The sequence below is a fragment of the Mustela nivalis genome (assembly GCF_964662115.1).
Source record: "Mustela nivalis genome assembly, chromosome: 13".
In the NCBI taxonomy this organism is placed as follows: Eukaryota; Metazoa; Chordata; class Mammalia; order Carnivora; family Mustelidae; genus Mustela; species Mustela nivalis.
The window spans coordinates 74,909,216-75,053,394 of record NC_139032.1 but is presented as its reverse complement, the minus strand read 5'-3'; the positions used below and the strand labels follow the sequence as shown (position 1 = coordinate 75,053,394).

At 45.6% G+C, this 144,179-nt stretch overlaps 1 protein-coding gene across 10 annotated transcripts; it reads left to right on the top strand.

Moving 5' to 3' along the window:
• Positions 1-45,516: 45,516 nt before the first annotated feature.
• TNC (tenascin C) lies at positions 45,517-138,456 on the top strand. Of its 10 annotated transcripts, XM_082697037.1 has the most exons (29): positions 45,517-46,172; positions 73,893-74,466; positions 77,194-78,603; positions 79,888-80,151; positions 81,164-81,279; positions 81,967-82,123; positions 85,981-86,250; positions 87,467-87,652; positions 87,917-88,006; positions 89,638-89,901; positions 97,649-97,921; positions 98,490-98,762; positions 102,134-102,406; positions 104,739-105,008; positions 106,144-106,416; positions 108,917-109,192; positions 112,461-112,733; positions 114,317-114,589; positions 120,163-120,285; positions 121,397-121,540; positions 123,601-123,720; positions 125,462-125,605; positions 126,369-126,499; positions 129,937-130,069; positions 131,546-131,697; positions 132,609-132,705; positions 133,613-133,774; positions 135,668-135,831; positions 137,708-138,456. In XM_082697037.1, exons 2-29 carry the CDS (start codon positions 74,010-74,012, stop codon positions 137,816-137,818), a joined length of 6,879 nt encoding a protein of 2,292 aa, XP_082553163.1. In that variant the 5' UTR covers positions 45,517-46,172; positions 73,893-74,009; the 3' UTR covers positions 137,819-138,456. The 10 variants fall into 10 exon arrangements, with proteins under 10 accessions (XP_082553163.1, XP_082553166.1, XP_082553165.1 ...); XM_082697040.1 differs by lacking the exon at positions 102,134-102,406; XM_082697039.1 differs by lacking the exon at positions 106,144-106,416.
• The last annotated feature ends 5,723 nt before the right edge of the window (positions 138,457-144,179 follow it).

The window sequence follows — 144,179 nt, the reverse complement described above, 5'->3', positions numbered from 1 at the left end:
TGTCCATGATAGTAAATCATCTTGTCATTTTAAGTGGCCAATTACTTATTGCTGTGGCTTATTACTGAAGCAAAATGTGGCCCACACTGACTGATAGACCAAGGCTCAGAAAACCCTCATAGCACTTATGTGGGGAGCTAAGTATAGAACCTAGACCTCCAATACCGCATTATGGGGGTCTTTTCGTCTACATGTCTATTTTCCAACTGCAAGTAACAACCTGAATAGGGTACCATGAAACCAGCATATTGGGCCACAAGCAGATTTTTATAAATAAAGTGATTTAACAACTGAATTATAATAGAAACTGTCCTTGTGTGTTACATACACATTGTAGTGGTATTTCTCATGAAACTTGTTTCTAGGATACCTGTATGTTCAGAGTGACAAAATAAAATTGGCTTCTTGCTATAGATCACTGTCAAAAAATGTTAAAAGCCACAGTTCTACATCATGCTTTCAGCACAGGAAAGAATAAGTCGACCCACGTCACCTCAATGACTTGGAGACTCATAATTTCTTAGACAATTAGCTAAATGGGCAGAAATTTGGGTCCTTATTGCCAACACAGTTAATGCTTTGGGCTTTACAGTTTTGCAGATAGGAAGCTTTCCAGATTCTATGCAAGACAAAACTAAAACTTTGTAATGTGCTCCCCTTTAATTCCATTAATCCCCCACCTCCTCCATTCTGAGTTATTCCGCCTTAAAAGAACCATGAAGTCATCGTTTCCGATACGGGCAACAAAACTTCATTGTCTTTTGACACAAGCCAACAAATCCGGGCACAGATGTGCCCACTGGGGCAACTACTAAAAGGCAAGGCAAGAAGCCATGATGTCACCAGCTTCGGGCCTGGCGCCAGACTTCTTCTTTTCTTCAAACCCACGATGGGACCGAGTCCCTCAGAAGTGAGTCACAGAGGAGTGCCAGCATCTATCCTTGGAGGGAGACACATTTACTCAGGGAAAACTCGGTGGACAGTGTCTGTGCTTCGCTGTGCCAGGAGCTGTCAAACCTGCTTCTCACCACAGCAACTGTGGGACCGAACTCCCACTTAGGACAAAAAGAGCTATGAAAGAACTGAAAATAGCTGGTTTTCAGTTACTTGCTGGAAACTTCCAGATGTGAGCAGCAATGGCTGTGTGCAAAGGCACGTTTGAGTTTAGAGTGTGAATATTCTCTCTAAATGTCTCCCTGTGGCCAGCAAGTTGAGGCAGGAAGGACATTATTAATCATTTAAATGAAAGTTGGATTTCTGCCCCAACCTTCTTTCATAGATCCTGACTTCTGGGAATGAGGGGTTGAGGGACATTGTTCATGATTTCTCTCTGGGCAGCAGCAATCCCCTACCCCTCTTATAAGATGGCTGCATCCAGCTTGTCAAGTTCCTATCTTTAGAATGTGTCTGGAGTCTAGCCATTTTTCTCTGTATTTCCAGACCACCCTCACTTCTGACCAGGACGGCTCCATAATCTCCTAGTCTCCAGATTTCACTCCTGACCCACCTGCTTCTTTTTGCCACAGAGGGATTGTCTTAAATGTAAATCCAATCAGTCACTCAACTTTCTCCCTTAAAATCCTTTCTAGTTTCAGGGGCTCCCTCAGGATAAAGGCCAAGTCCTGCCAAGGTCAACAGGACTCTGGGGGTCTGGCCCCTTCTGCTCTCAGGGCTCATCTCAGGGTCTTCCCCCTTGTCCTCTGAGGCTTACAATGGCACACTGCCCTGCTGAAGCTTCTGGGATGCCTCCAGCTCTTCTCTGCCTCGGAACCTGCTGTTTCTGCTGAAGAGAATGAAGCCATTCTTCTACAAGCTCTCCATATTGGGAGAACCTAGTCACCCTTCCCTTCTTAGCTAAAACAACACTTAATTAAAAGACCCACCAGAACTCTTAAAATAAACCAAATGACCCCATACTGTCTCCCATCACCTTATCTTGTTTTGTTACTGCCCTTATCATGATCTATAAAGAATATGGTTTTGAGTATCTCTCCCCACTGGTCTCAGCTTCACAAGGACAAGGACAATTATTTGCCCCCTCACCCATATTTTAGCATGGTACAGGGTAACTGGTAACTATGTATTTGTCAAATAAATGCTAAAACGCCTTGAAAAGACCTCTCTGACATCTAAGTGCTTGCAAATGATTTCTTTGGCTCAGGAACTCTTATCTTCCTAAGAACAAAGAGCTAAACCTGTCTCTCTTTTTCCTTTGGATGCTGGCAAAGTCAGAGCCCCCAGTTTGGCTCAAATATACCCATTCTGTGGATACATGAGGTTTGCATATTTGTATTTTCTCTTCCCTTATTCTTTTAATTACACTTTCACAGGATGGGTTTTTGCCATCTTCTACCACAATGAAGAATACTATATTGTCCTCCTGTGGGATGCCATCACAAACCTTCATGGTACTATTTCAGATAGCAAGACACATTGAATTCTTTGAGGAAAGAAGTGAAGTCATGTATTTTTCCCCTTAGGATCTGAAGACCTTTCAGATTAGAGGCATGAAAAGGGACTAGAGCAGCTGCCATGGGAGTCAGAAGGCTCAGAGCACATGTTGGTGCTGTAGGACTCACCATTTATAAATGAGAGGAACTCTTGTGCTTAATACACAATGCTGTTGAAACACTATATGACAGCACTTTGTAGTCTGAAAAGCAAACACAGGCATGCACGCACACACAAGAATATATGGCTATGATCAAGGGGCAAAACGCTTTGATGAGATCACATTTGATTTCAGGACTGGCTCATGGACAAGTTTTTTAAGTGACTAAAGTTTTCCACTGTTGCATTCCTTCTCTCTAGGCCTCTCCTCCTGGGTCTTATTCATAAAGCTGTTCAGTGCTCTTCAGCACAGAGACCCCCCACTGGACACATTTTCCTTCTACTTCCTATTGTTCTCCATCAAGAACTGTCAGTCCTCTGAAAGGTTTCTCTCATGTCTCCGAAGTCCTCTAAGTGATAACCTCATCTGGTAAACTAATTAAAGCTAAAGGTGGCTGACAATGTAGGAAGAAAGATAATTGAACAATTAATCTGTAATATGAGTAGGGCTATCATGTGGGAGGCCCAATGAGGGGACATACAAGGGTACAAAGGCTTCCCAAAGGAAGATTTAATGCTGAGCTCAAAAGGGCAGTTGGAGTTAATCAAAGTGGAGGAGGAAAAGGAGAAAGAGTCTAGGAGCTAGAGCAAACGGCATGCTCTGAAAAATGAAGATGGGTGTTAACTTCAGCTTGTATTTCTACCTCCTAGTTCTGAACCACCAGTTCTGAACCACCAATATCTCTGGCGCTATCTCTGACAGCGCCAGAGATATTGCAGGATAACTCAAAGCAGGGACCTTCCTGAGGCCAGAAGCTATCTGGCTACCCAAGGAAACAACATCTAGGAAGAGTGACAAGGTGGGGGCAATGCTCCCAAGACCTGTGGCTGTGGGGTCACTATCCTCAGAGCTGTCGGGAGAGCTCAGGACTTGTCCCATGCCTCTTTCTTCTGAGATCCAGCCCTTGTCATCCCTCTGTCAGAAGGATGACTGGCAAACGTCTTCCTAAAAATCACCAGCCTGGATTCAGGGAATTCATTCAGCAAAGCAGATGTTCATTCCTCCCTGTAGTCTGTGGGAATAAGACTTTATTTAGCATTTGCTCTGTGCCAGGCAGTGTGCTATGGAGAGAATGTAGCAAAGAAGAAACTGCTTCTCCAGCAACTGTTCTCAAGGAGCCCACAGCCTGTGAAGCAACAGTTTAGTAAAGTGCCAGTGGTGAAGCAGTGTGTGTGCAAAAGAGGGAGGCAGGAAGCATGGGTCCAGGCATCAGGGAAGACCTTCTGGAGAAGGGGCACCTGAGCTGGTTCCTGGGTTGTTTTTTGTTTTTGTTTTTGTTTTTTAACAGTGGTTCCATATCACCAAGGACTGGGTGACTGGCCTTCCACATACAGCAGCATTCCTGACTCTCCTAGAATCTCCAACAAGCTCCTCAACCAGTCTTGGAAGATGTTTTGATCACATGATCAAGAAATCACAGTCTGTTGTGAACAGAATGTTTATGTCCACTTTTGAAGGATTCATAGGTTGAAATTCTAACCTTCAATGAGATGGTATCTGAAGATAGGGACTTTGAGGGTGATTAGGTCATGAGGGTGGCACTCCCATGAACAGGATTAGTGTCCTTATAAAAGAGACCCCAGAGGGATCTCCTGCCCCTTCTACCATGGGAGGACACAGAAAGAAGCCAGCCATCTGTGAACCAGGAAGTGGGCTCTCACCAGATACAGAATCTACTGGCTCTTCCTCATTGGACTTCCCACGCTCCAGAGCTGCGAGAAATAAAAGTTTACTGTTCAAGCCACCCAGTCTATGGCATTTTTGTCACAGCAGCCTGAGTTTACTAAGACACTATCTATGATCCCAGGAATACCTAGGTTCAGAGCCTTATGCAATACTTACCACTCCCATCAATCTTACTGTCTTATATCCTCAAATAAATAACAAACCATGGCCAAGGATCAAGCCATCACCTTTTCTTTCTGTAACAATATTGCCTGGAACTAGGTGCTCTCTAAATATTTGTGGATATTAAATTAATTCATTCCATTTAATTAATCATTGCCCTCAGTGTTTGTCAAGGAAAGTAAAGTGTCATCTGGCCAGTATCTTGTAGTAGGAAGACCATTGATAAACTTTGGCATTGAAGAGGCTTCAGTTTAAATTCTAGGTCTGCCACTTACCCCATGTGGCTTTTAATGAGTTATTTGACCTCTCTAAGTCTTATTTTTCTCATATTTGACATTGGGATAATATCCCTTTGCAGTGTTCTTATGAGGATTTGAGTGTGATAATGTACTCAGACAATACTGAGCCCAGTAGAATCTCTCTCTCTCTCTTTTTTTTTTTTAAGATTTTATTTATTTGACATAGAGAGACACAGCAAGAGAGGGAACATAAGCAGGGGAAGTGGAAGAAGGAGAAGAAGACTTCCTGCTGAGCAGGGAGCCCGATGTGGCCTCGATCCCAGGACCCTGGGTACATGACCTGAGCTGAAGGCAGACATTTAACAACTGAGCCACCCAGGCACCCCCAATAAGTATTCCTAATAGTAACTGTAGCAAAAGGGGGTTGATCATTTAGTACGTACCAAGTAGTTGGGCAAAACTTTGTACATACATGATCTCATTTAATTCTCTCATTGACTCTATATGGCTAGACCAATTCTCATGCCCATTTAATAGGAGGGAAAACCGAAACTCAAGTAGGTCAACTTGTGAGCCCAGTGTCACACACTGGTCTGTGTGGCACTGCACTCTAAGCCTGATTCTCTCCACGTCAGAGTCTGAGTGCTAATCATGACCTAGAGCTGCCTCACGTATGGTGTCCATCTCTCCCCTCTATGGGGAGCATCAAGATAACACCAAGTTATATGACTTACTCAAGGTTACACCAGGGATCACTGGCCACTGTACAATGTTGGGAAATGCATTCTGGTAAAAGGACCTTCTCACCATGGTTAAGCAACAGGTTCCAATACCTCCACTCATCTTTATAACCGGAAATGATGTGTAATTGGAATCCATGGAAAAACTCAACAATGCCCGGCACCACTATTTTTGTTGTCATTGTTGCCAGTGACTTAGTTTTTCCCTTAAGACCCATGAGAGAGGGAGAACAACAAAACCACAGCACCTAGCACAGAAAGCCCATCCCAGGAAAGTTCAGAAGTGACAGAAAACTCTTCTGGGCCCTGCAGTTGACTTGAGAATAAAATGATGTGTGGTCTGGTTCTTGTCTCACTACATTCTGTCCAAGTACCTAATTTACAGGTCATGTCTATAAGGGTGTCTGGACTCTGTCAATTTCCCTGAGGATCCATGCCAGTGTAGACCAGCTATCTGAGTTAAAGAATCTCAGAAAAAGTGCAGTTTGGCTGTCCACATTGATGGGATGAAGATGGATAATATAATATCATCATCACTAAAATTTGCTGAGGCTTCCATATGTGATAGTGCCTTGGTAAAGGGCTTGGCATTCATTCTTTCAGTTAGTGATGGCAACACTCTCACAGAAGATGAAATATATCAATTTTATATATGAAAAATAAGTCTTAGTAATTTGCCCAACAGCTCCAAGGGTAATATGAAACTTTTCTTTGTGCAGTGATTCCAACTCTCTACCTTCTCAGCAGGTAATATCCACTTACCGTGATTTACAGTCACCCTCCACGATCTTTATAGTTTTACACTGTCAGGGTAAATGCTGAGTGAAAGACACAGGCAGCCTCATGTTTAAAAAATCCATTCTTTACCATAGACTGTGTCACAGTACTTGCTACATATCTTCCAAATTATTCCTCACAAGACTACATGTTATCATTCTTTTATAGATAAGGACAGTGACACTCAATGAGAATAAATGATTTGCCCAAAGGACACATCTTTTAAATAGGAGCACGGTAGCCCCTCCAACTCTAGCTCGTGCTTTTTTCCACTACCCAGGAGAGCAAGCTAACAAGAAGCCAAAAAAAAAAAAAAAAAAAAAAAAAAAAAGCACCATTTAACAAGCTAGGTGAAGGGCCTGGGTGATTCACCAGTTAGATGATATATCTTAGAAAAATGTGGCAGTTTATTTCCACTAGTAAGTCTCTACATCAGAAGAAGAATAACTGTATGGCACAAAGCAAAGGTTAAAAAGGGTGTAGATATTCCTGATTCCATTCCAAATGATCTTCAATGGGAGGGAGGGCAGAGTCTGCTTGAAGTGAACCTTTGATTCATTGGTTGCTTGAGGCCATCATTCATATTTACTGCTTGCTTGCCTAAAGATGTGAAAATCTTTAGAATACCATCTGGCCCGAAGTAGGAAACCATGTACCACCTAAGGAAAGAAACGAGAGAGAGAAAAACTAAAAAAGTGTGACTCTGTCCTTGTCCTCAAAGTGTCCAAATTTTAGCATCAGTCTATAAAGGAAACAGACAATACATAATAGCAAACACAGTTACTAGAAGCCAGTTGTAATATGGGCTATGAAGGAAGAAGAAAAACACATATGTAACTCAAGGCTCCCCAGCGGTAGTGGTGTGACTTTCAAGCAGAAATCTAGAAGACACATTTGAGTCGAACCTAAGTCAGAAGTTACAGGAACAAAGAAGTTCTACACAGAAGTATGCCAAGTTTCAAGGTTCTGGGACCTCTTTAAGGGCTCGTGCATATCAGAGAGACTATAACAGAGACTGTGGGCTTATGTGTGGGAAGAGACAGCATTGCTGGGGCTGGGAAAGATGTATCAAGCGATGAGTTGGACAGACTGACAGAGGCCCGCCTTTAAAGACCATGGAAGGATGTGAAAATGGGGACTTCTTGGAAAAGCAGAAAGCTATGAAGATTTTCAGCAGAGGTGAAATGCCTTTACACTTGTCTGCTGCACATAGAACAGATTGGAACAGTTGAGACTGGGGTCAGAGACACAAGATAAAAAGCCCCTCCATAATCCAAGGGTTGGCAACCCAAGTTAGGGCAGTTTCAGTTTCAGAAGGTTCATGGTCCAAATTGGACAATTGGAGATGCTTCAGAATATTCTGAAACCCTAACCAGAAGCTCTAATGCCAGAGTTAATGGTGTATTTTCCATAGTCCTATACCTTTGTGGACCAAACTTTAATTTTCCCAAATATAATAACTAAAGCAGCAAAAATTCCCTACACTTGCTTAAATATTATAAATGACAATGTCTTCTCACTTAACTTACACTCAAATAAACCAGTTATTCAGTAGATATTCAATAAATAAAGCCTCTTATTAGATTCCCCAAATGGCTCTTTGAGGCAAGCAGGAGAGCTACGATGAGCATATCCATTTTACAAATGGGAAAACTGAGGCTCAGAGAAGTTAATGAATACCTGAAGGTTTAAGAAAATTCCAGATGCAGGAACAAAACTAAATTCCATATAGTCTGGCAAAGATCAGACCTACCTACTCCCATGCTAGAGTCCAAGGGCATAATTCTTGGGGCCTATAGACAGGAATCAGAGTTTGTGAGTATCCTAATGACAAGCCTAAAACTTATTTTTCAGATGCAGTTTTAGAGGAGGATATGAATGCAAGGTACATAAATATAGATGGGAGGCAGGACTGAAAAGCAAGAGAAACACCTAAGGAGGCAAAAAATCGAAGACAGTCTTTCCCCCAAATCTCCAAATACTCAGGTCAAAGTGAGTTTAAACCTGGCTTTTTGTGTGCTAAATCCATATTCCTGCATGTTTATTTCTACCGACATGTCAGGGTCTGGTCATTGTCACTGTCCTAGGACACTTTCCTTGGCTTCTGCAGACACCCATGGACATGTCACAAGAGTCCATCCTCACTACTGGCACCTGCTGACCTAGTACTGGCTGCCAACAATGATTTCTCAGGGGTCTGGGCTGTGAGCTTCAGTGTCCTGGGAGAGCTCCCATCCCAAGAGCATTAGAAAAGATACAGATGATAAAATTCACTTTTCTACATCCCCAAAGCTGCCTCCTGCCAGGATCTTCTGATTCTGGATATAGGCCTCTTCTCCCAGTCTCCCTTTCTGGACCAGGTGGAGATGAAGTCAGCCTCTTGGCTCCTTCAGCTCCTCTCTGGACACTCAGCTCAGACCACAGCTCTCCCACACAAAACGAGATCGATGACTAGCCACGAGGAAGAGAGGTTTGGGGAGGTAGACCCCGAAGGCACAGAGAGCACAGTGAGATACTGCCCCAGCCCCCTGTGGTCCACAGCAGCACTATTCACCACCCTGTGCCTCTTGCATGGAAGACTCTTCACGCTCACCCCGTAAATTTTGGCAGAACATGTGACTTGGTTTTGGCCAAGGAAGCATGAACGGAAGTGACATGTGTCACTTCTAGGAAGAAGCTTGTAAGAGCCCAAGTGTGGTGACTGTGTTCTCTGTTCTCTCTGTTACTGCTCCAGATAGAAACTGCTCACTCGGCTTGGGTCCCAGGCTGAGGCCAAAATAGAGCAGAGCTATAGCTCGGCCAAAGGCCACATGGCATGAGAGAGAAATGAGCTCTGGCTGCACAGTGAGACATAGGGGTCATTTGTTACCTGAGCGTAATCTGAACTACCCTGGCTTTCTCTGACGCTCTTTTTGCTCTCCTTCACCAGCCCACTCAAGTGGGCCATGAGCTTCCTGTTCAGGTTTCCTGAAATAATACCCACCCCCATATGTACTATACCCTAACATGTACCACAGCAAACTGGGATATTATATTTTGGGTACCTGTCCACCAGCCCCCAGGTTCTATGTTGCTTGATCTGTACCTACACAGTCCCTAGCATATGGGCCTCACTTACTAAATGCCTATTGAAATGAACAAAATGTATTTATTCCTGAAATTCCTATTTTATGTTATTCTTTCTTTGGGTCTAACAGTGTACTCTACACTGAACACACTGTGGAATGCCTAAGCTACCACACATTCCTGGTGGCATTCTCCCTCACTCATCTCCTCTATAGAAGCTGAAAAAGCAAATAACAGTGGTCATATAATTTGATTAGACAATAAAACATAGGTGGCAATGTGTTGGGTATTCTAGGAAACTCTTGCTTTTCTGATAAAAGGATTGAGTGTAGATAATGTCACCCATCTTCTTTCTTATTGACTGGAAGGTGGATGACATGGAACTATGGAAGGTGGTGACTTAGAACTATTACCACCAACCTGAGATTGTTACAATGGAAAATGTGCAGACCCCAGCTCCAGCTCTGACATCATTAGAGTAAGACATCTTGATGGGTAAAAAAAAAGTAAACGGAGCTGTTTTTCCCATTGTTAGGTTTTTTGTTTGGTTGTTTGATTGGTTGTTTGTTTTGTTTGATTGTTTGTTTGGGTTTTTTTTGTCACTGTCAACCTACTACATCCTAATTGGTAAAGGAAATAAGTTGTTTATTTTTGAAACATCAACCTTTGCCACTTGCCTTCCTTGTCTAACTCTTACTGACCCTTCAAGACTCAGCTCAGTCACTATGTATCCCTCCTGAAGTCATGTTTGCATATCAGAGCACAAACCCTACATTCATTCTGCCTGTATCTGTGAAACAAGCCCATTTCTAGGTCAATCCTTTTGTCACATGAATTTTCTGTGAAGAGTTATTTGTATTATGCCCACACTTCTTTTTACTGACACGTTCTACTCAGATCTTTGATGTCTGCTAGGTGTCCCCAACAAATCCATTCTCTCTGGATTGCACATTATAAGCTTTCCCCCAACAGAACTTGAGTATTTCTTCTATAAACTGCAAGAAGTTTGGCTAAAACCTGAGGCCAACCTGGGACACCAGGCCAGCAGCTAGATCTTCTGTGTCTATCACGCCCTCCAAGTTACTGGTTATATTCAGTCTCCAGAGATGTCTGTGAGGATGGGTCTTAGTTGTTGTACCCTACTGGCAAATTCCTGAATATTTCCCTAAGAACCATCTCTCTTCATTTCTTCCTCTAAGCATGGGCCTGGCACTAGATGTGCCTTCTTTGTGGCTTCTGCAAAAGCTCTAGATTACACTGCCCTCCACCTCAACAGATCCTCTCCCAGCTGAATCATCCCAGGAAACCAAGACACATCTCATTGTGTAAAATGGTCTTGGAGAAGACCTGGGCTCAAGCTCTACCACAGTAGATATAGAACAAAGAAAGGAGTGGCACATCAAGGAGGGGGTAGGAGTATAAAGACATCTTCCAGATCCTTGTGCACAGAGATGATGGTGTATAACCCAAGGCTAATAGGCAATCCATAGACTCAGATAACCAGGGCTTAAATGTTGACTCCACCATTTAATAGCTATGACCTCGGAGAATTTAACCTCACTTGGCCTCAGCTGCTTATCCAAAATGTGGGGATTATAACAGTATCTACCTCATAGGTTATAGTAAGAGGATCAGTTAAGCCAACACTTGCAAAATGTTTTGCACATTGTCTGGTGCATCGTAATTGCTCAGTAAATTCTAGCTGGCATTATTAAACTCTAAAGGTAGAGGTATATTGGTTGGTGTCTAGCATCAGAGCTGACAGTTGCTGTGGTCCTTTGGAACATGAAAAATGCATGCAAACAGACAACCAAGGAAAGCAATCAGGGAAGAGGGAAACATAATGTCAATAAAAATTAGATCAGTCAGAAGACAATCCTGAAGGCCAGATTGTTAACTCATAGGAAATGTCTCTGGCAGGGGACCAAGTAACCCAATTTGGAGAAATAATTAGACGGCAGACTGGAAACAAAAATGACTAAAAGGAAAAGGGGGTGAGCTCAGTGTCGTAGTTAAGAGCACTTCCTCATCACACAACGTGCTTTCCCTGGGATGAGCTCAGTTTGGGATTAAGAATTTGGTTCCATCCACAGAGATGCTGAACAGCTGCAATGCATTTTCAATTCCTGTCAAAGCAGTTGGACGCAGGAAACTGGGGCAGAAGTACAAGGATGTGACTCCGATAGAGGTTGTGTTCACCAGGGGGCCAAGAAAATGAGGTAGATACAGAGGCATCCATGTTTTCCAGACTGAAATGTAAATTAGGAAATCTTCAATGTGGTAAGATGAGTGGCTCCAAATACACATTTTCTCTGCTCCAACTTGGAAATGGGTAAGGTGCACCATGGTTGTGTTGGCTAGATTTGTGGGTCTGATCCCACAGCTGGGAGACTTCTACCCCCAGCTAACTTGCTAAGTGACCTTGAGTAAAAGCCTTCCCCTCTCTGGGCTTTCAGTTACCCAACTGTAAAGGGAGGGAGTTGGATCATTCCAAATCTTCTCCCAGCTTTATACGGACATGGTAAGTGACCATATAGAAACCAATAAATAAACCAATAAATAACTGACTCTTGTTGCAGTTTTAAGGAGCCCAATAAACAACACTCCATCCCTCTCTCCAACTCTTATTATAGTCTTTGGCTTAAAACCTAATTGGTCAGCACCCCCTGCATAATTGAAATTAGAGTTATATTTAAATAAGAGAATCCCAATGTCAGCTTTATTAGATAAACGTTTGGTTGGAGAACATGGTGTAGGTATGTGGCATTATTGGCTTCCTAACTCTGCACCTGAAATTAGCACATGGAATCCCTCAGTCATGGGCAACTCTGCTTAACTGCATGTCCTCCCCCAACCCCACTGACAGACTCGCTTTTTTAACCAACTAGTAGAAAGCAGACCAGAATATAGTTCCTCTGCAAGCAGGCAGAACCAAAGAGAGAAAGGAGAAATCAGCTAACCTGAGGTCCTCAAACTTGAGAGGGCATCACAGTCATTCCACGGGCAGGGAGCTGGTTAAATGACAGAGGGATGGGCCCCGCCAGCAGAGTTTCTGGTTCAAGAGTGGTTGTGGGGGTTGGAGCTGAGAATTTGTTTCTAGTATGTTTTCTAATGATATTGATGCCGCTGGTCCTGGGGCCATATTGGCCAACTCAAAGCTAAGTGTGATCAGCAGCCTCTTCCAAGATCATCAGTATGATCAGCTAGCTTCCCCACTGCACTGGGAGTCAGAGAGGAAGACAGTCCCTAGGAGCTCTAGTAGATATTTCCACATGCAGTGAGGGGCAAGTGCCCCCCAGTACTAACTCCTGAGTTTTTAATGAGAACTGTTCAAGTAGTACTTACTGATTTACTGACAAAAATAAAGAAAAAACAATGCTATTATAATTGTGCTTTATTATATTAACTATAGGAATTGACAATTCATTAGAAGACTGGTATACTTCCTAAGAATAATTATATTGCTCTTCCAATTAAAATTAAAGTTAAATAATTTTCAATGTGTTAGCCTACAATGGAACAGCATAATAAACAGACAGACCAGGAGGAAAATTCATATAATTCTTGTTTTTGAAATTACTGCAGTGTTGAATTAGATATTGCCCTAGACCTTACACTTGTGTTATTGATTCAAAAGATTGCAATCTTTGGGGCACCTGGGTGGCTCAGTCAGTTAAGTGTCTGCCTTTGGCTCAGGTCATGATCCCAGAGTCCTGAGATTGAGCCCCCCATCAGGTTTCCCCCTTGTCAGGGAGTCTGCTTCTTCCTATGCCCCTCCCCTTGCTTGTGCTCACTCTCTGTGTCTCTCTTTCAAGTAAATAAATAGTAAAAAAAAAAAAAAAAAAAAAATAGAAAAAACACAAAAGGCTGCAATCTTTATTAAAGAAACATTAAAGTCTTATTATAATCTGGTATGCTGTGTGAAGGCAAAAATCATTGTACCAAAATTTACAAGATCAGGATTTACAGTACCACTTTGGTTAACTTTCTTAGTTGGGTGACCTTGGGCGTGTCACGTCTGCCTTATGACTCTCTTCTTCATCTGTAAAAATCACAGATAATATCGGTAGACAACTGAAAGATATGCATACTGTTAACTTTGTTCAGCCTTGAGTGTTTTCTATTTTTGTATGACTTCAAATATGTAACTTCATTTGGTGATTGTTGATTGAGAGCCCTTAAAATCAAGCAACTCATCTCACTCAGTAAAGCAGGAAAAATTATAGCTGCTTAGAGAGTTAGCATGCTAGCAAAATGCAAGCTGTCAAGTTGGCCTTCTTTTCAGCCTAAATTGATTTGATTAAAGGAGAAGATAAGAGTTCTGTCACCCCCAGGTCTAGAGAAGAGCTCTTGATGCTGAAGAGGCAGCTGGAAGGAGTTTAAACATTCCCCCAGCTTTGGAATTTCTCTCAAGGTTGAAAATGTTAAATTAAATCAAAATGTGTCATCATCAAACATTCAAGAGGAATAATTTCCATCATGCAATTACTAGGAGAGCATGGTTTCTCTGCCTTCTTAAGGAAATAGCTACAGGAGGATTTGGAAACAGGTAAAGAAGAACCAGTAGATGAATATACTTACATCTAATGAGGCTGACATTGAGTTGACTCTAATTTCAATTATGCACTTGGTTCTGAATTTGGGGAGAGGGATAAGTTGTTGTTTATTGGGCCTTTTAAAACCACAATAGTCAGTTAGTTTTGTTTGTTTGTTTGTTTGTTTGTTTGTTTGTTTTTATGGCCATGTATCATCTCCATCTAAAGCTGGAAGGATATTTGGAGTGGTTTAATTCACTCACTCTACACTTGGGAGCTTCTGAAGCCCAGGGAGGGGAGGGCATTTACTCAAGGTCACTTACCAAGTTAGCTGGAGGGAGAAAGCTCCAGTCCTGGAATAAAAATAAAGAGGTACATCAGGGTCACTTTGAAATCTCTTAATCAGATGAGAGTGTGGTTTGGCTACAGCTTAGGATTCTAGGCCCACAGAGAGGAGCTGGCAATTAAGTCTGGGCAAAGCATAGAGGTGTGGAAATTTTTAGAACCAAAGCCCAGGCATGGATGACAAGCATGGTGGCAAACGAGGGTGGAGCTAGGGAGAGAAGAGTGCCAAAGACACACTCCATGGGAAACCAAAAATTTGAGAGAGAGAGAAGAAATGGTTAGCATTGTTTAAGCAGAAGAGCGGAGCAAGCTGATGCCAAAAGGAGATGTATGTTTCGGAAAGAACCAATTAGCATGATCCATTCAATGAAAAGTTCTAGTAAAATAAGAACCAGAAAGATGGACACTGGGCTTAGTAATACGAAGACTGGGTTGACCTCAGTGGGAGCTGACTCAGAGAAGGAGGGTGAGGGAGGTGGCTGATTAAAATGAATTAACAGGTGACTATGGGATGAGAAGCCCAAAGGAGATGTATGTTTCGGAAAGAACCAATTAGCATGGTCCATTCAATGAAAAGTTCTAGTAAAATAAGAACCAGAAAGATGGACACTGGGCTTAGTAATACGAAGACTTATCCACAGGGGTAAGTTTAACAGAGCCTGATGCACAGTATGTGATCAGAAACAGGAGAAGAGAGAAGAAAGAGAAGGATAAAAAAAAAAAGAAAGAAAGAAAGAAAGAAAGAAAGAAAGAAAGAAATAATGACTACCCCAGGATGAGAAGAAAAGGCCATGCCCAGCACAGCAGAGGGACAAAAAGGCTAAGGTTTCTATGTAACACTTTTAGGTTAATTGATAGTTATGTATTATTCAAAGACATGTATCCATGAGTTAAATTACAAGCCTGAAGAGAACAAAGAGAAGGTCTATTCTCCCTCTGGACAGATTCTTTGCATCTTTGGCACATTTTTTATTCAGTCTAAATATTTATGGACACAGTTTTAGTTGGAGTTGCACCATCTCCTTTAAGGGATGTTAGCAACACGACCAAGAACCATAGAGAGAGAGAGAGACGATCAACGTAGGATGCATGATGGGGGGCTTGGGGTTAGGAATACTGGGGCCAGGAATTGTGAGCTCTACATTTTCCAGAGAGATATTTTGATGGAATCTGACCTATGGTGGGAACATATGAGTCATAATCATAGGATGGGCATCGGAAGAACTCCTTTGCTATTAGCTTTACCTCTCTCTGTGTTAATGTCATGGCATTGTCAGTGATGCCTACCAAGAAGGAAAAGATTGGAAAGTCCTTTTCCATTTGACTGCCATCCATTTACCTATGACCTATATAGTCTCTGATCTGGTCCTTGCCTACATCTCTGTCCCCATCTCCTCGGACAGGAACTCTCATCAACTCCACTCTACCCATACTGGCTTTCCCTATTACTCAGATACAGCAAACTCCTCCTGACTCAAGACATCTGTCCTGTTTCTTCCCTCTGCTTGGGAAGCAGTTGTCAAAGGTAACTGAGGTTCTTCTCCATTAGTTCCCTGATCAAAAGACATCTCTTGAAGAGGCCTTCCCTGGCCACTTTTTTTTTTTTTAAGATTTTATTTATTTATTTGACAGACAGAAATCACAAGCAGGCAGAGAGGCAGATAGAGAGAGAGAGAGGGAAGCAGGCTCTCTACTGAGCAGAGGGCCCGATGCAGGCCTCGATCCCAAGACCCTGAGATCATGACCTGAGCCAAAGGCAGAGGCTTTAAACCACTGAGTCACCCAGGCGCCCCCTGGCCACTCTTTTAAAAAAGATATCCCCCAGCCCTGTATCATTCTCTAGACCTTTGCCTTGTTATATTTTCCTCATTACTGCTACTTTGAATATTTCATTTATTTGTATGTCTCATTTCTCCCAGTAGACAGAAAAATATTTTGACTTTCTTAGTGCTGTATCCCCTAATATCTGGATGAAGACCTGACACAGAAGAGGTACCAAAAAATATTTGGTGAATAGGTGAAATCATTAATCAGTTTAATTCATTAATCCTCCAAGAAACACCCCCCCCCCACCATTTCCCCTGAGGGAAAGGTGTCCCTCATCTCTGCTTCTATAACCCCAAGATGATGATATAATGTATTAAAATGAAATCTTCTCATGTCTGGCTCTCCCCCTCGTTAGTAAGTTCTTGAAGCTCACAGCTGATTTTTCTTTGCCTCTCGAGTGTATCCAACAGTGTTGCTGTCCACTGGACTAAAGAGGAAAGATTTTGTACGTTAAGTGCTGATAACCACCCAGAAAAAGAAACATGGGACAGAAGGTGGACTTTGGGGAGTTAGCAAGGACCTGCCTAGAAGGAGAGATTGTGCTGTCATGAATTACACCTTTTAAAAGCCATCCAGCAAAATATATTAAGTACCCATTCAGACTGATGTGCCTGATCAGGAGAGAGATTTTGAACTGAGTCAGCCAGCTTCTATTCTGGCCGTGACCTTTATGTGAGGATGAGTAGGGATGATACCCTTTCCCCTCTGCGCCCATTCCTGTCTCTACTGTGAGAAGATTAGACCTTGGGATGTCTAAAAGTGCTTCTCGTCTTGACGTTCCAGGAGTCTACATACCTAGGACAGCAAATATTGCAACCAAGTACGAAAATATGTAGAATGCATAACACTGCCCTCACGAAAGGTGGCCATACACCATTTGGAGTCAGATACACTTGAGTTTGAACTCTGACTCTCAAATTTACAAACTTGTTTAAATATGACTCTAATTTCAATTCAATGAATTTAGGAAATTTGAAAAATCAGTCTAAACCTCTATAAAATTGAAATAGTAATTCCCAATTTACAGTCAGTAGACTGTACCTTTCTTTGTATTTCTTCATAGATCCCATAACTAGTCTTTTAAGTGGAGCTGATTTAAGAGTCAGAAATTTTTTTAAATATAAATGCCATCCTGGCAGGTTGGGTATCTCCAACACTCCTACAGCTTCAGCTCACCCCAGTACTAGAGTAGACCTTCTTCACAAGGCCAAAGTCTTCAAGGTATCCTTTGGGGCCTCTGAGCAGACTCAGTCTGTATACCCAGAAAGTTCCTTAAGCCATTTCTTTTGCTAGAATTCCATGGTAAATGTTCTTACAGATGATTTACCATCTGTCACAACACTGCAGCTCCCTTTCCAGAAGGAATTCCTACAGAATGAGGTCAATCACTTACTAACCATGACTTCCATTTTTTTTTTTTTTTTTTTTTTGCTCCTTTTGGTCTTGCTGTTAAGATGCTGAGCAACTCCTCTGGCTACATCAGTGGGTCTCTTCCAACAGCTGTGGGAGCAAAATGTTCTAGCAGTGTAAGACAGAGTACAGAGAAACCAAAGAGACGAAGCACAGACTCTGGGGTCTGCTAGGGGAAATTCCAAGTTAGTAGATCCAATAACTGTGAAGTAGAGTTAATGAGAAGTTCTTAGATATGCTTCTAGATAATTTGGAAATGGGTAACATGTGAACGTATTTATCCTTCCGTAGGCATTCTTCATTCATCAGTGGCCCCATATTGCCAGGGATGATGTTTCTTCTTACTATGCTTCAAAAATGTTGGAGACTCTTTAAAGAATTGAGCTAGGCACACTGTGGAGTACTTCTTTCTTGGCAGATGTCAGCAACGCCCTCTCCCCCCCGGCATGTGGGAGCACAGGCCAGGGGCCTTCAGGTAAGCATCTCCCACTACTCTCTTTAAGAGGAGTGTGAATGACTCAGGGAACATCAGAATGTGTGCACAGGCATATGCTCACCTTCATGCACTCATATTGCTGGATTATGAATAAATTTAATAAAATACTTTATCTTTCATCTCACATAGTTAATGCTGATGCTGATGGGTGCAGAGGTAAAGGTTGAATGATTGAAATAAAGACTCTTGGCCAATCTAATTTAAGAAACTCCTATTTCTATCTCTAGTGGATAATTTCCCTATGACTTCTGATTAAAACAACATTTCAGAAGCAGCAAAAGAGGAACTCAATTTCATTCAGTCATTCAACAGACCTTTACAGAGCCCCTAGAAGAAACATAGGCTCTGAAGCTGTGTTAAGTTGCATTTCGGCCCCAGCCTCTTGAGCAAGTTACTTGATCTGTCTGAGCCTCAGTTTTCTACATCATAAAATGGAAATAACAACAGAACCTGTTTCCTCGTCCAAAAGAGTGAGTGAGTCAATCACATAAAGTGGTGCTTGACATTGACTAGGACCTCTGTTATAGTTTCTGGGAGTAGCAGTAGTAACATAGGAATAGTAGTTGCTAAGACACAAAGGCAGCAGAGAGCACTAGGTATTGAGGGCTTTAGCTTTCTCATATGGTTGGAGGAAAGTGGATCTGTGTGGGTTTGAGTGGGGAGATAGCAAGGGGAGATTCAGAGATGAATTTCAGATGTCCCTCTGCTCCACCACTGGAAAGAATCCTGGAGGGAGAGGAAGAGGACTGGCCATCAAGCCCAAACTCGGACAGTGACGCTTCTGGGAATCACAGGTAGGTTGCCTCATTTTCCTTGACCTTAGTTTTCTCACCTCTCTAATGTGGGCTGTGTGCTAGACGGGGAATGAGATGAGGAGAACAAGGGTTCCAGAAGGGAAGAGCTGTTGAAGAGGGACTCACAAGTTAGGGGTGCCCAGCAGGGAATGCTTTGCAGGCCACAATTCTCAGCCAGCCAGTAATCAAGAAACCATGAGCTCCCAAGAAAGAGGTTCTGTCTGATTTATACCATGTTTTTCATTCTCAGCACCATGTCTAACACGGAATAAATACTTAATAAGAATTTGTCAAATGGTTGCTTGAATGAACAAACAATGAATAAAGAACTCTTTGGGAGAAACTCCTACCTTTTTTAAGGGTTTCTATTATTTCAGATGACCATTTCATCTCCAAATACTGCAAGTACCTCATTGGGGCTGACTTTTTCCAAAACATAGTCTCTAACGCTTTTTTCTAAGAAGTTTTCTGAAGATTTTAAGTTTCGGGGAGCCAAACTGGGGACATGTGTTTAGCATTCTATAGATGGGAGGGGAGAAAGGCAAATTCTGAAGAAACATCAAGCTGAGCCCAAGTGATAAGAGAAATGGCTAGAAAAGGAACAACATTAGAAGAAACTTTTTGAAATTATAAGGACATAAATCATCCCATTGCCATGCTGTCCTGATTAGAAACCCAAAATAGAAAAAAAAAAATCATTTTCTTCTGTGCTAATATTTCATTATAACTGCCAGCTCAAAACCCCTGGGAGCCTGGAGTTTGTGGATCTTTGAGTCGGGAGCTGGAAGAACTGATCTCAGAACATTACCTTACAGCCAGCTCTCAGAAGAAACCACAGCACTGAGTGTGGGCTTCCGGAACACTTGTAGAGACCTCTCATTCCAGCACAGCGCTCCAGGGAGGAGACAGGGCTCCCTCAGGGGGGCTGGCCAACAAAAGAAACAGTTAAGGGATAAAGTCATACCAGGCATGATGCCAAACCCCAAGTAGCCCTGGGGGGTCACTGGCTGAAGACCAGGCTGTTGGGGGCCTGCCAACAGGTCATTTATGCAGCACCCTCTGTGCCTGCCACTGTACTTAGTCGACTGAGACCATAGTCTCTGCCCAACACTTAGGGGCATGGTGAGGAGAAAGAGAAGAGGCTCTGGAGATAGAAAGCTGTGCATTCAAATGTTGGTCCTACCATTAAGTATTACATACCCAACCTAAATATCCAAATGCTATCAATAGAGAGAAAGAAAGAGAGAGAGAGAGAAAGGCAAAGTGGAAGAAGGGAGGGAGGAAGAGAGACAGAGAGAGAGAAAGAAAGAAAAATGATGTTATAAGAGCTAAAGGGAATCACATATTTAGAGCATGATTCCTTGCACACATGACTTTTTAAAATATTAGTTCCCTTCCTCAAACTGACTCACTGTTAACATAAGGATCCCTTTGTTACTTAGCTCAGAGGTCCCAAATTTGTGTAAATTCACATAAATTAGCCCTACTATTGTCCCCAAATGAATATAGATCTCATAAACACTTAACTTGTTGGGAATTAGTCACTGTGGTGAGGGCAATGAGGAGTATCTTCTGCTGAACACATCATGTTCACCTGCAAATGTCTTCGATGATCATGTCCCCCATTGCTTGCAAAAGCCTTTTATATTTTTGACTTTAAACTCTCAAATATCAGAATCCTAGTGCCATTGAAGATAAGGCCATAGAAGTCAGGCCTAAATGAAAATCTCAGTTCTACTAATTACTAGTTGTGTGGTTCTAGAAGTGTTATTTCATCTCTGAGACCCAAAGTCCTTATTCCTAAATGAAAATATCGATACTGTATGAAGTTTAAATATTAAATGACATCACATATTTGACATTATCCAACACAGGATGTACTCATTAGCTTCATTCATTCATGAATGCATCATGAATGTATCAAGCACTTTGAATGGCCAAGAGGTACTCTGGGAACAGATGATACAGTCATGGACTGAACAATGGCTTGCCTTCTTGGAGCCTTCACTCTAGTAGGGGAGCAGGCAACAAAAAGATAAACAAATAGATTTCTCTCAGCTGGAGCAAGTACTATAGGAAAAAAAGCAGCAGAGTGATAGGATGAACAGTGATAAGACGGTGGTGCTCGAATAAACACTAGATTCTTTCCCCTTTTACTCACATGGTTCTCTTTGTGAACCCCAAATTCTCCCACCCACTGAGCACGGGCCTCCAGGAAGGAAAAACAAAGTTGTGGACACCAATAGAAGAGTCTGTGGTCAACAGGATGGACAGATTGGGGGTCGCTTTGGAGACCCTTGGAGACTCGTAGCTGTCCTGTCTCTGGGCTTGTCATGGTTGACACTACAGAGGCCATTCTTGGGGAATAACGCTTCCCCCCAAAGGAGGCAGTCCTCAATAATGCCATCTTTGTTTCAGCAGAACATCAGTGACCTTGTTCTGAGCTGGGTCCAAGCTGAAGGGAGAGAAGGGAACGGCCAGCTGTGAAAAGATCAATTTGTTTCCAATCCACTCTTTCTTACCGTCAGAGCGGCTGGCTCCCCACATTGGCTGGGTCTGTCAGGGACAGATGCCAAGTAGGGCACAGACTGAAGAAATACCCCCTGTTCCCACTGAAGCAGGAGCATTCAGCCTTCTGAGCAGAGTCTATGGCATCAGCCATCACCTGGCTGTCTTGCTTTGGGGAGACCCAGGCTGGAGAGAGTCTTCAAAACTTTAACTGTCCAATTCCTCTTGTTCACATTTGAAAATACCTAGGGTTGGCTGTTTGTAAGAGAGTCAGCCATCCCATATAGCATAGCTTGGAGTGTAAATAGGTGTAACCTTCTCCATGTGACAATATCGATGGGAACTAAAACGTTTGCTGCAACCAGTCCACTTCTAGGAATTTATCCTTCAAATAAATTCACAGAAGTGCACCAAGATGAAGTCACAGGTATATTTACCACTGTTTTGTTTGTACTAGCAAAAACCTGGAATCAACTGAATGTTACCATACAGCTTAAAAAAAAAAAATGAGGCACATGTAGATTTATGTAGAAAGGAGACCAAAAGAAAAAAGAGTAAGGCAATATGGATGGTAAAATCCATTTGTTATATATGAAGTTAATCCCTCCATCCGTGTGTATGTCTCGTTGTATCTCTGCTTAGACTTCTGTCTAATCCCACTCCAGTTTTAGTATCTGATAATACTCAGGTGGCAAAAGGACTCATGTAGGGCGCTATGAGTGTGCAGGATGTTAGGGATGAGTGGAAACCATCTGCAGATGTAACAGCATAGTAAGAGGCCTCGCAGGCCTCTGCTAACTCCACTCTGTGCATCTGTTTTCCTGGACCGGGATGATGTCAAATCCATAGCCAGGTGAGTGGAGAATTGCTTATATGGTTTTGGCTTTTCCTGAGCTCTTTCTGGATAAGTAACTAAGACCACCCAGTATTTTCAGCATCCTCATAATGGTTGACCCATTTCCTTCTCTCAGCAAAGAGCACAGAGAACAAATGTGAAGGAACCTAAAAGCTCTCCCTAAAAGAAAGAAAAATCCATATTTGCACCAAAAGACTTTTCTCCCTTATAGCTTTAAAATATCCAAACACTTGCCAGTTGCAAATAAGACCAAACTCAGAATGAGCACCAAATGTTGAAGAACAAATAATCCTTCCCACCCTGCCACAAATCAGCTATGGAATTTTGATGGAGTTTCCTGCTCTCACTGGGCTTCAGTTCTCCCTGTGGTCCCTATGATATGCCAGGCTTATACAGAGGACCCACGCCACTTCTAGCCCTGCTTCCAGGGCCAGAAGACAGACATGACTCATCAATCACAGCATTCTCTCCTTCAGATCCCAGAGGATTCCTCCCAATCCTTCCTGATATAGAACTCTAAATAGTCATAAACGATTAACCCAAGCCAATATTAAAGATAACGTTTCATTGCCTTCTCCAGACTAGATGATCTTTAAACTTTATTCCAGATTTAACATACTGTTTCCATAATTGAAGGATTCATAGGACTCCAAGCTTGCTCATGAGGTCAAGCTGCATTGCAGAGACACAAGTGAGTTTTTCCCTCTTCTGAGTTATAGAATCTGGTCCATGTAAGGTCAATATGAACTTGACTTCTAGCTGCTTTACACTGTTATCTCCTTGTTACTACCTGTACAGCCTTGCTGCCTGTCTGGGGATACTTAATTTCATTATTGAAAGGATACCTCATAATACAATTTTCAAACTCCAGTGCACTGTGCCCACAGAGGTACTCAAGGGTTTTCCAAGGTCCCCAGATGGCGGATAGTTTTAAGGGAATTTTTAGATTCTCAACTTTCATTTCCACTCTTTCTCAAGAATCTGAGGACAAGAATACTCTCCTTTTCATAAATTCCTTTCACCCACTTTAAAAAAGGAAGCCATACTTCTCACTCATCTTGACTTGCCTGGGGGTATAAATTTGTCTGAGAGACCAAACAAAGGTACTATTCAAAATTCTGTTGTAATTGTTGAGAAAATGAATGACTGATAATCTAGTAACAAATAATTTTGCAAGTCAGATGACTCCCAATGCTTTGGTTACAACAAAACTAAAGGGGAACTTAATTAAAATGTCAGTTAAAATCCATTAAAAAGGCTTTTTAATGGTTATTCCTATGTGATTTTTGGCATACAACCTGTTAAAAGATTATTAACACTGCTATAACAAAAGTCCTTCTTTTCTCATCTGTTTATTTCTGTGAATGGGTTTCTCAGGGCTTACAACCTAAAAATGAAAACTAGGAATAGAATTTATATAATACCATCTCATCCTAGCAATAATGTATATTCCTTAACAGACATATGATCTAAGCGAAGAAAACCCATCTCATTCAGAAAGCACTTCCAGGGGCACCTGGGTGGCTCAGTCAGTTAAGTGTCAGATTTCAGCTCTGGTCACGATCTCAGGGTCATGGGATCAAGTTTTGTTTGGGGCTTCACATCGGGTGTGCAGCCTGCTTGGGATTCTTTCTCTCTCTCCCTCCCACCCTCCCCTGCTCCCTAAAAATAAATAAATACATAAATAAATAAAAAGGAAAGGGGAGGGAAGGGGAGGAGAGGAAAGGAAGGAATTTCCCATAAAATCTTCTTCATGTCATAAATACTTATCAAAATTTTATTAAGTATATAGTGAATTTATCAATTGAATACTTTTTTTCAATGACTTTCAAATTTATTAGAGATCAAGTATGCATTTTATTATACTAAAAATATTTTTTTAATTTCTATATACATTTTATCTTTTTTTTTTTCTTTTTTCCTTTTGAGTATAGGATTTCCTTTAAATTAGATTTTCCAGCGGCTGGTCCAAAATGAAAAAAGATGGGATCGGGAGGGAGACAAACCATAAGTGACTCTTAATCTCACAATACAAACTGAAGGTTGATGGGGGGAGGGGGCTTGGGAGAAGGGGGGTGGGATTATGGACATTGGGGAGGGTATGTGCTTTGGTGAGTGATGTGAAGTGTGTAAACCTGGTGATTCACAGACCTGTACCCCTGGGGATAAAAATATATGTTTATAAAAAATTAAAAATTAAAAAAAAAGTGCAGCAATTGAATACTTCTAATAACTGTTACTATATTCAATCTAGAAGAAATTATCTTGTGCTGGAACCCTATACCTACAGAACATTAAAAAAATTAATATTAATTTATATACATCTTTTGTTTTAAAGGAGTAGGATAACAAAGAAAGACTTTCAAGTATAAAAATACCCTATATATGATAAACTCCTGTGGAGGAAATTGAACAGGAAAAGACATTTAAGGAGGAAAACAAACTATGTAAGTTTTCAACTGTTAAGAAAGATCTTATTCATGTATTTCTTAATGGATAAATAGTACCAAATCAGTATGGAATTTAGATTTTGTGAAATCTGTTTCAAAGAGTTTTATTCAAAAATGATATTATATTTTAATATACTTGAAGTTACAGCCTTTGCAACTACTTAAACATACAGTAATAGCATTTGTCAACTTTAAAGGTAAATGGTTTTCTGAGATTATTTTGGAGGTACAAAGCAAACTCTTAAAGATTACTATATTCACCACCTGAAGATTTACTGTATTTACCACTACTGTATTTTGCCATCTCTTTAATCATTTTAACAGGGTAGATCAATTGGTAGGTATTTAAAGGGACCCTATGTGTTGATAAACTAATCTGTGTAAAGGTGGGGAGGATGACACATTTTCTAAGTATAAATGTTGCTTGTCAAGTTGGGCTGAGATTGGACTAGATCTGGTTCTCTTTGTCAATCTTAGTCCAGTGTTCCTACACCTAAACCCATGCTACCCTTTGTAAATGGTCACCATAGATTACGTTAGGAAATGGAAAGATTTTCAGCTCTGGGCTTTGTTGAGAGATTAAAAAAAAAAAAAAAAAACTCTTCAATTACAAAATATAATGCTGGCACCTTGGAATCAATGCCTCATCTGGACAACACAAGCAAAGCGATAAATTTTTTTTTTTAAGATTTTATTTATTTATTTATTTATTTATTTATTTATTTATCAGCAAGAGAGAGCGAGAGTGAGCACAAGCAGGGGGAGTGACAGGCAAAGGGAGAAGCAAGCTCCACACTGAGCAAGGAGCCCAATGGTGGGCTCAATCCCAGGACCCTGGGATCATGACCTGAGCTGAAGGCAGACGTCTAACCAACTGAGCCACACAGGTGTTCCACAATAAATATTTTTTAATCACTTTTTGGGATACCCTTTCCTTCTTTGGTCAATTCCAGATGCTTTCACTTCTGGGAAGAATGCCAAACTGGGGTAAAGGCCAGTTAGGGGGGTAGTAGGAGGAAATGAAGCATATCATCTATCTACTGTTGCTTCAGTTTTAAGTGGGTTTATTCATCCATTGACTCACTCAGTAAGCCTTACCTAAACACCGGTCTGTGCCAACTGCTGGAACTTTCAAGTCCAAGAAGACACAGGTTCTGCCTTGAAGAGGTCACAGTTTACTAATAAGGGAATGATAAACTCATGGACAAAAAATTAAGATACTCTGTAGTAAGCATTTTATTAGAAGAACCATCAAGGTGCTATGAATCAGAGAAGGGTGGAGAGACCTATCCTGTAAGAGCTGGTGCTGTTTGGGCAGGTTTTAAATCAGCGAGAAGACAAAACAGTTCCAGCAGGAGGCCCAGCACATACTTTGACACGGCAGCAGATACCATCATCACATTTGAAGAATGGAAAAGAGACTGTGGTTAATGCAGTGGGTGGAATCAGCGGGTGGGAAGTGGGGACAGGAGATACGCTCAGGAAGGAAGTTGGGGATAGGTCACAAAGAGCCGGGAAAGCCTTACTGAAGCTTGATCCTTTGAGCAGTGGGAAGAAGCATGACTAGATCAGGATTCTAGGTTGATGATCCTGGATGCAAAGAGATTACTCTTAGCTGACCTCTCAACAATGTTTTCTCCCTCAAAAAAAGAAGGACTCTGAATCCATGGCCTTCAGTGTATCCAGTCTACATTTTATACTAAAAGGAGGAGGGAAGGAATCAAGAGGAAGATAGTGCCTCATTTGCTTTATCAGTATTTATCAGGTGCCTCCTCCCTTATATGTGCTTCTACACACTTTTTCCTCTCTACGATAAATTTATCAAGCAGGAACTATGATTCCCACCTTCCTAATGTCTACCTCGAGTTACAGATGGGCTGAGTAACTTGGCCAAGGTGACTCTGCTGTAAGAATTAAGACTATTTGCAAACCCCAGCAGCCTGGCTTACATGAACTATTTCACTGTTTAGGACCGTGACAATAAAAACACAGCAAACCAGTGAGGAGAGCCCTTCAAGGGATGAATTTGGTCTACCCTTGGCTCCATTGCAAGTGAGGGGTTCTACGTATATGAGCTCACAGGCCAAGTCTGGAGATGGATGGAACATGGACACTACATCTTTCTGAGGCCAGGGTCACAGAGGAGTCTTTTCACAGCTATGACTTCTGTTGCTGAGCTGGAACTGTCAGGTCCAAATGGTGGTCATCTCATTCTCCTAATCCCACTTTGGTAAATAACATCACTATCCTCTGGCCTTGCCTCCAGGATGCTGCTTCTTTCTATTTCATTCCCCACATCTGATCAATCACCAAACCCTAGCCAGCTTGTTCTTAAAATCGCTTAAACCATCCACTTCTTCCATTCCCACAGCTCCAGCCCTGGCCCAAACCACCATCTCCTGCTAAAATGACTCTGATGGCCTCTCAGTGGTCTCCCTGACTCTAGTTTGCCTTCTTCTGAACCCCACTTCATCCTGCAGTCAGAATGATATTTCCGTGGCTTGAATCTATCCTTGTCCCTGCCTTGTTGACATCCTGGAGTGGCCTCCCATCACCTAGCTGTAGGAGAGACTGAAATCCGTCACATGGCTTTCAAGGGCTGCAGGGGAACCTACCAACCTTGCCTTTCTCACCAGCCCAACTCCAGTGATCCCTCTGCCTCCCACCAGCCTTTCTAGAATGCAGGATGCTGTTTCCCATTTCCACATACAAAAAGGGCAAATCCCCCTGCCCCTTTCCAACTCCTTTCCTTCTTTCCTGTCCCCTTCTCTGTAACCCAAAATCATTTCCAAGACACTGCTCAGGTGTAACACTCTCCAGCAAGCTTCCCCCAAACTGACTCCCACCCACATAGATCATCTACCCACTCTACCATGGCACTCGTCACGTTGGATCACAACTGTGACTGTACTTGTCTGTCTCCTCCCTGGGCTATTAGTCTCGTTAGGGCAACCCCTGTGGTTCATCTAAATAATGCTAAACATAGAACTAGTGATCAGAATATATGTATGAAATAAATAAATATCTTCATTGTCATCTTCACCTCATAATGGACACTGTATGTTCTCATAGTAGATGCTGTATTTGCAAACAGAGTAATTGCAAAAGTTAAATGAGCTTGAACTTTGCCATTAACTCATTAGGGCCACCCCCAGCTTCCCTCTCCTGGGGATGGTAAAGATGCCTTTATCATCTCCATGAGACCATGTTCCCCTAGCAGGGGAACCAACTCATCCAGCTAATTGGAAACAGAGGCTAACAAATGCTTTCTCCACAGTTTTAAAAGTCTGAGCAGACCTTCTGACCATGGATGAGAACATAATAGCTTTTTCACACCTGCTTTTCCAAAAACAGAAAGGAATCCACTCCAAGCTCTGCAAAAGAAAGGCTCTTGTAACATTTCCTTTTTTGGGGAGATTTTCCAATACTGTGGGCCCCAGACTACTGAGTGGAAACTACTTCCTCACTTTTGCCTCCTTCCCAACACACACACACACACACACAGAGAGTGAAGCAGGTGTTTGAAGATTTCTCTTAACCGGGAATTGACCGTAGGAAGGGTTGTGTCCCATAAGCTCTTTCAAGGGAAAGGCACACTGGGCTTGCTAAAGGTCAAGAAAGAAGATGAAAAAGGGAAGGACACAGGGGTGGTCCAGATGCCTAAGCCCTTTCCACACTGTGACACACAGCTGTTTCAGCAAAGTTTTGCAAATCTGATCCTAAAATATATCGCAACGTCACTGAACGTTGTCTGTATCATGACGAAGCGCAGAATAGACGTCCTGTGGTGTAAATGCCTGTGGCAGAAGCCCAAGGTTTACTGCTCTGATTCCTTGGTTACGCCACTGTTGAGCTTTCCTAGTATTTGTTTTCTAATATAAAACAAGCCTTGAATGGATATTGTATTGCTTGGGGAGGGAAAAGAAAAATTCCAAAGATATTTGTTCCTATCATTAAAAAAAATTTTTTTAAGATTTTTATTTATTTACTTATTTGACAGAGAGATCACAAGTAGGCAGAGAGGCAGGCAGAGAGAGAGGGGAAGCAGGCTCCCCACTGAGCAGAGAGCCCGATGTGGGGCTCGATCCCAGGACCCTGAGATCATGACCTGAGCCGAAGGCAGAGGCTTAACCCACTGAGCCACCCAGGTGTCCCTGTTCCTATCATTTTTCAGAACTGTTGTTATGCCATACCGATGGACTGTGCAGAGCAAGATAAAGGTGTAGATTGTTAAACCCTCCAGGACTTAGCATCTAAGAACTTCTACCTACTCACTTTTAATATGGAACTAGTAACGTCTGCCCACACTCAATCTGAGAAGATTCCATGAAAAAAAAAAAAAGTGTCAAACAATTATCCCAGTGCATGGCACATGCAGGCACATAATAAATGTTACCTTATTTTATACTCTCATGAGAGAGGCACATATGGAAGGAATTATTTATGATCCTGGCAAAGAGAGTAATCAAGGAACAGAGACACAAGTAAAATATAGAGAGGCGTTTGGAGCGGCATATCGAGGAATGACTTACAGAGCAGGTGGCACTCGGGCTGAGTGTTGGGAGATGAAATGGCATTTTAGATAAGATGACAAGGCTGTCTTCCCAGAAGTCTGTGTAACTGAAACTCAGCACTTGAGTGAGGAAAGAAACATTTCCTGGCTCAGCTAGTGACTATTGTGTCATTTGTTAACATTATCAAATCTTTTCCATGTGTTTCTGCTTCCTATCCAAAAATAGATTACAAACGAGAGACTGAGATTCTAGTTCCCAGCGCATCCTCTAATTTGTCTCTTTCATGAATGCCAATGACTACGGGGTGTTAAGTTGCTGTAGAGTGATGATATGATGACTCGATCTTTTTCTCTGGAGACTGGAAACAACTATCAGTCCCCTGGGGCTGGAAAGAGGGAGGACATCATTTTATTGGAGAGTCCTTGGAAAAACCAAGAGTGGTACCCAAGTGGGTAGAGAATCAATGCTGTCTGTTGCACACATTATTGCTATAAGAGGCTAGAAGGTGTAGCAGAGATTGTGTGTGGACAACAGCTCCAAGGGCAAAGCAACTAGAGGAAGTCCCTGACCTAGTGAGCTACATGCACATGGTGAGCTGGCAGTGCCCAAGTCATTAGGGACAAGCAGCAAGTTCTCACCAGAGCCAGCCATGGGCAGTTCCCTTGTGTTTCATGAAACCCCCTATTTCACCTTGGACACTGTCCTTTCCAGAAGGTCAGAAAAGCTGAATAAATGCATCCTCTGCTGCCAGGCACACGGTAGTCATCATGATCTAGTCCAGCTGCATCTCTCCCTCATGGATCCTGTATCCATTCCTTCTGAATTATTCACTGCTCCAGAATGTTATTCTGTGACTCCTTGCCTTTGCACATGATGTGCCTTTTATCAGAACATCCTTTCCCAATTGCTTTGCTTTGAAGATGTTTTAAGACTCAGTTATTTTTCTTTCCAGCCTAGGTTAAATGATCCTCATTTAGTTTGTGCCTACATCTGCCACAAGGCTCATTCTACCCCATTCGTCATCTTTTCCACACTTGAATGGAAGCACCCCAAGGGCAGAGGCTGGATATTTAGGTCCCCACCACCTAGCATGCTCAAATGAATGTTTGTGGAATAAGTGAGCCAATGAATTGCTCACAATATGGCTACACTCACATGGAACAGGAAGATAAGAGGCCCCACTGATCCTTCTTCCCAAAGAGTTCTATTTTCATCCTATAAATTGCTCCACCCCCCCCCCCAGGGAGTGTTGCTCACCATCTTGTCCCTGTTTCCACCCAGGAGGGAGGTCTTTACATAGACAGAATTAGTTGTCAACTCAAAGGTGAGCTCTGAGGGATATGACCGGATCTCTTACCTACCAGAATTTCTTCCTGATCCCTGACCATCTCCTCCAAATTCAAGAACAAGTTCATTGATCCCCACTTTGGCAGGGATGGTCTATCTCTTCATCAAATTTGTTTCCTCACTTTCCTAAGTCTCCTAGATAAACTTGCAGTTGAGTGTGGTCCTGTGATTGGATTCTAGCCCATGGAATGTCGCTGCTGCCTCTGTTCCGTAATCCCACCCTTGCAGTCCTCCTTTTTCTTTCTACCGCTGGCTCACTGCAAGTAAGCATGATATCCAAGGAAGTCAAGGGTGTACAGCCATAGATGGAAGCATTCTGGTGTGACTGCTTGATGGAGAGTCAGCCCCCTCGTGGGGCTCTTCATGGACAAGATACAAATTTCCATTGTGTTAAGCCACAGAAATTGTGTAAGGATTTTTGTTTGTTTGTCTTTGTTTTTTCCTATTACAAATTTTTACTTCCACCTACAGATGTGTCACGATTGAGCCAATGATGCTATTCATCAGATAAACCCAAGAGCAAGGACTCTGGGAGGATGGGCTACGAAGAGAGCAGAAAACACCCTAAGCTTGAGACAGAAGGCAGCAGCGGCATGGCCAGGTGAGAAACGTGTGCCCAGGGGGAGACCGGAGCCTTACAGGCACCTGTTCTGCCTGTTTGCTAGAGGGCAATGCCAGGAGGAGTCCTAGATCCTTCCATCACTCCTCATGTAACTCCTCTTGGGTAAGCCATGCCTTTTGCACGAGTGAGAGGCATCTAGCTTGGTGAAGACCGAGGCCTTGAAGGAAGTGAGACCTAGGTTGAAATCCTGGCTTTGTCACTTAGTGGCTCTGTGCTCGTGGGTCAGCCAGCCTCACTTGTCCTGTATCCTGACAGCTCTCAAGGGGAGATACTAATCGACACATCACTGTTTCAGTTACATGAAATAATAGTTGTTAAGCACATAATAGAATCTGGAATATTATAACCAGTAAGAATTAGTACTCATTCTTACCCTTTCCTAAGAAATACAAGCTTCTACAAGATCTCTATCACTCGTGCGTTTTTCTTTCTTTTTTTTTTTTTTTTTTGAATTACAGACTTCTTGCCACTGGTGTGGTAAGCGCAAGAAATACACACAGAGAAACACCCAGTCCCTGCCCTCAAAAGAGGATACCAGCATCCTTCGGCTTATTTCTGTTTCCCTCCTTTCCTCTCCTTTGATAAAGCTGCAAACGAACACCTCTCCTTGCCTGTCTTGGGATCCGCTTGAGTTTGGAAGGTCATAGGCCAGCCCAGAGAGCACCAGGCCACTGTGGGTCTCTCAGAGCCAGAGCTGCTGTGGACGTAATCCGATCTGACCACAGAGACTGTGACTAAGCGAAAGCCCATCTGCTGCGGAGGCTTCCCATGTTCTCAGGAGGGACCAGAGCAGGATATGAGGCGGCGGCGGCGATCTCGAGGTGAGGGCTCTGTGCGGAAATGGTGAGATCCCCCACGTGTAATGTGTCTCACCGCAGGCCCGTGGGGGTCTCCCCAGCATGACCTCATCCCGGAGCTCAGCACGTCTTGGATCCACACACACTGTTCCCTCCATGTGCTCAGGGGACATGGGGGTGTGCATAAGTGTGAGCACGTCTGTGTGCAGTGCATGGTGTGCGTGTGTGCGTACACGTGTGTGAGGTGCTAGAGGGGATAAACCAGGGCTGCTCACTCTCAACACCATTGACGTATTCGTGCTATTTAAGCCTTTGGTTTGGGGGTCGGGCAGAGGCCCATGCATTACAAGGGGCTCCACAGCATCCCTGGTCTCTGTCTGCTAGTTGCCAGAAGCGTTCCCACCCAGGCTGTGACAGCCAAAATTATCTCCAGTCGTTTCCAAATGCCCCCTCGGGAGGAAAACCCCTTCTCTCCCAGGTCCGAACCATGGGCATAAACCATATATCAAAGCAGAGAAAAATTCAAGAGGAAAGTAAAATGCAGTAAGTCCCCAGCTCGTCTAGTTTTAGAGATGAAGTAAAAGCTGGTAAGGAAGTTATGTTCAAGTAAGGAAGTTTAGTTCAATAAAGAGAAAAATCTAGAAGCAATAATAATTACGGGTTGTTTAGCATTTCATGTGTCCTGAGTATGATAGTAAGTGCTTCATCTCACTGACTTAAGAACGTGAATGTAGTGGTTTTTACCTCCATTTCATGGATGAAAACACAGAGGCCCAGGGAGGTGACCAGTCTTGCCCAGGAGCATGCAGTCTTGAAAGTAAGAGAGCTAGGATCTGAACCCGGGTCCCTGTGACTTAAACCCCAAGCTCAGAACCACTGGGTTCTCTTAGTGCATTACTTTGGAGTGTGTATGCAACATCGCAAAAATGTCAAAGTCCGTGATTTAAACCAGTGAGTATTTAATGAGAACGTCTACATTCAGCCTCAGCCTAGACAGAGGTGGGTGGGTTTGAGTGGAGGAATCAGACTTCCTGTGCTCTTACGGAGACAAGACTAACCAACTCAAGTCTGTAAATCAACATGAGAGAGCGCGCATGTAATTAACCCCTAAGGGGGTGGTACATTTTAAAACATATAAAGTAAAGGGTAGTCTGAAGAGAAGGAGCATGTTTCAGGGACTGTGTTTCTAGTATTCTGCCCCAGAATGGGGAGGCCCCTATGCTGTAAGACTCCTAAGTGGTGATGTGGAGCTGAAGGTTTGTCCTTGGCGTTGGATGGTGCCAGGATCTAATTCCAGCTCTGACACTTACCAGCTGTGTGGCTCTGGGCAAAGCACTTCACAACAGGGAGCGTCGGCGAACTCTCCAGCAACAGAGAGATGGAAATGCTCAGTTCTCACGCCATTAGATGGGCACATGTCAGAGTTCATTTGCTTTGGGAACTCCTCAAGGCGCAGCAGTGTAGTGGTGATAAGCAGGGATTCTGGGAGTCAAAGAGGCAGGATTTGGTCCAGGCCCTGCCATTTACCAGTCGTACCGCCTGAGACATGTTATCTCACCTCTCTGAGTTCCTGAGCTATTTCATTAACTGTGAAATGGAAATAATAGTGATGAAAATAATATGTCTCCGCTAGGTTAGGAGGATTAAATGAGTTTGCCACCTGGGACGCACTTAAGTCCATAGCACAAAATAAATATTATATAAATATGTTTTAAATGAGTCAAGTAAAAATTCACATTCCCATTCTGCAAACTGCAAAGGAAACCAGTATCATTAATAAAGAAAAATAGCTTATGTTATTCTTTTTCAATCAATAGCAAGGTATTTTTAAATGGCTAAGTATTTTCTGCAGATATCAGTTTTGTCTACAAGGAGTGACCTAATTATTTTTTTAAAAATACAAACTTTAAAAAATTCTCACTCCTCAGGATTGAACTAAGTTTGTCCAGGAAATGGGAACCAATGTAGAGCCTCTCACAGTGACTTGGTTCTTGTTTTACCACACTCATCACTGTTTTGTTTATGAGTATACGCTTTTTGGTGTACTTATGTGTTTTGTGGTCACCTCACCATGAACCTGAAAGTTCAATGAGAGTGGGGACTATGCCTTTTACTGACTGCCTCTCCAGCACCTGACTTAGTACATGGCACATAATAGATACTCATTTTGTGAGATGCTGAGCGAATAGAAAAGGTCAATGCACTCTTTCTGCATTTTCTTGTTAAAATAGTGAATCTCCTAATACGGGAGGTGTTCGAGCAATGGGAAAAATTTGATTCTCTGTACTTCTGTGTCCCTATCATAGCCTCATACAGGGACTTTCACTACAACACATATCACGTTGTTCCGCAGTCACCCATTTCAGGATCTGTGTTCTCCCATGAGGACTGTGAGCACCTGCAGACCTGGATGGATCACCTTTTAATCCCTGTCACATGGTCCCATTACAGGTAGGTATCCAAGGTGGGATACACGTCTGAGACCAGTAGATAAAATCTGTAACATGAAAACATTGATGTCTTAGAGGGAAGGCACCGTCGACCAAACCGCAACTCAGACTAAATTACCAGTCTGATATCTTCCTCCTCAACTCATCAATTCTAGGCTTCAGCAGTTCTAACTGCTGCCAACTCTGTTCATGCAACATCCCACAATGAGGAACAAAAGATTGCAGTCATTGTTTTTATTGCTACAGGAAAAACATAGACAATCAACAATTCCGTACTAAATTAAATTGGCTGTTTTTATAAAGAAAAAGCATGAGCCAGATTTTCACATCCAAGCTTCTGTTTCAAAGATGATGAGATTCAACCATTCATAAAACAAATATCTACAGAGTGCTTGCTCTAGGCCAGTCACTGTTCAAGGTGCTGGTTAAATATTGTTGGATCACTCAAGACCTAGAGAATGATTTTGCCATTGGGCGTTCTTCCAAGGTACCTAAAGGAAACTAGGTGTTTGGGATAGAGAGAACAAAAGGACTCAGAAGTCTGAGAGACAAACTCTCCATCCTCTGACCTCAGCACCTTTGGAGAAGGAAACAACCAATAGTTATTAAGTTAACTAATAACTAATAGTTATTAAGCCACAGACAATTTCTAACCAGAGAGTAGCCTCCAAAGCAGATGTCTGGGCATTGAGAAGTCTGGCAGAATTCTAGGTCTCATCTCTCCAGCCATCATGTAACTAACTTCCCTTTAAAGCAACTTCTTTCATCACTTCATTTGTGATTGTTCTCCATGGGAAGAAAGAAGGATTTCTATGGCTGGCCATAAGCTGGTAGTTTTATGTCTATAGCCCTGGAGTAAATCTAATACTCTGCAACATTGGAGCATAAGAAGCATAGCATTCCTTTACTCCTATTTATTCTTTATTTCTTTATTGCTTTGCTCTTTATTTCTCTTAACCCCATCTTTCTGCTCTATGTGATCACTCAAGTAACTGGTAAAATGAAATAATAATAATAATAATAATAATCACCAACCATCCAGTAGAATTCAGTCTCAGCTCTGGTGGGGAGTTGTTCCTGGTTCATTCAGGCATTCAAGGATTTTACATGTCCTAGAATACCTGGGACCACTGCTCTCCGCCTTTGGCTCTGGCCATGGCAGATAGCCTCACTGGGCAAGCCTGCATCCCTAGCAGTGAGCAGCTGTGCTCTGTGCACATGCAGCTGTGGGGCTGGGATCTCAGCAAGGCCTGAGTTCACTAGTTGAACTAATATGTAAGTGCCAGCTTTGTAGGTCAAAGGTAGTCGAATACCAGCAGTTTCACATAAATCATCTGTGAGATTCACTGTGTGCAAACAAGACTGCAACTTGCTGAAGAACTAAAATACTTCCACTTCCTTTGAAAGCATGCATTCACTACTGAGTTCTGCTCATGAAGCCAGGCTCCCAGAAGATCTCTCATTGGCAACAGGATACTGACACAGAGGAGCTACTGGCAGAATGTGCTTCAAAGTGAGCCCCCTTCTGCTGGTCTACAATGCAGCTGTCGCACTGATTCATTCCGGCTCCACCCCCTCCTGTCCATGGGGATTAGCAAGGCTTCTCCGGAACTTCCTTATAAAGTGCTTACAGGGAGGAAGTCCCCTGTCATCTGCTTCAGACCGTGAATCACACATCTATACTTACGCTAGCGCACCGCCCTCGCCCGTGTACCATCCTTCTGCGAGTCGGGTCCATTCCCGGCTTAGGCAGGTGTTCTGAAGGATTTAGGAAGCCTTTGAACTTCCCCTACAGAGGTGGGTCTCTGAGACGGGGTCTGAGAGCCTGGCTTGGCATCTCACTATGAGGCTCCTTTGGTCCCCAGATACCACAGCTCCAAGTAATGCGGTCACTGGGTGAGCTGGAAATCTGAGGGAAGTCCACGAGAGAGGACTTGTGGATTGTGCACAGAAGCCGGGAGGCAGAGCCATGCCTGGCAAGTGACCCTCGCTCTTCTCAGCCACCCTCTTACCTCTTTTCTTTCTAAGTAGAAGAAGCTCTGTGTGAGCGCCTGGGTGGCTCAGTGGGTGAAGCTTCTACCTTCGCTCAGGTCATGATCCCAGGGTTCTGGGATGAGTCCCGCATTGGGTTCCCTGCTCTGCAGGGAGTCTGCATCTCCCTCTTGTGCTCTCACTGTCCCTCAAGGAAACAAATAAAATCTTAAAAAGAAGAAGAAACAGCTCTGTAAAGGATTTTTTTTTTCAGCTTTTATTTATTTATTTGACAGACAGAGATCACAGGTAGACAGAGAGGCAGGCAGAGAGAGAGGAGGAAGCAGGCTCCCTGCCAAGCAGAGAGCCCGATGCGGGGCTCGAAACCAGGACCCTGGGATCATGACCTGAGCCAAGGCAGAGGCTTTAACCCACTGAGCCACCCAGGCGCCCTGTGAAGGATTTTCTAAGAACTCAACTCCTCCGGCTTCTGCGAGTCTCACAGAAACTCGACAGGTCCCTTCCTCCCTATGATCCATTGCTTGAGAATCAGCAGCACTGGACTTTAGCCTCAGCTGACCACAATTCACAGTGTGTGGGCAGAGCAGGCCACGACTCCGAGCCTCCTTTTCTTATCTCTTCCTTGAGCACAGGGATCTCTTAGCTCTTTCAGCTTGACAAAGTGTGCGGCAGAGGGGTCTGAGCTCAGAGTTACAGATGAGCGGCTGCCTAGATAAGTCTGACACTTATGAGGGCCAGGCTGCCCCTGGAATGATAAGGACGTGATGGGTAAGTCCAGCTTTTCCCCTGTCTCTGGACTAAATCACTCAACACTGCAAAACTCCCCCATCCAGAGGCCACTTCAAAACTGTCAGGCTCATGGGGGAGGTGGAGCTCCCTCCAGCTTCCATGCCTTTCCCCATCTTCCAGATGGTACCTAAAAAGTCATATCCAAGGAGCTGCAATAAGAAGATATTTGAGAATCTACTGATGTGGAATGACCAGTTTTAAGGCCTTGCTCTGCACGATGCAGAGACATCATCTCATTGAGTCCTTGTCTTCGTTTCCTATGGCTACAGCTACTATAAGAATCTGCACCAATTCAGGGGCTTAAAAGAAAAAGAATTGGGGCACCTGGGTGGCTCAGTGGGTTAAAACCTCTGCCTTTGGCTCAGGTCATGATCCCTGGGTCCTGGGATCGAGCCCCGCATCGGGCTCTCTGCTCGGTGGGGAGCTTGCTTCCTCCTCTCTCTCTGCCTGCCTCTCTGCCTACTTGTGATCTCTGTCTGTCACATAAATAAATAAAATATTGAAAAAAAAAAAAAGAACAAGAATTTATTCCCTTGCTGTTTTGGAGGGCAGAGTCTTAAAATGAGTTTTATTGGGCTAAAATCAAGTAGTCCATGGGGCCAGTTCCTTCTGGAGGCTCCCAGGGAGAATTGTTCTTTGCTTCATTCAGCTTCTGGTAGGGGCCAGCAATCCTTGGCATGTGGCCACAACCCTTCAATCCCTGTTCCCCAGTCACTCTGCCGTCTCTCCTGCAGTCACATCTCCCTCTGCCTCCCTTTTGTAAGGTCACTTTGTGATTGCATCTACGATAATCTCCTTAAGACACCACCCTTAATTTAATCACATCTGCAAAGTCCCTTTTGCCATAAAAGGTAACATTTAGAAGTTCTGGGGAATTAGGTCGTGGCCATCTTCCAGAGGGTTGGGGGTTGCTTATCGGCCTACTGTAGTCCTCGTGTCCACTGAACAGAGTGAGTAGTCTCAACCCCCATTTTATAGGCAGCAACCCAGACGGAGCTCACAGCAGTGACGGCATTTGAAACATCACACACTATATAAATGACAGAACCCAGATGATACCCAAGTATGTCCAGTTTCAAGCAATGGGCTTCTTCTGTTATGTCACCGTACCTCATAAAACTGAGGAAATAATACCCATATAGCCAGCTTCCACAGTGCAAACCAAGGAGCCCAGTATTTTACGTGCGGAAAACCTCTGTCAACCTACACACTGGCTATGTGATTTTAAGTCCCTTGACCTCTCCTCACCTCAGTGTCCCCCCACCCCCTAAATGAAGGGGGAACGTAGGCATGAGAATAGAAGTAACATTAATGCTTTGTCATGTTATTAACAAATATAAGTGGTCTATTTGCTGCTACTCCTGCTGTTGGGAGACTGCGGCATAGGGAAAGATTAGAGGTGGGACCGCCCATCAGGACAAAGGCGAGCCCACGGTGCTCCCCTAGGAGGAGAGTGACCCCGTACCCCATACAGTCCATCCAAGGGAGCTTCCAGCTCTGAGGCAAGTGATACCTTCCAGCTGACTCCAAATAGGGGAGAATTTTCCAGCATCACTAAGGAAAGAGAATGCACAAAGGCTTGGAAAACTGTGGCAGGACAGAGACCTTAAAGCCCGCTACAGGAGGGATTGGAAAATGTATTCCACTACTCCAAGGAAGTTAATGCTACTTCTTCCAGATAAATCATCTCTCAAACCAACACTAAACATCCCTTTGGGAAAATACTCAGAGAGGTGCGTGAGTGTGCACACATATGTGCATGCATGCCTGTGTGTGTGTGTGTGTGTGTGTGTGTGTGTGTGTGTTTTGCACATGCTTAGCAGGATGGAAGGGAAATCTGTGTGGGCTATTTCAGTGAACTCAGTTTGGCCAACCTGGGAATTTCAAGGTATGTCTCAATGTCTATACATTCTTTTTGTGAACATTTTTATTTTAGAACATGGCTCTGAGATGATCTTTTCTGTCATTTAAGATGAGAAATTAGAGGCACCTGGGTGGCTCAGTGGGTTAAAGCCTCTGCCTTTGGCTCAGGCCATGATCCCAGGGTCCTGGAATTGAGCCCCGCATCAGGCTTTCTGCTCAGTGGGGAGACTGCTTCCCCCCCCCTCTCTCTGCCTGCCTCTCTGCCTACTTGTGATTTCTATCTGATAATTAATAAAATCTTTAAAAAAAAAAAAAAAGATGAGAAAGTAAAGGCCCAGAGTAGAATAAATGACTTGTCTGTAAGAGTCAATGACCACCATTTTGAGATTACTCAGAGTGTGGCAAGCATAAACATTTGACTGGGTATATTTCCTTTATTCCTGAGAGCAACTCTAGGATTTATCGGTTCATACTGGGCCCATTTTACAAGTGGGGGACCTATAACACACAAGTTAAGTAATATAGCCCAGGTCCTCCTTCTTCTCATAACTGGTTAATGGTTGAATTAGGATGGGAACAAATCCATACCAGATCCATTCACAACTCTAGTATTACCTTGGATGGATGGGGACTTGTCACTGAGCCCTGTAGTTAGAGCACCCAGAAACACCTAACCAAAGCCCTTCTTTTTTTTTAGATTTTATGTATTTATTTATTTGAGAGAGTGAGCACGAGTGGGGGTAGGGAGAGGGGCAGAGGGAGAGGGACAAATAGGCTCCACACTTAGTGTGGAGCATGACTTCGGGTTTGATGTCACGATCCTGAGATCATGACCTGAGCCCAAATCAAGAGTTGGGTGCAGGCACCCCCACCAAAGCCCTTCTTGCCTCATTAGATTTTTTTTTTTTAAGATTTTATTTATTTATTTGACACAGAGAGAGAGATCACAAGTAGGCAGAGAGACAGGCAGAGAGAGAGAGGAGGAAGCAGTCTCCCTGCTGAGCAGAGAGCCCGATGTGGGGCTCGATCCCAGGACCCTGGGATCATGACCTGAGCCGAAGGCAGAGGCTTTAACCCACTGAGCCACCCAGGCGCCTCTTGCCTCATTAGATTTTTATGCACAAACTCCAAAGTCTGTCCGGTTGGTCCATCTGGGTTCAAGCACGTCATCTTTGCCTCTGGGTAACTGTGAAATATGTAAGGAAGCATCCCCCAAAAACAAGAAGCCAAGATTGGAGTTTACAGACTGAGTCTGGATCTTCTTCTTGCTGCCATTTGTTGCTCATGGGTCTGGCATGATGTACCTACTAACATCTCTGTACCTCACACTCCCCATCTGAAAGAGGGCAATAATAAGAGTGTCTACCTAGGAGGCTCATGGTAAACATCACAGAACTGAACACAAGCCAACAACTTAAAAGATGCCCTACATGACAGGGACCACTCAATAAATGCGAGCTACTGTTATCTACCATTGTCCACAAACAAAAATCTAAAAAAAACCAAGGAGAAGGGACAAGTTAAACTTCCTCACGAGCATCTAACTCAGCTGCAACAAATCAGTCAAGATACCCAATCTGCATTAACTTCAAAGCTATGCATTCCCTCTGTGACCTGCATTAAGCCCCAAGATGGCTTGACTCACTCATATTTGTCATTGCAGCCTGGGCTCAGACCAGTAAACATGCCCCAGACCACTTCCCCAGCCATCTGGAGGGAATACACAACTTCAGACCTTCCAACTTCTCATGGGCCAGTGTTAATCTTTTGAATCCTCCCTCTTCCCCTTGGGCCTCCAGCTAAGAAGTCTTCTTTGGAAAGTGTTAGAAGACAAGACAGCACCGGGTGGCTTCAACTCCCTTTTCTCCCCTGTTAAACCTGCAGAAGTATTTTAGACAGAACCTGGGATTCATGCTTCTCTAAGTGCAATTCAGTAATGCAAAGTGTGAGCATTTGACTGGAATTTTAGGGGGAAAAATTATTTATTATCCCCCAAATCTGTATAAATCATCACAATTTCTCTTTTACTCTCTTCCTTCATCTTTAAACCAATGTTTAGAGGTACTAGGGTTAGGAATTTTTATCTGTCTCACTAATGGGGAATCTGAGTTTCAAAGAAGGGACATGATTTCCTCAAGGTAATTCATCTTGTAGATGGTCAAGCTGATGAAACCCCAAACTACCAGTCTTATGCCTTTTCCATCATCTAGATAATCAGTTAGTCAGTCATTTCATGGGAACATTAACTGACTTCTCAGTGCTTTGGGATGGGAAGCAGAGTTCTTGTCTTAAAGGAGCTCTCATAGTCTCAATGAGGAAATAGATGAGGAAATCAGTGATAACAATGAAGACTCCAATCATCTAATAAATCATTCCAAGAAAGGGTTTTTGTTGTTGTTGTTGTTTAGCTTCAGTATCTATTGTGGGTCTAAGCCATTCTAAGAACCATGATGTGTAGAAATGATATTCACAATAATTAGCAAGTGGCATAGCATAGGAACCAACCATGAACAGATCTGTTAATAATCCAAGGAAAGGTATGGTGCCTACCCTCATTGGTCTACTGAGGTAAAATATATAATGTGCTAAAAATGAAAAATGGAAATCTGGATGAGAATAGAAGAGGGGTCCTTCTCTCTTAGTGGAAGGCCATGGAAATGTTCTTGGAAGTATATAAAGTAAATCTTGAAAAATGACATAGGAACTTGCCATGCAGACAAAGAAGAAGGAAGGTTGTTCTAGGGACAGGTAATTGAATGTGCAAAGTCTCAGAACCCTCTAAATTATTTCTTTGATTATTTTACTTAAAATTTTTAAGTTGCTAAGATCCTTAGGGGTGACTTGTTTGGTAACCAGTACCCTGAAAACCAAGGCAAGGAAGGGATTTGCCCCCAAGTTACCCAGTAACTTGATGTGCATCAGGACTTGCCCCACTCTAAGCCAAAGCTCCATCCCTTCTGCGATGCTGACCAGTCTACCTATCGGTTGATTATGCAGCTGATTTGCCCTATTCCATCAAGAAGGAAAGCTGTCCTCTAGCTTGCAGTTCATTCAATGACGCCTTGAGCTTTCTTGTCCTTTATTGTCTCAGGAAAAATGAGAAGAGGTGGCAAAAAGCATGGAACAAAGACTTGTGGATGGCAAATTGGGGAACCTTGACTCCAAACAAATGCGTCTAATTGAATGACTAGCCCATTGTGTTGGGTCCGAGCTCCTTCGTTGCTCTGGGAGAGATTTCTGGTAATTATAGAGTCATGTGGGATTTCTGGAGTTAGCACATTTCGGGAGTTAGCGCACTAGATGAATCCCAAGAAGAGGAGGAGATTGGGAACAGTGAAGGAGTGGCTAAGCAGGTGGGAAGCAGGGGGTCCTGTGGGAAGGGGGTGCCAGACTTCTCAAGGAAATGAACGCCTGACTGCCTCAGATAGAGGTAGTCCTGACCGACATTCCACTCACTGGCTGATCCATCTGGAAAAACAAAAAGAGCATTGCATTTCACAGACCTTCAAGGAAATGAGAATGATCTCACCTGAGGCAAACCCTCATGCTCCCTCTGGCCTTCAAACCACAGCCTCCACCAGCAGCCAGTGAGGGAGGATTGCAAACAAGAAACAACAGGATCAGCCTTTGGCCCACTCTGTGCAGAGGTGTTTCCAAGCACTCACTCCATCCTCTCATGTGGAAGAAAGAGCTTATAGTACGAAGAAGGACAAGACCGTAAGAGATCGAATGCCAAGAGGTGTGGCCTCTGCCAAACAGGAGAGTGAGTGGTTATTAATTCTATAAGCATCCCCTGCTGTAATGTCTAGAGTGGAAAGCAGCCATGGTGGTTTTGAGCAAGTAATTTCTGTGAGTTCCCTTTCCTCATCTGTGCAATGCGTATGTTGGACACGATAATCTAGTTTCCCTCTCATACTCTATGAAAGAACAAGGACAGGGGCGCCTGGGTGGCTCAGTGGGTTAAGCCGCTGCCTTCGGCTCAGGTCATAATCTCAGGGTTCTGGGATCGAGACCCGCATCGGGCTCTCTGCTCAGCAGGGAGCCTGCTTCCCTCTCTCTCTCTCTGCCTGCCTCTCCGTCTACTTGTGATTTCTCTCTGTCAATTAAATAAATAAAATCTTAAAAAAAAAAAAAAGAACAAGGACAATGTTTAATGATACAGCACAGCATGTCAAACATTCACTTGTTCCTCCATTACTGTATTCATCCATTAAACTCTATTTCCTGAGTTTCTGCAATGCCCAAGGCTCTGTGCTCGACACAGAAAAAGCAGGCGTGATCCCTGTACTCTGGAAGCCTAGAGTGTAAGGGGAAAAAACTAGACATCCATCTACCATGTACAGATAACGAATGTCCTAACGGAATTCCCACATACTAGGGTGCTTGGAAACACTTTTTGTGGATGAAATCTAGGAAGCTCTGTGGGGAATTTGGATCAGAACTGGACGATAAGGTGATGTGTGGAGGTGGAGGTGAGAGTTCTGGGTAGAGTACAGCATTAGCCAGGGTTCAGTTGTTGGAAAGTGTAACCAGACTCTAAATTTGCCTGGAACAGAGGCAGCAAAAGGCGCACGGATTGATGGAAAGAGGACCACTCCTTAACACAGAAGCCAGGGTGTGGTCCTCAAGATGCCACATGGGTTTTAGAGAAACTTCCTAAAATGTCTGTCTCTTCTAAAGATACATAAATAAAGCTAGCCATCTCTTTCATATGTTGCCAGAATATACTTCCATGATAGTAACTGAATGCTTACTCAGAGTCTCCTGTGTTTGCTCCATTGACCTATTCCTGCCTTGAGGACCAGTCTAGTGATATCTGGCTTTGTTTTCCCTCTGATTGTCTAAGCCACCTGTATTTGACCCCTAATCTATCCTGTGGAAGACGGGGAGGACAGGAGCTGTCAGGTTTGGGATGTTCCCAGAAGTCATATTTATTACCCTGTTTTCTAGCATGCTTTTTTTTTTTTTAAGATTTTATTTATTTATTTGACAGACAGAGATCACAAGTAGGCAGAGAGAGGGGGAAAACAGGCTCCCTGCTGAGCAGAGAGCCCAATGTGGGGCTCGATCCCAGGACCCTGACATCATGACCTGAGCCAAAGGCAGAGGCTTAACCCACTGAGCCACCCAGGCGCCCTCTAGCATGCTTTCTTATTGCAGTTAAATACACACATAATCGCAAACGTATACTGATTACATGCTATATGTAAATGTAGCCTATACACCATGTGAAATGTAATACATACTGTTCTAATGTTTTACTCCCTAACCCTGAGAGATAAACTTGGTCAAATCTGGGAAACCAAGAGGCCAGGAAGCATTCACTGCAAGTTGAAAGACACAGTCTCGTGCTACTGCAACATACTTTGGCTGAAACACAGAATTAAAAACTTCCAAAACAACCAACATTTGAATCAGCCAGAATGTTCAAAAGTTCAAATGAGCTGTTTATGACATGACTATTTATGGGCTTTCTTGCTGTCTGGGAGGGTCACTTAAGCAGAAGATCCTAGAATACAGAGCCATAGCAACCATGGGGATGACCTAACCTTGTCCCACTTTTTCCAGACAGAGAAACTGAGGCCCACAGCAATAATAATAAGTATGGGAATTACATCATTCATTATTAAAAACATTCATTATTAGTAATGAATCAAAAAAACAAAAACAAAAACCAAGGATCTCCCCTTTAGCTCTTATGGAACAAAGAAATGTATTTTCTATATTTAAATAGAGCAGTGATTTTTGTACAAGCAGTATTATAATTCAATAGGGCATAAAACATTTAAATATCATCTGACAATGTTCCTGGACAGTGGCGCACATTGGAAAGAACTATGGAGTCCCGTGTTGTCATCTAAATGCTTCCCAGGTGTATTCCCTAAGTGGACTGAATTACTTCCCTAAACCTCCCTTTCTTCATGTGTCAAAAGGGGTCGACACCTGCTTGGCTTGAGCAAGCCTGTAATGAAATAATATCCATGAAGTGCCTCGCAGAGCACCTACTATAGACTTAATAAGGGTGGGTCCAACCATCGCCACAGGTTCCATGGGCCTCATTTCCCTCCACGATCACAAAACTGCTGTGTGTTGTGACAAGCTGAAATGTGGGTGCTGTGCCCTCGAGGCTTCCCGACTGCCTCGCATGCCTGTGTGTGCCCTGCGGATCCTCAGTGCATGCTAACCACCGAGTGAACGGATGACTCAGAGCTTGGAAAGAATCCACAGCACGCTGGAGAGCAAAGGCGCAGTTTATGTCTCAAAGATTAAGTTGTTAACTTTTTTTTTTCTTTGTGCTGGACACCTTTCCGCACTGAGAAGAAAACTTCAGAAAGGTTTTCCCCAGGAGGTGCTGCTTAGAAGACGGGCCCATTCACGGAACATGGGCATTGTCCACAAAGCTGCCCCTCATAGGGGGGGGGTTGGGGGGGGCTGCTGGGAGGGTGAAGCCTCTGGGCAGCTGGGCAGGCTCCCTCACCCAGAAGACCAGCCCGGCAGATCTGCTGTTCCCCGCACTGCCCTGCTGCTGACAGCTAATCCTGGGTTATCTCTCTGTTGGCCCAGAGAAACCCAACCGCCCCAGGCTTCTGCAGGGCTTTAGGTCCTCTTTCCAGGAACTGGGCTCAGCCCCTTTCCTTTTGGAGGTGCCATTGAGCAGCTGCGGAGCGGAGCCCCAGCGCGCCGCGAGCCCAGGGTAGAGGTGGCGCTTCCAGCCCGCCTGAGCAGCAGAGCCAGAGCTGCCGGTCCTGCGCCCTCTCATTCCCTGGGCTTCTGTCTCACAATGAGAAAATCCGTTTGGGGAGCCAAGCAAAAATCACACCTAGCTTATAGCTGCTCTGGGTCTGGGTTGGGGGTGGAGAAGGGGAGGAGGCAGAGGAGGGAAGCTGGAATTCCTACTTTTGCCATAAATTGTATGCAAATGGGTTCCTTTCCTGGCAGGGAGCAGGGAGTGAGTGCGTCTTTCATGAGCTAACCCTGTTCCGCTGGGAGGGCTGTTCCTTTAATTCACCAACTGAAAAAGTAGGAAAGGATGTCTGGAGGCGAGGCGTCCCATTACAGAGGCAGGAGCTGCTATATAAGCCAGCCAAAGCTGGCTGCGCTGGCCACAGCCTGCCTACTGTCACTGCTCTCCCGCGAGCGAGCGCAGACTCACGCCGGCCTCTCTTCGCACAAAGACTGTGTGGCTGCGGGTGACGCTGGGGGCAGCGCACGTGGGAGCCCCGTTGCTCACAGCCAGGCACTGACTCCATGGAGCTGGTTCATTCAAGGATCTAGGTCCTTCCCAACTCCGGAGAGGTAAGTGTGTTTAACCCGCATCACCAAAGATCGTTATGGCGCACTGTTTGCATTCTTGGTGTCAGAGGAGCAGTGGGCTCATCATTATAAAACTTCCTCCGTGTCTTCGCCGTTGGCAAAACGGTGTATTTGTTATGATCAGATGCACCTTGACTGTCTTCTGCTTACCCCTCCCAGACTTGGAGGTTTGGGGGGGGGGGTTGTTTGAGTTTTATGAGCAGTCGCACGTGGAGGGAACTTTCTGTAAAGTTTTTAGCTCTGCGTCCTCCAGAGGAAAAGTGGGAATCTTCTCTTAACTCCCTGCCTGGCTGATTCACCTGTGATTATTTTGGTCTGCGGGGGAGACTGGTAGAATTTGAAGGTGGAGATCGTTTGTGGTCTTGCTCTGGGATAGGTTAAGGGAAGGCTGATAGAGGATGACAGAACAATAAAATTGTATATCTAAACGGCGCTCACCTTGCAGTGTACAAAAGTTTTGTATCCATCCCTCATTCCACCACATCCTCCCTGTGTTTAGACAGAGAGAGGGAGGAGGGCTGAAGAACAGAAGGGAGGAGGCAAGTCCTAGGGCCAGATGAGCAGCTAGAATACTAGGTGGGAGGGGGGACCCCAACTTCCATGCATACCCACGGGCAGGGGGACTCCCCCTGGGTATTTCCTGATTCACTGATCCTTGGGCTGGGTACCTGTGCATGTCTTGGGGTGCTTAGAGCCAGTGGTACCCTGCATCTTTCTAGAATCACCTCCCCCTCCTCACCCCTCATCACAGAAAGCCCTGAGAAACCCCTTGCCCCCTGGCTGGGAAGATCTACCTGGCAGACTCTGAGAAGGGCACAGGGGCTCCTCCCTCTCTTCAGTGCTACAAGGGGATTAGGAGCTTGGGTTTCGAAGCCAGGCGTCAGTCATTTTGGTGTCCCCACCACCACTATCATAGATGTTACCATGATGAGAATCTGCAACCTCCGTGGGCCTCAGTGTCCACTTACCTAAAATGGGGACAATAACTTCTGTTGTCATTATGAGAAGGAAATGGAGCATAAAGCATTGGGAGAGTGAGTGCTCAGTAACCGGAAGTTTGGAAAAATCACTGTCATTTGTCAAACACTGCCATCACCTTGGAAGTTAAAAGAGGCATTTAGGCAATCTTGGACTGTTTCTCATGTGTTCCTCACCCCCTACCCCGAGCCCCCTTCTTTTCATCTCCCTATTCTGAGGGCGTCTCACTGGGCTGGGAGGTCGGAGACTTGGCTATATTTCACAAACAGGAGGTTGTTTTGGCACAGGTTAGGGGAAAGGGAACAGCCCAGGGCTGGATGTAAATGTCAGGTTCTGACTCCAGAATGCACAAGGTTTTGAGTTTGGGCGTTTGCAGATTCGAAAGCTGTCAGCTATAAAGTAGGATGCTGCGGGGGGGTCTCCTTGGAAATGCTCTCGGTCCAGAGTGAGAGCAGGACAGGGAGGCCCACTTGAAGAATGAATGCCTCTTTTTCATGTTTTGTGGACTACCCCCTCGCCACTTTTTATGAAGCTTTCCCATATGTTCTTTAGAAATAAAACCTGCTGCCCACCCCCGCCAGCTTTCTGCTTTGCCCTTTGGATATGGTCAGCCCAATGGAGGACTGGGGGAGGTTTGTTCAGCACTAAAGAAATCTGGGGGAAATTTGCTGGCATTGTGTGCATCGGAGCCTATTGCAATAGAGGTGATTGTGCTTTGACCATACGTGTTTCAGGTGGGTGACGGCGTTTAGGGGAAGAAATGCGTACACATTATGAATATTCTCTGGTTTGCTCAGAAAAGTGTGAATTGGATAAGGATTAAAAGGGGTATGACCAACTCTACAGTCTTTAAAGGTTTTTTTTTCTCTGTGCTTTGTTTGAAAAACCTAGCTTCCCTATCTCATCTTGTACTAACGGCTTGTCTCCTCCCCCCAAAGAAGTTACTGATCTTCCAACCCTCAGTTTTGTTGTCCATATAAAGAGGGTGACGATCTGTATCTCTCTGGCTTTTGTGACGTCCAAATGAGATAGTATATGGCAGATTCGGTGCTTGACACGTAGTAGGGGCTCAATAAATGGAGGTTTTTCTTAGTTTTCTTGCTTCTCAGTTTATAAGGACTTATCTGAAATCCATGTTCTCAGACAGTGGTTTTCGAACTTATATTTAGTTGTGGAAACATTCATTAAATGAAATTGATGGCAGAACTCCAGTACGGAGGTAAATGTGGGACTGCTTTGGCTGATGTGGGAGTGGAGGATCTGAAACTCACCCCATTGTTCTCAGCCCTTTGGGACATTTCCCCAGAACCTTAAGTGACACAAAATGCAGTTAAAAATCATGAAACAAGGCAGTGCACATTCAGGCTGCTGTTTTGCATTGCAGTTTGCCCCCTTCGGGTCCCCACCTGGAACAGGAATCCATACGATTCCCCGAGTAAGACAGTAGACAAGAATATGGGAAACATAAAAGGCTTAACACGGGATGCTGATTTTAATTTATTTTAATGATCATGGAGAGCCTAGTCTATTCTGTGCCTCTCTTGTGCACATCATCTCACGAAACATCCACACGACGTCTCTGAGAAATGGGCCATGCTTATTGGATAAAGACTAAGTTGAAGAGTAGAGAGGATGAATAATTTTTCCAGATCCTAGAATGCAGGGTGATGGAGCCACTTTTCAGACCCAGGTCCCGGTGACCCCCAAATCAGAAACACATTTCACCGTGTGCTTTCTGAATGCTGCTGCTTCTCGTGCTCGCTGTCTTTAGAAGGGAAAAAAACTTCCTTTCTGACTAAATCTACCCCTCCAGCCAGACTGTGGCCACCCATAAATACGCAGTAGCCTGATCATATAACCAGAATGGAATTTGGGAAGGGAATTCAAGCTGACAGATTGAAAAACATGTCCTCCTTAATTCTCCCCCTTCTGATGCTCACGATGAACTAAAAACACCTATTCTGCTCTTCCCCTGGGCTTCTGTAGACACACAGCCACGTTTTCTTACAAGGAAAGCAAAGCTATCTAACAGGTATAAAGCACAAGTCTCTCCACACTGAAGTCACTTTAGTTTGGAAAGTACCAGACATTCAGCTCACCCCAGATACACAGTTCCTTGTGGTGAAGATAAAACACATACACACAGTAATTAACATTGAGGCTAACTGTGTGCTAGAATTTGTCGTTCCTTATCTAATTCTCAGTGTAACACTGCAAGTTATAAATCACTCCCTTTATTTTATGGACAGAGAGTGAAAACCCCAAGAAGTTAAGTGGTTCACATGAGGGTTTTCCATAAGTCAGGAGCGGAGTTGGCTTTGAACCCACACGCTCTAAAACTCTACTCTTCTTTCCACGGTGCTTTATTGCTTCCTGACGTCAGGCAGGGCTGACCCCTTATGGAACCTTGAATGATCTCTTTCAGTCATTGGCCAGATGGTAGAGAAGCCCCGGCTGACATTGGTATCTATTGACTTTACAGAATAGCCCTGCATATATCATTTTTCATGGTGCCCAGAAAAGGTCAGCTTATAGTGGTGCAGTTCTCTGCCTAGAAACAGAAAAGTTCGAATTTCAGCCCCAAGAGAGAGAGAATGACACTAAAGGTAGCAGTCGGGTCATTACTGTTGGTTTTCTTCCCAGGAAAGGAGGCACATACTTTGCTGTGCTCTGCAAGCTGGAGCCCTGCTTGGAGAAGCAGGACCGCACCTGCCCCACACCCTCTCTGAGAGCCAGCTAAGCCGAGCATCTGGTGTAAAAGGGCTGATGTGGGGACAGAGTGAGATCAGTGTGCCCAGCCTTGGGGCAGTGAATCTGAAGACGATCGGGAAATAAAGGGTTGTAGGCTCCAAGCCACAAATTTCCCTGAAGTCCTAGAGATGAGGGTGATGTTCAGTTACTTCTCGACTTGAGAAGATCAGAGGGGATTCCCGTGAATCTAAACCCGGCCAATCTGAACATCTCCAACATGTGGGAAACATGAGACGAAGGCTCCCTTCCAACAGGGAAAACCCCATCAAACTCCTGCCATCTCCAGGCAATAACCCCATCCCGACAAAAGGCCTTACTTATCATAAAGGGCTGCGTGTACCACGTGACTTCTTGGTAGAGGGGAATAGTCTGTGTGCCTACCTGTTTCCAACCCTGGTAACCAGACTTTTCTTTCAGTAATGCCTCAAGCCTAGAATTGGTTTTCTGTTTCTTTCTGCCTTGTGTCATATCTCTGGCCTCTACTTAGTCATAACCTCACTGAGCTCTGTCAGTGTATCCTTTGACCCTCCGTGAAGGATTACGAGCAAAATGCCCACACTGAACGCAAACTGTGCAAGGAAATGTCCTTCCACGTGCATTTCTAGTCTCTTTGTGAATGGAAGTAGAAAAAAAAAATCATGCCAAGTTCTTTCAGATTTTTTGCAATTTCCTGAAATTCACAGGTTCTTAATTCTGTAGCCATGGTAACTTGAATAGGTTTGGCTGGTCCTTTGACACCCACTCCCATCCCCCAAACACCCTGTGTCAAGAGCAGGAGAGATTTTGTAAGCTCTGAAAGTTAACAGCTTTGCCTCAGAGCAAAGCAGTGGCTAGCTCTTGCCCTGGAGGAGGTGAGTTGGCTGCTATGAACTCCTGCGTGAACAGGTCCAGGAAGGGCTTCTAGCTGGGGTGTGGGGGTGATTGTAATAGCTAACATTTCCTAACAACTCTACAGGCATTTTGCCTTTGAGTCATCAACTATCCAGCCAGTGTAACCACCCCCTGTTCATCCTGAAGCTGAAAAAGTTTAAGTAGCTTCCACACAGATAGTAAATATCGGAGCCAGAACTCAAACCCAGCTCCAAGTCCTGAACACATACTTAAAACCATTAGGATAGGGGGGCGCCTGGGTGGCTCAGTGGGTTAAAGCCTCTGCCTTTGGCTCAGGTCATGATCCCAGGGTCCTGGGATGGAGCCCCACATCGGGCTCTCTGCTCAGCAGCGAGCCTGTTTCTCCCCTCTCACTCTGCCTGCCTCTCTGCCTACTTGTGATCTCTGTCTGTTAAATAAATTTAAAAAAATAAAATAAAACCATTAGGATATGTATGTCAAGCTTGACACCTTAATTCTTTTCATTTTCTGGTAACAGAGAGGGCTGGACACTCTCTCTAAGAGAGAATGAAAAGAGAATGAGAACCCCAGTGTTCTTCTCTTCAGCGGGGCAGCCACTGGCGGTATCTCTGACTTGCTCCTTCTGGTTTCACTTCCTGTGGAAACTGTAATGAAATAATTAGTGTATAATTCCTGATGCAATGTGTTTCTTCTACTGGACTCTAAGCAGCCCAGGGTGAAGATTGATCCACACCTGGGGCCCTTCACCAGCCCGAGACCTGAAGCAGGTGCACACACAGAAGCAAGTGCAGCTTCGTGAAGCCATGCCTAGCCTGGGCTGGCTCAGCTACCCCTCTCCGAGTTCCCTCAGAACTCTCTGCTTCCCCGACTGACCTCTGTGCATTGTAAATACTTTGATAATCCCCTCCCCTGCCCCACCTAACTGCACACCCCTGACATCAAGGTCATCAGAGAGGCAGCAACTGTGTCTTGCTCCTTTTCCCCAAAGCCTCGCCACCTGCTGACAGGTACCAGGACCCCAGTAAGTTATTGTTGAAGAAACTCTCTGCCGTCCCAAAGGAAATGGAACAATAGCACAGCATTGCCTTGCTTCTGAACTATGTTCCATGGCTTTTGAAGCATTTTTCTCTGTTGGGTCAGTTTTTGACCAAATAGGATGCACATAAATTTATAAACATATAAAATGACTTTCCCATGCCTCACTCTTAGATTGTCCCAGCAACCATAGATAACCTTACAGGTGGGTAAACTGAGGCTAGAAGGGTTGTCATTTGCACAAAGTGGAGAGCGGAAAGCTCCCACAACTATACCTTCACTGTGCCCCTCAGCCCTCGGGTTTTCTTCCCTTTTTCAGAAAAGAAGGAAGTTAAAGACAGCAGGTTACTCTCCAGGGGAATATTTACATTTTTAAAGGGCTGTTCTGTAGAGAGAGCAATGCTTAACTGATAAGAGAATTGCCAGTGTTGGACTTCAGGCCAGGGGATCCTTGGGAGGAGGAGGAGAACTCAAATTTATCATCCAGGGGTATGTTCAGGGGCAAAACCATACTTGGCAGAAAGAAAGATGGAGGGGACTGAATACTGAGCGCAAGTCAGTATGTTTCTGTTCAGAGCTCTAAGCCTACATGTGCAGCATAAGGAACTCCTGGCTCGTGGCAGTGCACTGGGAAACTTTCTAGGCATGTGGTCCAGCAGGAACACGTGGCCTCCCTGCAGAAGTGACACACTACAGCCAGAACAAGGGAGCCCGAAGCAGTCCTGGGCTCTCAGCCAGCCAGAGCCTCTCCCAAACACTGCATCCAGTCTAGGCACCAGGATACAAAATAACAGCAACAACAGCAATACCAAGAAAGCATGGGGATACATCCAGACAAGAAAGCCACAACTTTCTGGTTAGGGAAGAAACAGTCTGGGAGAAGCAAGTACGCAAGGAGCGGAAGAGAGAACCCACCTGCTAGGGAACTCAGGGAAGTAAAAATCATCTCATGCTGGGCACCGGCACCTTTGGTGCTGCCCCCAAGGGAAGCGAGCTGCTCTCTGGGAAACTCCAGCCCTGGGTCCTGGGATGGTCACACGGAGGTGGCTTGATGTAGATATGTCACAGTAGAGTGTTCTCACTTAGAGAGTGTTCTAAATCAGAGGTGGTTTGTTAAAAAATTTTTCCGGAGAACCTAAAGGATGTTGACATTAAAAGGGCTCATCGGCAGCCTCTAAGCCAGGGCTCCACCTCCAAGGTGATCTGGGGGCTGCCGTGGAGAGATGGAGAGGCCAAGCAGGGGCTCCATTCAATCTGACTTTAACTTAAGCCCTTCACTTTGATCTGTTTTGTACACGGAGCTTCCTCATGAAATGTAATTTGGTCAAAGAGTTCTGTGGCAAAATAATAATAATAATAATAATAATAATAATAAAGTTTCTGTAAATTGCTGGCCTGGTTTAACTCCGCTTATTTGGATGATAGTGAAACTGAGACTCAGAAGAGGGAAAAGTCTCTCTAAGATCTCACGCCAGCTGGCAACAGGGTCAGGTCTCAGTCTGAGGTCTTCTGACTCTTGCTTTTGGAAGCTAGGGACAATATAAAAAAAAAAAAATGTCAGATTTAATATATTATTTAAAAAGGGAAAATTATTGGATTCTTATTCTCTGAACAGCTTTAGCACATATGGGTTGAGGCAAGAGGCCACTAGATTTGTTATCTCTTGCTGCATAATAAATTGCCATGAAGCTTGGTGGTTTAAAGTAACATCCATTTGTTATCTTAAAATTTCTTTAGGTCAGGAGTCTGAGCATAGCTTACTTAGCTGGACATTTTACTTCATGGTCTCTCTTGAGGCTACATTCACAGTGTTGGCCAGAATTGGGGTCTCATCTGAAGGGTCAACTGGGGAATTAGTAGCTTCCAGGCTCACTTGCATGGTTGTTGGCTATAGTCAGTTTCTTGAGGTCTTTTGGCCCAAGGCCACCCTAAGTTCCTTGCCACATGGACTTCTCCAACATGGCCATTAGTTTCTTCAAAGCCAACGAGAAAGAGAGAGAGAGAGAGAGAGAGAGAAAGAAAGAAAGAAAAAGAGAGATGGGGAGAGACAGCCTGCAAACAAACAGACATCTTGTACAGCTTAACTGTGGAAGTGATACCCATCACCTTAGCCATATATTTTTTTGTAAGAAATAAGCCACCAGGCCATCCCACACTCAAGGGAAGAGAATTGCACAAAGATCTGAACAGGAGGAGCAGTATCACTGGGGCCCATCTCAGAGCTTCTCTGCCATTCCAGCACTCCAGTGTCACCTATTTCTGACAACTTCTTATTAATAACAAGTTCACCCAAGCCACCTGCACTTCTGATTGCCAGTCAACAATTATGACAGCCACTAGAGTGGACTGTGTCTTATTTATGCTTTCCCTCCATGTATAAGATGGAGCCAGGTGTTTTGCATTAGATGTCCTAGTTCACTGGGGAACCATCATTCCTCTTGATTATCTCAGGATAGGATCATCCAAGGCAGTGACTTCAAATATATTTCATTCGAAAGCAGGATATTTGAAGTGAGAAAATCTGAAACTCATCCAATTTCTCCCCTTCCCAACCTATTCCTCTCTCAGCAGATATAATGAAGGCTAAAATTTGGGATTAATTCTTTCTCCCTTTCCACTTTTTCTTTCCTACACCACCATATTCCAAATCTTGTGGATTCTATTGCCTTAATGAGTAAATCAGTTCACTGACTCCCCAACCCCTCCCTCATCATCCTAGTTCAGGTCATGCATCTCACAGGTGGACCATAGCAATAGTTTTCCCAGCGGCTACCATCCCACCAGCCTTTCCTTTCAATCTGTCCCTCAACCTGGGTTGTAGGTAAACCTTCCCAGTCTTAAAGACTCCCAAATGATTCTCTTCTGGCCACAGAAAAAAATTCAGATCTTCAACCTAGAATTCAATTTCTTTCATGGTCTGGCCTCCAACCTCCAAACACATCTTGTACTTCAGCTGTAATCCATGCTCTCAACACCAACTGTTTCATGATTTTTATGCCCTGGAAAATGCCACTCCCTCTTTCCTATAATATCCTTCCCTTGTTTTTTTTTTTTTTTTTTTTACCTATTCATAATCTCCTTTCAAAATTCAGTTCAAAAACCACCTCTCTCCTCTGGGTAGAGGAGATATCCTTTTATTGTCATCCTATTCGACCCTGTATCTTTTTCTGTCATCACCCTTATCATTCTGGAACTGGCTGTCTGCTCATAGATCAACTGCTCCTGCCAGTATAGTTCTTGAAAGGAGAATTTGTATCTGGTTCATCTGAAATTGAGCACAATTGGAATAAAATTAACCTTCAAACACAGACAGGAGTTCTTACTGTGTCCCAGATTTGGACTTCTCTTTCCTCACTAGAGTTTATTTAGAAAGCCCAAAACTTGAGGTTGTTTTCATGTCTTGCCCCCTGGGCTTCCAACTGTGTAGACTACTGTCTACTGTCTACTACTGTCTACTACTACTGTGTAGTCAACTGTCGTGACTTATGACAGAAGGAAGCCAGCCCTGTTCTAGGACAGGAAACTATCTCAGGGCACAGACTTCAAGGAATGCCCTTGCTTTCAGAGGAGGCTTCTGGATCAAAGCATGCCCTGCCTGGGGTTTGGAAAAACCAGTACCAAGGACAGAGGAGGCCTGTCTGGGGATTTGAGGCTGAGTCACAGGAGATCCTGTTATCTGGAGGTTATAACAAGGATCAGTCTACAGCCAGTGGGAGGAAGGGAAGGACTCAAGGGAGGGATGGAGACAAAGAGTTCTCTGTCTTAGGACATGGAGAAATTCACAGCAGAGGAGAGGATCAGCTAATTGTTCAGAGTATGGCTTTGGCATTAGTTCTGGGTTCAAGGGCTTGCTCTTTTCTTATCAACATGATCTTGGCCAAGTTACTTAACTTCTCTTACCCTCATCTTCATCCATAGTAAAGGCAAAATAGTAGCACCTACTCCAAAAGGTTATTGTGATGATTAAATGGTGTAAGGGTGAGTACATTGCTTAGTACAAAACTCAGTCGGGTATAAACATTTTATTGTCATATTTGCTACCTGTTGTTGAAATGGTCATGGGGAATAAAGCTCCATTAGACAAGCAGTTACCAAAACTGTGGCCCGTGGAGCAACATTCTCATGAGATGCAACTCTAAAAGTGTTTTGTGGACAAAGGGGTTTAGGAAATCCTTTCCATTGTGTCCTGTTCTTGGGAATTCTTTTCTTTTTTTTCTTTTTTAAGATTTTTTATTTATTTATTTGACAGAGAGAGAGATCACAAGTAGGCAGAGAGGCAGGCAGAGTGAGAGGGGAGAAGCAGGCTCACTGCTGAGCAGAGAGCCCGATGTGGGGCTCAATCCCAGGACCCCGGGATCATTATCTGAGCTGAAGGCAGAGGCTTTAACACACTGAGCCACCCAGGCACCCCAGGAATTCTTAGCTCACATTCTAGAGGTGGAGATAAAGTAGATAAGAGGATATGCAAGATTCTTTTAAGCTCCTTGTGGAGCTTACATTATGGAGGAAGAAGATAGATGATAATAAGGAATCAAATAAACGTTTGAGTACAATTTCAGGCAACTATTTGCTAAGAAGAAACAGAAAACATAGTAAGGGAACAGACAATGAGATGGTTTTGAGTGGGGTGTCCTTTTCAAAGGGTGAGACATGGAGATGACATTAGGCAGAGATCTGAATAAAACAGAGAAATGAGCTCTGTAGGTACTCTGCTGGCAGTTTAGATTTTATTCTAAGTGTGGTTAGAAGCCAGTGGGAGATTTGGGGGAGAAGAGTACATGATCTAAAAAAATCCTGTAGCAGGAACCTACTCAGCTTTGTTTAACCCATGTCCCCCAAGTTACTTGACCACAAATGCCATTTTCCACAGGACATGTACCTAAAAACATTCTGGAATGTATTCTGGTAAATTCTGCACTAGAGCACAAGGCTTCATAGATTTTTAAAAGGACTATAAATTTGCTCTCACTCATCTAGACCTATGGTAAAAGCCCAGCAAACCACTCGGGCTGAAACAGGAATGCCCAGAGCAAGAAAACCTAACTCTAGAGGTAAAGAGAATTGGGGTGTCACCCTAATTAGCAGCTCTTTTTGGCTGAGATGATCAATGAGCACAGCCAGGCTTCAGCAGACTCTGGAATCCCATCTCAGGCCAAAGGAAACTTGCCAACAACTGCCTAAAAACTAATAAGTGTTTGCAAACAGTACACCTTGGCTTAAGCATTCTCCAAAGGGGAAGTGTACAAAACTTGAGGTCCAGCCAGAGGCTCTGGGAGAAAGAGGTCAAATATTTCGGTGCTTACACACAGACAGCCACCAGATTGCTGCTAAAGATCTAGGAAATGGAAGGTGAGGTGTCTGCTTGGGCTCTGATCTCTCTCTTTACCAAGCAGCAGTGATTTAAATTTTCACCTTATAGCTCTCCCTATTTGTGATGTCTGTCAAATAAATAAATAAAACCTTTAAAAAATGTTTTTTTTTTCACCTTATATAAACAGGAAGTTGCTTGATGAATCAGCCTGGGTAGTAATTGAGAGCACGCATTTTAGAGTCATAAGGTAGGGTCCAAATGCCGGCTGTTCATTTTAACCAGTCACTGAATCTCCCTGAATCTCAATTTAACTTTCAGATGTGCATAATAATACCTGTCTCACCAGGTTGCCATGGCAAATGACAAGATAAATGATTGCATGTATAAAAAGCTTCTAGCATAAGGCATGGCACAAAACAGATATATAGAAGGCTCTCAACAAAAGGTTAGTTTCCTTCTTGTCCAGTTCACTCTGTATCTGGTTTTACAACTATAGTCCAGCAACCATCAGGAAGCCACCAGGTGGCAGCCTATTTTTATAAATAAAGTTTTATTGGAACACAGCCATGCTCATTCCTTTATGCCATGACCATGGCTACTTTTTCTGCAGTTGTAGACTTGAGTCTTTGTGACATAGATCATCTAGCTGCAAAACCTAAAATATTTACTGTCTGGTCACTTAGAAATGATATGGACTCCTGCCAGTGTGCTAACTTTAGATACCTAATTTCTAATCACCACAACCTAGCAAGGTGTATATTATTATATTTACACATATGAAACAATTGAAACAGAAATAAAGGCTCACCTAGTAAGTCCCCCTTCCAAAAACATAATACTGAAAGAAACTTCGAAGAATGACAGAAGAGTTACTCATTTTTATGATTCACCCTCCATTTCCCCTGGAACCTCCTCTGTCTTCTATCTCTCCCAGGCTAAATTTGTTGACTTGCCTGACATATGCTGAATTAAATGCTGTTGTCCAGAAAGGACTCCCCCATCTCTACAAATTTATTTATTTGTTTGTTTATAAAAGTCCATTCTTTTAAAAATGAAAGTTGTAATTTCTAGACCCTCTGCAAGACTCTCATGCCTTGACTGATTTCTTGGAAACAGTACTTTTTTTTTTTTTTTTTTTTTTTTTGGTCATACATAGCATGAGGGCCAGTTTTCCAGAAAGGAGAGATTTGTTAAGCTCCTCTGTCTGCTACTTCTCACTTTATCTTCCTCTCACTTACTCACTTTCTCTCCAGGCCAGACTCAAAGAGAGTAGGCTGTTTCCAGGGGCTTTAAAGATTTGCCTGAGACATAGATATTATAGCACATTTGGCTCTGTGCCTCCCCTCAAGTTCGAAACTGTACATAAAAAGGCCATATGCACTCCGGCTCCCCAGCCCCGCCCTCTTAAGGGGCCCCATTTTAGGGATCCAAAAATTCTACTTACTCATGTAAGTAGAATTGTGTATCCCTGTGATATTTCTTGCATAAATATTGTTTAAACCTAAGATAAAGTGAATCTTACTTAAAAAGATAATTTGGTGTAGCAGAAAGAGTATAGGGTTTGGAATTGTAAGACTGAGTTCTTAATTCTAAATAACATAATTACTGGCTGGGCAAGCTATTTCACCTTCTGACGCTTTCAGCTCTCATAACAATAAAAGATGAACAGCACTTCCTAACGGCTAAGGTTGCCATCACCATTAAAGGGCATCTGCTGGGACCCCTGAGTGGCGCAGTTGGTTAAGCATCTGACTCTTGGTTTTGGCTCAGGTTGTGATGTTAGGGTCATGAGGTTGAGGGCCACTCAGCACTGAGTCTGCTTGACATTCACTCTCCCTCTCCCTTTGCCTCTCCTGCTCATGGTCTCTTTCAAATAAATAAATAAATCTTAAAATAAAAAGGGCGTCTGTAAAGTTCCAGGCAGAGAATACGTGTGATACTGTCTGCCTTACTCACGGTTTACGTTGGTGGAAAGTTTCCATCCACAAGCCTTGCACTCAGAGACTGGCCATGATTGAATATCGTCATTACTCCCATCGAACGTGTAAGGAAATGGAAGGAGGAGGGTGTAGATTTGTTCCAAATCTGCACTTTCCCCATTGTGTGCCACCAAACCGAATCCCGTGACATACTTCAAACACAAAATAATCAACTGGGTTTGGAAAACACTATAAACTCTCCCCCTCTTGGAGATTTCCGATGAATACAAACCCATTAAAGACCCTGGAAAACCCTGAAGTAAACAAAGCTGTAAAATTTGTTTGGTTTAAAATAACATTTGGTTTAAAATAGCATTTTCGAAACATGTTTAACTAGGAAATCTTTTTTTCCCTTGCATTAATACCTGCCAACATGTTGTAGATTACATTTTACAAAATGCCACCTAAAGTTATACAGCTAATTAAACCCAAGTCAGGGGTTAAAAATATCTATTTTTCAGGCTCATGCGCAACTTCTCCAACTCTTTCTGGAAGTAAAGGTCTTTTATTGTCAGTAGTTACCCTGGACCCTGACCACTGGGTTGTTTTGAAGTTTGCCTTTTTGCTTTGCTGTGCAGACCACACTTTGACATCAGTCAAAGATGGCAGCAAAGTCGAGGGTTAGGAATGGGCTCTCTAACACATGAGTCTGTCCCTCTGAATTAAATCCCTGCTGCCCCTTTCTCGCACTGTGAGCTGGAGCAGTGTGAACCTCAGTTTCCTCATCCCTAAATGAAAAATAAATAAACAAACAAACAAACAAAGGCAACTACTTCATAGGCCTTGGAGAGGATTCAACAAAATAACCCAAGTTAGACAGGCAGCACGATTCCTGGCACAGGTGTGTTCAGTCGGTATTAGCTCCTGTTGAAGCATAGAAATGGCCCCATTTGAGAAAGAGAGAAGAGACAATGAACGTATGTTCCCTTGTGTATCACACAGATTAATTGCCAGAGCAGTGCTAGTTTTCCCTGAGAGTCCAGTGTCCTGCTTCCAATTTTGGAAGCATAGTTTCATTTCGGGAGTCAACTTCTATCAAAATGCATCAAGTTTTATTGCACTTGATTCATACCGGCCTTTATATCATCAGACACTCCATCTGGTTCCCTCTGTCTCAGGTCTCAATCGGCATTCCATTCATTCAAATATCAGCACATCGGCTCAGAAAAGATTGCCAAAGCCATATAGTCTTGCTATGCCAAATATTTGGCACACATATCAATGCTCTCTCACTTCACGACCCCTGGAGTTCATTATTAAGCCATTGCAGCACTTTTACCCACTGAGTCCAGACGAGGCCATGGCGCCAGGTGGCCATATCAGCTCACTGAGGTTGACAAGAAAGCTGAAACTCAGCTGCATCCCAAACCAGTTCAACCTCTCAGTCGATGTTTGAACCACCTCTATAATATTACTATTTTTTCTTATGTCTGATGCTGAGGAGCTCCCTAATAAGGGAAGCCACAGAGGAAGAGGAGAGAAAAGCAGAACAGATACTAACCCTTAGGTAGCATTCATAACTTTATTATTCTAGTCACTGTCTCCAACAGTCCTGGAAAGATCCTGATTTTATAGCTGAAGAAGCCACCATTCAGAAACGTTATAGGTTTTAGTCCAAGGCTCCCCAGCAGTTAAGCAGAGTTTGATCTCCAGCTTTTCTGCTCTAAAGGCTATATTCTTCCCTATCCCATCCCAGTGCCTCCTTAAGAATTTCCAAAGACTTACAAGGCTACATCCCTGGCATTGGGTGGCTAACAACAGTTTCACAGGGGTCACCATGTCCCAGAGCCCTTTTCAGAAGGTCTCTTATATAACGTTGAGGTATGAGTCAGTCTGTAACCCATCCCTTCTAGACAAAGCTCTAATCTCTTTGCTTTGGCTCAAGAGCTCAGGAACCTACTTCCAGTAGAGTCAACTAAATTTCCTGAAATTCTGGATAAAGGCCAGAGGAGGTCATTGTTCCATTAGGAAATGAACTGAAATTTACATTTGGAGCAATTTTCCAGAATTTTATAAGAACCTATATTGTTGCCACTTGGTCGGACCCACTTTTTATTTTCCTTTCTGTCTAGGCAAGAAAGAGGAGAGAGAAAGCAAGGGCTCTGCAAAATTTTTATTTCAGAAATTGAAACCAGACCACACCAGGGCAGTTTGTGGTCTGAATGTATCAATGGATCTAGTCATATTTCATCTGAGCTTTTCTTAGGTATACTAAACCACAAATATGAATCTCATTATTGTGTCTGGATGGAAATATTTTATGGATTAAGACTTGTGAGTTTAATTGGGTTGGTAAGGAAACTTCTGTTTGGGGGATGGGAAGAAGGAACCCACAAAGCACCACCAGTCCTTCAGCCAAACAACAAAAGAAAGAAACATTTTGTGGGGAGCAGAGGGCTGTACTTAATATTGGCTACTTGACATGGGTCTAAAATGAAGTCCGAATTTAAGTTCAGCAGAAATATTACCAAATTAGTAATGGATCACAGGTCCTTAGAACCAGAGTCAAGGACTGGGGATGCACACTCTTGCTTATTTGACAGGAGAGTGGATGGGACCTGCCCAAGGTCCCACAGTGAGTGGTTGGCAGGACTGTGCCTCAAAGCTCATTTTCTAGCCCTTTGATCTGCTGCACTCTCCACTATGTGGTCTTAGTAGAGCCTCAAATCTCTGGGAGCTGAAAAATAAGTAGTGAAAAGTCAAAATTCAAAAGAAGAAAGAGTGACCTAATCTAACCAACAACAAATACTGCCTTGAAATGGAAAGAATTGCTGACTAATAACGAAGGAGGCTTCATTCCCATTGAAACCAGAATTTTACACTGAGTACATCAGAGGCCTGGTTGAGTTTGTCTCCTGCTAAAGGTCTAGTTGAGTTTACTTTGTTCCTGTGGAAGGTCTGTCTCAACACAGACAGTACCAGGCTCTCAAGAACCCTTGAGGTGTTGCCTGGAATCTCATGGGAAGAAGCCCAATGTATCTTGGTCTCCCTGTGCTTAGTGTAGTGTCTGGCACATAGTAGGTACCCAGTGAACAGCTGAGTGAATTAAAATGAAGTAATTCCTGGAGTGCAGCTATAGTCAATTCCTTGATACATCTTGTCCTAGAAGAGATCATGGGAGAACTGATTCTCTGAGAGCTATCAGGAAAATAAGAGTATTTGTTCATTCAGTCGTTCCATGCATAGGTACCCCTGCTATGTGTAAGTTCAAAGCAAGAAATATATTCAGCTTTATTTCATGTAAATATAAACATATTGTGCCTTCACTATGTTGTAGACACTGAGCTTGGTGTTGGGTAGTAGGAGATGAATGACTCAGATATAGTTCATGCCTACATGGAGCTGACAGATTCCATTCAATCTAACTCCTTATAGTCCAACATAAATACAAGATAGAATTGGCTTGTGCTCTAAAAGAGGAAGATATACATATGTAATAAGTCATCCAAAATCAATTTTAGAATGACACATGATGGAAATAATATCAAGTCAAGAACTCAAGAGAATTCAGAGGGAAAAAATTACCCCCAAAATTCTAACAATAGATGACTTTTTTTAGCTCTATCTTGAAGGACAAATAGATTTGTCCACTCAGAGATGGCAAAGGGGCTCTTGAGCAGTCTTCAAGACATCTGGTACCCTCTCTCATTGATAACTGGGCTTTGACAGTATCTCCAGAGATTTTCCCAGTTGAGCCAGGTGTTTGAAAGTTATGGAGACAGAGCTTGGGACTGGTCTTGAACCACAACCTTTTCCCCAGCCTTCCAGAACTAAAGGCTGTGGAAGACCGTGGTTTAGGGCACATATTTGGATTCAGATGGACTTGTGTTCAAGTCTTGACTCCACTACTTAATGCGTGTCTGAACTTGCATAAGCCACATAAATATTCTCTGCCTCAGTTTCCTCATCTTCAAAATGAGAATAAAGATACTGCCTCATACCATTTTGTAAGAATTTAAAATTGGAAACTTAAGATACTTACTAGCAAAATAAGCACACACGGAATGGTCGTAGATGACCTTTTTATGGCTTTCATTAGCATTTTTATTATTTCATACTCTTACTTTCAAGGCCTTTTCAATCAACATTTGGTGGTTCTGAGCATTTCCTCCTCCAGGAAGCCCTCTGGGAGCTTACCTGCTCAGACTGATACTTTCTTCAATTCCTTCTTCAGGCCAGCACTGCTACTGAACCTTGTGTATGTTCTAGTTTCTGAGATTTCTGGAAACAGAATAAGTCCTTCTTCTGCAGAGTCTCCCTAGCACTTAGCACAGTGTGCAACCCATAGTAAGTAAATAGCAAGTGTCTCTTAAAAGAATCTTCTCACTTAGACTCTTGCTGTTAGCCTGAGAGTGTGCCATGTTCGCAAACTGCAATGACACTTAAGAATATCACAAATATTGGGGCGCCTGGGTGGCTTAGTGGGTTAAGCCGCTGCCTTCGGCTCAGGTCATGATCTCAGGGTCCTGGGATCGAGTCCCGCATCGGGCTCTATGCTCAGCAGGGAGCCTGCTTCCTCCTCTCTCTCTCTCTGCCTCTCTGCCTACTTGTGATCTCTCTCTGTCAAATAAATAAAATAAAATCTTTAAAAAAAAAGAATATCACAAATATTAAATCCGCAGTACATGGACTTAAAATCAAATAAATTTGTGGGCATCTGGATGGCTCAGACAGTAGAGCATCTGACTCTTGATATCTGCTCAGGTCATGATCTCAAAATTGTGAAATTGAGCCCCACGTCAGGTTCCCATTTGTCCATTGATGGGCATGGAGCCTGCTGGAGAGTCTCTCTCTCGCTCTGCCCCTCCCCAACCCCACACATGCATGCACGCTCTCTCTCCCTCCCTCTCTCTCTCTCTCTGAAAAGATAAAAAATAATAACTTTTAAAAAACACTGCATTTGTGAACTTTCAGGAGGAAATTATAAGCTTTATGATTAGAATATGCTAATCTTCCTCATTGTTGTATCCTTCATGGTTCACTCAAGGCCAGGCAGATGGTAGGTATTTAATAACTATGTACTGAAAAGATGGTTGGTTGGTTGGTTGGTTGGTTGGTTGGTTGGTTGGATGGATGATGGATGGATGGATGGGTGGATGGGATGGATGGATGGGTGGATGGATGGATGGAAAACTGAAGAAAACTTACAGGACCAATAAACCTGGAAATCTCATAACACAGAGTCTCTCCAAGACCCTATTGCTGATACTTCTTTCTGAAGTATCTTTACAAAGACCCCAGACTAAGAATTACTAGAAACCTCTCAGATGCTCTTATTTTTGAAGGGCTTTCCGTAGCTAGGGGGAAAAGATAAACCTCAATCAAATTCATTGACCAAGAGGGAGGATGTCTGAGTTTTAATATCAACTTTACCACTAATTAGCTACGGACCTTCTCTGAGGTTTCAGTTCAGTAATTCCCTTTCAAGGCCTGTACTACATCTCCTGATTCAGATGTATCTGCCTGGAGGGATGTATTCATACCAACTGGAAAACAGGGCTCTGCGGAAATGGATAGGTGCTGATTAGCAATGCCTGCCACGTATACTAGAAGGATGTGTTTTGGTGATACAAATTTGCCACCCCCCTACTCCATGATCTTCTACAGTTGCTTTTAAGCCCCACTCAAATCTGATTTTCACTCATGTCTGTCTGTGTCTATGGAAAGTGCTGAGAAGCTGAGCCAAATGTTTCCCGTCAGGAGTAGTGTCTTAAAAGAGTCAACCGCAAGTAGCCTCTTCTGAAGAAATCCCTGGCGGAGCGGCATGGACAACCATCCCAGGAGGAGCACTGCCTCTTGGCCAGGGTACTGACCTCCCAGAAAAGAGCCCCACCCTAGGCTCACAGACTTGCCTTTCTTGCTACCGGATGAGAATAAATAAACCAGGAGAAGAACCAGGGCTGTGACCTCTAAGTCCTCACTCAGCTGTGGATTTCAGAGTATCCCTATCCCTTGACAAACTGAAGCACTAACAATGGTACACTTCCAAGGAAAAAGGAATAGTGGGCAAGAGGGGGCTTCCCCGCCATCCCTTATAAATCTCCCATCCTTCAGAGACTAGCCTTCTAATAACTGCCTTTTCCAAATCAAGGATACAAATCATCACACAATAACAACACGCACAGATTTCTGAAATCTCTCCCCCCTTAGGCACTGTCCTAAATATTTTTCATATATTATCTCATTTAATCTCATTCTCTGCCTCTTGCAGTTAGTTGAGAGAACTTTATTCTGAGGTTGATACTAGTGTATCATTTTGCAAGCAAGAAAACTGAGTCTCAGAGAGGCAAAGTTACATATCGAAGGTTGTAGCTACTAGAAGGAACCATATGAAGTTACCTTCTATCCAACCATTTCTGACCTACAAAAATGGCAATTCCATAGGGGTCAAACTGAAAGCAAGTGGCAGAACCAGGGTTCAATAGTACTCGACTAATTCTAGAATAGATATTCTCAAACATTGCAGACGTTCCCTGGATAATGGTCCATTTTAGCATTTATCGTTCTTCCCTATAATTATCTGTTGACATGTCTGTTTCCTTTACTGGACCATAAAGTTAATGAGAGCAAGAATGATCCATCATGGGTCTCTCAGACACCTCACTATCCCTTGGGCTATCTTAGCACTCATTCAACTTATCTGTGTTAAATGCGAGAATGAATAATTTTTCAAATGAGTTAATTCTCAGCCCTCTGGGATGATTGCTGGCTCCAGTAGCATCCGAGTTGGGCACCGGTTAAGTCACCATGCTACATGAATGGATAAATGCTTTTTAGTGCTGGAATTCAAACACCTAGGGCTTGGAGGTGCTTTGGTTTGGCAGTCAGAGTTCTCTTAATTCTTTTAAGACAGGTTGTGCTGGCCTCACTAACTGTAAGGATCAGATGTCCTCGGAAAAATTCCACCCTCAAGGCTGTTTCCTGGCTCCTCTCTCTTCCTGACACATTCCAAGAAGGAATTTATGGATGTTGGGAAGGACAAGGGGTGAAGAATTTCTAGAACCTTTAAGAATGCCCATGTAAGCAACTCCATGCTTAAATGACTGTGTGCGATAAAATTCTCTTGCCTGTAAGCAAGAAGAAAAAATTTGGTGTGAGCTGCCTCATGCAGCAGAAAGAGATTCATCGGCATTTCTAAACACTAGGAATCCTCCTCGCTGCCCCCAACCTAGGATATTTCATGTGCGTGCCTAAGTCAACAAAAGATAGATATATTCTGGGAACCACTGAAAATGAAGTCATAAGTAACTAATTCTGAAATATGATTCTAGCCAGTTGGAAGCTTTATCTAAAAATGAAATTGTTTATTCTCCAGCTGTGACCAGGGAAAAATTCAAAGATTGTTGATTCCTTTATCCAGCAATGGTCTTTGTCCTGTGGCAAGGTGCCTAAAAATAACGGATAGTTTATGTCACACTGCTTCCAAAAGGTGAGGTACAAAGCAGCTCTTCTTAGAGATGGGGTGGGCACAGATCTGATCACCAGATAAGAGGCACCTTAAAGTGTAAAATTATTAACCAGAAAGCCCTTGGGGTATGGCACCACAATACCGACCTGCTTTCCTCACCTGTTAAATGAAGTGTCACCTCAGAGTAATGTTCTGAATAAAAATCCGTGATGCCAAGATCTGGGAAATGATCCTTCAATGGTAACCTCTAATACCGGAGAAGGTGAACCAAGAATTAATTTTTATCTTGAAACAGCCATGAAGTCCTAACAGCTTAATGCCCTCCCCAACTTAAAAAAAAAAAAAAAAAAAAAGTCTTCAGGACCATTATTTCCATCTCTTTAAATCTGGAGGGTGCAACAGTAAATATGCCAGTATTTGGAGACCAGGGACTAAAGACAGAAGCCTGTGTTCTACTTAGTCCTCTTGACAGAGGACACAGAGCAATTAGACACTTATCCTTAGAGAGATACAATGTTGCTTACTGGGCTCAGTGCCAGCTTCACCTTGACCTTTCATATACTCCTATTCCTAACTCGGGTTCTACCAACTGTGTGTGCTCACTCCTTTCCACTCCCCTGCATGTCTTTGACCCCTGAGTAGAACTAACCTTCAGTTGTCCATCCACGTGACCCCCACCTCTGCCTCTAGCAGGAAGCCACAAAAGGACATGTTTGTCATCTTCTTTATTCTCCACATCAGCCATGGGCTCCAAGTCCCTTGCCTTTTCTCTGTTCCCTTTCTAGACTTCCACAGGCTTTGAATTCTACCCACATGCTACAATTGTATCCATCCACTTTCCGAAACTGCCACCCATCAGTTCAGGCCCATCCCAGATGGCACATCTCTCAACATGTTTTTCTTAAGCCCCTCAAAAGAATGCGGCCTCCTTCCACTTCAGACATACATAGACTTGGGTTGACCAGTCTCTGTTATTACCTGTTACATTGTTATTATAATCATGATGTATCTCCCCGATTCTCCCATCTCTTCTAGATGCAAAGTTTCCTTTCTGGTCCATTCTCTATTTGACCAGTGTTACTATTGCTTCTGTTATTATTAGCCACCATATATAAACCACGTGCTGTATGCCACGTGCCATGCTAGTAGCTTAACATATATCTCACTTCACTCCATTCTCCTGAAACACCATGAAATAGATGTAGAAATAGCCATGTAGGGGAGTCCAGGCAAGTGGGACTCAAGGGGTGAACCCATGGCCACAAGAAGCAGCTACTAAGTGGAAAAGCTGGATTCTAACATAGGTCTATTTCTTTCCAAAGATCAGGCTCTTTCTCTCACACCCAGCTACTTTATCAACAGAATGGTTTATATTGCTAAAGGGAAGGGACTGAGTCCTCTCAAAAACTCTGGAGCCAAGTAGTATATGGGTCAACAGAAAGAGAGCCATAAGTTATCTCTGACAGGTTCTACCAGCTTCCAAGAGAAGGGTGAGGCCAAGCAGGAAAAGATGTTAGGCAAACCCAGAGTGGTCCTGGAGTAGCTTATCCCTCTGCTATGATTTGAGGAGAAGAAACTCATAGAGAACTTGGGGCTCTGAAGTATGAAGAAAGAGAGAAAGTGAGAGAAAGAGAAGTGAAGGAGGGAAGATGGGTGGGAGGGAGGAGGGAAAGAAGGAAGGAGAGAGAAAATATTTCCTATCCCAAGAGTAGGATGGGGAGCAGGGTTCGGGAAGGATGCAGGTCTGGGGCAAGATGGATGTACCTTCAGATTTGAGGAGGACAATAGCCATAAAGACCATTTCTTACCTGTACCTGGATTATGTTTGGACATGTAAGGTCCAAAAACGTAACAGAAATTATACTGCACATACATATTTTCTAATGTTTCGCTGAGTTACCATACAGACACCATCTTCTTACATGAGTCTCCTGCTATATGTACCTGAGGTACTCCCCCATTTTCACAAGATAGGACATGAAGCAACATCATACAGATTCTCTCTGACCTCTCTGAACTTCAGTTTCCTTGTCTGGACCATGGATTTAATATCACTAAACAGTCCTCTCAACCAATCCTGCTCGGTAGAATTTCCTGCCATAATGGAACTGTTCTTTGGCTGCATTAATGTTCTAGTCACTGGCTGTGTGCCACTCTAAAACACTTGAACTGTGAATATTACAACTAACGATGGAGATTTTCATTATATTTAACTTTAATTCATTTTCATTTTAACAACTGCTCGTGCTGCTGGCTGCCATATTGGACACTACAGCTCTAGACCAGTGCATTCAAAGTTTTCTGCCTCTTCTTGAACCTTCTATCTCATGGAGGAATGTTTATGGTATTTTTTTTTCTCTTGATACTAATTATGTTTTGGGAAATCCATAGGAAAGGAGGGATCTAAAGAATCTCAAAAAAAAAAAAAAAAAAGCACAGCAGTTCATTTGGATCTAAAAATTACTTTTGATAAAGATACAAAGCAGAGTCCGCTCTGCACTACTTTTCTGCACCCAGAATATATGCTGAGACAGGATAAAGAGCAGGGCAACATGCAAAGCTTGGAAATAGCCCCTTTGTCCTAAGCGTGTAACCCCAGCAGTCTATGTGTTGAGCCAATGCAAAACTGTGTCTCTTCCTGCTGTTCTCTTTTACAAACACTGATACTCAACTAGATCCTTTAATCTTATCATAAAATATAGGTAGACCTCGATCTGGATCTACATCCATATCTTCAAAAGTGTATTTGTCTGGGAACGAAAGAGGAGTCTCTACTTCACTTTATCTTTTATCTTTGCTTTAAAAACAGATCTGTATATGCCAAGGTAGATTTCAAGAGTTGGGAGAAAGAAAATTCTAGAAAAAATACTAATTGAAGGTCATACTTTTCACTACAAAACCTTCCCTTTGATGAGCTCCCACTGCTGACAAAGGCCCTGCCATCCCTGCTACCCACATTGTCTCCTGCACTTTTCACAACAATCTTCTGAGAACCCTTGTATCACATTTTAATGATGATGTGACTCTGGCTTAGGAGATAGCATTTTACCCAAGAAAAAGAAAGTTGAACAGTGACTCAAACCCAAGACAGTGTGTCTACAGAAGTTGTGTTCTTCAACACAAGTCTACATTCCAGTGCCTTGGGTGGTGCTGTGTTCTCAAAGAAGCTCTTTCTATTGGAGAGTTCCAAGTAGAAAAATATTTCTTCTGTTGTGCTGAAATTTGCCTTCTTGTAACCATCCCTCCTCCCCACCCCAACATAAACATGCATTGGCCCTTGTTCTGTCCTTTGAGGACATAAGGGACTAGCCAGATCCCAGTTCCCTAGAATTTATACGTGGTCATCCTGTCCCTCTCAACCCTGGCTTTTTCAAATAAAGGCTAAACACACACAATCCACACTCGTTCCTCCTGCAAGATAGTTTCCAGACCTTCCATTGCCTGGTCTCTTCCTATAAAGATAAGAATCTGCTTGTGTTTTTTAAAAGTCTCTATAGGATAAGTTGTTCATTCTGAAATTTTAAAAGCCCTACTGTCAGAACATGACCCTTCACGTCTAACCTAAATTATCACAACTACAGTCTAAAGTAATTATCCTTAAGTCTATCCTCAAGGGAGACATTAACCAGCCAGTTGTCTGCATGAGAATATTTTACATTTTTAAAGGTTATTATTTGCTCCCTATCTTTTTCCTCTCTGGTGTAAATATTTCCAGTACTAGAAAATTTATCTTCATAAGGTTTACCTCCTCCCCCATCAGCAGTTTCTACAGGGCCTCTTTCATCTAAATCCAGGTTGCTACAGAGTTTAAGACAGGACTCAGTGCAGAGGTCAAGCTCAAGCTTAAGCAAAGGAAAAGCTATTGAGCTGGACTCACGGCTACGTTTTGTTCTTAGGAATAGAACAAAACAGTAGTTTCTTTAAAAAAAAGGTTTTTTTTAAGATTTTATTTATTTATTTGACAGAGAGAACACAAGCAGGGAAAGCTACAGGCAGGCGGAGGGAGAGGGAGAAACAGGCTCCACACTGAGCAGGAAGCCCATTCAGGGCTCATCCCAGGATCCCGGGATCAGGACCCAAGCAAGGCTTAACCGACTAAGCCACCCAGGTGCCCCAGCAGCTCCTTTTAAATATGTGCCTACTATGGACCTGTCACCATGCTGGATGCTTTCTGGACAAATTTCTAATCCATAATTCCCTTTGGAAAGACTTCCACTCACATTTTACAAATAAGGTCATGGTGAGAGAGAAGTCCCTTGTCAAAGTCACAGAGCTAGTGAGTGGCATTGAACCCAGGTGTGTCTAATTTTTAAGCCAAGGCACTTTCCTCCACACCAAAGATGTAATGGGTCTTTTCCAAAGTACAAAAAATATCCACCTGCCCTCAGACCACTGTGAGCCAATGCAAAATACAAAACCCTCAAGAATCACATTTCCTTCCTCCAAACAATGCAGCATTTGGCTGTGCCAGTGTAAGTCTCTGACATACGACAGTGAAAAATCCTCACTCAACCCATACTCTGGTCATTATTACCCTAGACTCATTGCCTCAGAGTCTCAACCAGCAGCTTTAATGGCCTTTTTAGATGGAAATTTAAGTCATTTAGCAACACAACAAAAGTGTTGGATGAAAGTCCAAAAGCATTTCAAGGTTGGCCCATGGCCCTTCCTCATAAAAAAAAAAAAAAAAAAAAAAGAAGAAGAAGAAGAAAGAAAGAGAAAACTAAGAATTGTTGGGAAGAAAGTGGTGGAAGGAAGGACTTTGTGGAAGGCAAAGAGAGTTGAAGTGATTGCAATAGAGTGTGCAATTAATGAATATTCGTCCAGTAAACAAATAAGATGGGTTATGCTGGCTTAAAAGAAAAGAACTTGCCAAGTTTCTCTTCTTCATAATAATTTTTTTCAATGGGCTGGCCTACATCGGAGATCCACACATTCTTATTTAGGAAACTAATTTGAATAAGAAAGCATACTCAAAAGAAGTGTTTGTTTCCTTTTCGTTGTTGTTGTTGCTGTTGTTTGGGGGGTTTGTTTATTTTTGCATGGATAGATGGTAAAAATCTCAATTATGAATATAATTAGGGCGTAATGGAGATGTGTGGGTAGGAATTGATTAAATGCACAGCCAGTGCTTTCTAGTCCCCAGACCTGTGCTCAGTCCTACTGTTTCAGTTTTCCCTACCATCACCCTGCTCCAGATTTCACAAAGACTTCCTGTTGTCCTGCAGGAGGCAATCACGTGGAATCATGTTGATACATTCTATCATTGGGATAAGATCTTTCTGGAGGAAAAAAAATAAGTTGGAGGACCTCTGTAGAATAAGCATTCCAAATACTGCATCTAATTGACATACATGGTCATCTCTGAAGAAGCAAGTGTAAGAATAACATGGGCATAGAAAAATGCCAATTTGCAAAGTGACCAATTAAAAACCAAATACATCTCAACTATTTTCTTGAACTATATTCAGGAGTATTTTCCAATTAAATAGGAGAATGAATGTATATGTATATATGTATATGTATATGTATATGTATATGTATATGTATATGTATATGTACATATCATTCCCACATGCATCCAGAGCATACTTAGGTCAATTTATAACCATCTAAGGTTTAGCCATGTCTTCCTATCCACTCAAGAATTTCCCAACCACCTTTGACAACAGCCCTTGCTCCGGCTACCTTGCTTGTCCATACAGATAAATAGTCATAAGACAGAAGAAGATAAGAAGAATAAGACAATTTAGCAAAGTTAGGAACTGCCTCTCAATGACATAATCTCCTCCATACTCTGTTGGTATCTTATCCTCTCTCTTTTTAAGGCTTAGTTTAGATTCTATCCTTTCCAACTACCATTCTTCGACAATTCTTTTCATTTGTTTCACACTCCCTAAGCAGTAGTACCCTATACCACAAAATCAGTCATTTGCATTCCTTCCTACTTTGTTCCTTAAGTATTAAATGTGTGATTCCCTTTTATTTATAATTCTAATGTTAAGACCTCTGAGGGTAGCCACTTGGTCTTGTTTATTTCTACCTCCACAAAACTCTGACTATTGTGGAAAACACAATATGTTTATTAGTCTGTTCAGGCTATTATAGAAACATAACACAGACCATTATTTTGGCTTAAACAACAAAAATTTATTTTCTTACATATTCTACAGGATAACAGTTCCAATTCAAGGTGCTGGAAAATTCAGTCTGGTGAGGCCTCTCTTCTTGGCTTGCAGATGGCTGCCTTCTCAGTCTGTCCTCACTCGACCTCTCCTGTGTGCACAGAGAGAAAGAAAGAGGGAGAGGGGGAGTTCTGTCACATTGGTGATCCTCCTCTTCTAAGGACACTAGCACTAACAGATTAGGGACGTACCCTTATGACTTCTTTCAAACTTAATTACCTCTCTACAGACCCTATCACCAAATATAGTCCCATGAGAAGTTCAGGCTTCATTCAGTATATGAATTTGGGGAAAGGAGAGAACAGGATTTAGTCCATAACACTCAGTGAGAATAGTGTAAGTACTTGCAGATTGGAGAAGACATCAGAGACTCATGGACATTCTTTCTGAGCCATCTCCTGCCCTCAATCATAGTTTGGACAACTGCTTTAGAAACATTCTATCAGGTTCTCCAAAACACCTGACTTTTTAAGGTTTTAGAAATAGATCAAGGAGAAGAGAAATTGAGGGTCAAAAGGGCTGTTCCCATGGTGACATAACAATTAAGAAGCAGTGGGCTGGAATTAAAACTCGCCTTGCCTTCTAGCATGTTCATTGTTTGAACCTCTGCCTCCCAGGGTGGAGGGGAACCAGCAGATGCTGCTCTGCTAAATTGGGACTGGAGGACAAATAATAAGAGGCAGGAAATACTGAACATCTACTGTGATTATGGCCTCTTGGCACTACAATGACTCTTTCAGTAGGCTCATTGAGGAAAGATTGAAAGGATTCGTAAATCTATGAAAGATTTCTACTTATCATATTGTTGCTTATATCATTATTTTAACTCTGACATTAGCCACTCACTGCACAGAAAGAGAAATAGGACAAAAGTTACATGACTTACCCAAAGGCACAGAGCTAGAGCTGAGATCCAAATCCAGGTCTGGTCTATACCGTTCCAAAGTTTTGCCCTTTTCTCTATTCCTTGCCATCTCCCCTATTTCCAGAAGCTGAAAAGTAAGTGAAAATCATTCCTTCAAGACAGCAATATTCTTCTAAAGGCCAGTTTGTATCAACACTATAGGCAATACTGGAGGAGTATCAGGAAAACTTCCAACGCAGGAGATAGAACATCAAAATTCACTCGGAATGACAATATTCAATAGAGTCAATTAGCAATGGATACTAACAAGCTTGTTGTTTTCCCTCATTTCCTTGTAGAAGAGAATTCCTTTGAGAAGATCAGGAACCCACTCCTCTGGATTCTCCTCTCTGCCTGAGACTGAGACAGCCTAGGAGCGAAAGCACAAAAACCCCCTAGCCAAACCCACCTCCACCATGGGGGCCATGACCCGGCTGTTGGCGGGCATCCTCCTAGCCTTGTTCACCCTCACAGCTGAAGGTGGGGTCCTGAAGAAAGTCATCCGGCACAAGCGACAAAGCGGGGTCAATGTCACTCTGCCAGAGGAACAGCAGCCGGTAGTGTTTAACCACGTCTACAACATCAAGCTGCCTGTCGGTTCCCAGTGCTCAGTGGATCTGGAATCAGCCAGTGGGGAGAAGGACCTAGCCCCACCATCAGAGCCCACTGAGAGCTTCCAGGAGCACACGGTCGACGGGGAAAACCAGATCGTCTTCACACACCGCATCAACATCCCCCGCCGAGCCTGCGGTTGCGCGGCGGCTCCCGACGTCAAGGAGCTTCTGAACAGACTGGAGGAGCTGGAGACCCTGGTGTCTTCCCTGCGGGAGCAGTGCACCATGGGAGCCGGCTGCTGTCTCCAGCCTGCTGAAGGTACACCCAGCCCCTCGCCGTCCGTCCACAAGGGAGAAATGATGAGCACAGCCAGCTCCCTCACTTTGTTTCCAAAAAAGGTTCCCTGGGGAACTGGCCTCACAAAGTGTTCATTGAAAAGAGATTTTATGGTCAAATAAATGTGGAGAAAGTAGCCCTCTCTGTTCTGCTCTTAGAGAGTCTGGTTAACAAATGTTTCTCAGAGGAGTTTCTAGACCTCTGAGAAGTCTTGCGTGGAAAAACCTTGTTATATTTTAATGACCAGTTTCCAACATTCATTTAACTATGAAATCTACACATTCTGTACCCCAAAACCTAAGAATATATTATGAAATTCCTGACCAAAGATCACTCTCTGAAAAGTGCCGATATGGCCCCATCACCTCATTGTCCAGGCAGAAAAACCAAGGCGCAGAGGGAGGGTGGGATTTTCAGGCCTGCCACAAGTGATCAAGTTAGGGCTTGAACTCACAAAGACACAGTCCTGCCTGTGGTGGTACAAAGTCTGGGAACCGGAAAAAATGTTCCAGTTTAATGGCAGCAACAACCATCATCACAGTATGCATTGAGCCCTCTCTTATGCATCAGGCACTGTAATTCATTACCTCATTAAACCCTTCCTAGAACTCTTTGAGATAACGTTTAATACTCCCATTCTACAGATCTAACAGCTGAAACTCAAAGTTAACTAACTGGCATAAAATGACACCAGAGTAATAAGAAAAACAAGTTCTGAGTGCAACTGTGGTCTCCAGAGCTCACGCCCCCATCCCCCCCCCCCCATAATAGCCTGTATCCGGTTCTTCCTTTTCTCTGGGATTTTGCCATTTTAGAATTGTCTTCATCTTCACAGCCTAGACTTGACAGGGCTACAGGAATTTTGGCAGCTTTAAATCAGAGCTGAACACCTTTATTTCTGCCACCCCCCCCCAAAAAAAAAATGAGAAAGCACTTTGATAAGTTATTTCAAGAGTAGACCTAATCACCCTAAGTGGAGAGGACTATAGGACATACTCTTGGTTTCCAAGATGGGTAAGTTTCCTTTAGGCACAAATGACTTTATCTTCCACTTCCATCAACTCCCTGGCAAAATGCAGATGGAAGTTACATAATAGGATTAATGCTAAAGAATGGGTTGAAATAATTGTTGAATGCAGTGCTGTCCGGGAGAAATATAACATGAACCAGATAGTCTTAATTTTTCCAGTAGTCACATTAAAAAAATGAAAAAGAAACAGGTGAAAATAGTTCTAATGAAAGTAGTTTTACTTAGTATAGCCATATTATCCACTTTTCAGCATGGGATCAATACAAAACTTATTAACGGGTGTTTTATATTCCTTTCTTTAAACTAAGCCTTTGAAATGCCATATGTATTTGACATTTATACCAAATCTCAATCCAGAGTAGCCACCATCCAATTGTTTAATAGCTACTGTGTCTCATGGCTGCCATACATGAAAACATATGATTCTCACCTTTTGAACTCATTTTTCTTTTTTTTTAAGATTTTATTTATTTATTTAACAGAAAGAGAGATCACAAGTAGGCAGAGAGGCAGGCAGAGAGAGAAGGGGAAGCTGACTCCCCACTGAGCAGAGACCCTGATGCGGGGCTTGATCCCAGGACCCCAGGATCAAGACCTGAGCTGAAGGCAGAGGCTTTAACCCACTGAGCCACCCAGGTGCCCCTCAAACTCATTGTTTTCATTGCCTTCTTCCCTGCTGTTAGGAAGGAGCTAAAACATATTAATACAACTGTATTTGGGTGCAGAGAAAATGGAGCGAGCTTTGTTTCTTCTCCCTGGCTCCATGGAGACTACGCCGGCCACTCCTGCAAGCTGAGCCAAGACACGAGGCAGACTTCAAAGAGTTGGAGGCATGTCAGCCCTGACCATGTCTTCCTCAGATTCACCCACCACTGCAGCCTTTCGGATGGGAAGAAAAAGCTAGACACACATGAGCATTGTGGAGGCAGAGCCACATTAGAAGCTGTACCGACAGAATTAGAAAGCCATTCCTAGGCTGCCTCATTTCAGTAATGGAAAATCAGAAAGTTCAGTCACATAAATCAACATAGTGACTTGAGTCAACCCAAAAAACTCTGCAAGAGAAGATCACAATGAGAACAACAGTAGGTCTGTAATGTCCTCACTTAACCCTGATACACCCCAGGGAAGCAGGCTGTTGGTCCCATTGACTGATGAAGAAACTGATATCCAGAGCATCTAACTCGCTTTCCAAATGCAGCACCGCTATGGAGCCAGAATCAGAATTGAGTTCAGTTCAACAAATATTTCTTGGGTGAAACAATTATTCTCTTATGTGCCTGACCTTGACTAGGTGCAGGAGAAATTACATAGCCCAGCCTAATACATTCCACGAGGCAGTGATCTATAATCACCAGGGTCATGGGTATATTTGAAAATTCGATAAAAACTACAGATCCCCTCCCCGAGGGTGGAAAACACACGCACACACACACACACATAAGTACACAGTCTTTCCCCAGGAGCCCCGGTTTCAGAAAGTACAGGTGAAGAATTCACGCCTCCTCTAAGGGGATGTCAGTTCCCTCTGATTTCACACCTGAAGCGACTAGTTTTCAAGCTAGATGGGACCTGAGGGTGCCACCATCTTCTGGCTGTGTTGGAATCGGGGTCCCGTGGTGGTAACAGAGTAAGCCACTGCTTGTGCTCAGCTGCGGGCCTCTGTTCTCTGGTTGCAGGCCGCCTGGACACGAGACCCTTCTGCAGCGGCCGAGGAAACTTCAGCGCGGAAGGCTGCGGCTGTGTGTGCGAGCCTGGATGGAAGGGCCCCAACTGCTCGGAGCCCGAATGTCCTGGCAATTGTCACCTGCGCGGCCAGTGCGTGGATGGACAGTGCGTGTGCGACGAGGGCTTCACGGGGGAGGACTGCAGCCAGCCGGCCTGCCCCGGTGACTGCAACGACCAGGGCAAGTGCGTGGGCGGGGTCTGCGTGTGTTTCGAAGGCTACGCGGGGGCCGACTGCAGCCGGGAGCTGTGCCCGGTGGCGTGCAGCGAGGAGCACGGCCTCTGCGTGGACGGCCGCTGCGTGTGCCAGGACGGCTTCGCGGGCGACGACTGCAACGAGCCGCTCTGCCTCAACAACTGCCACGGCCGAGGGCGGTGCGTGGAGAACGAGTGCGTGTGCGACGAGGGCTTCACGGGGGAGGACTGCAGCGAGCTCATCTGCCCCAACGACTGCTTTGACCGCGGCCGCTGCGTCAACGGCACCTGCTACTGCGAGCAGGGCTTCACGGGCGAGGACTGCGGCCAGCTCAGCTGCCCGAACGCCTGCACCGGCCACGGCCGCTGCGAGCAGGGCCAGTGCGTGTGCGACCCGGGCTTCGCCGGGCCTGACTGCAGCGAGAAGAGGTGTCCCGCCGACTGCAACCAGCACGGCCGCTGCGTGGACGGCCAGTGTGAGTGTGACGCCGGCTTCACGGGAGCGGACTGCGGTGAGCTCCAGTGTCCCAATGGCTGCAGCGGTCACGGCCGCTGCGTCAACGGGCAGTGCGTGTGCGACGAGGGCCACACCGGGGAGGACTGTGGCCAGCTGCGGTGCCCCAACGACTGTCACAGCCGGGGCCGCTGCGTCCGGGGCAAGTGCGTGTGCGAGCCGGGCTTCCAGGGCTACGACTGCAGCGACATGAGCTGCCCCAACGACTGCCACCAGCACGGCCGCTGCGTGAACGGCATGTGTGTCTGCGACGACGGCTACACCGGGGAAGACTGCCGGGACCTGCGCTGCCCCCGGGACTGTAGCAGCCGCGGCCGCTGCGTGGAGGGGCGCTGCGAGTGTGAGCACGGCTTCACCGGCCCTGACTGCGCAGATCTCGCGTGCCCCGACGACTGCCACGGCCAAGGCCGCTGTGTGAACGGGCAGTGCGTGTGCCACGAGGGTTTCATGGGCGCCACGTGCCAGGAGCGGAGGTGTCCCGGCGACTGCCACGGCCGCGGCCGCTGCGAGGATGGGCAGTGCGTCTGCCAGGAGGGCTTCGCGGGCCCCGACTGCGGGCGGCGCTCTTGCCCCAATGACTGCAGCGGCTGGGGCCAGTGCGTGGAGGGCCGCTGCATCTGCAGCGAGGGCTACTCCGGGGACGACTGCTCCGAGGGTGAGTCCCGGCGCTGAGCCACCTGCTGTTGGTTCGGAAGCGGCGCCGGTGCGGGGTGAAGAGCTATGTGTCCTGTTACACCTGCGCCCATGCCCGGGAGCACACACACACCATTGCAGGGGCCCGCGTTACTCACCTGTCACAGGGCTGCCTATTAGAAGGCTCGGAGGCTCATAGAATTTTCCCAAACACTCTTATCTGGTACATTCTAGAACTGTTATTTGAGTCTACCTATCTAGTCTACACGGAGTGTAACACCCAGTGCCCTGTGGGGAGGTAGATGAAATGAAAACAGCCTTGTTGCCAAATATGAACCTTCTCATCTACTCCCCACTGACACTGAGCCAAAAATAACCTAAATCCCTCTATTTGGATGAGAGCAAAAATTCAGCTCAATTGAATGGACAGTGAGATTACATAAAACTGTTCTACATGCACACTCAGCTAGTGAGTAAATGCTAATTAATCACTTGCGAGGTAGACCCATCTCTTAACTCCTTTTTTATGCCTGTCTTCAATCCCAAGGATTATAAGCTCCTTCTAGGAGTGCCATCCTGACAGCACAAGGCACGGTATACAGTAAGAGCTCAATAAACCCGGCTTGAGTGAAAATACAACAAAGAATGATAATGCTTGTGTTCACTGAGGGTCTTCTTTGCACTCCTATTAGCCACCCAGACTATACTTGTTGTAACAGAGAATTTCTGTCCCAATTAAAGGTATCATTGATATGAATAAATAAATGTGTTTAATGGGCCCAAGGCAGGGAAGCCTGGTTGGAAAGAACACCAGGCTGGCAGGGAGGAGGTGTGAGTTCCCAATTTGCTGAGAGAAGCAAAGTTGGGCCAGTCCCTCTGCTTCACTCATACCTAGAAAATGAAAGAATTGGACCAAAGGAGCCCCAGAAACCCTTCCTGCGCTAAAGATGAATGACCTCAAGTTCAGAGCAGAGAGCCAAGCTCAGGCTGCATGTGCCCATGCCAACGGCCCTAATCTGAACTAAGGTCCAGAGAGTAGAGAAGTTGGAAGGGTCAGATCACAAAGAAACCTGAAGGACAGCCTGCAGACCCAGCACTGTAGCCTGAAAGTCACCAAAGGTTTTCAAAATGAATTACAGCAGGAGGCTCTTGGTGAGGATTTCATATTAGGAAATGGAAGCTGGACATTGGGGCTCAGTGATTGGCAGTGGAAGGGACAAGTGAAGGCAAACACACCTAGAGAGAGAATCTATAGAGGACCGTACTGACACTACCTGACCCAGCTATCTTTTTGCCTTCCTGCCAGTGTCCCCTCCTAAAGACCTCATCGTGACAGAAGTGACTGAAGAGACTGTAAACCTGGCCTGGGACAACGAGATGCGGGTCACGGAGTACCTGGTCATGTACACGCCCACCCACGAGGACGGCCTGGAAATGCAGTTCCGCGTGCCCGGGGACCAGACATCCACCACTATCCGGGAGCTGGAGCCAGGCGTGGAGTACTTTATCCGCGTCTTCGCCATCCTGGAAAACAAAAAGAGCATTCCCGTCAGCGCCAGGGTGGCCACGTGTGAGTTCGCAGAACCCACCCCCACCTCCAAGCCCCAGCAGCGTCTGCGGCCCTTGTCTTGCCCAGTGCATGACCCACCCCCAAAAGTCACCGCTTCCCCTTCATGCCCGAAGCAGCAGAGCTATCCTTTCATCATTGCACAGATTAAGACCCTGGGATCCAGTTAAGCCCACTGAATTTTTTTTTTTTTAAAAAAACCCCTTGCCTACCAATTCATTTGTCTCATGATAACCCTAGGAGATCAGGACAATTATTAACCCTTTCTATAGATGAGAAAACTGAGACTAAATGTTCACCATCTCCTCCCAAATCAGACTCTTTATAAATGGCAGAGATGGGATTTAAACCCTGGAAGTCTGGTTGCAGGTTTATGCCCTTACCCATTCTATTCTACTGTTTCCTTTCTATGGAGCTCACTGTTCACATATTAAAAAAAAAAAAAAAATAGGGTTCAAGTTCTTCCTTTAAGAATCCAACATCAGTATAATTCCCTTCATACCTAAAAAGAAATGCTAGAAATTGGTCCTTATTTTTGCTAACTATAACATTGACTGCCACATATTGAAATGTGCTGTGTGCCAGGAACCATGCCCAGTGGTCCACATGCAACGTATCACTCAGTCCTCAAAAGAACAGGCCCACTTACCTCTTCCTCCCAAATGAAGAAGGTGAGGCTTAGAGCACTTTCTGCAATTCGCCCCTTCGCGCACAACTTGTAATGCAGAGCCTAGATTTGAGCCCAAGTTTCTTGCATTCCAAACCCTGGGTTCATATGGCTTCACCATATTAAATTGCCAGGATTTAATCCTATGGTGGGTCCTAATGCTAATTGTCACGCTGCCTCACAGTAAACAGCATCCCACAAGTAGTCAGGAATAGAATCCAGCTCTGACAGGGGTGGGGCACCCACCGGTGGGGTTCAGGGAAATCACCGCTTTGTCCACTGCCAACCCCACCACCACCACCACCACCGCCAACATTCAGCCATCCTTCCCTCTGCTCTTCCTGACAGACCTGCCTGCGCCTGAAGGCCTAAAGTTCAAGTCCATCAAAGAGACATCTGTGGAAGTGGAGTGGGATCCTCTGGACATTGCTTTTGAAACGTGGGAGATCATCTTTCGGAATATGGTAAGGGGCACAGAGGAGCGGGCATATTTGACCTCGAGGATCAGAAAGATCATCTGGGAGCTCTACGGACTTTTTATATCAACGTTATTGCCTTCACTTCTGGTGGGAGACAGGGGTGTGCTTACTTAGTCCCTGCATGTCTGCAAATACATTCTAAGTGATTTTTAAGAAGTCAGTAAGCATAGCTCTGAGGGCTGTGAGCTCAAACAGATGCTGAGCTGTCCCCTTGCTCCTTATAGTCTGGAAAACATCTACTCAGAAGAGAATAAATAAGCTCTGTCTCCAGATGCCCCTCCGCATATCTGACCTGCAGTATCCCTTCTCTCTGGGAAGTGGGTCCTGAGTCTGAGCCCAGGCTCTGGCACTAACCAGCCATTGGGACAGCCCCACAACTTCTCTGTTGCTCGCTTCCCAGACTGTCAAAAGAAGGATTGAATCTGTGGCTCTGGACTGCTTTGGCTCTCACATTCTGGCACTTGATTTGAGTGTCCAAGGAGTGAGTACAGAGGTTTACAAGAGGCAGAAGCCAACTCGAGAGGCGTCCTTATCCTCCGTGCATCCTGTGCCACGCTGATCTGCTGGCTAGGGAGAGCTCAGCAAAGGAGTGGATGCTGAAGGAGTGAGCCACAGAGGAGAAGAGGCTGGAACCTTCTTTAGGTCTTACCAAGACTCTCTCCTGTCTTTCAGAATAAAGAAGATGAGGGAGAGATCACCAAAAGCCTGAGGAGGCCAGAGACCACATACCGGCAGACGGGCCTAGCTCCCGGGCAAGAATATGAGATCTCTCTGCACATCGTGAAAAACAATACGCGAGGCCCGGGCCTGAAGAGGGTGACCACCACCCGTGAGTATCACCTTTCATAGCACGGACCCTGTGATAAAGCTGACCATGCCCCACATTGCCTCCTCTGGATAACATTCCCTCTTACAGAGCTTCTGCATCAACTAGGTTTTGCTATGTAAAGAACAAGCCCCAAACTTAAGTGGTTTGAAACAACACATTGCTGATTTGGGGTTGGGCTCAGCTGGTCAATTCTGTTTTGGAGTGGGCTTGTTTCTGCATCTGTGTGGGCTAGGGGCTGGTTGGCCTTGAGTGGCCTCTGTAGGCCAACCTGGGCCTGCTCACACAGCAGCTGAGCCCTGTTTCACTTCGTCAAAGCACATCTCAAGGCCATTCCAGATGTAAGGAGCGGGAAACAGATCCATCCCTTGATGAAAGGAGCCTCAGAGTGACATATCAAGGCAGGCACAGGTACAGGAGGATCAGTAAGAGAGACCATTATAAATAACCTACCACATCATCTAATCTGAAACACCGGTCTTGGGAAAGAGGTTGGGCAAGTATTATTGTTATTTTTTTTCAAGAGTAGAAACTAAGGCTTAGGGCTTCAAAATCAGTTTAACAAATGCCACATGGTGAACACTTGGGGGCCACCACAGGGTCAAAATTGTCAGTGAGGGTCAGTTTTATAACTCTCACCCCCTTTTCCACTGGCACTGATGAGGCGCTGGTCTACGTAGAATGTTTATCCCGTATCTCCAGTAGGAACACACGTTAAATGTCACTCAATAATAAAGATTTCAGAACTTGGAGGTAGAATAGAATTTGGTACTACTAGATCCTTTGGTGAGGAAGAAAAAGAAAATCTGGATTTGGAGTTGTTCTACCAAGAAGCCAAATGTTGAACACCAATAAATAAATAAATAAAATTATTTTGCATCACCATTTGGGAAACCTCACCATCTTCTTCGAGATAGCATCTGTACCAACTGTTTAAGGGATTGATTCTTTTTGGCAGGAGGTTGTTGGAAAATTTAAACCTGCTGACTAATGACAAGAAAGAACATCTTGCATTTAAATATTTGCACACTTTGCCTCACTCAGAGCCAACCCCTAGATTGTCTCCTCTATAGACAAGTGTTTTCCATCATTCTGACACCATCCCTCTGTGGTAGGTAGAGAGCAGGTATCGACAGGAAAAAATCATTAGATCACCAGAAAGGCGTAGAAAAGATCCAGCAAATGCTTACCTGCTGTAGAGAGGGCACACCAAAACTCCAAAACACATTTATCTGCCCCTCGCTTTTTAATTTACTTCTGGGGATTAACTGCTTTATTCTTCTTGCAGGACAAACATCTGAACACCTAAATTCCCTAGTCTCACATAAATATCAGCACTGAGGGGCAGATATTTCCGTGTTCATTTCACTGCTGGCTGAACTTTATCCAGGTTTAAAGGACCTCAAAGTTTGGGTGACAAAGCATTTTTGGCTTCTTCGCACTGGTATCTGTATAAGGCTGTATTACAACCATTTTTGGCACCTAGACGCTTTTGAGAGACGTTCATATTTAAAGGAGCAAGCGTATGGGCTTTGGACCCAAACAGACCTGAATGTGAATTCCAGCTTCGAGGCTCACACTACCTTGCGAAGTTCTACTTCTTGAAGCCTATGACCGGCCATCAGGAACATGGGTTTATAGTGTCCTTGCAGGGTTGTCAGGAGAGTTAAGACATGCAAGACAGAGCGCTGGGCTTGGCATGTAGTAAACCACAGCAGTACTAGGTCCCTCTGTTCAAGGATCCAAATCTGGGAGATGCGGGGGTGATCAGTGAGCTCGACTCAATCCTGACTTCTTACGAAAGGGCTGCTAAGGACAGGAGCAGGTGTGGTCGGGGTGCTTGCTAACACCCGTAAGAACACGGGACAGGCAGCTTCACTGTTGAATTGTAACTTTGCTTTCATTGTGCATTCTCTGGGTTCATTGTCTGTAGGCTGAGACTGATGGATGAAGGCTTAGAATTCAAAAGATAGACTCTGCAGGTTTCTCCTAGTCAGATAGGACTTATTCTTCCTCGTTCCCTATATAACACTGAAATTCCTTTCATTGGAAAGGAACTTTCCTAATTGTTTCCTAAACCAGTGCTAAAAACACAAACGTAGCTCTTTTTAAATTGAAGAAACAAGGAAATTTTGACTGGATGCCTTCATATTTTAATTTTAGGCATTTGCCAAATTCTCAGTCAGTTTTAATGTTTGCATTAAAATTATTTGTGTAATTAGAAAAAGAGAATTCAGAAATAAAGGACAAAGTCCAACACTATGCTGGGGATGAAAAGGAGGTCAAAGACCCACTTTCCAAATAAATGAATTTAGACCCTATCTACGTTGAATAATACATAAACTAGAAAAATATGTTACAGAACAGTGAAAAAAGTGTGTTAGGATTCTCTTATTTATTTATTTTTTTGGATTCTCTTATTTTTTTTTTTCCTCTTATTTTTAATTGTGCTAAGACCACTTAGAATGTGATTTGCTCTCTTGGTGAGTAGCATTCCCTCCGGTCCCTTTGTTGTTGGGCACATCCCTAGAACTTCCCCGTCTTACATAAACTGAACCTTTGTACTTGCTGAGGAGGGTGTATGTGCTCACCTGATTACAAGGGTCAAAGAGGAATCTCGTTAGGAAGTGACAGGTTAAGTGGAGTTTTGAGGGAGGACTAAGAGGTTTTTCGAGGAGGAGGGGTGATCTCAGGAAGAACAAGTGCAGAGGCCAGGAGGGGAGAAACCGCATGCCGCACCTGCTGTCACAACACAACACACACGCACGTGAGAGCACAAGGCTGGGTGGGACAGGAGGAGTCTGAGGTGAAGGCACAAAGATGGTGAGGCTTGGGACGAGCCATGGCTTTCTGCCCGAATTCTTTCCTCACAAGTAACTCTCCATACCCGGGTAAGCCAGGGGTGACCTCCCGTTTGAGCTCCATAATTCTGATCAGCCATTCAGGGATTTTTGCTTATTTAAAAAGCCAGAGAGACTAAATGAATGTTTTTTTGTTTTTTTATTTTTTTTAATTTAAATTTAAATTCAATTAACCTGCTTACAGTACATCGATAGTTTCAGATGTAAATTAATGTTTTTTTAACTGAAAAAGGCCCTAAGCTTGTTTCTTTTTTTTTTTTTTTAAGATTATTTATTTATTTATTTGACAGAGAGATTACATGTAGGCAGAGAGGCAGGCAGAGAGAGAGGAGGAAGTAGGCTCCCTGCTGAGCAGAGAACCCGATGTGGGACTCGATCCCAGGACTCTGGGATCATGACCTGAGCTGAAGGTAGCGGCTAAAACCACTGAGCCACCCAGGCGCCCTCTTTTTTTTTTTTTTAAGATTTTATTTATTTATTTATTTGACAGAGAGAAATCACAAGCAGGCAGAGAGGCAGGCAGAGAGAGAGAGAGAGGGAGGGAAGCAGCCTCCCTGCTGAGCAGAGAGCCTGATGCGGGACTCGATCCCAGGACCCTGAGATCATGACCTGAGCCGAAGGCAACGGCTTAACCCACTGAGCCACCCAGGTGCCCCCCTAAGCTCGTTTCTTAACTCATGAGCATGGTAATGATAATAGTAACAGGGCAACGACCACTTATCATGTGACTGCCATGCTCCAGGCTCTGCGCTCAGTGCTTTGCAAATATTATCTCCTTTCCTGTTCAAAATAACAACAAGCCCTGCAAGGTAGTTGTCATCCTGCCTATCTAGAGTTTGTCAAATGGGAAATGAAGACTCAGAAAGACAAAAGAAGGTAGAATGGTTAGTAGACACTGATCCGTCCATGCATGGAGCTGGACGGCTGCAAACCCCTCTCTGCTCAGCCCATGGCGCCGGCCCCAGTCTCTGAAACCACTCTGCTGTCTGCCTGTCACAGGTTTGGATGCCCCCAGCCAGATCGAGGTGAAAGATGTGACGGACACCACAGCCCTGATCACTTGGTTCAAGCCTCTGGCCGAGATCGATGGCATTGAGCTCTCCTACGGGATCAAAGATGTGCCTGGCGACCGCACCACCATTGATCTCACCCAGGATGAGAACCAGTACTCCATCGGTAACCTGAAGCCGGACACCGAGTATGAGGTGTCCCTCATCTCCCGCAGAGGTGACATGTCCAGCAACCCGGCCAAGGAGACCTTCACAACAGGTAGTGGGCCTTCTCCGGTGAACAGCCAGAAGGGAAAGAAGGGTTGTGAGACATCCATCCCACTCCGCTGGGGTCCTTCCAGGCTCCTCGGACAGTGGAAATGGAAATAGACAGTAGGAAGGGAAATTTCATTCCTTTAAATATTTATTTTAAAATATTGTAGCAATTGATCAACTTTTTCAAGGAAAAAAAAAACTCTATCCAAATAACTTTCTAAAACACACACACACACACACACACACAAAAGCATACTGGGAAAGTGCTGGTCTGACAATCTCAGGTAAAAGAAGTTCTGATTAAAATAAAATTCATGTAAATATTTCCATAATAAAACACAGTTTATGGAAAGCATGAATAACAAAGATGCCTCTGGCATTCCTTTTTTTTAAAAGATTTTATTATTTGAGAGAGAGAGCATGAGTGAGGGTAGGGGCAGAGGGAGAGGAGAGAGGAAACCCAGAAGCCGACTCCCAGCTGAGCATGGAGCCCAACATGTGGTTTCATCCAGTCCCTTGAGATCATGACCCGAGCTGAAAACGGAGACATACTGACTGAGCCAGCCAGTCACCCCTGTGGCATTTTCTTAGATGTCCCAACAGATCCATCAATCATTGAGCCAATAAATATTTTTTCAAAGCTCAGTAACTTATGAATTATTAGAAATACAGCGATGGGCACGGCATACCAGTTCTTACACTCATTCAAACTTACCTTATTCGTAAGTTTCTGTGTATTTTTCTCTTTTTTTAAGATTTATTTATTTGGCAGACAGAGATCACAAGTTAGGCAGAGAGGCAGGCAGAGAGAGAGGAAAGGAAGCAGGCTCCCTGCTGAGCAGAGAACCTGATGTGGGGTTCAATCCCAGGACCCTGGGATCATGACCTGAGCTGAAGGCAGAGCCTTTAATCCACTGAGCCACCCAGGCGCCTCTCTGTGTAGTTTTTTTAAGCATAAAATCTGAGGAGCATGAAAATGACTAGAGTATCACACACATTAATAACGGGAAAAGGTAAACAAATAAATAAAATAAAATAAGGGCAAAAGAGGTGCCTGAGATGCAGTATTTGTTAGATCTGTACGTCGGGTACTGAGTTGAGGGGGTGTTGCCATTTTTTCTCCAGGGGCATGCGTTTCATGTCTTAGCTTGAATTTTCAGACTCCCACTCTCCTAGCACCTGGCATTTTCAATGCAAATGTCCCTTCCTCTTCCAAACAGGCCTGGATGCTCCTAGGAATCTCCGTCGCGTCTCCCAGACGGACAACAGCATCACCCTAGAATGGAAGAACGGCAAGGCGGCTCCTGACAGTTACAGAATTAAGTATGCACCCATCTCGGGAGGTGACCACGCCGAGGTCGAAGTCCCACGGAGCCAGCAAGCCACCACCAAAGCCACGCTCATAGGTGAGCTCTGCCTCCCCGACCCAGCCCACCCACACACCGGGTTGGGAGGGGTGGGGCATGTCCCCATTTTGCAGCCCCCCACAGAGAGAAAGAAGTGCAGTCCCAGCAGTTCTCTCACTTGGACTTCAGCGAGACAGGCTGTAGAACATACCAGACACTGAGAGATCATAGGGTCCAGTGACAGACAGCTCAGGACTGTCTTCATGATCCTCGGAAAGTCTTCCCAGTTTGGGGCTAAATATCCACCTGCACATTCTCCCTTAGGTTTGAGGCCAGGAACTGAATATGGGATTGGAGTGTCTGCTGTGAAGGCTGACAAGGAGAGCGACCCAGCCACCATCAATGCGGCCACAGGTAAGACAGTCGTTGGTCCCCACCACCTCCGGGCTGGCGCTGGCAGACGCGCTGGGGCCCAGGAGGCAGAAAACCTATTTGGAAAGAAACAGTAGATGCACAGAGGAGAAAGCAGCCCCTAGGATCATCTATCCCAGATGTCCAATTCAAAAGTAACATAACCACACCGCATCTTAATGATCCTAAAGGGGAATGAGATTTTTTTTTTTTTATGAGAAATTGGAACCAGATTTTATAAGAAACCTGCCAACTTTTTTTAAAGTTCATAATCAGTTCTTTTTCTTTCTTCTTCTTCTTTTTTTTTTTTTTTAAATAAACCACAGTCTGATCAAAACACATCTGGGAGGTTTTTTTTTTTTTTAGGAAACACCTGACTTTTATAGTATACCCTTGTCCTACAGACAGTAAGTAGCAGGAACATAGTTTCAGACAGACTGTGCTCTTACTTTCATCCTGAAGCTCCAGGCTCTGGCAGAGGGTGATGAGGAAGGAGCTGTATGATTTGAAGCCATTGACTCTTTGCTCAAGTTTCCCCCACCCCTGGAAAATTTGTTAAAAGAAAACTTTTCCCTCTAGTTCTCCACCAGCCTCCTCCATCCTCCCCCCAGTCACTGTGAAGAAAATGGGTCTGGTGTGCAAAGGGGATGAAGGTCATGCCTCATGGAGCTTCCCCATTATGCAGGACCCAGTGCTGATCACTTGCACAAACACACTTTTTTTTAAAGATTTTATTTATGTATTTGACACAGAGAGAGATCACAAGTAGGCAGAGTGGCAGGGAGAGGGAGAAGCAGTCTCCCCAGTGAGCAGGGAGCTCGATGCAGGCTTCTATCCCAGGACCTTGGGATCATGACCTGAGTGGAAGGTAGTTGCTTAACTGACTGAGCCACCCAGGTGCCCCACACACTCTTTTTTATCTTTTTCTTTGGAGGTAATTGTCAATTCACATGCTGTTGTGAGAAATGATACAGAGAGATTCCCCCAGTTTCCCCCAATGGTTGACAATTGTGTAATCATTGAACAATATCACAACCAGGAAACTGACATTGACACAATCTATCAGCTTTATTTATATTTCACCGGACAGTACATGCAGCTCATTTTTGTAGGTGGGTGTACTTAGCCCTACACAGTTTTATCCTGAGCAGCTTTTTTCATCCATCGGTATGGTTAAGACACAGAATAGTTCCATCACTAGGGTCGTTTTTTGTCCCCTTTTTTTTATAGCCACGGGCAACTCCTTCCCTCCCTCCCCCTCTCCCTAGCCCTGGGCAATCCCCAGTCTTCATCTCTGTGCTGTTGTTATTTCAAGAATGCCACATAGAAGGAATCATACAGATTCCTGCAGAGAGGCTTTTTCACTCCATGTAATTCTCTCAAGGTCCGAGGTCTATTCAAATTGATCCTTGTGTCAACAGTCAGTTCTTTTTAGATGCTTTTAACTGAGTAGTATTTCATGGTATGGACATATACCACTATATCCCTTTTAATCTTCCAAAACATGAAAACAGACCCAGATGAGGAAGTTGCCTGCAGCCACACAGCCCCTGTAGGGCAGAGCTGGGATGCTGAGCCCAAAGCAGTCCTGCCTCCCAGCCTAAGGCCTGGACATCTCTCTGCTTTCCTCCCAGACATGGACGCACCCAGGGACCTGCGCGTTTCTGAAACCACAGAGACCAACCTGACCCTGCTCTGGAGGAGGCCTTTAGCCAAATTTGACCATTACCGCCTCAACTATAGCCTGCCCTCTGGCCAGCCGGTGGACGTGAAGCTTCCTAGAGACACCACGTCCTATGTCCTGAGAGGCCTGGAACCCGGGAAGGAATACAGCATCCTCCTCATCGCCGAGAAGGGCAGACAGAAGAGCAAACCCGCACGAGTAAAGGCATCCACAGGTGAGGTCAGCCTCTGAGCTCTCTCCAGACCCTCTGCTGATTCTGAGGTTTGCAGACCCAGAAGTCAGCCTGTCTCCCCAGGGGAAAACACACAACTTTCTCTACATAGTGCTTTGAAGGAGCTACTTAAATCTCTTTTCCTCTGTCAACTGATTCAACGAAGTCTTCTTGCTCGGAAATCACTATCATTTTTTAAGATATTTCTTCCTAGGAGAACTTAAGGAATCGGGGTTTGTGTTTGTCTTGGGCTTTTTTAAATTTTATTTTATTTTGTGCATTTTACAGAGTTTTTTAAACCGCTTATTTTTTTTTTCCCTTTCTTTAGCCTAACAATTAATTTACTTCTCACTTTATTTTTTTCAAGATGACCAAGGTGTTGGTAATAATTTTTGGTTTTTTTCCCACTTAATGTTTTTTATGTTTATTTATTTATTTATTTATTTATTAGTAATTTCTACACCTAACGTGGGGCTCAAACTCATGATCCCAAAATCCGGAGTCACGTGTTCTACCGACTGAGGCAGTCAAGCACCCATCCCACTGAATGTCTTTATTTCAGGTCTTCTGCTTCCTTCCAAGGTTACCTGAAATGTTGCGTCTGATCCTTGGAGGCTAGCACAGTGTCCTCCTCATTTTCTCTTTTCTCCTAGTCTCTACGAGGCAAACTTCTTTTTTCCATGACAGCTAAATCCTGAAGTGCGGTGTTCCTTCTAGCCCAATATCCTGTTCCTGGTACCTGCTGCCATAGTTCCTCAGTGGCTAAGTGGAAAAAAAAAATCAGGAAAAAAAATCCATTCTTCTGGTATGAAAAATATGTGCACGGAATTGTGACCCCAAACTATTTAAGAGGTATAGGTGGAAAATGTTAATTCTTCAGGGCTTGACAAGGAATGTCTTTAGTCTCAATTTAGTCTTTATTGAGAAAACCCACTCAATACATTGTAGTGTGCTGATATCTGAGGGGAAAGTGAGTCATGTACTTAGCATTGTTATTTTCACTCATGTGCTCCTGCTCACTGTCTGTGGGGTGAAATTAGACAGTGGGAATATTAGATTGAACACCATCAAGGAAAGGGGGTGATTGGGAGAATCAGGGTCAGCTGGAGAAAGTGTCACAGCCAAGATGTTAGTCCAACTCAATCTCTATAAGCAGAAAAGAGGTCATAATGATGGGCAAATCTGGAAATGGCCTTGAAGAGTCTTCATCATTTATGAGTACCTTCCCTTGCAAATAACAGAGAACTCAAAAAACAGTTACTTAAGCAAAATGGAAGTTGGTTTTTCATAAGGTAAATCTGAAGCTAGGTGGTTCAGGTCTTGGGTAATAGTGCCAAGTTATCAGTGACTTGGTCTCCTTCTCTTTTTCTGTTCCACCATTCTTAGTCCTCAGCTCCATTCCCAAAGTCACCTCCATGTCACAATATGGCTGCCACAGTATAGCCTTCACATCTAGGCAGCCTGAAGGAGGAAGAACCAAAACCAAGGAGTACCTCCTAGATGAGTCTTTCTGGAAACTTCACCATTAACTACTACTCATATTTCATGGGCTACTCCACGCTATAAGCAAGTCTAGGAAAAGTAGTCTTCTGGCTCAGCTTGTTGCTGCCCACATAAAATTGTCATTGTTTATCAGAGAGAGAGAAAAGGGATATTTGGTAGACAAAGAGCAGCCTCTTCACAGAATCTCAAGTGAGCTCAAGTGGTCACTTCTGTTGACTTTGCACTGCTTCCCACCCAGCTATGATCATCAAGGCGTTCTGGAGGGATGGTTCAATCCTAGGTAAGGAGGAGCAACATAGAATCCAGAAGAAATAGATCTCTGGTAGAGATTTGAGTGTTTCAACTTTATAATCATGAGCTTGTCAGAAGGTGTCAAGGGACAGCAAATGAACCTGAAAAATAAGAGAGAAGACATTTCTTTCTCTTTGTTCTTCCTACTTCCTCTCCTCCTCTTCCTTCTTTCTCTCTCTCTCTCTCTCTCTCTCTCTTCCCACTTTTCCCTGCATTTGACAAATGCTATATCAAAGATTTTCCTATCTCTACTCCATCCTTTTACTTTCTGGCTGTAGGTAGGTTAGCTCCTGTCTCCAGTGGAGAAGCCCCAGACCTCAGCAGCTCAGGAAGACAAAAGTTTTCAAGTGAACCACAGGCTGAGATTACTTTTAGACTCCAACTAAAAGCCCAGTTTTGGCATCCCAAAGACTCAGTGGTTTCATTTCCCCCACCACACATCCTTAATATGGTTTCCAAAAAATCATGTTGTCTATTTAAAGACATCTTTCATTTCAGGAAAAAAAAAATGTGCAGAGTCCCTTTTATTGGCTCTTCCCCCATGGTCTCCAGAATATTTTTCCATAGGGCTTTCTCCATAAGACAGTTTTATTTCATTTAAAGTGAGGTGGACATCTCTTTCCTTCTCTCGAATTCTGTCTTTTCAAGTCTTCTACATTACTTGACCAGTAATGTTTACAGCTGAGCTCTGTGCACTAAGTGCTAGGGATTCTAGATAAGTTAGGATTAGGATAGATGTGTGCTGCTGAGGAACTTGCTGATACACAGCCCAACAACACAACACTCCACTTGCTAAAGCTGGGGGTACAGAGAGTTCAATGGGAACGCAGGATGATTTTGGGGCATCAGGAAAGTCTTGAGATGGGCAGAAACTTTTTTTTTATTTTTTAATTTCCTTTTTTTAAAGATTTGTTTATTTATTCGAAGGAGAGGGCCTGAGCAGGAGGAGCAGAGGAAGACAGAGCAGGAGAAAGACTCTCAGGCAGACGCCATGCTGAGTGCAGAGCCTGATGCAGGGCTGGATCCCACAGTCTTGAGATCATGACTTGAGCTGAAACCAAGATTGGGCGCTCATACCACACAAGCAGCCCCATCACTGGATAAGAGCACAAGTCTGCAGAGGGGTCTTATAGAGAAGATGTGGAATTGGCTGTCCCCAGAGCAGTTTTTTCCCAGGGAATTCTAGAGCTCTAACCATGGAATTGAGCCAAAGGGCAAACTTTTTCCTTGACGCAGAACCAAATTAAAAGTACGTGTAAGCCAGCTGCCCATCACACCTGAAATAAAATCCAGAGACCCTACCACAGCCTACATGGCCCTAAAGGATCTGTCTCTTCCAGTCTCTCTGACCTCACTCCCACCATTTTTCCCCTTGTTCATTTCACCCTGGTCACCCTGACCTTCCTGCTGTTCCTTGAGTATACCAAGCCTGCTCCTGCCTCAGGGCATTTGCACATGCCATTTCTACTGCCCAAATACCACTCCTCTCCCAGTTATTCATTGGCATCCCCCTCATTTTATTTAGCTCAAGTGATTTCTCAGCAGACTTCTCTGGCCACCAATCTGAAATGGTGTTTCCATCCTGACTGACTCCTTCATGCTGCTGCAGAGTTCCTTACCTGCCCTGATATTTTTCAGTAGTTGGTTTATTTGCCTATGACCTGCCTCCGACTACCGACCAGAATGTAAAGACTCTGTCCCCTTTATCCAGTGCTGCACCATCCCCAATGCCTTAGACATGCATAAGGGCCAAGCATAAGACATGTGCTTCATGAGGCTTCATGAGGCTCTAGCTACACCAGAGTGGTAATGTTTCTGTTGACTCTCCTGGTCTTTTCCTTCTACCTCTGCATTAACAGCCCAAATTCCCCCTGTTCAGGATTAAGGGAAGGAATGTTACTCTGTTGTCTTCAGTTAAGCTTACTCTAGATAGAAAAGGAAGGAAAGAGAGGAGGAAAGGAGGGAGGATCGGGAGAGGGATGGAGGGAGAGAGAGAGGAAAGAGAGAAAGGTAGAAGCCCATTAAAGTTGAGGAATATTAATGTGTGCCAGGCATCTCCCCAGGGCCCCACACCCTGCATTTATATTTTGATAAACTCAATAAAACCCCACTTAAAGTGAGGCCATGGATTTGCTGTGAGCAGGAGGGACATAGAGCAGAGAGAATATGAAAAACACAAGGCCAAGAAAGCATCTTTCCTTACCAGCATAAGAACTCATCTGTGATACCCCAGTAGTTCTCATGGGTTTGGAAAGCAGAACGGTGGCATTTTGCTTGTAGTCACAGCTGCAAGTAACAGGGAACATTCTGCTGAGATACCGTTTTGATTTATTCATGGAGCAAATGGAATTTATTCAAATATGTAACCCTCCAACAAATATTTATTACTTAACTGCTATGGGTCGGACAATGCTGGTGTCTCTGTAGAACAGGAAGGCACACCGTGAGGCACACTGCAGAGAGAAAGAAAGAACCAACACCAAAATTATAAGACTATAACTAGTCTGTTTTAGAGGGAAGTTGGGGAAGCTATGAGAGCAGAAACAAGGATCCATTCCAGACCTGAGCAAAGGGAAAGATGGATACCAGAGAAGGCCTTTTGGAAGACGTGACACTTGGCTGAGTCCTCAAAGAGGAAAGGAAGTGAGGAAGGGGGTAATGACATTTCCAGCAGGAGGAACAGCATGTGAGAAGGCACGAGACACTTCCTACTAGTGAAACACAGGCTTTCCAGTCCTGCCCTAAGATAGAGTAGGAGAACAGCAAGGTATGGGGTTCGAGACATCATCAGAGACTGTCTTCGAAGGGCAGCGAATATCGTGCTAAGGGGCTTGGACTCCATTCTTGACAGTGATAAAGAGTCACTGAAAAGTTTTAAGGCAGGCAAGGCATTTAATTTTAATTACCTTGACTTTGCAAGGTGAGATCAAAGCAATTAACTCCACCCTTTGGGTCCTCAGGTTTGAATTCGGCCATCTACCTGCTTTGGGAGAATCACTTTCTCCCGTCAGTGAACACCGCAAGTGAATTCCTAATTAGCTAGAACTTGGTAATCACCATCTACAAGATGGTGGAAGATTTCAAGTTGGCACATCTGAAGGTTTAAAGTTGGCACAGCTGGAAATTCCTCCAGGCCAGCTGGTCAACCCACCCTGAGCATAGAAATGGGATTTCGACCTTCTGATTTCCCAGGCCCACTGACATTGTTCAGAGGGTAGATGCCAGTGCACAGCTGTAAGGAAAAAGACAACAGCCTTTTCATAAAGAAATGCCAAGAAATGCAGCGTGGAATGACAGAGCGGAAACACTGGGCTCCGGGGACAGTAAGGCCACCAATGTGTCATTTGCTGTTGAAATGTAGAGTTTGCATTTATGTGAAACTTCTTAGTCCCCACCTCAGCTATTGTCCACTGTGTTTTTGTTTGTAGCATTCCCTCTAATTTCATAATTATCCCTTCAATTTATCTCAATTCTATTCACTGAAGTTACACCTTTTACTTATCTGACTAGCATTTGTTTAGGGAGAAAGGGTGGGGATGGGGAACGCCGATAGCACCCATGGCAGAAACAGTCAGAGCCCGGCTCACTAAAGATAAACTGATACTCTTCCTTGATCTGCTTGTTAAAAAAAAAAAAAAAGTAGAAGAATAGTCAAATGTTTCGGTGGAAATATTACCCTGATTATTAATATTTCCTGAGCAACATGGTGTTATGTGGAAGTCATTTGTCTGCTGTAAGAACGGAGGGAGCAGGACGTGAGGGGTGTCATGTAATAGTGCCAGTGGCATAAAAAAGCCATTCTAGAGAGAAGAGATGGTTCTCCTCAGGAAGAGACAGTTCCCACTGCGCATCCTCTCCCGTCCTTTCTGCATCCATCTTTACTGCAAGAGCTTTCCGAAACCATCCCTGACCTCCTATCTCCTCGCCCCAGTTAGGTACCTCGCCTCACCTTCCCGGCAACAATGGTTCTTGACATTGTTTTCATGGGAAAAAATAAAAAAGGCTTTATGTTTGAATTAGAAAGACAGCTTTAAAAACAGTTAGCTGAGAAGGAGAGATGGTGACTTAATTCACATAAAGAGGAAAATTGTCAGTGCCATCCAAGCTCCTGACGAGCAGTTTTGACAGCAGGAGAAAAAGAGAGGAAAGTGGGATGAGTCACAGGGGGCATTTGTGGATGATAGGGTTAATCTCCCTACCCTTGAAGTGTGGCTTCGATTGGTTTTTGTCCTATATCTCTTCATGCGTGAGGACTACTAGAATATTTGAAAAGGACACACTCTTGATTTTAGTTGTGCTTAAATCCCAAGGTCGAGGAGACAACTGTTACATCGGTAGCAGTGCTTTTGGCCTCACAAGGGCCAGTGGGTTTAAGGATGGCTGACTTTCCCTTTCTTTCCCCAAAATGATCTTTCTGATCAATATCACATTTGTGTGGTTAAGAACTGCTTCGGGTGAACTTCAGGGCATGAATTTGCGTTATATGAGGAGCCTGTAGAATGGAGTTCAAGATGAGGCATGGCCAACATTTTCTGTAAAGGGCCAGAGAGTAAATATTTTAGACTTTTCAGGCTGGAAGGTTTCTGTCACAACTATTCAAGGATCCCTGTAGCAGAAAAGCAGCCATCAACAATACATGAATGAACAAGCATGGCTGTTCCAATAAAACTTTATATATAGACCAAAATTTGAATTTCATTTGTATTTTCATATATCATGAAATATTCTTCTTTTTGGATTTTTGCCCCCAACCATTGAAAACTATAAAAAAAAACTGTTGTTAACAGTTCATTACCAAAGTAGGCAATAGGCCAGACTTGGCCCTCGGATCATAGTTTGCAGACCCCTGTTCAGATCAAATAAGATTTGCTGGAGTACAGGCTTTGTCAATGTGAAACACTAAGGAAGAACTTTTCCCAGAGCTTGGAAAAGTCTGAATTAAATAGATACTTGAAAAGAAAGATTTTTTTCCCTCAGAAAGGATGTCTTCCATCCAGTCAAGCTAGGATTTTCAGGTTAGAGGTGTCCTTTAATGGGCACATAGGGCTCTTTTGAAACTAGCAGCCAATGGAAAAACAATTTGTTCTTTTAAATGAGCTCGAGGCAGTTCTTGCTCTATTGTTTACAGGATCCATTTCTAGAAGAAGTCCTTTATTCCTAGGTCACGCAAAGCCCACTTAAGCTCCGCCCTGGGCGAATTGTTACCAAGAAGGCATATTCAGACAGGTGTGTTATTGCTGTACTTTGTGTGTACAGGAGATGATTAAAGATCACCTTTGCTTTTAATTGAGCTTAATAGGCTTGGTTTGTCCCAGGCCTCAGTCTTTCTCTCCAGTAAGGGACTGTTTTGTAAAGACTCGTCCCATTCCTCAGTTCAACCTTACTTGGACCATGTTCATTTATCTCTGATCTTCCTGAAGTGGTTTTATATAAACTGACTTGAGCCCCCAGAACTGACAAAAAAATCCCAGCATAGAGACTATAAAACAGATCCTCTAGATGAGACTAAGGAAACAAGATCCAATTCTCTCAAAATGCAGAAGGCTGAGCAGCTTAGACCCAGCAACCTAGGAATGCCTGGAAGCTGTTCCTTATGGTCTTGTCCTTACGATGACAGACACTTTCCATGATGGAAACCAAAGCCTAGAACACTACAAACATGGATGTGTAGAGTTTTCTAGATCCACAGGACGCTGGTCAGGAGGAGAATGCCATTTCCAAAAGACACGGGCAAAGAGGCAACAGGGAAAAATAAGTATTATATTGAGTTTTCTGTTGATGTTTTGATGGCGGCCATAGCACTGGGGCTTACACTGAGAGAAACATGGCGATCGGCCCCACCCCAGCTCCCACGGCAGGCCTTTTCAGCGTTGGCAATGGCTTTGCCATTTCTGGGTTCCCAGAAGGAGAGGAATTTGAGGAAGGGTTTAACTGACCCATCTCTGTCATTATTCAGGCCATGCCCCTGAACTGGAAAACCTCACCGTGACCGAGGTTGGCTGGGATGGCCTCCAACTCAACTGGACCGCAACTGACCAGGCCTATGAGCACTTTGTCATTCAGGTGCAGGAGGCCAACGGGGTGGAAGCAGCTCAGAACCTCACGGTACCCGGCAGCCTGCGGGCTGTGGACATCCCAGGCCTCAAGGCCGCCACCCCGTATAGAGTCACCATCTACGGGGTGATCGGGGGCTATAGGACACCGGTGCTCTCTGCTGAGGCCTCCACAGGTACCTCTCTCTCATGCTTCCATTTCTAGCTCCTGCTGTCCCTAACAGGAAACCACCCACGGCTCATCAGACACGACTCACTCCTGACTGGACTTGGCCTGCCCCAGGTCATAGCGCTGTGGTGTCTCATAAAGGGGAGCCATCAGGCTGTACAACTCTGAGGGCACCTTTGACAGCGCACCCCATGTGAACAACACCCTTTGGGGTTGCGCAGAGCCCTGCCTGGGGACGATACCCACAGCCCCAAGCGGCGGGGTCATGAGCTTCATGGACTCCCTCTTGGGAAGGGATGTGAAGGCATTATATTTAAGAGAAAAAAAAAAATCAGAACATTAATCTCCCTGTGCACTGAGGGTTGGGGTAACTCTTTAATGAACTAAGATGACAAATATTTTCCTAGCCCGCATGCTCTTTGCTCACTTTCTCAAATTCAGGAAGTTGCACGATGCATGTTTGTCTAGAGAAAGTCCTGTATTTTTCAGTAATATGAAGTCTACTCGGGTGTTCAAGGTTCCCTGGATCTTGCTGTGTGATTTGATCATGAAACTCATTCTTTGTCCTTCTGCAGGGGCAACTCCCGGTCTGGGAGAGGTCGCTGTGTCCGAGGTACGCTGGGATGCCCTCAGGCTCAACTGGACTGCTCCGGAAGGAGCCTATGAACAGTTTTTCATTCAGGTGCAGGAGACTGATGCGGTCGAGGCGGCCCAGAACCTCACAGTCCCGGGAGGACTGAGGTCCGTGGACCTGCCTGGGCTCAAAGCAGCCACTCGCTATAGCGTCACCATCCGTGGGGTCACGCGGGACTTCAGCACGACTCCTCTCTCTGTTGAAGTCTTGACAGGTATTCTAGACCAGTCCATTAATCTGCTTCCTCCCCTTGTCTCTGCTCAGGGGACATCCAAGCTCTTCCTGCTGTAAGCTGGGCTCAGCCGTGCCCCCCTCCCCTCGGGGAACACCAGTGAATCATCCCCACTTCCCTCCAAATGTCCTAGGCCTTATTTGGACATGTCCTGGTCCAGCATGGTAGCCAATTCCATGGAAAATTCCACCTACTCTTCCCTTACAAAAGTGAGAGGTGACTTTTCTTTCAAAGTAAGTTTCAATCATAATAGCTAAGGAGTTGGAAAGCACACTTTGCAAGTGGAAAAGGAAAAAAAACTGGTGTGAGCTCATTTTAAGAACACACTAAAAGATTCCCTAAAGCCCCATTTATATGTTAAGCATGGAAGTTATGAACAATTCCTAGAACTGTCTTTCATTCCCGGAGACCAAAGAGAAAAACTCTGGCTTTAGTGCTCGCAGTTAGAGCGTGCTCCACACCTGCCGTAAATCACGCATCTGTAATCAACACTCACCAGACGACTCCGCCCAGCCTCGGCTGGAGGGTCATCTTACCCGAATCCTTGCATGCAGTTCCTTTTTTTAGTAACTCGGCAACTCTGTGTCCTCATGCAGAAGAGGTTCCAGATCTGGGAAACCTCACAGTGACCAAGGTCGGCTGGCATGGCCTCAGTCTGGACTGGATGGCCCCTGATGGGATCTATGAGCAGTTTATCATAGAGATCCAGGAGGCTGACCGGGCCGAGGAAGCTCACAGTCTCACGGTTCCCGGGAGCCTGCGCTCGGTGGAAATCCCAGGTCTCAGGGCCGGGACTCCTTACACGATCACCCTGCATGGCGAGGTCAGAGGCCGCAGCACTCCGCCGCTTGTTGTGGAGGCCGTCACAGGTATAGGACCCTCCTCCCACACCAGGGACTTGACTGAGCCAACCTCCCTTTGGGATAGAGAACATTCCCCAAGCGTCATAGTTTCATCTCCATGTTCCTGACAGGCAGTGAGAATGCAAGTTCTAACTTAGGAAGGTCTGGGTTGGAAGTCCGCTTTCCTGGCTGAATGCTCTTGGGTCTGTCGTTTGACATGTCTGAGCCTTCTTTCCTCGCCTTCAGTTCAGAGATAATACCCCACCTCGGAACATTGTCCTGCGCAGTGAATGAAACCATGACCGAAAGTGCTTAGTGAAGCTCACATCCTGTAGGAAATACTGAACAGCAAATAGGTTAATACATCAGGCAGCAACATATCGTAATGAAAATAGCAGAAATAGTAGGGCTGTGGCACAAGAATAAGGTCAAAAGTTTCTAGAGAAATCTTATCATGAGTGGCCTCAGAGTCACTGACTGCCGGCCAACGGGTAGTCATGTGCCCATGAAATAACCTTTGAAATGATCTGGCCATCTTCAGCCGAAACTGTCCGAGTCTCTCATTCTCTCCTTAACAGACACTCAGGACAGCCAGCACATTTCCAAAAGAGAGCAGCAGTCACATTTGACTCCAGTGTTTTTCATTCAGTGTGGAGAGGAAAAACAATTTATCTCAATCTGTCCCCTGGAAATATGCTGCTGCATCTGTTATAGGAAAATTCTGTGCTGTTTGTGAGGTTTTTAGAAATAGCTTGAAAGGGGGCAAATGAGCCAAATTTTTGGAGGGTTTTTATGCTGGGCCCTCAGCCCATGCCCTTTGCTATATATACATCCTGTGTTTTGATAATACCACCCATATAACCTCTTTCAAATAATTTGTTCTTCTTGTTCACATATACCAAATAAATTTGGTCCTCGCTAGAAGGATTCCAAAAATGAGAAAGGTGATGTCCCAATCCACCAAAGCTGGCCAGGTTATATGGTCCTGTGCTGCTTGAAATATCTTCAGACCAAATGAGCAAAAGGGGCTTTTGAGGCCCGTGTGGTCTGGATACGGGATGCTAGCGGTCTCTCTCTGTTGCATGTAAACTTTTGTTTTGAGCAGCAGAACTCCTTTTGCACATGAAATCTCACCAGGAACCCCACTCCACAACAGATAAATGGACAGCTCTTCTCAGTGAGCGAGGGAGGCAGAGGGCACTTCCTGCACAGACAGCCCCCCAAAGCATCACGGTCACGTGGTACCGCTTGAATCAGCCCCTCTAACAGGTTGAGTGTGCTCGGGCTCACCACAGAGATATTCTTATATCTAAGAATAAGAACTTCAGGGGCACCTCTTGTGGCTCAAATTCCTACAGATAATTCCTTTTCTAACTTCGAATCCATGGCCCCTTCAGCCTTTGAAAGGAGAAGAGCCTGGGATTGCATTTAATCCTCAATGGTGTTCCCCTCGGCAGTGGGCTTTGCCATGTTCCGAATCCAGACTTCCTAAATCAGCAATGAGAACTACATTAACTGTCCTTCCTAAGTGGTGGAAAGATAGATAGTGGGCCCTGCTCTGCACCATTTACCAAGCAAAACATAATCACTTTTAATTAAAAGTGAGCCCTCATTTCGCACCAATGGCTTTGCTTCATGGTGCAGACATTCCTCATCCAGGCACAAAGTACTCGCGGAAGGTGGGAGGGAGAGAACCGAGCCAAGAATCCAGCATAGAACATTTGATCCCTGAAAGCTGAGTAAAACAGCAGACTTGTCCAGACCAAGACAGCGGACACTTTATAAAGCCAGCCCGATAGCAGGTGGCCAGCAATTGGACAGTCTCTCCTACGTGAAGTCATGAAACGAGGCAGACAGTTGTTTCCAGTACCGCTGAGAAGCTCCAAGGTGAAACAACTGAACAGTGATGTGTTTGTTGGGCTGCCTCTTATGGGGCACTCACTGTGGGTCAGATATGACCCTCAGGGGGGTTGTAAATGGTCTTTAAGTATCACACAGTCCAATGACAGAGCACTGTCCGCTCCCTCTGTAGATGAAGAGAGTGAGACTCAGGGACAAGCTGCGTGATAGGTCCAAGACTCGCCGGTGGTTAAATATCATTGTTGGAGTTCCAACCAAGGCCCAGCTGCCTGCAGAGCCTTCACTTTTAACCATCCCTACCCTTCTTACCCTGACCCACAGTCCCACTTTGCCAGCTGCTCTGTGGGTTCTGGCCCTGCACGCCGAGAGCCCTCCCAGGTGGGTTGTTCAGTGGTCCGCTGGACAGCATTGCTCTTTCAGTGAGCCGTGCGGGTCTTCCCCTTTTTGGCCATTTGCAACTCCTAAAGAAAGCTGTGGCCAGGGTACGGGTGTTCAAGCTAGAAATAAATGCCCAGAGACCAAAAAGGACCACACATGCCCAGGAATACTCTCCCACCTCTTTCTGTCTTCCGTAGACCTGGGCTGTGGGACGTTTGGTTTCTTCCTTTAGTGCTTCGCAGAACTGACTGATGCCTCTCTGTCCTTCTTCAGAGGAGCTCCCCCAGCTTGGGGACTTAGCCGTGACCAAGGTTGGCTGGGATGGCCTCCAACTCAACTGGACCGCAACTGACCAGGCCTATGAGCACTTTGTCATTCAGGTGCAGGAGGCCAACGGGGTGGAGGCAGCTCAGAACCTCACGGTACCTGGCAGCCTGCGGGCTGTGGACATCCCAGGCCTCAAGGCCACCACCCCGTATAGAGTCACCATCTACGGGGTGATCGGAGGCTATAGGACACCGGTGCTCTCTGCCGAGGCCTCCACAGGTACCTTCCTTCCCACTGCCGATGCCCCCTCCCCCCCAAGGCGCCTGCTTCTTCTCCAAGAGACTCTGCAGAAAGTCAGCTTCTCTCCCTGAGTCCTTTCCTTCTGCCTCTTAGCGGCTGCTCATGCGTGCTGAGCGACAGCCCTGTGAGCTGTGCCTCGGTCTACAAGCCCCGGCCATTTCGAGAATGAATGATACAGCCATTGCTTTTTCTGACCTCCAGCCTCTAGCCTCTCCCAGCCTTTACCTAGTCCTACCACTCCCTCTCTTTCCAAATGATGGCATTCTGTTTCAGGAGACAGCCTGATGGTTTTAATTCTCTTCTCCAGGGCTGGAATAGAACTAAAAGCCGCCCCTCCCCTCACCATGTGTAAGTTCTGGTAGAGCACAGATTATTTACTTTAGAGAGTCCTTTTGCAAGTTGGAAACCGGTACTTTACTATCCCAGACCCCTCAAGGGTATGGGCACTGTGGTTCTTGCATTTAAAAGAAATGTTTTAATTTAAATGTTTCTTTAAAATGCACTGAGTATAATAAGAGAACTGAATTACCCTCCTCCGGGCACTTCTCTCAGATACTGAGTCATTGTTAGGACACCAAATTAGCAAATAGCTAGACCAAAAAGGGAAGGAAAAAAAAAAATCACACAATTATGACTAGAGACAGTACCAAAGAAAAAGGCATTCATTAGAAGTCCACACAGCAGCATTCAAAGCAAGGAATGTCCCAGGCTATGAATGTCAAAGATCTGATGCCCTTTTTTGCTCTTTTAATCAAGAGGTGCTCCCTGGAGTGTTGGCCTCAGCGTGGCACACCCCCAGGGCCAACCCAGGAGGGTGTGTTAAACTCTGCTCATCACCGCGCTTCAGCTGGCAAGGTGGCAAGGCATTCAGTGCCCCCCAGGAGCCTGCCGCAGTGAGCAGACTTCCCAAGCACTGTTCTTTGCTCCTCTTCCTCCAGGCCTCCACTGCGTAGAAGCTCAGCAGAGGTCATCGTGTTTGGTTCTGCAGGTGCCTGCCCCATTTTTAGGTAGTTACTGCAACTAAACTTCCGTGCAAACCCATACGATCTCCCTGATTCTAGCAAAAGCATCGCTCTGCATTTTAGCCTCAATCATGTCAATAATCCTCGCTGAGGCAAACGTAATACAGACAGCCACTGTGTGAATGATGACCTTGAAACGCCCAGGAATTGCAACTGAGGCTACCCAGCATGGACCCAGGGCCCTTTGATCTGACATCGGGATCATAAATCATCCCTCCCCAGAAAGCAAGAGAAATCACTTGCCATTTCTGATCTTTCCTGCAGACCTTGTGGTTTGGGTGCCCATAGTACTTTTATGTGGGGGGGGTTTTTTTCCCCCTTTTTAATGATATCAGCAGTCTTGTTTCTGATGAATTGGTAGGAGGGCAGAAGGGCCGTAATTCCATCTGATCTGTGTCTCACTACATCTGATGAGATGGAAAGGCCTTCTCCTTCCCTGTTAGAGAAGCAATATCAGCTCTTACCACCTTGCTTCTGCCTGCCCTCTGCCTAGTTTATTCCTGCCGCATGACAAAACATCGGTGAGGCAGTCTCCCAGACAAAATGCTATTTCTATTGCCTTGCCTCGGCTCAGCTCTCCTGGTTGGCAGCACACTAGTAGCTTTCTTGGCCCATGCAGAAGCCATTAAGAGAGGACGAGCTTTTCCAACAGAATATGAAAACAGCCAGCCCTTGTCAGGGGTATATACAGCGACAATACCAAGAACCACGCTGACGAGTTGCCAGTTCCCTTTAAGTCACAAAAGCAGAAGCCTCCAGGTACCACCTTGAGAGGGTAACGGCATCAGAGTTACTCAGTCTTCATTAAACTAGATGGGAGCTCCTTCAAAGCAAAAGATACCCCCAGAAGGGTGCCAAGCAACTTTTGGTCTCCTGAGTGCAATTCAAGAGACTAAGAGCTGCCAGCACGCCTATCTTTTGAGCGATGGCCAGCATCCCCGCCGTGGGGCTTCCCAAAACATCTGAGTTCGCAGTTCCCGCTGACATCATCTAGATAACTTCTCCCACTCAGGATCTCAGCCTGATCCTGAATAAGCCTGATCGCGTAAGGCAGCTCCAGAGCAGGAAAATCTAACTGCCCAACCCTCCTCTTGGTCTTCCCTTGTTAACAAATCCCCTCTGTCGCTCCCGCCGCCTTCGCCAGGTAACACCTGCCGCCTCTCAACCGTAACCTTGAACTAGCAGATCCTTCTGCCCAGCCCTGGTTCTATTAACAACCTCAGTCTTAAAACACAAGCCTGATCATTAACCCCCCCTTTTTTTTTCTTCTCTCCTGCCCCCCTTTTCAGCCGCAGGACCTGAACTTGGAAACCTAACTGTTTCTGACATAACTCCTGAGAGCTTCAATCTCTCCTGGACAGCCACCGACGGGGCCTTCGAGACCTTTACCATTGAAATTGTTGATTCCAATAGGTTCTTGGAGACGATGAAATACAATATCTCTGGTGCTGAACGAACCGCCCACATCTCAGGGCTACCCCCTAATAATCACTTTGTTATCTACCTCTCGGGACTCGCTCCCAGTGCCCGGACTCAGATCGTCACCTCGGCCACCACAGGTACATCTGCTCTCTCCCATATCTGACTCCCTCTCTCTAGGTCTCTGGAGTCTTCTCAGCAAGGGGAAGCCGCTCCTTCTCACCTGCTGAGGCCACAGCTCATGAACTTCTCTAGGAGGCAGGGCTGGTTAACCTAACTCTCTTCCCACAGCGGCCCCAATGGTGCATTTCCGTGAAGTCCCCTGCCTGATCTATTACTGACCAGGACACATGCAGCCTTAAGCATAGTCTGGTCCAGATTGTCGAATGGAATCTGGAGAAAAGCATTCTGCCCTTCCATACCTAAAAATCCAGAGTTGTCCTTGATTTGGAAAGACATCTGCATCAATCAAAGAGGTCTTAAAAATTATATTTTGTGTTATCCTAGTTGACCTCCTAATACCCAAGTATCCCAATGATTTAATGAAACTGGTGCTATTTGTTTTGTTTCAACTGGGAAAATGTCCAAAAGAAGAAAAAAAAAAAAAAAGAGCAGGTTACTAATCAGATGGGGGCACGAGGAAGCTGTGCCATCCAGAATGCCCCAATTCTATCATCAGCTCTAGGAGCAAAGACCCGAGCATGCTGTCTTGCCCCCAGAGAGTGGATGGTTGATTTCAAAAATAGAAGTAGTCATGTTTCAATAAGGAACTTGGTCAACGAAAGCATACGCTGCTCTTACTTAAATTTGTACTGTCTGTGGTAGACATACTATGTGAGATGTTCTCTGGGATGCAGCAAAAGGGCATTCTCTATCTGAATTCAGACAGGAGAGGCTTATCCACTCAAAATAGCATTCTTAGCCCATTTGGGGCAGTGAATCAGTAAATCAGAAAAGAGTTCACATCACAGCATCAAAATCGTCTATCACAGAAGTTACCCATGGCTGAGGGAGGGTCTGTCCTCATTTTACGTGAGACTACAAATTGTCGCCGGGGTGGTGGACACTACACTGAGACCTAGGAAAGAAAACCACCCAACCCCACCTCTTCTTTTCCCATGGCGCAAACTGGGTTTCAACAAAGGACCTGTGTCTTTATCCAAGGGTGAGGTCTAAAACTTTATGGATTTAGTCTTATGTGTTTTGGTTTTTGACTCTGTAACCGTGTTTTAAACTGACACACTTTCATATCTCTTTGTTTTCTGCTTACTTTAGTAGCCGAACCTCTCCTTAGCCACCTCACTGTCTCAAATGTGACCTGGGCCAGTGTGTCTCTGTCGTGGAAAGCCCAGGAGGCTACCTTTGATAGCTTTCTTATAGAAATTAGGAATTCTGACCCCCGCCAGGAAACAGTGGTACACTCTCTGCCCGCAGCATCTCGCAGCTCTGTCATCGCCAACCTCAATGCTTCTTCTAATTACACTGCCCACCTTCATGGGCTGATTGGCGGGCACCGTGTTCAGACTCTGACGGCCCAGGCAACCACAGGTACTTGCCACAATGGCTTCTTCTCTCTCCGTTGAACTTCCTCTGAGGGTGAAAAAAAAAAAAATCACTCATTACCCATTTTTCATCCTCCTCATTCCTCCAGATCATTCTCAGATTTGATAGGGCCACCCAAATCAGAGCTTCAAAACGAAAGAAAGAAAGAAAGAAAGAAAGAAAGAAAGAAAGAAAGAAAGAAAGAAAGAAAGAAAGAAAGAAAGGAGAAAAACTCTCACCCCACATTAAGGAACTTTGGCATCACCCTCTTTTTCCTAAATAGGCATTCACATCTGGAGTTGCTCTGTGTGTTTGTATAGAATTAACCTGACTTGCCTTGGTTAAATTTCTAAATCATCCTTCCATTTGATCTTGAATAATCGTTTCTAGTTTCATCCCCTTTATCATCTGCCTGTGGTCTAATCAAAGTTTACCTCTGTTGTATTCAAAGAGGTGCATGCATGCCAATTTTGGTCCCCTGATCAGAATGTTCTACATCCTCTTTCTCTCCCTCCAAGATTCTGAAAAGTGGTGCCCGGAGCATGCAGAGAAAAGACCCTAACGCACGTGAGAGGAACCAGCCGTCTCATCGTGTTCTTGAGACTTCTGTTTGCTTGCCTTCCCTACAAACAGACTATTCCCTTTTGACATTTACCCTATGAAGCATGCTTTGTCATTTACTGACAACTGCCACAAATTGTCAGTCTTCTTTCATCTGTCATCGTGTCCAAATCTTGGTGCATGTGGTGAACATTCAGAGCATTAAACTTCTGAAAAGATCCGTGTTTCTTGGAAGCAGACAGCATGCCCAGGAATTGTCTGAGGGATCAGAAGCAGGGACGGAAAGACGTCCCAGCTTGCATGGAGCACTGACCCTGCCTTCCCTCTCTATCTCTGAGGTCCTTCTTGCATTTCCCTTTTCAGCTTGGCCACCCCCTTTGGGAGCCAGCTGGAGGCCACGCTGCCAGGAGAACCTCGGTCTTACTCTGCATGGTGAATGTGTTCGCACTGCCGGTCTCTGTCTGGTGGCATGAGAAGAGTCCTAACATGCATCCTTACTTGGAGAGATCGCTTCCACAGCAAAATACAAGGAAGGAACAAACAGAGGCCTCTTGGGGGTGTTCTACCTTCAGTGTGGTTGAAGTAATTTGCCAGGGTTGTGGCTAAAAATTAGAGCATCATTCGCTTCTCAAACGAATCGCCGAGGAGGAGATCCTGTGCCATCCCTTACGGCCGTGTTCTGCTTCTGAGCCAAATCCTTGTTACCCTTGGAGACTTTCTGGCATCGCATTAAGCTGTGCAGTTGTCCAGTTAAGGTTTCTCCAGGTGCACCCCTTCTTTCCTCTTAACACCGGAGCTGCAGCCACACAACTCCCAAGTCCCTGGAGGAAATCGTCTGCTTCTCTCCCTAACCCTAAAAGGCTGGCCCCAGTACCTCAAACTTCTAGAACTGCTGCCTCATTCTAACACAGAGTTGGAGTTGAACTTATTTTCATGGTAGTATTACTTGATAAGTGTGCATTGAGGAGGTCAGACCATCTACATCCCAGCTGAAACTAGTGATACAGGCCCCCTACATTAACAATGAGTCCCTTCATCCCTGATCTCCTAGTCCTTAAGGGACAAGAGAAACCTAACCTCCAGGGGAGCCAGCTGTCTTTGCAAATTATCCAGTAAGTGGATCTTCTAGGCAGAAAATGCAACACCTAGCTAAATTTTCTTTTAACTTCTGGATACACCAGGAAGGATTTCGTGAAAGCCATTTTACCTTTGCGGTATGTAGGATAGGGTGCAGATCTCCCTATGGTGTATAGGAAACTTAGGTTTCTAAATACTATGAAGAATTTCTCTTGTGTGGATATTAGCCTTTAATTTGTACAATCCAAACAGATCAAAACAAGACGAAATAAGGAAATTTCAAAGTAGCATTTTCTAAGCTGTGCTCAGTGGACTGCCAACTCCTTGAGATGTTCAAAGACTATTTTTCCGAATGCATATCAACTCATCAGTCAAGTTTATGAAATTCTGGGCTAAGCAAAATTAAGCAGGTTTCTTTATAGAACGAGCTTTGCAAAGGCTATAACATGCTTTGTGAGTCTCTAGGTGAGAGAGAATATCTGTAAATACTTCACTATAAAGCTGTTTTTCTTAGAACAGCTACGGAGCGTGTGCCCCACTGCAAACCTTAGAAATGCACCCTTAATATTCCACTACTCCTGTCTACCATTCTAATGACCTGTTCGCTCGTCTTTGTACATGGCCAGAAAATGGTCATGTCTGTCCTTAAAAAGAATGTGCATCCAGGCCCGCCAAGAAAGCAGTGTATTCTCTAGCGCTATAGTAGATTCAGGTGTAGCCACGGGTGGATAGACTACCTTTCTGCAAATATTTGGAGGGATTGGCACTTTCATGTCCTATGGCCACATTCTGGAAAGATCCGTCGCTTCCTCTAATAATGTCTCTCTCTCTCTCTCTCTCTCTTTCGCCCATGTCCCTTTCCCTTCAGAGCCAGAGCCACAGTTGGGCACGCTAATCCTTAGCAATATTACTCCTGACAGCTTCAACGTGTCCTGGACCGCTCGAGCCGGGCCTGTTGCAAAGATTGTTGTCAATGTTAGCGATTCTCACTTGCTGTATGAGCCCCAGCAGCTGACAGTCTCAGGAGACACACAGCACGCTCACGTCACGGGCTTGGTGGAGAACACCAGCTATGTCGTTAGTGTGGCGGGGACCACCTGGGCCGGGGACCCCACCAAGCCCCTCACGGCCTTTGTCACGACAGGTACTCATTCAGAGGTTGTTGCTTGTCTGCCGAGAATTTGGAGGTGGGAGCGGGAGAAAGGTGAGAGGCGTTCTGCAGGCACTCGACCCCAAATCCAGTCTTTGCTCCAGGTGTACACAGCTAAGGGAAGAGGGAGCAGATCCTGTAGCAAAGAGGGGTATTTTGCCACCATTTGTGGGAAATGGAGACCGTGTATTCGACAGCTATTTCAAGTTTCCAGGGATTTTCCTTGCCTAGCTTTATGGGCTGATCCATATTTTAGCGATTCTGGCTGAAGAGTGAGTTCTAAGGTAGTAACAGCCAAGAACAGGAATTTTGTCCATAAATCATGCTATGCTAAGGCCGTTTATAAACCACCTGCCCCAGAAATGCAGTAATTTATCTTTTTTCTTTAAAAAAAACTTCGTCTTAAATCAACATCTACAACAGATTTCTGAAGGTTTGACCTAGCACAGCAGATAAATCCAAACTTCATTAAAGCTTAACCATATATTGAACTTGACCTCTAACCTCTCTTGGAATTACCTTAAGAATTGCTTAAAGATATGGCTTTCCATTTTCTTGCCTGAGATTATCTCAGATCAATGGCAAAGGCTGCAAATGGTGTGGATTTACCATATCCCTAGCCTGACAAACCTCAGGAAGTCTTTAGAAGTCTCTGGCCTTCCACTAATGATAATTTTCAGGAGACTTCACCTTCTGATTCTCACATTAAACCAGGCCTCTCCCAGCATCTCAACTGCTGCCAAGAAGATATGTTAATGCGTTCAATTAAATATTTAATTGGAGGCCGCTGTGATGACCTCGAAGCGTGAGGGTTTTGATATCAGGCCTGAGTGGTTTCTGATCTTCTTAGCTGCATAACCTTGGCTGCTGTTTAACTGCTCTGAATTCCAATTTCGTTATGAATGAAGACGGGACGCCCACAGCCTCTTGGGGCAGCCCCTGTCTCAGGAATTAAATGGATACAATGAACTTTAAGGGTCTGGTTTCCAGCAAATGCCTTACAGATTCTGGGTTCTTTCCATTTCCTAGCAATAGGAAGGGAGCAGTGTTCTGAAAAATAAGCCGCAAGTCTAGATAGAAACTCAGCAACTATTGTTGTGAAATCATGACTTTCCTGTGATTTAAACACAGGACGTGGTTTTAACAGGAGATCAGAAAGTGTTTATATTTTCTGTCCCGTTGCCTACTGTGAATTCAGTCGTTCAGACAAGTCTTCAAATACAGAACATGCTCTTTTCTCAGTGGGGTGGGGGAGGGAGCGGTGGGGACTTCCATATTCTCACATCCCAAAGCCATGAGATGAGCTGGAGGGGAGGAATGGCCAGCCACCCAGCCAGGTCAGTCAGGCCCTTACTTGTCGCCTCGCCTCCTGCAGGACCTCCCACAGAACAGGGAGAAGAAAGGCAGGCTGGGAGTGCTGGTCTTGGGAATCCTAGATCTGGTTACAGCATTGTCTCAGCTAATCCCTGAAGTGAAAAGACCCTGAGTTTTAAAAGAAGCATATTTTTAAAAAAGAGAAAGGATAAAAAAAAAAAAATCTGAACATGAATGACTATAAGTAACAGGCCCTGATTGACTGACTAATTATCCTGAACGCCCTTCTTTTCGTTGGACTCTGCCGCTTTCATGGGGTGGAGATGCAAAGCGGCTAGCTACCAAAGAGGCCCCATTTATCTAAACAAAACTCAGCAATGGAACTTGAGAGCCATGTCTTGCACACAGAGAAGCCTCTTTGCACAGCGTATGAAATTTCATCTCCGCCTTTGATAGAGTTATGATTTGGGGTAGATCCTTAAATGGTAAAAATAAAATAAAATAAAATAAAAATAAACCGTCAAAACAAAGAGCAAGTGTGTTAAAAAAAAAAAAAAAGTACAAGTCCAAACCACAACAAAATTTAAATTACTGCTTCAGGAATGACACATTCATTCACTTGTTCATTCAATCACCAAAATCTTTAAACATTTTTCTTTACATCCCGTGGATTAGACCCTGGGTGTTCATGTAAGGTCATTTATTTCTTTGAACGTTTCTATTTAGAAGCAATGGAAAATGTGCCTCCAAATGAGGGGGAGCTAAAGCAGCCTTGGTCATGGAGTTCCCAGCCCCACGCCCCCTCCAATGAAAACCAACATTCACCAAGACCATGCTTTGTTTTGCTAGAGGCACTGGACCTTCTCCACCGATCCTACTTACATCTCCAGACTTGCCAGCCCTGATGGGGTCACTAATTAGATGTTGGCCCAGGGTGTGGGAAGAGCATTGAGCTTGGAATCAGATGGCCTGGGTGGGAGGCCAGCTTAGCCCCCCAGTAGATGTGTGATCCTGGATAAGTCATTGACCTCTGTTTCCTTAGATATCACGGGGGTGAAGGGACAGGTAGCAATAGCCACTTCACAGTGTCATTGTGAGGTTCGAATAGGAGAACAGATGTGGAGCCTGATCAGTTGGGACATGATGGCACCTAGGAACTTAAGTGATATAAGCTCAGTCCTTTTGGAAACCCACCTGTGTAAAAACCTCACAGCACCTGGGACACAGATGTTTGGTGAATGAATGAACAGATGACAATAGAAATTACTAAAGATCCAATATGTCTTTATCTCCTGACTTAATCCAGGAAAACAAACAGCCAAAGAATTAACGAATCCTAGTATTCCTTAACTGGGCTGCAGTCATGATCTGCTAATTCTGACACATGAAAAACCTTACCCCCCTCCGTCTAGTTCAGGTTATGAGGATGTATGTCACTAATAGGTCTCATCCACTTGATTCAAAGTGAACTAGAAGTGGACTAGAAGCATGAAGTGTACCAAAAAGGAAGTATGCATTTAGGGGGGAAGTGGGGGCATTGATTTCCTTAAAGACCTTCAGAAGACAGAGGGAAACAGAGAAAGGGATCCAAAACCAACAAAATTCATCCAATTTTATAGGGAAAAAATCATGGCCTTCAGAGTGGGACCCCACTAAAAACTTCGCTCTGTCACATCCTTGCTCTGTGACTTTGGTCAAGCAGATTGACCTCTTTGAAACTCAAGGTTCTTTGCCTGCATAATGGGAATAATGTCTATCTCATAGCCTGTTGAGAGATTGGCATGAGATAACATCATCTGCCCCCTAATAAGCTCTTACTAAATATTCATTTTCTGAGAATTTAATGCATTTAGTGATGGGGTATCTGTCGCTATTTGTGGAGACATGTGCTATCCCAGCAGGGTCAGCGCCGCTAACCTGAGTTGTTTTCACTCCTCCCTTCTTTCAGAGGCCCTGCCCCTTCTGGAAAACCTAACCATTTCCGACATTAATCCCTACGGGTTCACAGTTTCCTGGATGGCATCGGAGAATGCCTTTGACAGCTTCCTAGTAACGGTGGTGGATTCTGGGAAGCTGCTGGACCCCCAGGAATTCACACTTTCAGGAAACCAGAGGAAGCTGGAGCTTAGAGGCCTCATAACTGGCATTGGCTATGAGGTTACGGTCTCTGGCTTCACCCAAGGGCACCAAACCAAGCCCTTGAGGGCTGAGATTGTTACAGGTATTTGGATTCAAGTGAGCCATTTTCTCCCTTCCTTGGTTCTCTTCCATGTAATCCATCTACCACATCACCATCTACCACAACACCAACGTCCTCGTCCATTTTCTTTATGTAATCCATAGATGTGTCCTGCTCTTTTGTGTTTCCCCCCACACTCTTCCTTGTCTTGTGTCTTTACTGAGCACTCCTCTTCTCCCACTCCAGAAATGGGAAGGTCAAAATGTTTGTTTGCCCCTTGGCATCCCAAATCTTGTAGACTGTGTCTTGTCCAAGTTCTTGTGTGCTTACTCCACATCACCCTCTTCTGTGTACATCCTGGCTGGTCCTCAGCTATGTTTCAGCCTTCTCAAAAGAAATATACCAATGAGGATATTTCAAAAACTTATTTACAACATTTGCCATCTCAACATCTCAACTATGATCTTGATAAACTTACCGGGTGGGCTGGTTATTGGAAACCTAACTGCGAACTTATTTTATTGGCAAACACTAATGTCATAGAGATTCTTTGACACAGACTAAATCCATAATTTTCTCAAGACTAATAATAATTCCTAGATACATAAAACATTAACAACTTTTAACAGTCAAAAATCTGTGTTTCCCAAAGTCTTTCCAGATTTTACTAGCTCCATAGGCTATTCAAAGGTCCTGCTTGATGAAGAAGTTCCATGTACAAATAAGTTTTGGAAACATAGTTTAATAGGATCCTTGACAACAGGGCTTTCCAGAATAGCCCAATGTGCATGTGTCTTTTCCAAGAGGGACTTACCCAAGCAGTATTTCCCAAACTTATTTGACATCGGATGCCTTTTAAGGAAGAGGAGCAAACAGGAATGGTTTGTTCTGAGTACACTTTGGGAAACTCAGCTCTAAATTTACCTTGACAATGAGTTTTGTCTAGTGAAGGCAATCCAAGATCATACCTTGAGTCCAAAGTATGGAGTACAAGAGGTTCCAAGCCTCAGTTCTAACCTCTGAATGCCTGTCTAATGGTTTAAAAAGTAAGCACCAAGAGTAGGAGCCTTCTTGAGTACAACAATTCCAAGAAAAATTCAAAAGGACCATAACATAACATTTTAAAAGCCATTTTGCTCAGGATCAAGGGAAATATAATCAGCAGTATCATCATGGGCAACTCTACAGATCGTTAATACTGGTTTATTTGTCTTTTAAAAAAGAAAAAGACAAAGGTCTCACAGAGGATGGGCACTCAGCCATTGGAAGACAGAGAGCAAATGTAAACAAGTTACTGGCTTTGAACTTGTTTAATAATGCATGGGAGGAGCCAAAGCAGAGTCTAGATGTGGACTGATAGAATTGCTTTTAGACAAAACTCACATATGCAAGCATCCACTTGGCTTGTATTGGATGTATGAACTGCATCTTCCCCTTCTCCTAGACCTACTTGTTTGTGTTGAATGATTTTATTTTCGGGAACTCAGGACACTTCTGTCCCTGAGAGCCAGGGCCAGTGCATACTAATAACCCTCCCTCACCAACCCCCCATCCCGCAGAAGAAGACTGCATGGGCTGGTAAATGATGTTTTCTTTCCTCCTCCCACCATGTTCTCCTCCTCTAGAAGCCGAGCCAGAGGTGGATAATCTTCTGGTTTCAGATGCCACCCCAGATGGTTTCCGTCTGTCCTGGACAGCTGATGAAGGGGTCTTCGACAGTTTTGTTCTCAAAATCAGAGATACCAAAAAGCAGTCTGAGCCACTGGAAATAACCCTACTTGCCCCCGAACGAACCAGGGACATAACTGGTCTCAGAGAGGCCACCGAGTATGAGATTGAGCTCTATGGAATAAGCAGTGGAAGGCGATCCCAACCAGTCCGTGCCTTAGCAACCACAGGTACCGTACCTCCACAGGAGAGAACCGTGAAAAGTCGTTAACGCAGTGGTCTACTTTCACAGGGTTGGGAAACTGCAAGAGCTTTGAACGCAGCCAACTCTTTCAATTACAGATGGTGCGAGTGTGGAAAATTTGGCTGAGCCTTCGTGCAAGAGGAGCAGGATGCCATTTATTTAATGGGGTTGTTGAGGATTGAATGAGATAATTCATGGCAAGCCCACAGCAGAGGGTCTGGTGCATAGCAAGGGCTCTGCAAATTAAAGCTATCTGGAGTTGCATTATTTTCATTAATACATCATCATCATGACAATTATTGCAGTTTTTAAATTCCAAAGACCCTTCTTCCAGCTGATTTTTTTTTTTTTTTTTTTGGATGCAGAGGTACCTCTGGGCAAATGTTTGACGTTACAGTGTGCAGGGGATAATGGAGAAGTGGTACCTCCACCTATAAAGATGAATATTTACCAGATGCAATGTGTAAATAATCCATTGCGTGCTCAGGAAGGATCAAAAGAGGGAGCTGACAAGGTCGACAGGCTGCTCTTCGTGACGTTCATGATTTTATAGGATAGATACTCCATAGCAGCTCTAAAAGGCACTAGAGGGGAAAATGCAAACTTTTTCCCGATGAGTTGTTTCAGGGAGGAAAAAGGAAGTTGATTGGTAACAGGACCCTTTAGAAGGAAAGACCTATAACAGGTGTGGTGAATTCCTTTTTGAAACTAAGGGACAAGGAGAAACCAGCATTCCCGAGAGAGACTGCTTCAAGAGGAATCAGAAGAAAGAATCACAAAAGCACAGGGAGAGGTAAAAGGGACCAAGGAAGGGGGGTAGCCCAGCCTCTCCTGCTCGGGGAGAAAGATGCGATTTGCCTCACGTCACATGGCCAGGTTTGGTGTAGAACCCAAACGCAGCTATTTTAATACTATTTTATTATTGTATTTTGATACTTACTTTAATTAAATGTAAGCAGGCTGGATGACAGAGAACCACTGAGTGTACATACTTGCCGTCTCAGAAAAGCAGCGCGTTAGCCAAAAACTCTGTGCGCAGAGGTGGGTGCCTTACCGTGGCAAGGTGCAGGACCCGCGGAGCTCAAAGAAGCCACCTACAGAAACCGTAATTCTTATCTGTGGGTGTGGAGGAAACGCCGAAGTGCAGACAGCGGTCCAGGCGGAGGAAAAACCGTTTCTCAGTAGCTTGGACAGCCTGTCCATGGGATGCGGGTCCTTGTCTCCTCCTCCCTGTGGCTGCACATAAAACAACCTCAGATCACAGACCGAGCCTGATTTTGACCTCGGTTTGTAAACCACTGCCTTTCGACATTTACTCCTGATCACTGATTTTGTTTTGCCAATCTTTTTTGCTAGAGGCCCTGCAGTTCTAAAGCCAAAAAAGAAGGAATAATCAAGAGGTGTTTTTTTTTTTTTTTTTTCTTTTTGTAAGAACCAAAAAAAAGAAAGAAAGACCCTGTTCTTTCGGGAAAGCTTTTCTTTGATTTCTTATTCTGGGGATTTGTATTTCAAAGCCAATGAGAAGTAAGAGTGCGTGTGTGTGTGTGTGCGTGCGCCCACATGTGCCTGCGTCCCTTGCTCTGTACTTGGAAAGGACAGGACAGGTGACTCCATTAGACAGAATATGTCTTATTCCATTGTAACCTCATGTGTTTTATGAAGTTTCCCTCTTGTTTCTCCATCCTCCTTCTTCTTTCCTTCCCTACGTAGTTGTAAACCCTTCTCTGGGATGTTCTGTTCCTCTTTATCCTCACCAAAGCTGCTGCAGGCTCTCCGCTCACTCCCAGAGCACCAGCTGCCAGCCCCGAGTGCCCAGTGGTCAGGGGCAGGGGCGGCACATACAGCGATGTGGCCTAGAGCCTCTGGGGAGAGTCCCTGGAGCCTAATCCTTGCTCTACCAGCTGTGCAGTTTTGGCCAAGTCTCCTTTCCCCTCTGAGCCTCAGTGTCCCCATCTAGCAAGTAGAATTTAACTCAGAATTCAGCTATGAGATTTTTCTTTCTTTCTTTCTTTCTTTGTTTTTAAGGATTTTATTTATTTACAGAGATCACAAGTAGGCATAGAGGCAGGCAGAAAGAGAGGGAGAAGCAGGCTCCCCACTAAGCAGAGAGCCTGATGTGGGGCTCAATCCCAGGACCCTGGGATCATGACCTGAGCGGAGGGCAGAGGCTTAACCCACTGAGCCACCCAGGAGCCCCTCAGTCATGAGGTTTAAGGAAGATCATGAATGTCAAATATTTCGTTTCCTTGTCCTTTGTAACAATATTAACTGTTTCTATGTTTGGATGATTTCATGTAAATTTAATTTTTTAAAGGGATGCTTGGTTCAAAGTTCAAAAATTTAGAAAGGATCTATAGCAAAGTCTCTCTGCACCTCCGTCCCTGCTCCCTAGCTGCTCGAAATACTGGCATTCAATATTGCCACTTCCTTGTCTGTGGAAATAGACAAAATTAGACATAAATCTATTCTCTTTTTTAAAAGATTTGCAGAAAACCACTCTTCTACAGTCTGGTGTATGTGGGTTTCTTGCTTACTGGATCAGAGAGATAATCCCATACGCCATTTTTGCTTCCCCAGACCCTACTGATGGATTCGTAGGTTGACCCCTGTATTTGCAATGGCAAATGGAAGTTTGTGCCACTTCCTCCCAACAGCCGTGGTCCCTCTTTGAAAAGTCCTGAGCCAGGAGCATTTTTGGTCTCTGGGGAGCTAAACACCAGTGTGCCTTTGTGCACCGAATGGTAGGGCTCCGGAACAGACAGAAAATAGTTAAAATCCCAGCCACGGAGTGTGATAGCTTTGTCTTCCTCTTCTGGAGATTAGAGTGCTTAGTGAGGAGCCTGAGATGATTCCTTCACCTGTCCCCCTCACTGCCCCCAAACACATACCCTCCGTACTCCCTTCCACCCCAGAGGCCATGGGGGTAGTCAGTGCCCCTTCTCCCAATTCCCAGAAACCAGCCCCCTTTCCCAGCCAGTTAACCTCACAACTCCTCTGCCCAGCTCTAATTCAGATGCACTTGAAACCACGCACCACCAAGTGGCAATGACGTTGTGTCCGGGGGGCCTGACCCAGCAGGCCTGCAGAGACCCGCTCCTGTGTGAACCAGGCTCTTCATGCTCCATCCCTCGGGCTCTGACTCCCATGAGGCATAGAGACTGTAACCACCAATTACCAGGCATGTCCTCCATGCCACACGGACAGGGCAACGGACACTTATCTCCATGAATCACCGTGACACAGCCAGACCAAGGGAGAGCCACATTCAACCCACTTCACGGTTGGGGAAACTGAGACTAAGGGGGTAAGGTGTTTTTACCTAGGAAAGGCAGAACAGAATTCAAACCCAGGTCAGTCTAACCCCCAAATCCTTGCTCTTAAACCATACTGGTTCCAGTAGCTATCCTCGCAGCTTAATATGGGACCTGGGATGTATTAAGTATTTGGTAAAAACATGTTGAAGGGAGAATACAATTTTTTTAAAATGACTTTTCATGGCCACCTCATTAAAGCAATGGACATTTGCTCCAGATTTGGGCATGGCAACTTTTTATGCAAATTGCAGATAGAAGCCCTCTTCTACCTCCTTGGGAGTTTTTAGCAACTCCAAATGTTTCCCTAATGGAGTTTTGTTGAAAACCAAGCATCCACTTGGGAGAAGAGAGGCATCGCTTTGCTTATGTCTCCCAACTCTTCAACAGAATGATTCAGTTGCTGTGGGAGGCTCTGTCTTCAGGTTCCTGTTGACCATCTCCTCTCCTGTGGTGCTGGAGGCTTATGGGCGCTATTTATGACAGAAGGAGATAGGCTAAAATAACTCATAGTCTTTAACACGGAGAAAGGCCTAACATCCAAAAATAGCACAGCACTGAGCCTGGATTCCCATCACTCCCAGGCCATTCCATCAAGATATTAAGCAGAGCTATTTCCCTGCTGCCATTCTGATGGAGCACGGCCCTCAGGTGTGCATGCTGTATGACGCAATGAATTCTGAAGTCTTCTAAGACAGAGCAGATAATATTGCCCTGTAGATGAGAAAACCTGGCATCTAGAGATATAGACCGTGGCCACAGAGATCCATCTAAAATGTGCTGAGGCTTGCAGTCAGAGCGAAGGGCCACCTGGACCAGGCTAGCCACAGGAGATTCCCGGTGCCTGCTTTCACACACCTCACTGGGTTTTATTTTCAGCCAACCTTATCCAGATCTTTCCTGGGAATTGCTTCAAAATCAGGGTAGCCCATGGGTAAAAGAATTATATGGGGAAGAAAATAAAGAGAGAACAATCACTTTTACTGAATTCTTACTCTCTGCCAGATTCTGTTAGGGGTTTTACACCCATTAGCTCTGTTAATCCTGAAAAATATTCCCGTAGGTGGGCATGACTTCTCCCACTGGACAGATGGAGCAACTGGTGCTCACAGAAGTGAAGGAAACCGCCCCAGGTTGCCAGGGCCCTCTGTGGTATTTGGACAATCAAGATCTTCCAGGCTCCAGAGCCCTTGTGGTTTCAAAGCTTGGTTCCAAGGAAAGGGCAGAACCCCAGGCAGCCACAGAGTCTGACTACCAGGAGGAAAGGTCACAGGAGAAAGCCAAAAGAGGAGAGAAACAGAAATGGAGAGGGGGAAAAACATCTCCCCCACGTGGGCTGTGGGTTTTAAAACTTAATGATCAATGTGGGTTGGAGAGGGAAAAGATGAGGAAATGAGCTCCCCGGAGACCTGAAAATTGTTTCCTGATCTCTCTGATTAAATATGGTCAGCTGAAGAGGGCAAAGAGCTACGCCAAAAAATACATAGAAAAAGCCAGCAGAAACTGGGTTTTGGGGGGAGGTATTTATGTAGCAAAAACTGACCCATGGGCAAGGCTCTCCCCGCAGGTAGACCTGTGTGCAGGAGGTATCGTGTTTACTTTGCTTGCTCTCCAGGCTCTGGACCTCCATCCAATTCTGGGAATGGGTTCGTCGAGGTCAGTTTCCATGTCAATGCTATTTCCAGGATCCCCGGGCTGCGCCAGCTCTGCTGCCCGGTCCTGGGCCCAGAAAGGTCACACCACAACAACATGCGTCGGTGAACCAAGCCTCAGTTTCCTCCTCTGTAAAATGGCTACAACCACACCTTCTTCTCAGAGGTGTCTAAATGAGGAGTAATCCTTATCAGTTACAAAGCACCACATAATTGTCAAGTCTTGGAATCATTTAATAAAAGGAACTAGAAAGCAAAGGTTTGGGGGGAAAAAAATTGCTACAACTGAAAAATTATAGGATGGCATATTCCAAGCTGTGAAACCACCCAGCCTCACTCCCTCAGGTATCAGTTGTGGTGTTAACATTCTACTTGAACAAAACCTAATGCCAGCTCTGTGGCGCTGGGCCCTGGGCCTGAATGAGAGACCAGTTGTCTTTGTCTCAAGTCACAACTTGACCACAGATCACCGTGTTTTCCATCCTCAAGGCTTGGCTCAGACACTAACTCTAGTGGCTGAGTCTTCTTAGATAAGGAATCCAGAAAGAATCACCGACGAGCTAGAGAGTTGACTGTTTCTGCTTTCTCCTTGACAGCCATGGGCTCTCCGAAGGAGATCAGTTTTTCAGACATCACTGAAGACTCGGCTACTGTCAGCTGGATGGCGCCCTCTGCCCAGGTGGAGAGCTTCCGGGTTAGCTACGTGCCCATTGCAGGAGGTAGGGCCCTGGAAAGGGGGTGGGGGGTGGAGCAGCCCCTGGAGGGTTTGAGTGGGATAATGAAGTGACTCTCATAACTCCCAGCCTCCCAAATAGGACCAAAGAAAATTACTTTCTTCTGTTGGAGACCATCTCTGTAGATTTCATTTGTAAAGGGCTGTAAGTAAGATCCTTGGAGGAAGTGCCTTGCGAAGGGTCATTTTATGAAGACCCTCTCCGGCCTTGAAACCCCTCTATGAGAAATGGACCCCAATGTTGTTTCCACACAATGGCAGAGACTCTAAATACACTGGTCCTTTTCTCTTTGAGCACACTCATCTGAAAAGCTGATCCTGACCTGCATGTATGTGAGGTTTTACCCTTTGGTCCTCAGATGTGTCTGTCTCAGTGCAGATGGGGAGTTGTGGCCTTGCTAGTGGAACTAGGAGTTCTAGTTCAACGCACAAGGGCCACAACAAAGACGGTGGTGGGGGCAGGGGGGATGCTCCGTCAGATCTGTGCAAAGACATTCTGGCAGGTGGTAGTGTGTCCAGAAAGCATGGCCTTCAGAGTGAGGCTGTAACAGCTCTATAGAAGTTTGGCTTGCTGGTATATAAGCTCTTTACCAGCCCTGAAATTCTAAGAAACAGAAATTGAGGCCTTCTTCATAAATATAAGAGCACAGTCTTGACTGTGACCAGCTTCTTTCTTTAAAAGAGTAGGCTGTCTGCTGGGAAGGGAGTCCGTATACTCCAAAGCTAAGACAATGGGTTAAATAGATGAGATATACATTACATACTGAGCTTTTCATATTCTTTGTGGGGGAAAATAAATAAATAAAAACACGCCAGCTCTCTACTGAACGGAAACTTGCCATTTTTAGCACATTGTGACTTCATGTTTTTTCCCCTCCTGGCTGGGTTTTTGGCATCTGCACGGATGGAAAAAAAGCATTATACAAAAAGTAAGACGTCTTCTCTTATGCCAGAGGGCAGGAGTAAATGAGAGGAAGTCAAAAAATGGTACTGGATCAAAATATAGTTTCATTTCAAATCAGATACACCCGTTCTTGGGGCAATAGTAAGTTTTGATGAGGTTCACCATTCCTGATCTTGCTTTTGCCATGTTCCAGGGACACCGTCAGTGGTAACCGTGGATGGAACCAAGACTCGGACCAGGCTAGTGAGGCTCTTACCGGGAGCAGAGTACCTTGTCAGTGTTGTCGCCATGAAGGGCTTCGAGGAAAGCGAACCAGTCTCGGGATCCTTCGCCACAGGTGTTTTTCTCACCTTATGCACGATTGCTTGTGACTCAGAAGCTGGAAAAACTTCTTTTATTTGGGGAAACCCTAGTGGGAAGTGGAATGAATGTGGAGCACCAGAGACCTCATTTCTGGTCCCTTGCCTCTTACAGGCAGGGTAACCTTGATTTCATCCTTTACCATCCTGGGCCTTCATTTCTTGGGTTAGTGTGGAAGAAAGAACACAGTTTGGGAGTCTTACGGACCTACATTGAAATGTCAAGTCTACCACTTAGAGATATGTGAGCTGTCAGTTAATTTCTCCAGGATCTAGTTTCCTGCTCTGTAAAATGGGTACAACTCTGCTTCCTTTGCAGGGTGCCATAATTTATGACATGATCTATTTAAAACAACCTGTAGATGTAAATGTGCACGTGAAGCCACCGGGAATCCTTTCAAGCAGGTGCCTCGCACAGACAGAGAACGGGGATTGCTTTAAAGTAACCGTTCCTGATTGGGCAGCTCCTGCATGCCAGGCACTGGTACTAAACCCTTTGCATTTAAACCATGAAAATGCCTTCTATCATTCCCATTTTACAGAGGAAAAAAACTGAGATCCAGGGAAAAGAAATACCTTGGCCAAGGCCACCGAACTACTAAATGCTGGAGCAAATTTGAACTTAGGTCAGTCTCACTCCAAACCCCATGTTCTTCTAAAATAGAGGATTATTTTCCTATTATAACCTGATTTGTACAACGTACTGTAAGGAAGGGGAAATAATGAATTGCATTGAGGGAGAATGAAGTGGAAAATTTCTCTTCAGACAGCCATGTCTCTGAACAATTTATCCTTTGATAGAAGAGCAATTATCCAGTCTAATCCATTAAGGGATCCAAAGAGCGGGGCTCATAGGAAATTTTAAAAATACCCTAATAGTCGAAAAGAGTTGATTATATGCAATTATAACATCCCATCTGAACCCAGAGTCCTCTCTGCTCTCCACACAGGCCCGTATTTCCCCCATAGAAATCTTTCATTCACAGGCTCTCCGGTTGCAGACGGTGGGTGCACTCCCTCCCGAGGCCCACTGTCCTGGACATTTAAAGGAGATCCTGTACAGACAGGCTGAAGCAGGAAGGAGCTCGGAGCAGACCATGTGGGCTCCTGAAAGTACCCTGCCTCCGCCTGCTTCTCAGGCTGGTCATCACATCTCTTGGGGCTCAGGAGCCTTGTTTCTGAAATGAGCTGCTGACAGCTGCCCTCCAGCCTCCCAGGGCCATTGTCCTGGGATAATTGAGTCATAAATGCAAATGCAAGAAGATCATAGTCCTATTTACATTAGCTTCTGAGAAAGGGATGCTGGGTCGTCGCAGGGGTCGGTTAAACGGGCCAGCGTCCTCTGTCAGTACAAGTCATTTGGGAATCACGTCAAAGACGCCAGTGATGTTAACAGCCGCGTTACTAATAGCAGCGGCCATGAGCGAGCGTTGCCCCAGAACGTTTCACACATGCAGTGCCTCGTTCATCCTTCTAGCAGCTGCCCTGGGACACCTGAGGAAATGAGGTTTGGAGAAGGACACACAGATGCTAGGCAGAGAAGGCACACTAGAACCGGGGACTGCCAGCTTCTGAGGCTCCACAGTGCCCCCCAGCCCCCTTACGGGTGCTCTCACTCAAAGCCCAGAAAAGCCTCTGGCAGCCCTGACTCTGGGAGGCTCCCCGTTTTGTAAGATCTTGCCCTGGGAACAGTGATGAACCACAGCGATAACCCCCATGATGTTTATACCGCTCCTTTCCACCTCCACTATCGTGTGAGTCCCAGAGTATCCCTGAGGATAAAACCAGATAGAATGAGGATGCCCCTTGCACAGGTGGGGACACCGAGACCCAAGAGAGCCCAGGCAGCAAGGGAAGGCCTCATGACTCAAACCCAGGGCGTCCCCGCTCCAGACTCAGGATGCGGAACTCTGCGCACACCACACGCCGCGTCCCAACCCCAGGAGCCCAGGAGCAGTGAGAGAGCGGAGCAGCTGTGGGCTGATGTCTGACCCCACCACGGCCTAGCTCTCCAACACACCATCCTCTTTCTTTGCAGCTCTGGATGGCCCATCTGGCCTGGTGACATCCAACATCACCGACACGGAAGCCCTGGCCATGTGGCAGCCAGCCCTCGCCCCCGTGGATAGTTACGTCATCTCCTACACAGGGGAGAGAGGTAAGGCCATGTCTACGATCCTCCTCACCAGGAGTGTCTGTTGTGTCGTTCTCCCTCCTCCCTGTCATGTTTGGCCCCGGATGGCAAAAATACATGGGTAAATAGACTCATGGGCTAAAGCCAGGGCTGGACAGGCCGGTGCGGAGGGCCTGACCAGAGGGAAGCAAGGGAGGCCTCACCCATCCTCCCCTGCTTGTTGGCAAGTGAAGGGCATCAATGTAGTGGTTACACCAAGGAAGGCCAGTAGGCCATTTGGAAGAAAACTAAGGGCACATCTCCAGCATGCATGTGTTCCCCCAGCCTGTCCCCCTCTCCTGTTAGTCTCCCTGCCTGTCACCATGAGCCTTCCTCTCCAGGCAGCCGCTCCCATCTCTTACAAAGAATAAGTTCAGAATCCATAGTCATAAACAGGCTATTTCAGGGGAGCCTGGGCCTCTTAGAGGCTACAGAGGAGGTAACAGATGCAATGGTGAAATCAGAAATTTTTTGTCCTCATGTTTGCAGACATCTGTGCTAATTAATTTGCTTAGTTGGCCGACTCAACACTTGTTTGGGGCACCAACACATCACGGCCACCAAAACATAAGCTCAAATACAAGGAAGAGAGAGGAGAAAGAGATTGTTTTTCAGAGAATGAATTCATGCTTTTGTAATGAACTACTCTAGAAAAAGACTTCACTATCTGAATCCCAAGCCATATGTAAGTTTCCTATTTTTCAGTTCAGGGGTGTTTTACATGCAGTGACAACATGGAGGGACGCCGTGACCCATGCCTGGGGCCTCTGAAAGTCTGCATTCACTCCTGGGTCACTACCTAAGAGAGTTCTTTATGGGCACAGAGCAAGCGGGAGAGTGTGGGAAGAGAGATTTGGGAGGTTGTTCTTTTTATTCTTCTGTTCATTCACTCATTCATCTCTTCAATTCTTAAATATTCCCAATGAGCGAACTCTGAGTCAGGGCAAGCTGGTGATGTACCTACAGTGAATGAGAGCATTGTTCAGAGGGAAGATGGAATTAGTAGAGGCAGACCTAGAAAAGGGCCTGGTCCACAAGAGGGGGTTTCGTGGGTGAGAAACAAGACAATCAACTCATCCCAGGTTACCCAGGACTTCCCCAGTTCCAGTACTGAAAGTCCCATGCCCTGGGAAATCTCTCAGGTGGTCGGTCACCTGTGATCAGGAAATAAACACACCCACCTGGCGCCATGCTTTGGTTTCCCCACTGGACTTGACCCAATGGGTCTGAGATGCAGTAACGAGGCTTTCGTACATCTGCAGCTGCCCGATTTTTGTGGTTCTCCAGCCTCGTGATTTAACAACGTTTGTCAGATTATAAAAGCACATGAGAGTAAGTGAAAAAGAGGGGAAAGCAAGTAGCATTAAATCTGGGCAGCCTGAGGCTTGGAGACGTTAGCTGCAGCTCTCCTCCAGCTGGTTCCTGAGCCTCCGCTGCAAAGCTCTCCCAGACAGCGCCACATGGCAACACTTCCTGACCCCCAGGTCCCCTTCCTCCCGATTTGATGCATGGAAAAATCCAGTCTCCATATGATAAATCCTTTGTGTATGAAGTGAGCGATCAAGAAAGAAAACAGGGCGTGAGTCATTTCAGAAATCAGACCTGCTTTTCCACAGGGTCGTTGAAAGTTTCTGCTAGAAGTAGGTGTGCGCACCATGTGCCAAGTGCGCTGATGGCTCGCACGGGGAGCGGTAACCGCCTTGGTGTGTGTGTATTTCATGTTTAGTGCCAGAAATTACGCGCACAGTGTCCGGGAACACGGTGGAGTACACTCTGACCGACCTCGAGCCTGCCACGGAGTACACACTGAGGATCTTTGCAGAGAAAGGACCCCAGAAGAGCTCCGTCATCACTGCCAAGTTCACAACAGGTACAGAGACTCCGGGAGCTGGAAGCAGCCCACCCACAGCCTCCATCTTAAACGGCCATGCTCTCCAACCCCTTCTTTCTTAAGTCAGATCCTTGCAATGTGATGACATCAGCATCAGCTAAATTCACTGGCGCCCCCTCCCTCGGGACCTTAAGAAATGCATCATTTCCTTTTGAACTGAAATGACCACGTTCTCCCCATGGACTAGGAAATGGTTTTAAGACCATTTTTAAAGTGTAAAACCAGTCCCCATTGGGCCTCAACCCAGTATTTAATGATCCTTGTTCTAGGCAGGGAAATATTTTTAAGAGAAGGATTTTTCAGGCATGTTTTCCTAAATGTCCATTGGGTTTTTATATAGTGAGATCTTTTTGCTAACTGTAGCAGGCAGGGAAAGTGAAGAGGCATCCTTTTGTGGTAGGGGTAAATGCCAATATTAGCATTCATCTGCCCGCTTGCTTATTCAGGACCCAGAGGGGTTGGGAATCATGTTCCCAGCTGTGTCTTTCTCCCCAAATCCATCCAAGGCCAATCTAGAGTGTGTTGGGCTCAGGAACATCTGGCCTTTAGGATGAAACGAACCACAGAGAATTCTGTCTTTAGAGATCACATGACTCAGCCTCCTCATTACAGATGGGGAAGGTTCCACCCAAGGTCATGTAGATGAACGGTAGGGAAAGCCAGCCTTCCTAATAACCCAGGCAAAGGAGTTTTGTCCTAGAGTTGCTGACATATTTGCTAACAAATGACTTACCTTCTGCAGACCTTGATTCTCCAAGGGACTTGACTGCTACTGAAGTTCTGTCGGAAACCGCCCTCCTCACCTGGAGAGCCCCCCGGGCGTCAGTCACCGGTTACCTACTGGTGTATGAATCTGTCGATGGCACAGTCAAGGTATCTTACAGTATATAAACTCCCCACTGCCATTTGAAACATGGATGTGATCCTCAGTGGAGAGAAGAATCACCCCAGGGCTGTCTCTGCATCTCAGTGCAGCTAGGGAGCTGAAAACAAAACAAAACAAAAAAATTAACAGGGATTGGATGCCGTGCCAGACCTTCTCAATCGTATCTCCAGCCTCCCTGTCTCCCTTCAACCAGAGTCCAGTTTTGATAGGTCAAGAACCACTGCTCACAAGACTTGTGGACGTTCTAGGAGCTGGGTGCATGGTCTTTTAATGTTTTATTGAGCAAAAGCCAAGGGTTTCTGTAGCATCTTTGCCATAGATACAATCTCACAGATGGCATCATTCCATCATATATTGAAACATACGTCACCACGTTCTTTAGACAACAATTATTAATACTATTTACGGCAAATGTTATTTATATTCTCTGCCCCTTAACATCTTTTCTTTTACCTTCCAGTGTGAAATAACTTTAGCCCTTCCTTTCATGCAAGTGAACTTGATCTCTAAACTTTATTTTCTGAACTCATTATTGAACTTTTCATTTTGGTCATCACACTCTACATTTCCACCATCTTTTCCTTATTCCAGGCTCATCCGTCTTTCTCTAGTCTATTGTTTGTATTCTGCCTATCCTCTCCTCTCTATCTCTAAGAGTATATGTTACTGGTGGGTTTTTTAAAAATATTTTATTTATTTATTTGACACACAGAGAGACATCACTAGTAGGCAGAGAGGCAGGCAGAGAGAGGGGGGATAGCAGGCTCCCTGCTGAGCAGAGAGCCTGATGCGGGGCTTGATTCCAGGACCCTGGGATCATGACCTGAGCAGAAGGCACAGGCTTTAACCCACTGAGCCACCCAGATGCCCTGTTACTGGTGTTTTATTCTACAACCTGCATAGTGTCTCTTCCAAGTTGTTTGTTCATTCATTCTTTCTGTCTTTTACTGTTTCACTGCTGTTGTTTGGTTTGGGTCTTCATCTTTCATGTTGGAGACTTCAGCCCAGTGTCTGATGGTCCTTTGGTACTTGAGTCAAGAACAAAACAGCTTATTGGGAGTTCCGACTGCAGACATGGGGCTTGTCTGCAATGGGGCTACGGGGCTCACCACAGAGTAAGCAAGTACCCAGCGATTTTGTTGGGGGACTCGAAAGTAACAGCTCTGTAAGCCTTTTCTCTTGAGCTAATCCCCCTCCCTAGAGGATCCTCCAAACCCTTCAAGCCAAACAGCCAGGAGTGGAGTTGGAGGAGGAGCCTGGGCCCCTGCGGTGCACACACCTTTAATTCTGTTCCCAGATAGCTCCGCTGGGCCTGGCGGACTGGAATCCAGAGCCTTCCTTCTGGCTCAGTGTCTCCAGAGAGTACATCTCAGCCTCTCATCTGTACTGGGAAGGGCAGCCGTCCAGACTGGGGCGGGCAGGGTGGGCTGTGTGGGTGGGGACATGGGGAGATCTTGGAATCGGATCTGTTCCTTATTTAAGCTGTTAAACAAACTTTTGTTCAGCCATGCCCCACACTGGCCTTCAAAGGCATCTTTGCTTTTGTACACATTCCGTTCCTGAACTTGCTGGGCCCTGCGGCATTCCCCCACCCCCACTCGGCCAGCTCTCCCCGCAGCCTGCTGGACTCTGTCCCCTCGCTCGGTACCCCACCGCAGCCCCTCCCATCCATCAGGATTCTGTGGACATGGCATGCCTCTGTCTGTCTCATCTGTCATCCGCTTCATCCTCATGGACTTGTACTTTCTGTCCCTTCACTCTCATTCTAAAGAGCTGAACTGGTATGTCCAATCCGCCATGTTTGACTAGACGTGGACACACATTTCTAGTTATTCCCGTGGCCCTTCTTTAACTTGACAGAACAACAGACTGACTCACTGTGTGCGTGGAGGCAGGTCCCTCAACTTTTCTGGGTGTCGTGTTCCCATCTGTAAAATGAGTGCAGTGGACTCACCAGCGCCCTTTCTAGAACTGAGCTTACCTCAAGTCCTGAGCCTCATTTCGATCTACCCTGATTGCCTAGAAAAGGACTTCGCACAGCCGCTGAGAGAGCTGAGTCGTAATTTTATCCCCAAGTAATTCAATGAACCCAGCTTAATAGCTGATCCTTCCCCAGGGACCAGACCTGGGGGCCACGTAAAAGTCACTGGGTCACCTGTGTCAGCCTACTGAATTACCTTCCTGCGTGTCTAGTCCCCATCACTGTATGTTTCACTCAAGAAAATCAACCTGGTACAGGAGGAGAGAGTCCTAGGCAGGTTGTGGGGAGACAGGAGGTAAGACTGGCCCCTGCCCCCACCACTTACAGAGTGAGAGCGGGTCCCTCAGATTCTCTGGAAGTCAGTCGCCCACCCACCTCCCCCATGGAAGACTCAGGAGAGCCCACCTGCCCAGCATGAAGAGGCGAGAGAACCTTGCAGGACCTCTGCACTGACTCGGTATTGTCTACACCTCACCGGCCGTGTTTGCAGGTGACAGCACAGCTGGACTGGGTTTGCTAGCAGTGTAGGTTGAATTCCAATACCAGACACCAAGGTCGTCTGCTAAAAAGTGAATTCACTGGCATTGGACGCTGGAAAGAGGATTTGAAAAGGAGGAAGACTTCCTGAAAGCTGAAACAAATGCTCTCCAGACAGCAGCGCCGAGAGCAGTCGCAAACTACAGGGGGGAGTGCGAAGAGGTCCGGTGGTGGAGGAACACACATGCCTCTCCTGGATATCTCATTCTAGAAGGAGACATGCTGGGTCGGCTCAGGCCTTTGCCCTTGCCTGCTGAGCTCCCGCAGTCATCCCTTGACTCGAGATGCCCACGCTGACTGCATCCAAACAGCTCAGGGAGCTTCTTCAGTATGTGCCTGGGAGAGCCCCACTTCCGGCTCTTAGGATGCAGCCAGTCCGGGATGGAACCCAGGCTTTGTATTATTTCAAGCTTCCCGAAGGACTGTGAAAAAGAGCCTTATTAGGAACCACTGATATAACTGGTCTGAGAATCTAAACCCTTTGCCCTTTGTGTGATTTATCTTGCTTCCAAGTTAAGCTGGGTTCACGTCATTCACTTGTTCAAAAACTTTTTGGGAATCCACATTCCTTATCATGATAAGCTTCAAGTTCCATAGCTTGGCACTTTAAGGCCCTTTATAATCAGGTCTTTGCCCACTTCTTCCACCACTCCAGCACCCAGCACGAAGTGTGGTTCACCTAGGTCATTACTTCCTCCTCTGTCCCTTCTGGCCTCAGGACCTTTGCTCATGCTGCCTTCCCCTGTCTCTCATGTCCAGAAGTGAGCATGGAGCCTGACATCGAGTGAGACTCCGTGGATCCTTTTGAGTGAAGAAATGAATGGATGGGGGAATGAATGAATGTATCATCTGTACCCTGAGGATTTATGTGGCAAAGGACTATTACATTCTTTCTTCTACCCCTAGGAAGTCATTCTGGGTCCAGAAACCACCTCCTATAGCCTGGCGGAGCTGAGCCCCTCCACCCACTACACAGCCAAGATCCAGGCACTGAACGGGCCCCTGAGGAGCAAGTTGGTCCAGACTGTCTTTACCACAAGTAAGGAGTTCCGGGCACTGCTGGGCTTTGAGATCGAACTTTGTGAGACAAGACCAACCCTCCACTTCTCCTCTGACTATGACTGAGTTTTTCCCTCAAATCTCTTAAAAGGATCAGTGCCTGCCTCTCCCTGCAAGCCCGAGGAATGTGGGTGCAGGAGGTTAAGGACCTCGTGGTGAGAGGGAAGGAGGGCCAGTAGTGAGAGCTCTGGACACAAGCCCCATCTCCACCACTTGCTCTGGGTGATCTAGGAAAGTTACTGCCACTCTGCAAGCCTCAGTTTCTTCATCTATGGGATTCACAAGTATCCCTTCCTCACAAGACCCCTGTGCTCCCTGAGCTCCTAGCCCAGTGTGCGCGCAGGCGCTGGGCTCACTACAAGCTGAGGCCTTTTTTTCCTTCAGCGTGCGGGCCATTACAAAACCCGCCCATGATCAAAATCAAAACCAGTCCTCCCACCAAGCTGGTAGGATCCTCAGGTCCCGTTTTCTGCAGGGGAAGCAGAGGATCCCAGAGATGAAATGACTGTAGGTTCTAGCATGAGTGAGAGGGAGATCTGGGCTCAGGGGTTCCGGGCCCCAGAAAGCTGCCCCATACCTGGCCACCAGGTGTGGTCTGCAGATGGCAAACGTGCAAGGCATTTCTCTGGTGAATTCAGAGGACGTGCTCATTCCTGAGAGGGGGAGAGGGGCCCTCTGGAAAGCCCAGAAAACGGGGTACCCAGAGGGCATCCCAGTGCCTCCTGCCCTTCGTTACTCTGCGCACCCCTGCTGGCGTTGCTGCAGAAGCCAGGGTCCCCTTTGCCAGAGGGGTCAGGTGAGAACAGCCAACTCTCTGTCCCACCTGCTCAGCACAGCCCAAGACTGCGTTTCTGTCAAGTTGGACGCTGCTTTGCATCACATTAGAGCACTTGGAGGTTTCCCAGGCATTCATGTTTGGTCCCTCCCAGACTCAGAGCAGTTAAATGACTTCTCCGGTGTCCTGAGGCAAAGGAGTGCAAGTTCAAGACTAGAACCCTTGTTTTTGGCTCCCAAATCCTCTGAAGAATTCAGAAAGCATGCTTGTTAGATGCCCCGTAGAATGCCCTGATCCACAGCAAGCCACCGCATAGAGCTAGATACCCAGCCATCCTGCCAGGACCTGGGTCTGCTTGAGGTAGATCAAGGTCAGCCTGATACTCGTTCCTCAGAGCAGCTCTGTTCTCCACCCCGGCCCTGGCACCCCACTGACATCACTGGTGACCTCCATGAATAGAAGGGACGGAGCTGGGTGCCTTATATCCATAATCTTTAAACCCTCATCGCACCGCTGCAAAAGAGGATTTATCCCCAACTTGCACACAAGAGAACGGAGCCGGAGAGAGGTCAAGCTGCTTGCCTTTAGATACCCAGGCGGCGTGCAGTGGGGCTGCAGTCTGAAAGCTCCTACCCCAATCCTCCTGCTCTAAGAAGCCCACTCTTCCTTCTCATCCTGCAGCTGGGCTCCTGTACCCATTCCCCCGGGACTGCTCCCAAGCAATGCTGAATGGGGACACCACCTCTGGTCTCTACACCATTTACCTGAATGGTGATAAGGCTCAGGCTCTGGAAGTCTTCTGTGACATGACCTCTGATGGGGGTGGATGGATCGTGAGTATCCCCAGTCCTCAGCCCTGGAGCCTGGGGGCAGAGGGCACAGCAGGGGCGGCGGGGGGTGGGCGGCACGTCCACTCACATACTCAGACACCGATGTTTGGAGGTTTTGCGAGATCGTGCCTGTCATCCAGAGACACTCGGGAGCTGTCTCTAAAAAAAGGAATGGGGAAGAAGCTGGGGGGGGGGGAACAAGAGAAAATAATTTTTTTGTAATTTATCTGATCTGATCCTCAAACAACTCTCTGATGCATAAAAATGAGGATGGTCATGGAACCCATTATGTGGCTTAATTAGCATTTTCTTTCGACCACTGTGCAGATGGTGATGTGAATTATTTCAATCCCAATACTGTTTGAGCTGGGTAGTATTTTTTTTAATTAATAATTTTTTTTTTTTTTAATTTGAGAGAGAGAGAGCAAGAGCAGGGAGGAGGGCAGAGGGAAAAGAAGAAGCAGATTCCCTGCTGAGCAGGGAGCCTGAGGCAGGGCTCCATCCCAGGACCAGGAGATCATGACCTGAGCCAAAGGCAGATGTTTAATTGACTGAGCCACCCAGGGGCCCCATAAACTTTATTTTTTAAAGCAAAGTGAGCATAAAGTACAGAGCGCGCCCACATTCCCCCGTCCCATGTGCATGGCCTCTCCCCATATCAGGGTCCTACCCAGAGTGTTGCATTTAGACCAAGTGATGAGCTAATCTTGACCCATCGTGATCACCCAAAGCTGGGTGATATTTTTAATCCCTGTTTTTCAGGTGGAGGTGGCCTGCCCAGAGTCACACAGCAAGTTAGTGACAGATAGAGCTGGGCACTGGTGCTTTTCCCACAGCTCCAATGCCCTTCCTCTCAGAGAGATGCCTTCTATTTCTTCTGAGAGCTAACGTGCACCCTGATTCATATGTTCCAGGTGTTCCTGAGACGCAAGAATGGACGTGAGGATTTCTATCGCAACTGGAAAGCCTATGCTGCTGGATTTGGGGACCGCAGAGAAGAGTTCTGGCTTGGTAATGTACCCCTGCCTGTGTGCGTCCCAAGTGCCCATTTCTGCCCTCCTTGTCACTGTTCCTAAGCCACAGCAACCCATGGGAGAGAAAGAGCCTAAGAGGAAACAGTAGCTCTGGTGGTAGACACAGGATACCAGCTCTTCCTTGGAAAAGACTTTAAATTCTCTAGGTCATTAAAAATAAAAATCTGGTCCAGGAAGAGCCAACAACCAGACGTGAAGGATAGCCTAGACTAAAGTCATTCACTGAACCACATCAGACTCATCTTCACTGATATTATTAACTGTTTCCATCCTGGGCTCCAGGTGCTGGGATGGGCCTTATAGCCATAACCTGGAACACCCAGCACCTGCGCAAGCTACAAAATTCCCGGATTGCACGTGGGAAAAGAGGAATGAAGTCATATGCTCACAAGAATCTAGCCAATAAGCTGTAGAGCTGCCACTTGAAATCTCCCCAAACACCACCACGAAGCCACCCTCCATGCGTCCATCCATCCATTCACGCAGCACGCACTTTCCCACAATCTCCCTGCAGGGGGCACTGTTCCACGCTCCGGCACCCTCACTGGGAAATGTCCATCCCCTTAGTGTCCACTGCCTTCCCCCTGCAAGGGGCTTTGGAGGTTAAAAGTGCTTTCTCCACCTTATCTCCTGGATCTCCACGATGCCCTAGGAGGTGGGCAGGGCAGAGAGGCCACCTTGAATTTCCCTGAGGCTCAGAAACACCCTAGATTTCACCTGGCGTTGTGCCAGCGAGGAGCAGACCAGACCAGACCTCAAGGCCCGGTCTGTGGGAGGCAGAACCTCTTTGTAGAGCCCAACCGCTGCTCCTACAGGGTGATGGAGTAGAAGCAATGGCCTCAGTCACTCGGGCTTCCTCTGTAACCCTCGCCTGTCCTCCACAGGGCTGGACAACCTCCACAAAATCACAGCCCAAGGGCAGTATGAGCTCCGGGTGGACCTGCGTGACCACGGGAAGACCGCGTACGCCGTCTACGACAAGTTCAGCGTGGGGGATGCCAAGACTCGCTACAAGCTGAGGGTGGAGGGCTACAGCGGGACCGCAGGTAGGGGACAGCCACACGCCCTGCCTCCAGAACCACAGAAGCCTTCCTTAGGCTTTTAGCTCATTCCTCCCTCATCCCTTCCTTCACAAATCCATCCATTGATCGGGTCAACAAATATCAGAATCCTTACTAGGTACTAGACCAGAACATCAACTGGGCAGAGTAGAGTAGAGTAGATACTTTGGTCATCAACTGGGCAGAGTAGGGTTGGGAATCAGAACAATACGTCTTTTTCTTACCCATTTTTAGATATCAACTGAGCCTGGAGACTCACCTAACCCACATCTAAATGTATTTATTTATTAAAATTTCTTGTACATACGACCCCCCAGGGATCCCATTAATGAGCGGGTGTGGACACACTGAGGTTCTGTGTTTCCTACGGGTTTCCTGGCGCTGCCTCTGTTGGGGATGCTGCTGGTCTGTGGACCCCACTCTGGGTTGCAGGCATTGACTCCTTCCCCAGCTGCTTGCATCCTTTCGAGGGGTATCCTCTGCCACACGGTCATCTAGCCACAACCCCCAGACCTCATGACCAGAAGCTCACTACCTGCCAAATGGTCCTTGTGGATCTTGTCCAGTGCCTAAGCTAGCTCAGATCGTGCAGATGTCATGGACTTGGCATGGCCCCTGTGTGCTTTACCGGCTCCACATTAGTGGAGAGGTTAGTAAGGAAGCCACACGCATTCAGACTTACGAGGGAGCCTCTCCTCTTTGCAGCTGTTCCGCAAGCATTACCTCCTTCCGATTCTCAGGGACACTGGTCCAGGAAGATGTCCCTGTGACACAGATGAGGAAACTATGACCCAGAAACGCTGCGTGATTTGCCTGAGGTGGACCCAGGGGCGGGCTTGTCGGCAGACAGGTGTGCTTGGTAACGAGGAGGGGTCGGGTCTGACAGTACGCCCACCCTTCCCTGCTCTGGGGTGGCATCGGGTTACGTCTATGAAAACAGAAAAGGCAGACGCTGTGGTGCCTCCGCAGCCTCTCTGAGCCCTGAGAGGAAACATCCATAATGGGGAGAGTCTCCAGAGAAAGATTTGCTATCTAAGGAGAGGCCAAGTGCTTGCGAGATCAGCGTGGCAGTAGTGAACACAGAGAGCCAGGGGCCGAGATGGTTTTCATTCTTGTGTCCCTCAAAGAGGTCTGACATTTTATTACCTGGCAATAAATATCTGTTTGAGTGAAGTGGCTTCAGGCAAGAAGGATATTGTCATCGGGCAGGGGGTCACTGAGCAGCGGGAATGCGGCTACCCCCGCCTCTCTCTGCCTTCGTCTCCAAAGCCCCCTCAGGAAGGGACCGTGGTAGAGCTGCTCCTGGTGGCAGCCCACGCTCCACAGAAGGGCACCTCATTTCCTCCATACCTACCTGCTCCTGGTCGCTTCCTCCTTAACCAGGCATCTGAGGCCCTTTGAACCTTGCTTCAAAATACCAGTCCTGTCTTTCCCTCTCTGAGCTCCATTATGTAAAGGAATGCAAAACAAAATGATCAAAGTAGCGAGAATCACAGCTGCTACACGTACCCCTCTACCTTCATATCCACTGACTGTCCCACCTCACGCTGAGGTGGGCGGAATCAATGCGCTGGTTCAGTTTTCGAGAAGAGAACACTGAGCCTCAGCTGGAGGCCTGACGTGGGCCAGGTCACACTGTGGAGTGAGAGCCGGACCCTCCAAAGCCATCACAGGCCTCTTTCTGGCACATTATGCAGCTTCCAACAGCCATGAACCCTCGGGGGTTCCCCTCCAGTCCTGTGCTCGACACTAATTCTCGGCCTGAGGTTCAAGGGCAGTGACCCCAGGATCTTTCAGCTGCCACCTCGGTTCTGGCCTTCCAAGCCCCTGAGGAAAACCTGTTCTGGGACTCCTCAGACCCATATCTCCTCTCCACAGGTGACTCCATGGCTTACCACAACGGCAGATCCTTCTCCACCTTCGATAAGGACACGGACTCAGCCATCACCAACTGCGCCCTGTCCTACAAGGGGGCTTTCTGGTATAAGAACTGTCACCGTGTCAACCTGATGGGGAGGTACGGGGACAACAACCACAGTCAGGTGAGCCAACTGTGAGGGTCGGGGACAGGTGACAGGGGGGCACCCCAGCCCCTCGGTCCCAGCCGAGACTAGGGGGCAGCAACCTCTGGGACATGGTGTCACCTCTGTTCCCGCAAGGAGGAACCTCGGGGACACAGGAGGTTGGATGAAATCCTCGAGACAGCACCTGTTAACCCGTGAAGATCCCGGGGAGACCACTGGTCAGTGGATTCCAAAACAGAGAGCTCTCAGCAGACAGAGCCAGAGTCTGAACTCCAGAAGGAAAGCAGATTAAAGGGGAGGTGTCTAGGTGATGCGGGGGCATAAGTGGGGTGTTCTTTCCACCTTACGATGTTGCCCCAGGATGCTTTCACTCTAGAATTATTGTCCTACCTTTCTTTTCTCATTCCCTGCCTCCAAAGTGACACAACGTCCTTCTGGAAACAAAAACAAAAACAAAAACGCATGCCCGAAAGGAAACTTCTTTTTCCATCCTCCCCCACCTCCAGTGTGGGCTGACGTGAAAGGCCATGAAGGAGTTAGGGGCGCCCCGTCCCAGCTCTGGCTCTGCTCTGGCAGCCGTGTGGGCTCGGTGACCTCACTTTCCTTCTCTGGCCTCAGTCCCCAGCATAGAACAAGGAGGGCTTGCGTCCCACTCGGCACCTCTGTCCAAGGGACGATGGAGGGCAGAGGAAGGCAGGCCAAGTAGTTCACCAGAACTGAGTGGTTACAGACACATTTGCCCATGGGGCGAGCCAGCCATTCTCACACCCGACCTGCCAGTCAGATTCAGAGACCGTCCGCAGTCAGTGAATGCCAAACAGAATCCCATGAAGTATCTCTATTTTCTTGCCTCATTTTACCAGCCATTAACTTCTCCAGGTCTCCTCAAAGCCCCATGCCGCTAAAGAGAAGAGAGGTCAGAGAATGAGGTGGTGGCTGCCTAGAGGCAGAGGGTTGGACCGTCCCCAACCCCCCAACCACACTGTGGGGCAAGGGGCATTGTGGGTTTCGACAGGCAGATTCTGCTATCCTTAGACTCTGTGGGAGAGTTAACATGGAATTAGGAGGCCCAGACACAAATATAATCTTTTCTTGAGGAAAAAAAAAAAATCTCTAGCCAAATTTCTAAGGATGATTTTCCCTGTTGGAGATGAGAGAAGTCATATTTACTTCGTACCTACAATGTGCCCAGCGCTATGATCGCTCCCTCACAAACTCATTTAACCCTCATAGCATTCTTCCAAGGTTGTCACTTCAGACCCAAAAGGGGTTGGGGGGTGGGGGGGGAAGATGGTGAAACTAAAGCCCAGAAAGGTCTGATGACTGGTTCAAGACCATTTATGTCTCAAGTAAGAGCCTTAAGGTTTAACCCTATATGTCAGGTTGTAAAATTTGTGCTCTGCCTGTGTTCTTCCTGCCATTCCAGACAAACCCTTATTAAAACAGTCCACAGGAATCCTGGGAACTAGAGACTTCCCTGCATATAGCTAGTCAATTCTGTAACCTCCAAGCATGACCTGAATTCCTTCAGCACCTACTCCTACTGATGGGAGGTTTCACCAGCCACCATTTTGTTTCACGAACCACCATTTTATTTCACAAGCCACCATTTTGTTTCACCAGCTACCATTTTGTTTCACTATGGGAGCTCAAAGCTCAATGCAAATGCAGGTAGCTTCTGACAGACATTTGAAAAACTGAGTCAGATTCAGCCAGCTCCTTTTGCAAGTTCTAAGTAGATGGATCAATACACAGATAGGCAGTAGACAGCTGTGAGATACCAAATGGTCAGGTTCAGACAGAACTCCCTTTGTTCCCGTCGACCAAGCAGCAGCGGTCGGTGAACACCTTGTCTATTGGAAACCCATCTGGAGGTTTCTTCTCTTTTTCACAGGGTGTCAACTGGTTCCATTGGAAGGGCCACGAATATTCCATCCAGTTTGCTGAGATGAAGCTGAGACCCAGCAACTTCCGAAATCTCGAAGGCAGGCGCAAGCGGGCGTAAATTCCAGGAAAAACTAACTGGGTGGGAGAGGAGCAGGGCCCAGAGGAAGAAGCAAATTTTACCAAAGTCTCAATACAACCTGTCCAACCATCAAGCCACACCCGGGTATTTGGCAGGAGATAAAGGTGACCGTGGATCATGGGGGCCGATGACAAGAGCACTGGCCTCCCCTTCTCTGCGAGGACTTCCTTCGCACCAAAGACAACAGTCTCCACAGGTGTCTGTTTCATTGTTTGAATCAGCAAACATCTTCCATTGACAGCATCAAGGTGGTTGTCTTGGGTGGCTCTGGGAATGGGAGAGGGGTCGGCTGTACCGTGGTAGTTTGTGTTAGAACCGGCTGTATTTTACACAAAGCTGTATAAGTATCATTATTGTTGTTCGCAGTGATTCGGTGTGTGTCATGGGAGGCCGTTCCCCCCTCCCCGCCTTTTTTTTTTTTTTTTTTACATTTCATGCAACAAAAACCAGAAAAGCAATACTGTTTGGAATTTAAGGATATGATTAATATTATTAATATAATAATAATGATGAAAACTAAGAATTTTTAAAGAGATTTCCTTTCCAAAACACATCTGGACAGTACCTGATTGTATTTTTTTTTTTTTTTTAATAAAAGCACAAGTACTTTTAAATTCGGCTGTTGTTGCCTTTCGTTGTTCAGCCTGAATTCCACCAAAGCCAACGTACTTGAACAGAGGAAGGAATGCAGGAAAGGAACAGAAAGGAACAGTTAGGAAGAAGGGAAGAAGAGAGGGGGCCTACAGACTGGGAGAGAAGAAAGCACTTTTTTGAACAGAGTTGAACGAGGTTGAAGAAAGGTTACCACTTGAGACTCAGCTTCTTGCTCAATATTTTCAAGACTAAGAGTGTGTGGTTTCAAAGATGCTTTTATACCCATCTTCTAGAAATTCCATGATGTAGATGAGGAGATAGCTGTTAACCCAGCAAGGATCAACATGCCCAGCGGCAAACTAGCTGAGTTCAAATCTTGGCTCCACCATTCCCTAGTTCCCTAATCTCTCTGTGCCTCAGTTTCCCAATCAATACTCACACTTCTTAACTATGTAGCATTTCTGTGGAAAAAATAAACACCAGCCAGATGAGCCCCTGAATGTGGTGCCTGGTGTGGAGGAGGTGCCAGTAAGAGTCATTTGTCTTTATGATCATTTTATATATGACGGGCTGGGGGTCATGGAAGGGCACTGACTCGCCCACAGGCTACCCACCCAAATAATCATCGGACTGGATTTGAGCTCAGGGCTCTGGCCCCCGTGTTCTTGCTCTCCCTCAGGACCCCGATGAAAATCTTTCCTTTCCCAAGGAAATGTGTGCCCTGAGTTGCGGAATGGTGGAGTACAAAGAAGCTCAGCAGATCATTCCTACAACCCCAAGATCTTGGAAAGAGAAAGAATGTCTGTTGGGAAGATCACCCCCCTCCCTACTCAGCACCACCCCCACCCTGTGTCCCCCAGCCCCGGCCTGAATGCGTCTAGGAGTGGAGGAAACTCACTGCCCAGCACAGCGGATCTGCTTGTACTCGGATAATATCAAATATGGGGTCAGAACCCCACCTTACACATTCGTCTTTGAAAACGGGGTGGGTTGGGGGGTGGGGAGAAATTCCCAGTTCATTCTCTTGGGGATTTTCAGCAAAGGGACTTATTTAATGAAAATGTTTGGGCTTGATAGGCCTCATTCAAATGGAATGTGGTGGCTCAGACTTGAGGACCAGAAAAATTTATGGCTCGGGCCAGATCCTTCGCGGCTGGGTTTATCTTGCTTTAATAAATGCTGTCACGTTATATACACAATGGGCTGCTCCAGATCATAAGACTCGTTGCCTGCCATTCCGCTATAGCAACACTCGCCTTGCTGTGTAAACCTGAACAACCAAGCCTCGAGTGGGAGACTTAACTCTCTGCTGGCAACTCCCTGGGGAGACTCTGAGATGTAAGGAAGCGGGTGAGGTACTTCCCAGAAGCCACACCAGAATCCAATTCCCCATCAAACAGGAGTCCTTAACCTGGGCGCTGGGTCCTTAACCTGGTTGCAGAAGCCCCCAGAGGGGGGATGGGCAGGCAGAAGGGCCCGAGCCAAGATGCGCAGAGCTGCCCACGTCCTGGTTAAAGCATGAGCTTGCCGCTCCTCAAACATGTCCTCAGTCCCCGACTCTGGGTTCCTTTAGGCAACGCCTCCCTCCTGGAAGGGGTCCTGAGACTCCGCCTTCCGGGAACGCTCTCAGCTGGGAATGAATGTCCAGGGAGTCTGGCCTTCCTTTTGCCCTTCCTCCAAATGCTTCTCTCCCTTCCCCCTGCTTGTACCCTTCAAGGCCACCCTGCATGGATTATGTCAAGGGACCTCCGTGCCCTCAAGTTTCTGGTTGGCTATCAGAATGCGAAGTGCTGGGACACTGCCGGGTGAGGGGAGGCTGTTCAGGGTCCTTAGTTCCAGCGCCACCTCTGTAGCATCACAGGGGGCTGACAGTTTCTCTCCTAGCAGAGGCTCAGCTCCAGTCCATGGGCCGTCCCCGCTCAGCTCTCTCTCCAGCTGGTAGGAAACTGTCCCCTCTCAAGTCCCTTCAGGCCTGAGGATGGTCCCACACCTCAGCCACTGCCAGCCCTGGGATGGTGTGACCCCCTGCGGCTCTCCTCTTTGTCTGCACCACTGGAGACAGTCCCTCTTCTCCTGCCTCTCCTGGGGACTCTGACAGACAGGCCCCTTCTCCGGGACACTGGGCGCCACTGTTGTCGCTGGCTGCTGTCCCTACACCATTCTTTCCACTCCCGCCTCCCACCGTGGAAGCCACAGGGGAAAATACTCTCTCCCACTCCCCGCAGGAGCTGGGGCATGTAACTTGAACTCTGTCCACTGGATACCTGTGGAGGGACTTCTAGCCTTGAACAAGGAATGCAAATCAAAGAGCCTAGGAGGCTGGTTTCCCCCACGACCACCACAGTGTCTGCCCACATATCCCCATCCACTGGGACAACCCATCCTACCTTCTCCCTTTCTCGGCCTGCCCCTCCCAGGCCATGCTTCTTCCCACCGTTCCCTGCCAACTCCAAGTACGGGACAGGTGAGGGGGGTGTCTCATGGGCTGTGATGATCGGCTCTCTTCTCCCCAAGGATTCTCTTTTCCTCTTTCTATTTCAAAGTCAGTACAGAATAACGCCCCCATCAGTCCAGCACTGGGTGAACAACATAACCACGGGCCCTGGTCTCTCAGGAGCTTCCATGCCGGGGGAGGCTGGCAACAGCCACGCACCAGATAAGCAAACCGAGGGTATGCTTGGGAAGCAAAGCCGAGACACTACAGGAATATCTAACGAGGACCTGACCCTGACCGGGAAGGGTTCCCTGAGAAAGGACATCTGAATCGTGACCTAAACGATAAGTAGGAGTCAATCAGGGAGGAAGGCAGGGGAAGTAGAGGGCAGGATATCTCTAGAGGCCCTGAGACGGCCAGACTGTGCAGAAAGCCAGCCAGGAATCCTGTCTTGACGGTTCTTTCCCTCCAGGATAAGGACTTCAATCTTTTTTTCTTAAGTGCAATGGGAAACTGCTAAGGAATTCTAAGTAGGGGAGGGTTAGAACCCTATCTTTTCTCCAGGCCATCTTTGGGACGGGAAGTGCCACAGGGGCCCATGGGAAAGGTGGTGGAGTTTGAGTAGGCATGTTGTCCTGGAGATGGGGCATACTGTTCTGAGAGATATTTAGAAGGAAAAACCCACAGGACATGGGGTCCCATAGAGCTGCTCCTCGTCCACACCCCAGTTCCAGAACTTCTCTCAGTTCCTGCAGGGGCATCTTCTAGAATCATCTCCAGTGTCTCCTTAGGGGTGTGTGGAGCTGGAGTCAAGGCCTCCTGAGCCCCCAAAACCAAGGCTGGCTGCAGGGTCCCATAGTACCAGGCCTGGTTCCTTGGACTTTGGATTTGGGGGAGGGGGGTGCCAATCAGGGAAGCTCCTTGGAGGTTACTGTTAGAATGGCATTATTGCCATAAGGTGAGGCTGTGGCGGAACACAAAGTGTGGAGGGGTGGGGGGCCTGCCCGGAAGGATTTATGTCCTGTGAGCACAGCTGAGAGTTGCTGATGGTGTTTAAGGCAGGAGTGACAACGTCAGCGTTGCTCTCACTCTCATGCTAGAAAGGCATTTGCTCCTGCCACCCTGTCCTCTGGCCTCAGTGGGGTCCTGGACATCCTCATAGGTTACCCCACCACCACCACCTGGATTCCAGTGGGTGTGGAATCCTTGTGGCCAGCAGAGGGCTCCCTCCCCTTGTCCTCCTCCCTCCACTACCAGGCCCACAAGTGAATTTAAAGCTCAGGAAGGAAGCTGGAAAAGGCTCTCCTCTTGAGAATCACTCCAACCTCGCCGAGACTGGAGAACAGATTTCCGTGTGTTGCAGAAACACACACACACACACACACACACACACACGAGTCTATACGAGCAGCTCCCATTAGCCCAGTACATGTGCAGCTGCAGATAAAGGAACTGTTTCAGAGCAGTGAAATGGCTTCTCTGACGTTCACTTGACCTTGAAGTGCCAGAGCCAGGAATCTTGGATCTTCTGACTCCTTAGGCCAAGTGCCTGGAGAAACATCGGTCGGCGTACTTATTCCTTTCTCCGTTCTTCCGTTTGGCACACAAGGAACCCCCATCATAAGCTGGTTCCCTCATAACACTTGACAGTTTGCAAAGCCAGTGTGATTGTAATTGTTGAAAGTCATCTTTGCAGTTAGAGCTGAGCTTGAATTCCGTTTTCCAATTACCCAAAGATCTTGGTCGAGCAGCTTAATTTTTCTGAGTATCCCGAAACATTAGAATGAAGACGATATACACTGATGAGAAGCTGTGATGCTTTGAAAGAGAAAAAATAGACAGCTGCCTGACCTGGAGAAAATGCCAACCACACACTTCCCTCTCTGACGTGGTTAGACCCTTGCTCAAAGCTGAGCATCAGGGTAATTACTCAAGTCAGCCAGCAGATGGCAGTCTCCCCTGGCTTTCGGAGAGCACCCCATGAGGCACTCCTAGCAGATGTGTTCAGGTGGCTGGAGACCTTGGCTCCCACAGACACCTCCAAGGAAACACCTCCACCTTCACTCCAATCACCTGCTCCATAAGAGGTTCAAATCCCGCCCAGGGGCAGCAGGGCTTGGCAGGCTGTCTCTTCTGTTTTTGTCTCTCCCTCGGCTACACAAAACCTTATGTCAACAACCACAAACCTTGCTTACCACCTTTTACATCAGGCTGTGTGGGGAGAGGAATGTGGGGGTCAGGGAGGGCAGGCTTCTGGCCCACATGTCCAGCATGTTCAACAGCTCCGCTGTAGTGATGTCTCCTCACTAACTTACTTTCCATTATGAAACCCTTACTGTTGGGAGGGAGGGGCAAGCCCCCACAATTTCTTCCGTCCTATGCTGGCTCCCCTGGCTTTCCCCTGGCCCTTCAGCCTTACGACTTCTCCTTTGCTACAGCGTACATAATGCTCCAGCACAGAGCAAAGCCCTTTGGGAAATGGGACCTACTTCTTATTATCATTGCTACTGTTTGACTTTCTCTCCTCAAAACCCTGGCTTAGACGGTGACCCTCTGGATTGCCCAGAGTAGCTTGCACATCGGAAACACAGCCAAGGGCCCTGCGTCCTCAACGCTTGGCTCCTTGAGTCAGTCTATGCTCCCAACGAGGTGTAGAACGATCCTTTCAAAATGCTGAGTCACATCATCTCGTTCCGCTGCTCCAAACCCTACAAGCTTGCCTTCTGGCTCAGAGCAAAGCCCGAGACATGACAGTGGCCTTGGAAGCCCAGAGAGATCTGTCGATACTGCTTGGAACGCCAGCCGCCGTGCATGATGATCCGGGGACATGGGCTTGTCTGCTGTTCTTCAAAGCCAGCACTCAGAATCTCCGCAGGCACGTTCTGGACGAGAGAAGGCAGACTTGTCCTGGTGGGTGACCAAAGGAAGAACTAGGGTGCCCCGGTGAAATCTACATGGGGACAAATGGCACCCAAGCGAGGAAAGAGCTTGTCGCGACCACAGCCCTCCAGGGGACAGACGAGCCATCGGAAAAGCAGAGAGCTCCTGGCCCTGGAGGGGTCCTAGGGCTTGAGGTTCACGTATTCAACAAAGCGGCCTTGTCATGTCCCTTCCAGCCCCAGAATGGACCCATTCTCCCCTCCGGCTCAGCTAGTTGGGTCATCCAATCTGTTGAAACGCTTCTGCTCCGGGTTTTCAGCCTCCAGCCTGAATCTCAAATGCAGCCAAGGAAAGTCCATCATGACAGAGTTAAGAGACCACGAAACACAGATTTATTGAAAGAAGACAGCCCCTTCGGGAGACAGGACATAA

Coding starts and splice junctions, on each gene's coding strand:
- TNC (XM_082697037.1), top strand. CDS start 74,010: ATGGGGGCCATGACCCGGCTGTTGGCGGGCATCCTCCTAGCCTTGTTC. Junction 80,152..81,163: donor CAGCGCCAGGGTGGCCACGT/GTGAGTTCGCAG, acceptor TCTTCCTGACAG/ACCTGCCTGCGCCTGAAGGC. Junction 97,922..98,489: donor CTCTGCTGAGGCCTCCACAG/GTACCTCTCTCT, acceptor GTCCTTCTGCAG/GGGCAACTCCCGGTCTGGGA.